Source organism: Natrix helvetica (assembly GCF_964273705.1).
Source record: "Natrix helvetica genome assembly, chromosome: 2".
In the NCBI taxonomy this organism is placed as follows: domain Eukaryota; kingdom Metazoa; phylum Chordata; class Lepidosauria; order Squamata; family Natricidae; genus Natrix; species Natrix helvetica.
The window spans coordinates 90751167-90895345 of record NC_138552.1 but is presented as its reverse complement, the minus strand read 5'-3'; positions in this window follow the sequence as shown (position 1 = coordinate 90895345).

The following is a 144179-nucleotide window of genomic DNA, read 5'->3' as shown; positions in this document are numbered from 1 at the left end:
TATGTGGCAGAAAATTCCGTTCCCGTAGAGGCCTTACCAGCTACCCATGGATACACCGTGGACAGCCCACAACCCATTAGATGTCAAGATCCTCTTCGAAAATGATGGATGAACATCAATATACATATTATATAATGGAATTGTTATGAGAGTGGTGCGATGGCCTAGAGGTGGAGCTCTTGCCTCACAATCAGTGAGTTCGATCCTAGGTAGAGGCAGATATTTCTCTCTCTGGGCACGTTGAGAAAAAATCTGCTGAATATAACTCCACATTGGCGACAGGAAGGACATCCTGCCAGTAAACACTCAGCTCCATTCAATTGCCCAGACTTCACCCTGCAAGGGATTATGCGGTCATTAAAAGAAGATGATAATGGAATTGTTATGGCTACACTGAAAATGGGCAAGGAAATCATTGGCTTTTAGGTTTCTGTTTTCCCTCTATAATTCAAACATTGAAAAATGTATCCTTGCAATAAGCAAGAATTGTACATATATTGTACAATTGTTGAACAAAAGCATGGATGTTGGGTTATTAAGAAACAATCCCCAAACATTCTTTAAAAGGATGTTTCTCTTCCCCAATTTAATATTGACCATGTGACATTTTAAGCTTTGGTACAGATTTTACATCCCCAGATCAAAACAAAAGTTGTTTATTAATATTTCAAAATGATGAAACTGCCACCTTTGAATTTTGGAATATCTGTTTTCATTATAATTTTTAACTGGCGTGCCCTCAGTAGGATCTTCAGTGCTTTATTTTTAATTGCTAAGCATGTTCTACACGAACAATTTATTTATATCCATTTCCCGCCCAGGATGAGGTCTATGTCCACATATAAACCATTTTTTTAATGCCCATGGAATTATTGAAGATTGCACCTATGAAATTTAGTAGCAAATCACCGAACGCAAATGTTCTTTTAATATAAATAAAATAAACATAAGGGCTTAATAGGTTATGGTATCTGTTTTATTTTAACCAGCTAACTCCCCCCCAAAAGTGGTATTACTGAACACTGTTATGTTGCCTACATAGATCTTAGGGCCAGAAAAATGGGGAATGGTAACAAGGAAAAGGCTATTCAGTTGTCCACCCCTATATCTAAGGGGCTGTCATAAAGAAAGGGGGGCGATTCCAACCTATTTTCCAAAGTACCTGAAGTCAGAACAAAAAGCAATGGATGGAACCTAATCAAGGAGAGAACCTACGTAGAACTAAGGAGAAGCTTCCTAACAGTGAACACAGTTAACCAGTGGAATGGCTTGCCTTCAGAAGTTGTGGGTGCTCCTTCAGGTGGTTAATTCCAGAAGGCTTGTTGATTTTCTGGGAGGGGGGTAGAGTGAGAATTAATACAGTAGTGGAGGCAGAAGCCTTCATGGAAAAACACAAGAACCTCCTAGACGAAACAAGAGACAGTGCACAAGACATGAAGGGGGGAGGAGCCATGGCTCAGCCAACAGACAAGGGAGAAGAGACAGCAATGAGACTTAGGTCACAGAAATGATTTAAAAACACAGTGCAATTGTTAATATAATGAAATGGTTAGAAGTGATATAAAGTATGGTTGAAGATGTTAAAGAATTTGAAGTAAACCTAAACTGCTAATATGTATGTAATAATGATATTTTGATATATATAAAATAAGGGAGAGATGTAACACCACAGGGAAGTACCACCTTCCGTATGATGTAGCTGTCAAAATTTTTCTCCACATTTATGTATCCTTTTCCGCAAAATATTTGAAAAAACCAATAAAACTTTTTTTTAAAAAAAAGAAGTTGTGGGTGCTCCATCAATGGAGGATTTTAAGAAGACACTGGACAGTCACTTGTCTGAAATGGTATTGGGCAGAGGTGGTATTCTGTTTTCTTCACTACCGATTTGGTAGTGGAAGCATGTGTGCCTGGCCATTCCGCGTGTGCAGAAGGTTCTTGATGATGTCAGGGTGGGTGGGTGGAGCCTCACACCACCGCCACTATCGGTTCGCTTGAACTGGTGCGAACCGGCACAAATCAGCAGCATACCACCTCTGGTATAGGGTCTCCTGCTCAAGCAGGTTCAACTAGAAGACCTCCAAGATCCCTTCCAACTCCGTTATATCAGGCCATCCTCATACAGTATATATCTCCACGTGGATTGGATAACACAAGCAAGCTCACTTTCCACAGCATGCCTTTTTGCTGGTTATAAGATGGCTATAAAGGATTACTCCTCAATAGGTTGTGTCAGGTTTTCAGAACACATCTCGGAGGCGTTGACTTCTTTTGACAACCTGTTGTAAACAGGGACTTTGGTGTAGGATGCCTCTAGCATCACTTGATGGATTGCAACTCATAAACAATCCTTTTCCAAAATGTGTCTTTCTATTTGGTTCGACTAAAGATAAGGTCCCAACACGTGGAAATATATTTTCTTTTAAGATATCATGCCATTTAATTAAATCCTTCTCCATTTTCTTTGACAAGTGAAATATGAGCTTGCCGATAAAGAGCTTTCCCTTTTGATTACTAGCTTTACATCTTAAGAGGAGGAGGATATTGATTTTTTCCCCCTAGTATACTATATAGCTCATTTCTTTGGGATCTTTTTTCTCTTCCCTTAGGACAAGTTTGTTACATTTCCCATGCTTGCTTAGCTTAGCTTGCTTGAATGGTAATGGGCAAAATATCTGTTACGCTGAGCTTGCATAAAACTATTGAAATCATTATCCTTTTCCATAAAGGTAATTTTGTCCAGTTTGGAAAAGTTTTCCAAGTTTTCCTGCAATTCTTTGAAAAAAATCCCAAAGTGCTTTTTCAAAAGGCAACTGGACTTTGTTTATCTTTTAAGATGTTTTGCTTCTTATCCAAGAAGCTTTTTCAATTCCGAGAACTGAAGAAGCTTCTTGGATGAGAAACGAAACATCTTCAAGGAGAAACAAAGTCCAGTTGCCTTTTGAAAAAGCACCTTTGGGAAACTATCACCTGGATGACTTAGAATCTCTGTAGAGATCCTTTGAAAAATATGAATAAAAATATTGAGGTTTTCTGCAAGGGATTTATTTGACTCATATTCAACAATAAAAATATACAATATATACAATATACAGCATATATAGAATATACAACAAACTGAATATAAGTAGTTCTTGGCATACAATTGAGCCTAAAATTTCCATTGCTAAACAAGACCATTAAGTGAATTTTACTCCATTTTACAACTTTTCTTGCCACAAAAAAGTGAATCATTGCAATTGTTAAATTAAGGTTAAGTGAATCTGGCTTTCCCATTAATTTTGTTTGTCAGAAGGTTGCAAAAAAGTGTTGACATGACGCTGGGACACTGCAGCTATCATAAATATATGCCCATTATCAAGCATCCAAAATTTGATCACATGACTATGGGAATGCTGCAACAGTCGTGTGAAAAACGTTCATGTCATTTTCTTCAGTGCCATTGTAACTTCAAAGGAGCACTAAATGAATGATTGTAAGTCAAGGACTACCTCTATTTGAAGAACATTTGTATAGACATTACAGATTTTGTTTTAGTTATTTGTAACACCTTTCTGCTAATGCACTACAACAAAAGGCACAGGACCATAAAGAATCACTTGTCTAAAGATGTGTATTCAAATGCAGGAAGGCTATTAGGGAGTATTCATATTAGAGGGAACTGTATAAAAATATGCATATTAGAAAAATATGCATGTGTGTCGTCTTGTAGAGTTTTAATATAAATCACAAACAAATATGGAAAAGGGCTAGAATTAAGATTGGAAAATTGGCACGCTGTAATAAATCAAATGTGACAAGGTCATCTGTTCATATTTATAGGAGATCTTCAATTTGAAATCTTGATTCCTTTGATTAGACAATTTATTTAAAACCTTCTTCTTTAGCACTAACACTTCACACAATGTGCAACTACAGAAGAGGACTGTATGGTGCATGCATGGTCCATACAGAGCAAAAGATCCAAAAAGAAATGCACAATTTTTTGCACCATAAAGAAACTTTTCCCTGCAAAGAAAATGTCCATGAATCAAGTTTCCTAATTATTCAGCTCCTAATCTCAACCTCACTCCCAGCCTATCCCTCCTTCAAACCAGAAACAAAGAGATATAAATAATACTAGCCTACCAAAGAGTGCAAAGTTAATGTGAATTCCCTTAAAAAGATGCTTTGAACAATTAACAGAAGCACGAAGTATTGACTTGTTCAGAAGAGTGCTAATGGTTTACTATATTGCTATTTTAAATCTGCTCACCCATATGTCATCACCTATCTGACCTTGCTGATTTAAAAAAGCTAATTAGCTAACGAAGCAGTATTGGACCTGACTAATGGAAGATGACTATGGAATACCAAGGCTATAATGTAGACAAAGAAGTAAAAGTAACACCCCAAAAACACCCCAAAAGGAGATAAATGCAATTTGTTCATCCACCCAAACCTACTTCACATCCTCCCAAACTTGCATACACGAGTTCAGCAAAAGTCAAGTGTGAGTTGAAGGTCTTTAATATTTTATTTTAATCCCACAGCAGTGGCCAGACTGGGAATGGAGATTTTGCAGTATCCTTCCCCTGCCATGCCCACCAAGCCACACCCACAGAACCAGTAGTAAACAAAATTGAATTTCACCACTGGGTGTGATGGCTGAAGGGTTAAACATGCTGAGCTTGTCAAGAAGACAGTTGAAGTCCCCAGGTCATAAAGGGACCATAGTTGTCTACCCCTTTTCTAGAACGTTGCAGCATCTGTTGCATTGTTAGTTTTCCTGACCTTTATAACAAAATTCAGAGTTGAGTAGTGTGATCAGCTCCCTGATATTGATGTATCTATCCAGTGAATTTTATAATCTCTGCAAATTTATCTATCAGAGAACTTGTACAAGGAGCATGATATTGCTGTCTCTCTACTCCAAGGTTTTCAAAGTTTTTCAGGTCATATGAGCCATTAAAAAAACAGTTTCCTAGACTTCCCTCTTCCTACCTCTTAGATGCTCAGAGTAAGAAGCTGCCATCACTATAAATACCATCTGGCTTCCAAATGTCAGCTGAGAAGTTTAGTCTTTCCCTAGAAAATTTGCTGAGGATGTAACTCTCTTAGGTAACTCTTGATTCTATCATCCACTAGCTGGATACCAGTGCTTCGTGACAAAACTATGTTATCGGTCAATGCAGGAGAAATCTGGTTCACCCTGGTTCAATCCGTTTGCTCAGTGGTGGTCGGTGACTGAAACACATAAGGGAATATCACTCCCACCACCTTGAGTCCAGAAGCAATTCTATAGGTGGAAAGCGTAGACATTTTGGTGAGGTACGGATGTTTATTACTGTAAGGAGCCCCAGACCGCTCCTGAGTGAAGGAGTGGAACGTCTGCCAGTTTGAACTGAGGTAACGGAATGTGAGGCAACTGGCAGTCGGAACAAAGTTATTTTCAGGTGGGGAGGGGGAGTAGAATGTCTAAATCCTTAACATCAGAACATGTTAATATAAGACAACTGACAGTTGGAACAGAATTCTTTTCAGGTGGGGAGGGGGAGTAGAATGCCTTAGCATCAGAGCGTGTTAATTACTGTATAAAAATAATAACAATCTGATTGTAATTTTGAAAAATCCTTTCTTAGTGAGCAACTAGAAGCCAAGAGGAACATATGTGCCAAATTTCAAGTTTGTAGGCTTTACGGTTCTGGAGATTTTATGATGAGTGAGTGGTACTTGGCTTTTATATAGAGAGATTCAAGCTCTCCATGGTCTGAGTATGTCTTATCGTCTGGTGCTAAAACTGTGGAGAAGCCAGATAGCCTTAGCAAAAAAGAGAGAAGGCAGTTTATGGTGGTCTAAGCTGCTTTGGGTTCCCTGCAGGGGAAGAGGGTGTTACAGCTGAATCAGGTTACAGGTGGGAAAGCAAAGACCCCAGTCTGCCCATCTCTGTTGCTGAATTGCCCCAAAAGACACCTCATGTTAATCTTGGGCTGGTAGAATTCAGTAGCCAGCAAGAGGGCTGGGGAATTCTGGGAGTTGAACACATCTTAAAGTTGCTATGATTGAGAAACGCTGTGCTAAACTATTCCCATCTTCTTTTGCAAGAGCTTTATTCCATGTCCTCTTTTTCACCTTTTCTTAATAACTGCAAATCATTATCATCCAGCTGCAGTCCGAATGTATAAATTTATAAAGCAATTCCCTTTTTGAAACTCTGATGAATTTAGTAGGCCACTATTCTGTCACTCCCACATATAATTCTTGTAAATATCACTGTTAGAACAATAAAAAAATAATAAAAAAGCTTTTCTGTCAGTTGGCATTATAAGGGACATCACTATGTCTCTCACTGGGGTTTTTTCCTGCTGATTTAATTACAGTAAATTGGAATAATTAGAACAAAATTATATGAACCCAACAATTCCCTGTGGTCTTTGTGCTGCTGCCTTTTAGTATGATAATGAATGTTAATATAAATAATTGATATATTCTGACTACCTCTGAATCTTTATTGCTACCTTTTTTCCCTCTTCTTAATTTTGCCCCAGATAGAAGGTGATGCATTCTAAATTAACTATAATATGTAATATTTAAGCACAGCAGAAGAGGTTAATTAAACTTTGGGGGAAACTTATTGCATATAAACCATAACGACAGACAATTTTGCAGCAACAGATTGAGATGCTGACATGAAATTCTGGCAATTTCGGTAAAACCACTGTTGCTTACTTAAATACTTAGGTTACTTTTGTAAATGGTGGCATTAAAAACAAGGTCGAGTCATTCATATTAAAATAGTAGAATCAAGGATTAAAGCAGTAGCAACTTTCAGTCCTGTTTCCAACCAAGTGAACACATAGTTGACATAATGTAATCATTGCACATAAAAAAGAATGCATCCTGAAAGCATTTTCAAAAGCTAAATTAAAAGGATGCATTCCTTCTTCCTCAATTTATTCTTTCCTTGGAATATTTTCCGAGCATGTTTTATTGTAAAAGTAGAGCTGTAAATGTTTTGGGCAAGCGTGTCAAACTCACATCATCAGAGCATCATCAGATGATGTATCATGACTTTTTCCCCCTTCACTAAACCAGGCATGGGCATGGGCAGCATGTGACACATCCAGCCTGCAGGTCGCTAATTTGACAGCCCTGTTGTAGGGAAAATAGGAGGAAGCAGCAGGGGTGGGCTTCAAACATTTTTGCAAGGGGTTCTCCTAAGGTGACCAACCGTCCTCCTTTAGGGAGGACAGTCCTTCTTTTGTAAGTTCTGTCCTCCCTCGAAAAGTGTCCTCCTACATGTCCTCCTTTTTGATATTTGAAGGCTAATCTGTTGCGCGTTATGTGACGTATTTTATTAAACAGTTTTTAATGGTGTTTTTTTTTACTTCATCGCAAGTATATTGAACAGATATTGAATCTTGTGTTGAATTTTTATCTAAAGAAATGCTAGACATTAAAATAGACGACAATTGTCTCTTTGAAGAAATTAGAAGACTGAATGTATATTTAAATTCTGAAAAATTAATACAATGGGAAAATCAACATGTTGAAATTGATAAAAGATGGGTGGATATTTTCAGCCATTTCAAAAATGAACATATTCCATGTGAACATTTATTTATAATTGTTCAATTTACGTTGTGCTGCCCTGGAACTAATGCAGCAGTTGAAAGAGTTTTTTTCAATTGCCAATGATTTTTCGACAAGTGAGAAATCGAGATTGAATGTTGATACTCTAGCTGCAGCACTTGTCGTAAAATTCAATATGAAGGATATTTCTTGTTCAGATATTTCCAATATATTGTTAGAAGATGATACATTGACAAAAAATATTAATTCAATGGAAAAGTACTCATTCAAATAATAATTAACAGGCATGTAAGCATAATTACAATACAAAATGTTGCAAATGTTTTTATTATGCATATATCATATTTTAGTGTATTATTGTTGCAATGAATAAAATATTTCTTTTATTTACGATATATTTTTTCCAATTTATTTGTCCTCCTTTTCATTGTAAAAAAGTTGGTCACCTTAGTTCTCCTAGTCGGCCTCCTACACCATGGTGTGTGTGGGGGAGCGTTTTTGCCCTCCCTGGGGCATTGGAGGCTTTCCTAGAGCCTCTGGGAGGGTGAAAATGGCTTCCCCAGGCTCTGGAGGCTCATTTCTGGCCTTCCTGAACTTCTGGTAGGCCCGTTTTTCACCCTCCCCGAGCCTCTGTGTGAACCCTGCACTTGCCTGCAACCAAAACCTGCCGCGTGGGCACTCCTGGGAGGGGCAGGGTGGGTGGGGCCAGGCAGGAGTGGGATTTGGGGTTCTTCCAACTGCAGAGAATTTTAGCCGGAATTTCTCCTGAACCCCTGCAAAACCCCAGCAGCTCACCCCGGGGAAGCAGTACATTCACTGTTTCAATCTCCCCAAAATCCATATGACAAAACTAATAAGGTGATAAAGGAAGCTTAAAAAGGGATTGGTTGGCTTCCATATTTGGTCTGTATGTCCAAATGACTGCTAGACAGCTTTTAGACACAATAGAAACTGTACACCCTCCCCAAAAAACGCTTCTTTGCTGCTATTGGATGTTAGGCCCCATATTTAGTAACCATAGAAGTAGGATGAGTGTGAAGATTCATTCTCCGAGGTTGTGGGTTGATTTCCAAACCTTTCATTACCAGGCTAGGTAACAACTTCAGGAGAGTTTAGGGGGTGTCAGTGTTCTTCTGTTTATAAAGGCTTCGTGTGATCAGATCTTTTGTGGGTGTGTCAAGTGATGGTCTTGTAATGAGTCTTATGTTGGGTTAGATGTGAGTCACGAGTGAGAGTCTTGTGATGGTAGGGCATTTCAAATTTTTCAACTTTCAATTTCCAAACATTAGAGGTGCTCAAAAGTTGTGACATGCCTTGTGGATTGTAAAGATATTTTGTTTACTTTAATTTCTTCCAACAACCGGTTCTCCGAACTGCTTAGAAAGTTAACAACTGGTTCTCACGAATCGGTGTGAACTGGCCGAATCCCGTCATTGAAATTTGTCATTATTGCAAACCGTAGAAGTAGCTAGCTCTTTTGGGACTGTGAGTGACATTAAGCATGTAAGCATGGTGAAGAGTTCCTTGGCACTGTGAACAGTGGTTCCCCTCCTAAAAAAACCAGAACAAAAACCTACCTTAAGTCTTCGTTGTGATGGTGATCAGTCTTCAAATCTGAAGGAATTTTCATACAACCAGAAAGCATCTGAATGGTATTTTCCACCTGCAAAACTTGGTCCACAAAAAAATCCCACTGTCCATATTTCACCTTTTTCAAATAACCTAGCCCATGCCATATAGTACTTTATAGGTCATCACCAACACCTTGAATTGGACCGAGTATCAAACTGGTAACCGGTGAAGCTCACAGAGAGCAGAGGTGTAATGGGCACAGAACTAGATGCACACATAAGTGCCCATGCCTCCCCAGTTTGCACCAACTGAAGCTTTCAAATATCCTTAGGACAACCCCATGCACAGTGCGTTATAGGAATCCATATGCAAGGTGTACCAGGCATGAGGGACTGAGCATAGAGCCTCCTCTTCCAGGAATGAGCATAAATGACACACACCTTGAATCTGTGCAAAGGCTCTCCTAGCTACAACTTCTATTTGTTCTTCAAGCAGAAGTTGTGATGCAAAAGGACTTCCGGATTGTGCACTGATTCTGGATGGGCACAAATGGCACAGCTGATTGTCGTACAGCTGATTATCAGGACTTTTTTACTACTGGTTCAGGTGAACCAGCCCAAACCAGTAGCCGTTCATCCCGATTCAGAACCATATATAGTAAATTCTTAGATCCAGGTAGCCCCAGAACTTAGAGGCACTCAGTCTTGCTAGAGTTGACCCAAAGATTCCTCATCCAAACCCCTCAGCTTCAAGGTAAAAGACAGGGACATTGACACTATTCCTTACTTTACTAGGGATGGAGGTGTATAGTTGGGGTGGCCTCCATTAGCAGCTTCATATAGATGTGAAATAGGAGATAGAGTGCACATAACCTTGCGGCATAAGGGACGTGGTGACTCAGTGACTAAGGCTGAGCTTGTCTCTCAGAAAGGTTGGAGGTTTGGTGGTTCGAATCCCTTGCGCCGTGTAATGGAGGGAGCTCCCGTTACTTGTCCCAGCTTCTGTCAACCTAGCAGTTTGAAAGCATGTAAAAATGCAAGTAGAAAAATAGGAACCACCTTTGGTGAGAAGATAACAGCATTTTGTGCACCTTTGGCATTTAGTCATGCTGGCCATATGACCACGGAGATATCTTTGGACAGCGCTGACTCTTTGGCTTTGAAACGGAGATGAGCACCACCCCCTAGAGTTGGGAACGACTAGCACGTATGAGCAAGGGGAACTTTTACCTTTAACCCTGTGGCACCTCATAATTCATCAACTGAGGGAAGAACTTCTTACTGAAGTTGGGGGAGGGAAGTGTTCACATAATTATAGAATAGCAGGATTACCGTATCTAGACTTCTGAAATATAGATTTATTATTGAGTTATTACTAACAGAGATTTCTGTATCTGTTAAATGCCAACTAGTGGTTGTATGGATTTATGCAGCCCATATATTCCTAAGAATAAGCCTGTACAAATCATTAACTCAGCTACTCTGCTCCGTGTGTTTCTCAAAATGAAAAGCAGCTGCAATTGCTGAAAAACAAGACATGCTTCTAAGGTCTCCAGAGACCTTCTGGAATTGTGTATGCACATATAGAAATGTTTCTACCAGTAAATGGGAGAAGCACACCAGAGGGTTGAAATCCCGTGAGAAATGATTTGCACTCCCCTGTTGTACATTGTCATTTTAAACAAATACCTGGCAAAACATTGTTGAATTTCTCTTTCTTTTTCCAAATTTGTCTTTGAAGGAGGCACCTGGGCATTCTGATATATTTAGAACTGGTGAATCCCGTGACTGAAAAACAAATGGGAAAATGCCTTTGCACAGATGTGAAAAAAGATACTAAGGGGCTGTTTCAGACCAAGGAGAGGTTAAATGAAAGCCAGTCAGATAACTTCTGCCCGGCGCCAGATGGCAATTACAACTGGTGACACTGCTGCCCCTTTGATGGCATCCAAACAATGAATTTTTTCGTTATTTCCTGGCTCATTTGAAGCCACATCTGTTCCCATAAAACTTGGGATCCTTAAACTTACAGCTGCATGTATTTTTAACATTATAACTTGTGCCTTTTGCAGTCAAATATTGTAACTTTTAAAATAAAGAACCCCAAACACATAAAAATATAGCTCATACAAGTGACTACTCATCTGCCAATACATGAACTCTGCAGTAGCTCTTTTCTCCCTCTTTATCTTCTCGATATATGTTGGTGGCAATAACAAATGCACCCTGTACAATAAAAAGACAATTTCAGGTTGCCCTTTTAAATCATCGGCAATCCACCCCACCCCCTCTTTCAGTGGATCCAATCAGCTCTCTCATAATAGAAATATGAGGCAGGAAAGGTTAGTGTTAGTGTTATATTAATTCGGTTTGTTTCTTGGATTGTTTCTAATTTTCTTTTAAGTTTTGTAATATGTGTTTTTTAATGCTGTACGCCGCCCTGAGTCCTTTGGGAGAAGGGCGGCATATAAATCCAATAAAACAAAACAAACAATAAAACAAAACAAAGGTGAAAGCGGAGATATGCAATAAGTTGGCAGTAAAATTAAGTGAGATGACGTTTCCAATTCAATATGGAATAATGAGGCACGGTTTGAAGGTGGTTGTTAGAAAAAGGACAAAATGGTTGATAGAGGAGACATTATGCCAGCTGAGGCAGAGCAGCAATTGACAAGCTTAGACATTGTGTTTTGCCCGCCTCTAGTCCTATTCAGCAAGGCTCCCTACCAGAGGTGGATTCCTACCGGTTCGGACCGGTTCAGCCGAACCGGTAGTGGTTTTCCAGCGTGGGTTGCTGGAACTGACAGCGACCCAGCCTGCCACGCCCCTGAACTGGTTCCCTGGTCTCTTCTCCAATTGCTGGCATGTTTCTGTGCATGTGCAGAGCAGTTTTCAGTAAACTGCATTTGCGCGCACAAAACGCCCTCTCTCAGCGAACCAGTGGTAAACCAGTTAAGAACCCACCACTACGATAGCTGACTTTGGCTTGCATGAAGGATAGGACTTTTAGTAATATGATTGCTTCTTATAGTTTTGTGTTGTGGGCCAACAGGTTCCGGTTGAGCTGCTGATGGACTCAGATAACGAGGAACCATATGAGTCTGCCCTGGATGATGTGGAGGACCCTATGCAGGGTTCAGTCTCAGAGCAGGGACCAGAGAGGCTGGTTGGCCACCAGGAGGCGCCTGAGGCATGGAGCAGTGGGGCGGATCAAAGGCAGTTTGTCCCTGATGCTAGATTGAGAAGGGCTGAGAAACGGAAGCAGCAACTCCGTAGGCAGACTCACAGAAGATGATTAAGCACAGGTGGTTGTGGATTGGCCCCTCCCAAGAGAGATTATAGGTGTGGCATTGGGAGGGGACACTTGCAGGAAACAACCATTCAAATTAGTAGTTAAGAAAATCTATCTGTGTATTCTAGCTGTGGCTGTTTGTTTGGATTATCTGCGTTGTTTCATTTGAATTATCTAGGTTGCTCTATTGAACGTGAGTTGTCTGGGCCTTCAGCCAAAGGATTCGTTATCTCAGTAATTAAACAGTGGCAAACAGCCAAGCCTGTGTTCTGGTTTATTCACAGGCGTGGAGAGGGGGGGGGGTCAGAACAGTTTTGTATTTGGGGACGGTATTTAGGGTACCAAAATAACAAAAAACTTATATTCTTTAATTTCAGTAGCTTAGTTTCTCCTTCTGCTTCTCCCCTTTTCTTTTACATATACCAAATAGACCATGACTTATGATCATTTGTTTAATGGCTGAAGTAACAAGTGCAGTGAAAAGGTTAGTTAAAACGGGTCCCCAGATTTACAACTGTTGTAGCATTCCCACAGCCATGTGATCACCAAAGGGGCTTCCAACAAAGTCAACCTGGCAAGCCAGATTTGCTTAATGTGATAAAAAGTGGAATCGGAAACTCACCCAGGCCAACTTGACACCGGACTGTGGGAAAATTTAACATTTCAATTTAATTATTTAAAATAAATAGAACATTATTTTAAATTTGGTCATTCACATTTCATTCTGTCCCTCCTTTTGCATCCTTGATATTAGTGTAACTCTTGTCTCATGGCAAGTTGTCCCCATAACAAATTGCCATAGACCAGGACAGAACAAGAAGCAATGGGTGGAAACTAATCAAGGAGAGAAGCAACTTAGAACTGAGGAGAAACTTCCTGACAGTTAGAACAATTAATCAGTGGAACAGCTTGCCTCCAGAAGTTGTGAATGCACCAACACTGGAAGTCTTTAAGAAGATGTTGGATAGCCATTTGTCTGGAATAGGGTTTCCTGCCTAGGCAGGGGGTTGGACTAGAAGACCTCCGAGGTCCCTTCCAACTCTACTATTGTATTATTGTATTATTGTATTATTGTAAGGTTAAAAAAAAGGTCATAAATTGACTGTGATTCATCTAATTGTCCTAATTGTAAGTTGGCGTGTACCTGTAGTGCACCTCTATCTTTTTTCATTTCCAGCCATCTTCATTCTGTTTGGTTCTGAACCTGAAGTCGAAGTCTTTTTGGGATGACTGAAAAAGTGTAATAGGTAAAGTCTAAATCTGAGCAGAGGCTATGAAGTTAGGAGACAGCTGTGCAAAAGCAATTACCAGAGAACTACTTACATAGACTTGTTGAATCCTTAATTTAGCTTACACGGAACTACCTAGCTGCAGCCATCTTTGATTCACTTAGTTATTTCCAGTCATTCTTCAAAACCGGTAGCCCAGAGAAATCCTCTTTTAAATTATTCATCCTTTGCATATAATATAATGCAGATCTCGATATAATAATCTAAGAGGTGGGATTAGGAGGCAACAGGGACAGTGCCTGAAATGAGAATGATCTACCAAATAGATCTAGTTCAGAGGTGGTCTTCAGCAGGTTCTGACCAGTACTGGAGAATTGGTAGCTGAACTTTTGAGTAGTTTGGAGAACCGGTAAATACCATCTCTGACTGGCCCCGGCCCATCTATTCTCTGCCTCCCGAGTCCCAGCTGATCAGGAGGGAATGGGGATTTTGCAGTAACCTTCCCCTGGAGTGGGGTGGGAATGGAGATTTTACAATATCCTTCCTCTGCCATGTCCACCAAGCCACGCCACGCCCACCAAATCATGCCCACAGAACTGGTAGTAATTTTTTTTGAATCCCACCACTGATCTAGTTGCTTATCACTAGGAATGCACAATAAAAGCATTTGCCATTGGTCTTGGGCCTGAAAGTTTTTGCTTTCTTTTTACAGAAAGAAATCATCAGCGAATAGGGCTCTGAGGGATTATGATATTTTGCAACAGTTTCTGGATTGATCATACGATGTGTCTCTAACAAATCAGCAAATGTATGTCTGCTGTTCGATGTATATTTAATGTTTGGTGGACCATAAATCTGCGATGCAAAATGGATTAACATCAATCTACGCTTCTTGGGCTACACCTATAAAAGTGGAGCACAGTCCTCCACTTCTGGGAATACAACCTCATTAAAAGCATTGGGAATAGATAGTCATCGCATTTTACAGCTGCTCTGTTTAATTAAATAACTAAAAATATTGATCAGTTAAAGAGGTGGCTCCGAATAATTGAGCAGATATATTAAAATAGCCATATATGTATAACATTATCACAAGTAGGTCACAACTACTGAGCTCAAATAATGCAAAATTTGATTTAGTGCAATTTATAAGTAGATATCAGGTTACATTTTAATGTGACCAAAAACTCAGGTTGTGCAAGTGTAAGATACATGTGGTTGAGGGCAGTGCAGGCACAGTTGCGGTTTGGGTTTTAGATGCAATTGTCATGCATACAACCCTCACCCCCCAAAAAAATTGTTTGAAGAAAGCTTAAAAAAAGAAGAGGCTCATTTTGAAGAACTACAGTGGAATACAGCAGGTATGTGTTAGAATTGTGCTTATACTTTTTTACTATTATACAGGTAGTCCTTGGCTTACAACAGTTCATTTAATGGCCATTCAAAATTACAACAGCACTGTCATATGACCATTGTCCACAGTCCATTTTTTGCAGCCTCCTCCTGATCATGTGATTAAAATTCAGATGCTTGGCAATTGGTTCACATTTATGACCGTTGCTGTGTCCTAAAATCATGTGATCATGTTTTGCTTTTGACCAGATTCAGGTAACAACGGCAGTGCTTATCAACTGCAGTGCTTCACTTAACAACTGAGGCAAGAAAGGTTGTAAAATGGGGCAAAACTCACTTAACAAATGTCTCACTTAACAACAGAAATTTTGGGCTCAATTGTCAGTCGTAAATCAAGGACTGCCTGTACAGTGTTTCATTAATCAACATACACAAAATTATCTTTTCAAGTTTTAATTCCCTATTTCCATTGGGTTGCATCAGTTGTCCTATTTTCCATAGAAGGATAGCTTGGAATAATATAAATTCAAATAATGTGACAATTTTATGGGATTCATTAACCATACTAATGAAGACCTGCACAGGTAGTTCTAGATTTACAACCATTCATTTAGTGACTGTTTGAAGTTACAACAGCACTGAAAAATGTGATTTGTGATGGGGTCTTGCACTTACGACTATTGTAGCCTCTCCAAGGACACATGATCAAAATTCCGGCACTTGGCAACTGGCATGTACTTACGACCATTGCAGTGTCCTGGGATCATGTGATCACCATTTGCCATCTTTCCACCAAGTTCCTACCAGCAAACTTAATTGGGGGAATCTGGATTCTCGTAATGGCTTTCTTGATTCACTTAACAACTCAATGATTCAGTTATCCATGGCATAAAGGTCATAAAACTGGATGTGATTCAACCACCTTGCTTAGCAATGAAAATTCTAGCCTTAATTGTGGTTGTAAGCTGAGGACTGATGTATTGACAAAAAACTCTATGTTTTTTGGACCACTTGCTCAATGAACTTGAATAAAAGTAACGTTGTTATTCAAAATTAAAAAAAAATTGTATAATAAATTTTTCTATAGGCCCATTACTGACATTTCTTATCAGATAATAGATGCCATTTCTGAAAAGGTGCTCCACTTATTTCTCTTTTAGGCAGAGACAGAATACTTATTTATGGGTGCTATTAGAATGAGAATATCATTTAAAATTGGAATCGGAAATTTGTCCCCTATCCTCTAACATTTCTTGAAAAGGATAGTTGTCATTAATTAAAATTAAAGTGATTAATTAATAATTCATTGGATGGTTTGTGGGTCACTTGTTGCAGTTAGCAGTAGGGCTGAGACTATTTGTCATTTGCAATGATCCAAGAGCTTGAACAATCTTCATCTACTACTTGATGGGCTTGTTGTAATCAAGGCAGGAGTTACATGCTTCAATGTTTGTGGAGATTCTCAGTCATCCAGGTCATGGTTGTCCCAAAAGTGCTTTTTCCAAAGGGCAACTAGAGTTTGATTTTTCCTTGAAGACGTTTAGCTTCTCATCCAAGAAGCTTCTTCAGCTGTAGCCAAATGGTGGAGGATGGAAGGATTTAACATTCCTTCCTAATGAGAAGATGACTGCAAAGAATATAAATCCTTCTGATCTATTTGAATATAAATCCTCCATTTGTCTTTTCAAAAAGCACTTTTGGGACAAGTACATGGTTCAAAATCCTACTGGCCCAATTGCCAGTAGGGAAGTTCCCAATTGTTTGAGAACTTTCTTTTATGGAGGTGAAATTTAGAAAGGATTTGGGGAAGAGGCCTACCTCTCTGCCACTGTAGCTAAGACTAGAAGTTGATTTGCAGATCCGTCACTTCTTCAGTTCTTTTAAACCGACATGCAGATTAGATGTTAGCTATTCACCAACACTTACACTTCCTAAATTTCCAACGCAGATCCTTGGCAGTGTAAATGTGATTTCATTGCATATTTTGAGAGAAAATTGACATCTAAAGAGCATATTTAACTATTTATTTTTATGCTGCCCTTTTAAAACTGTAATTTGATTCAGGAAAGGGCTCTCCTTGTACATGTCTTGGTATATGTTTTTGTAATATGTATGTCTTGTCTATATATTTATTTCATATGTTTTATTGTACGCCGCCCCGAGTCCTTCGGGAGAGGGTGCGGCTAAGAAATAAATATTTATTATTATTATTATTATTATTATTATTATTATTATTATTATTATTATTATTATTATTATTATTATTCTCTGATAAAAACATGCAGATGTTATATGGACCTGTAATAGAAAAGAACCCCATCCCCCCCCCAATTGTATTGAAATGTATAAAGTGTTTGCTGAGTAGTTTCCTGCCCCAGACATTTCTATCCGTAACACTTTTATGTTCTCCAACTTAAACCCAAGAGCTAACTGTACACTGTAAAGTGTTTGAGCCACAAAATAAAACAATCTGAAACTTTCAGCCTGGCAGTTAAATCCCCCCTTCCCAAAAGCATCCAGCATCAAAAATATAGGCAAACCTACAAGATCAAAATGTAGGCAAATGAAAACGAATTACTTCCACTGCAATTTTGCAGCTAATCATCCAGAGATGTATTATCTCCTAAAACACACCCACAGCCCAAATTTCACTCTAGACTCCATGGTAGCCTGGATGTAAGTAGTGGGTCAGGTTTCACCTCACAAAAATGGACTAAAATTGGATGCATAATCTCAAAGGAACCAACTTTCAGGGAAAATGAGAAAGGGAAGGAATAATTCTTGGAAGGCTAAATAGGAAGATTGTAAATACGTGTCTGTCATGTATAGACTTTTTCTTTTTTTAAAAAGAAAGACAATGGCTTCTTGGCATTTATTCTTATTCCTGGGTAATTTGTACGAATCCTTTGGTTTGGAATGCTTATCATGTTTCTGGTTCTAATTGATTGGCTTTCTTTCTAAAAGCATTTGTTTGTTAAATCAAGATATTTTGGGGAAAGAAATGTTTCAAATAAACTGAGAGTGAGTTAAAGTAGCTTGTTCAAATAATTGTTTGTGTTTGAATATTCAATACCACACTTGGTGATTATGCAAAAAAAAAAGTTCCAAAGTATTGGGAAAAAACCTACATCCCCAAAAATTTAAAAATAACATTTGTCCTAATAAAGGAGACTATTTGAAATCACAGACATTTCTACTAGAAATGCTCCTAGAAAACCTAATGAAAAATATTTACTAAGAGACATGCTGACCATAGCAAGAAACAACACTGAGGTGTAGTGCCTATGATATCAGACTGGGATACTAAAAGGATATGGGGATATGATGTACGTATCACCTGTTGTATCGGTTAACCTGGATGTTTGAGAATCTCCACAGAGATTTCTAATAAAAGTATCTGTGTTGAGTATACTAAATATTAGAAAGCATATCGAGAGAGAAAAGTTTCATTTTGCTTAAAAGGTCTTTATCTCTGCTTCAAAGTGGACTTCAGAACTTTCTTCAGCATCTGGAATGAAAGAGAAGTTCCAGCAGTGGGAAACCATTCATCATTGTAGCTCCAGAGCAAAAGTTGTTTTTGCAGCATTTCCTCTGGCATCTTGATGAAATACCTGGTTAATTGTCTGGGCTACACAATTCCCTCCCAATTATAATAGGGGCATGGGGAGACTCTTCTCACTTTAGTGAATGCCTCGGATGTGAAAGAGACCTTAGAGAGAGACTTGTCCATAGCATCTGTCTTCATTCTTGTCACAATTAACATTTCTCTTCTTCTTGCAAATTCGAGCAATTCTCAATGTTGGATCTTATCTCTATCTTTACAAGGCTGCCAAATTAAAAGATGGTGTACAAAGTTAAAGCTCCATACAAATTAAGTGTAAAGAAAGAAACACCAGTGCAACACATAGGGACCAATAAATGTTGGGCCAAACTAGCACTCAGTCCAAATGAATTGAGAAATACAGAGAAGCAAAATGATGGTGTGAGAGCAAACAAACATTGGATTACAAATGCTCCTTTTTACTTTGAAAACAGATTATCCTTCCCTTCAACAAAAAAGATAAATATTGCCAGGTAAATGTGTTTGGCATCAGAGATATAGGAGAAAAGTCAGTTTTATTCTTGTACACTCATTAGGGCCAAGATGAAAATGGGTTTATAATGTGAATTCATACATCTTCGGATGTTGATGATGTGATGATTTAACAAACTTTTTTTTTGGTTGATGCTTTTACTCTAACAAATCAGAATCTAAAAGCAGCTATAAAGTGTGGAATAGCAAGATAGGAGCAAAGAGAAATATTGTTTGCTTCATAGTGAAGTAATACACATTTAAATGGGCTCTCAGAAACCTATTAGGCCTACTTAATTTTAGCCCATTAAGTATCTAAACTTTTGCAAAGAAGAGTAGGCATTAATTGACAAATGAAACAAAAAATATTTTCCAAGTGCCTTATTGATGTTCTAATTATTCAGTGCAATGAAGCAACAGAAGACATGCATGTTATAAACTGTTTTTGAAAATAGAAAGTTGAAGTCACTGGAAGAAGAAAAACACAGCATGACTGAAATGCATAGGGCAATAAGATAATAAAATTGTAACATTAATTATTTGCATTCTTGTTATTATTCACTCATCTAAAACAATGAGCATTTAAGACAAAAGCTGGTAGAGATTCTTCTTGTGGCCATTTTTTTTAAAATACCAATTTGAGTGTATTTAATTTTATCCAACTTTAATTTCTGACAGCTGAACAATGAAGTACACCATATCCTATTATATCTGCCTATAAATCATTGTAAAATTAAAATGCATTATAAAGCAGAGGGGATAAAGATGTCAGAGGGGATGTAGATGCCTACAAAGTGATGTAGCACTGTACAATCTTTGTGTTGTATGTTTCTTATAAACAAAGAGCACATCGCTCTGTGCAACTATGTGTGTGTGTGTGTGTGTGTGTGCGCACGCGTCTGCGCATTCAAGGAAAGGGAAAGAGACAGTGAAGCAAAAAGTCAAGTCGGTTGTTAATCAAATAATAGGATCTGTTACTTGTGGTAGCAGATAAGTAATTTTTGTTGTGACAGAATTCCAGAAGTTCCATTGCTGCTTCAGTTCATAGATGGCAAATACAGACATGTTAAAGAAACAGGGGCACAATAAGTTGTAGGAGATACCTTCTTCTTCTTCAATAGTTGATTTTGCAGAAAGCATACAACTTCTTATTTGATTAGGCTGGGGTACTCCTCCTTGCATTCAAAATGTTCCTTTAAAGCATTTTCTTCTATAGTCTTTGTCAACCTGGTTTCCTCTAGATCAGCATTGCTCAAACATGGCAACTTTAAGACTTGTGGACTTTAAAAATTCCCCAGCTAATGGGTGATAGAGGAATTCTGAGAGTTGGAGTCCACATGTCTTAAAGTGGCTATGCTTGAGAACCAGTGCTCTAAATCCTCATTCTCTGTGTGAATACAGTTATAATACAACATAGTTAAAAAGCATTTGCTAGTGAAATTCCTGGTCACTTTAGATCTTTTGGAAGCCTTCAATACCATAGCCATGGTACTCCTTTGGATTGCCTTCAGGGTTTGGAGATTGGAATGCACAATTTCACAGCAGTTCCCATGCCTCTTCAATTGGTGATATCTTTCAATGGTGGCAACAGAAGGACAGATCAGCCAATTGGTTTGTCTCTTATGAAATGCCACCCAGCCAGAAGAGCAGGTTGTGATGGCGTGTAATCTGGATTCCCAAGAGGATACATTTCAGAGGAGTAAGAGACAAGAGTAAGTTCAAATCTGTGTGATAGTGGGTGATAGTGGGCGAAGCTCCTCCCCAATAATTCTAGGATTGTATACTTGTTGAAAGTAGTAGCAAATCTCTGTAGCTTGTGTGTAGGAAGAGGATGAAGGTTTGTTCTCTGAGCTTGTGGGTTGTATTCCAAACACTTCACTATCAGGCTAGGTATCATCTTCAGCAGAGTTTAGGGAGGGGTGTGATACTACTGGTTTAACAACTGGTTCGCTGAGTGTGTCTGTGTGTGTGTGTGTGTGTGTGTGTGTGCACAGTTTACAGAGAAATCACCTTCCGCATTACTGCTGGGGAGGAAAACAGCTGAGGTGTGGCAATCCACTCTGCTGCGGCTGTCAGCTGAGCTTCAGAAAAGGGAATATAGGTGAGTATAGCACAGGGGTGAGGAGGCAGGCCCAGCTGAAAGTTGGAGCAAACCAGTTCACTCCCAACTAATAGTCGGAGCTACCAGATCATCCGAACTGGTAGAATCCCACCCCTGAGTTTATGGGATGTCAGTGTTCTTCTGTTTATAAGGGCTTCAGGTGTGGGTGTGTCAGGTGAGGGCCTTGTGAAAGGGACCTGACTTGCTGTAACTTCCTATCACAAGACCCCATCACAAGACTCTCACTGATGACTCACACCTGACTCATCATAAGACCCTCACTTTATACACCCACACCTGAAGCCCTTATAAATAGAAGAACATTGACACTGACATCTCCAAAACTCCACTGAAGATGTTACCTAGCCTGGTAATGAAACATTTGGAAACCAACGCACAAGCTTGAAGAATGAATCTTCACCCTCAAAGTAAGTAGTTAGTCAGAAAGGAGTGATAAGAGAAAAGACGGAAAGAAGATAGGGAGACAGATTACTTTGAGGAGGACATGCCGAATGATGCAGCAGAGGGCAATGAAAAAGTCAGGGAAGGAAGAATATACACCCAGTAGAAAGAAAAAGCAGGAGCTTAGAGTTTGGGATCAAAGGCTCACTAGGAAGAAGTGGAAAGAATAAGAGGAAAAAAGTCGAGATTGACAAGAAAGAGGAAGAAGGGAAGCATATATATATATATATATATATATATATATATATATATATATATATATATATATATATATATATATATATATATATATATATATATATATATATATATATATATATATATATATATATATATATATATATATATATATATATATATATATATATATATATATATATGCTGGTGTTGTTGTATTCGGGTCTTTTCCCATGTAAGATTGACACTGTCTTGGCAACGTTTCGGCGAGGTCCCACTCGCCATCTTCAGGCTGGTATTTTTGGCTTCGTGCTTGTGCGGGTAAGGCGTGGTCAGAGCTGTCATCTTTCTATAAATCTTGGTGGGGGTGTGTGAAGTGCTGGCTTTGTATCTGTAAGTAGGTTGATTGGCTGTGTAGTTGCATCCTGATTGGTAGATGGAGTTGATGTTTGTAGATTGGTTGGCGGTTTCGTATCATCCTGTGTGGCCGAGGTGCTGGCTGTGTGTCCGTTGTTCTTTTGTGTTGTAATGATGAAAACAAATATCTTACCTCTATGGGGAGGAAGCCTTCCTGCTTAGCAGGACCTACAAGAAAATTACCAACCTAATCCAAAGGGAGACTCCTCCCAAGAACTGAGACACAGAACAGGACAACGGCATCGCCCTCCTCCCTTACATCAAAGGCACCACAGATAAAGCCAGCAAAATTCTCCACAAGCACAATATCAAGACAGCCTTCATCACTGACCAAAAAATAGCAAACATCTTAAGAAACCCCAAGATCCAGCTAGAAAACCAAGGAGTCTACAAAATACCATGCAAAATCTGTTCTGCAACATACATAGGACAAACTAATAAGAGAATAGATGCATGCATCGCAGAACACAAGAACACAGTCAGAAAAAAAGAAAAAAACTTCCTCCCTTTTCTAGCGCCTTAAAGCAACAGGACATGAAATTGATTTTGAAGGAACCAAATTAATCTCCAAAACAGAACACTTCAACAAGAGAATAATTATGGAAGCCATCAAAATAGAAAAACACCCACACAACATGAATGAACGTGATGATACCTCCCGCCTACCAGACATCTGGAAACCAGCCCTAGTCAACAAATGAACCCCACTCACCACGCAAGTCATTACAACACAAAAGAACAACGGACACACAGCCAGCACCTCAGCCACACAGGATGATACAAAACAGCTGACCAATCTACAAACATCAACTCCATCTACCATTCAGGATGCAACTACACAGCCAATCAACCCACTTACAGCAACAAAGCCAGTACTCCACACACACACACCAAGATTTATAGAAAGATGACCACGCCTTACTCGCACAAGCACGAAGCCGAAAACACCAGCCTGAAGATGGCGAGTGGGACCTCACTGAAACATTGCCAAGACAATCTCCATCTTTCACAGGAGAATATAAATAAGAAGTATGTGATTCGTTCTTTCACATGATACTTAAACTGAGTTGCTAATTCATTGAATAACAAGGATGATAAGGAAAAGATGATTAAATATAAGTTAAAATATTTGGAATATGGATATATATATATATATATATATATATATATATATATATATATATATATATGTGTGTGTGTGTGTGTGTGTGTGTGTGTGTGTGTGTGTGTGTGTGTGTGTGTGTGTGTGTACAAATACAACACAAATATAAAAAGGCAACATTAAAAATAAAAATATGGTTTTCTGCCTGTATGGTCTTCTGTGATGAGCCGAAGGACAGAAAGAGGGAGTAGTGACCTTCCTCCCATATTTAGGCATACCAGGGGTTGTAACACAAATACATATATACATATACATATACATATACATATACATATACATATACATATACATATACATATACATATACATATACATATACATATACATATACATATACATATACATATACATATACATATACATATACATATACATATACATATACATATATATATATATATATATATATATATATATATATATATATATAACTTTTAAGAAGATGAATATAAGTGAGGTGCATATTGCCTGCCATGTTATATAGCAAATTAATGGAATTGTAATAAACATTGAATAGCAACGATTATAACTAAAGATAATTAAATGTAAGCTAAGTAAAGATGAAAAAAAATGGAGGGGAAACTTGAAATATATTTGTAATAAAAAAATTACTGAGATTATAAAGAGAGAACTAAAAACTTGGGGCGTGTAATGATGTATAACTATACAATATTATGATGAGAATCGCTGGAAATTGTAACCAGGCCCACACTTTGGCCCAAAAAACAACAACCTTTTTTTGGGGGGGGGGATAAATATATAATTGCTATATATGTATACTTTTTTTTTAAAAAAAGGAGTATATATGTTAAAATTATTAATATGAAAGTTGTTTAATTACTAATTATGAAATTACTAACATCATCAACATTAAATGGAGTCTGTTCAGATGCTGAAATACACCATACAAATTAGATGAGGAGAGTGGAAGAGAGAAGGGAGACAAGAGGAGGAAAAGAGGGGTTAGGAGAGAGGGTAGAGGGGAAAGAAGAGGAGGAGAGAAAGAAGGAATGGAAAGAGGAGAAAGGAGAAGGAGAGAGGAAGGGGAATTAGAGAAGGATGAAAGCTGGAAGAAAGGAGGTAGGGAGGAGGAGTGAGGGAGAACAGGCAAGAAAGCGATGGATAAGGTATAAATATGGTGTATGGAGAGCAGAAGAGCCAATGATAGTCTTTGGGGATGGATGGTAAGACGAATTGATATAATATTGAATAATACAAAATGGTGTTGGTTATGTAATAGTACACTGGTACATGTGGTTACTTGTATGAAAATAAAAAATAAAATAAAAAAAACTATGTAAAAAAAGTAAGTAGTTAGCAAGATTCTGCCTATTGGTGTTGTCAGGTACAAAAGAACATGTCCACACCTGAAGGTGCACTTAAAGTGATTTATTGCTATACAACCTATACACAGGAATCTTAGCAATTATCACCTGCTTAGAATTAGATAACAGTCAATGGAATTCAATGGAGAATGTAAGTCCACTTGTGGCTATGTAGGAATTCTAGGCTGATCCCTCTTTTAACTCTGTGCCCAGGTGTTGCCACTCTTCCTCTATGTATGGAACAATAATGAAACCTGCTTGGAAGAATTACTACATGTCTTTCTTGGTTTTTGGAGCCTGACAGAGCGTGTGTCTAAAGAGCCCCTACCTTGATCACGAGGCTTTAATCATGGAAAGTTGTACCTTCATTAATTTTCATTGGCCTGTTCCTTTGAAACCTTTATTCCAAAGGTGCTTCTTCAGGAGGCAACGGGACTTTCTTGCTTTTTTTTCTTTTGAAGATGTTTTGCTTCTGTCATCCAAGAAGCTTCTTCAGCTCTGACAGGATTCCATTCCCCACTATTCTCTCAGAGCTGAAGAAGCTCCTTGGAGTCCAGTTGCCTCCTGAAAAAGCACCTTTGGGACCGCCTGGATGACTGAGAATCTCTACAGACTTTGAAATTTTTAAATCCAGGATATAACAGCTTAATTGTTGGCAGGTGTGTGCTGATGTGGACAATGTCAGTGCTGTAGACCCTGCTACACTTGCCTTTTAACATCCAAATACAATTCAAATGGCTGTTTTTGACGTTCGCAACCCTACATAGCTCACTCCAAACTTCCTCCAGCACTGTCTTCTCCAACCGGTTTCAGTCTGTCTAATCAATATACACAGAGGAAACTCTGATAGTATTTGTCCACTGTGCAAGGAGAGGGATGATAGACCCTCACAGGTGCAGCTTTTCTGTTGGCCCACCTCAGAGGTGGGTTGTTGCTGGCGTTACTGCCGATTCACAACCTGTGTGTAATTGTGCATGTGTGCCAGACGTGTGCTGTGTCCGTGTGAGCTGTTCATTGTAAATTGTTCTGCGCGCATGCGCAGAACAATTTACAGTGAACTGCCCAGGCACAGTCACTAAAATTCAAAATGGCACCATCCAAGTGGCAGCGAGGGAACCAGTTCAAGGGTGTGTTAGGCCTGGGACACTGCCGGTTCTGCGACCCAAGACTGAATTCCACTACCAGTTCAGCCGAACCGGGCTGAACCGGCAGCAACCCACCTGTGCTTTAAAATAGTCTTCCCTCACCAAAAAAATAAAAAATAAAACATTCAGGTTTCACTCTGTTGGCTTAGTGCAACTTATGAAAGCTATTTTAGAGAGCCATTTGGCTGGGCAAATTTGACATTGGTTTATTGGCTTGTTTTGCTTGTGGGGATTTTTGAGTTGGGGTGGAGTTGCTTTTGTTGTGATGTATGAGCATGTTTGATACTATTTTATTTCCATCCTTTGCTATTGCCACGGATGTTTTAAGGCATTGCATTTATTTTTTATTACTGTATTGTGGAAGTTTCAACATATTTTATAGGTGCACTGTAAACCACAGAAAATTCCTCAATTGCAGTGGGTAGAAATCCAATAAATAAATAAATAAATATGGAAGAAACTGCTGCTGTACATATTAAGTTACTATTATATTCAAGAAGTTTAAGTGTGTGGTTGTTGCAATTTCTTTAGGAAAGTACTTGGAGACAGATTGAACAGGAAAAGAAAAATAGGGAGAAATGGGAGAAGATTTAATTGAAATACTAGATGTGGATTTCCTTTGCATTTCTACAAATATTTTCTTTATATGTTCTGTTCCAGGCACATTTGGCCTGTTTCATGACATTCTCTATCTGCACCTTTCTTGTTTTACTCATCAAAGATATGCAAACAAATTGATTCAAATATCCATGTATTTGTTTTAGGTCTTAAGGACTCCATGCATAACCTGTTCTAATGTTCTAATTACCATCATTATTTTCTATGTTCTAATTACCATCATTATTTTCTATGGTTTTTTTTTAATCTCCAGAAAATAAGAATGGGAATATGGGTAAAGATTGGGGCAGCTGCTCTTGTTTTCATTCTTAATCCACCCTAACTCTCAACCCTGGGATCTAAATTTGGGTCTAGATCACATGATGAAATCAAGCCATTTTGATAGTGAATTTTTGGCAGCATGCATGGGAGGTGGGAATTAATGAAGGAAATAATAACACAGCTGGAAGGGGCTTTGGAGGTCATCTAGTCCAACCACCTGCTCAAAAAGGAGACCCTATACCACTTAAGACAAATGGCTGTCCAATCTCTTCTTAAAAAGTCCAAGATGGGAATGATTTGCCCTTCAGACCCTCTTGTTTATATTTTCATCCCTAATCATTTCCTACTCGGTTTCAACAAACATTGTTTAATGGCAGAGGTGGGAAACTATGGCAGTCTTAATCAAAGAGAAAATTATAACCCTACATCAGTGTTTCTTGACCTTAGCAACTTTAAAGATGTCTGGACTTCAACTCCCAGAATTATCCTAGTTGGCTGGGAAATCGTGGGAGTTGAAATCTAGACATCTTAAAGTTGCCATAGCTGAGAAACACTGCCTGACTGTACAAATAACTTCTTACCCCTTCTCACCCTCCAAATGATATCTCTTGAGGAAAGATCCATAAGTATGCAGCCTAGAGCCCAAGAGGAAAGGTAGGATATGAATGTAATAAGTACATTTATTTTTTAAAAGCCCTCCCAGAAGGGGAAAAAAATGAGATACAGTGTGGTTTATCAAAGTAATGTAGAAAAATTTTAATCAAACCCATGCACTGAATTAATGATTTTCAGATTCAATGTCTTATTTGGTCTTTTAGGAGGACTGTCTATGGGGGAAGGACAAAAATAGCAATATCAGTAACACTTAGACTTATATACAACTTCACAGTGCTTTTACAGCCTCTCTAAGCAGTTTACAGAGTCAGTGTATTGCCTCCAACACTCTTGAGTCCTTGTTTTACCAACCACAGAAGGAGGGAAGGCTCAGTCAACCTTGAGCCAATCAGGATCAAGCTGCTGGCAGTGAGCAGAGTTAGCCCTCCCTGTTTTTTATCCCATCTTCTATACAGTGTTCCACTGGCCACCGGTTTTAATATGCCAAAGATGTAAGCCTATAGATTGAAAAAAAGAAATCATATATATATATTATTCATTAAATCGCTTCAGCAGTGAATACAGCCCAGCTAATTGTCCTTCTTTCATCTTCACACCTTGCTGCAAAGATTGATGCTAGCATATGAAAGCGAATACATATTAAGTAGGATAGAATTGACTAGTCTTGTTTAGAATAGAAGGAATATATGAAAATTTAATCTCAATACATTTTGTACTAGCTTATGTAATGAATATTCTCCAGGCTTCATTCAGCACACTGGAAAGTACTGAGGAAGGGGTGTGCAGAAGTAGAATTTCTTTGATAGCTGAACAAAAGCAGCATTACCAATTCATGACATTTACTTTTATTCTGGATCTCGTCTAACAAGCAGAGGCTATACATCATGTGAAGAACCAATCTGATATTCATGAGAAATTTAATGTTATCATAGACTATTGTTCCACTCCCAAATTATTCTCTTAGGTAGTGTTACTTCTTCGCTTCCCTCCCACCCCCCACCCCCCATCACTGCAGTTCAGGGTAACGTAGCATCTAGATTCAAACAATGGCTCTTTAATTGAAAGATGGTGTGAACTGGTAGCACAGTTTTGTGTTCAAGATACTAAACCAGGAACAGGAAGAACTGGTTGCAATTTACCTTCAGCCAGGGAAGCAGGTTGAAGTTGTGAAGAAAAAGAGGGTTGCTATGTGGAAAAGTAGGGGAAGGGGATACTATGTATGCCACTTTCAGCTCTTGATGAAGGATGGGATAGAAATCATATTAATGTATTCATTACAGCAGGAATGGGTGAAGTCCATTAGCAGCCACTCAAAACCAAACATTATACACATATCATTGTATTCTTGGGAAGGATAACATCCCCCATCTCTTTAAAAGAGCTTAAACATGCTTACAGAGTAATGTATCCTAGGGAACGTATATTTGTTTGTTTTTCATGCCACCCATCTCCCATACAAAGTGACTCTGGGTAGCTAAGTATGATGTAATTAGCAGCCAATGTGTGGCATTTAAGATGTGTGGCAAGAGTAGGACCGATAGGTCCAAGTTCAAGTTCAGCTTAAGCCTGTTGTGGTCTGCTGATGGCCTGCGGAGCAGGCACCAGAGTCAGACAGCGAGGAGGTTGGAGAGGAACATGGACCAGTCCTAGAATCTGGGGAAGGCTCTGATGAGGGCTCTGCATTGCAGGCAGAGAGGGGGCCAGGGCCATCTAGGAGTTATGTGCTGCCTCCAGAGCTTCCAGAGTCGGACAGCAGCGAAGCACAGGAACAGGCTCCCCCTGTTCCCAGTGCGCGCATGTGCAGAGCTGCCAGAAGGCAAGAACAGTTAAGACAGAAGAAATGTCTTGGGAGTAAGCTTGGAGGTGATTGGCCTCTCCCATAGGACATAAAGGAGGAGCAAAGGCACCTGAGCCTTTGCAGAAAGCAACTTGGTTCATGCTGCTCAGTTTACCTTCCGAAGTTCCATTCTGACTCTGTGCTCTGTGTGGCCTTGCCAAGCTAATTGCCAGTTAAGTCTTTGGCAGTGTTTCCAGGCAGATAAAGGTGTGTGCTTATCAGTCTTATCCCGAAGGACTTTGGCAGCCTACTGTAGGACTCGTTACAACTATTTGGGACTCATTATGTGCTGTGAATAAGCATAGTCCATAGCCTTTGAAATAAAAAGAGGGTTGTTGGGACTAAGCTTATGCGTTTTACTGTATCAGGAAGCCTAGGTCAGGACACAGCCATGGAAGCTCATGGGGTAGCTTTGTACCAGGAGTTCCTTCTCAGCTCTACCTACATCACAAATTTGTTCTTTGAGGGGGGGACTAGAGGGGAGAGAACCTTGGAAGCTGCCTTGAGTTTCTGCATACAGTATAAAACCGTGAGACAAATTTGCATACAGCTCGTGCAGATCTTATAGAAGTTGTGATGAAGCAGCATTTATAAATGAATTCATAATGATATGAATAAGACCGAACAAGATTTAGACTGATGAGTTCAGAGATAAAATAAGTGTATGATTGTAATTTGGGCAGAATTCACAAGATGAATGATATCAAAGACACCTATTTTATTGCAATTATTATATTAACTAGGGATGTAAGTTAAGAAATGATCCTCGCGATGGCAATTTATTTCCAGGTAACGAATCTGTGAATGGGCTACTATTAAAGTTAATGATTGTATTTATATATAAGACCACGGCACTAGTGCTCAGCAGACTGGGTAAATGACCTGGAACTGCGGAGGATGAAAGGAAAATGGTGCTGACATTTGGACCTACTGTGCTAAAGCAAGGGAATAAAAAGATAATGAGAGACCAAGGATCAGGTGGGTTTCCCACTCTGCCTCAGACAGAAATAACACTTTGATGTGAGTCAGTGCAGGAAATGTTTCAATCCTAGTTCTTTTCAGTACAGAGTTCAGAGAAGCCTTCTTAAAAATGGATCAAATGAAATATTCTGACAGGCCGATACTGTAAGTCCCACCAATAAGAGGAAACTCTATGCTTTGAATTTGGCACATTTCACTTGGAGGACAGTGCAAGAGATAATAGCTCTTATTTTATTTCCCCACCTTTCTTTCCTTGCTATTTCCTAAGACAAAGGAGTATCATTCTCCCCCTCCCCACAACTTCTAAGAAAGAGAGAGAGAGAAAAATATTTACCAAAATCTCTAAAGGCATTCAATGTTTATTTCTGGTACAATGGCAATCAGATTCTTTTGCTATCTCTTACCTAATACCTATGGAGAAGCAAATATTTAGGCACAATTACCATGTTTCCTGCTTGGCCTTATTTTCAGGGCGGTCTTATTATTTTTGAAGTGCAGGAGGCCCCTTAACCTTGGCCCACGGCCCAAAGATCACCTGATCCAGAGAGGGCTGGAAGTTCTGTCTGTTTCTGGCACACTCTTGCCAGCCCTAGCATCGCTGGGTCTTCCGCTCTTTTTATGGCCGCCACTAAGAGAAGGGGCGCAGTAGCTAGGGTTTGTGGTAGTAGCCTCCATGAGGCCATTCTGCATGAATGGCAGGTTCATGTGGGGTACATGGAGCATGTTCCCCCCCTTTCCACTTCCAGGAAATGGCAGGGACCAGCTGCGCATACGTTTAAATATTTTAGGGGAGGGCTTATTTTAGCGCATGCACTTAAAAGTCCGATTGGGCTTATTATCCGGGGAGGGCTTATTTTCAGGGAAACAGGGTATTTGAACTTCGTTTTGTTGTAGGTTTCCAATTTAGAACCTGGAGATTTTCTCTATATTTTAAATTTTCACTTTTAATTGCCGATGTGGAAAACTGCTTGATTTAGAATAATTAGTGGGAGATTACAAGGACAGACAGAGTGTGGGTAGCTGGCTCACTTGTTTATCACCTAATATCATGGTGATGTGATGCAGGAAAGGAGCCATTACTGCATGTCTCTTCCTTTGTGAATCTATCGGATTTCCACTTGGTAACTCACTTGTCTTTTATTGAACAAAGGAGTGTAGTTGTAACATTAACTATTAATCTCACCAAAACAGGATCGTCCAATGCATTTGGCTCCTCTGTGAAAGGACAAGTTGTACTTTGCCATTGCCGGCCTGCGGCGAACAAATTACTTTTTAAATTAGATATGCATTTGAAAGCTTGGTTTTAGTTTCCTCACAGAAAGCTTTTCCTTACATCCCCATGTTCCTTTTGAATTGCCAGGCAGCCTTTTTCCTTGGACTTCTTTTCATGGAGGGTTGGAAATTATTTGTGAAGAAAGCAATGGTCCAGAAGTCCTGCTGCTTTCAAACCCTCAAGAGAGGAATTGATTACAAAAATGTTCTGACCGAGGCTTCCCAACAGCATGAAGCAAACTCCTTGTCCCAACAAAAACCCCTTTTATTAATTTACTGCGAATTCTGCTCATTCACATCCAGCAAAGTCTTTCAAGGGAGGATTTACAGTCACAGACCTTATCTGGCTTGGAGAGCTCACAGGCCGATATCTGCAAAACTTGGCAAGGAGTCTTGCCAAGTCATGAACCAATTAAGCGAACAAATTGTCTCTTGCAAACTCCACTCCCCTTTCACTCCTCTTTTATTTCCTCTGGGAGGGGCCATTCACCGTCCACCTGTAGCCTTACTCCCAAGTCGATCCTTGTTTCTTAGCTGTTCCCTTTGTCTGGCAACTCTGTGCATCTGCACACTGGAAACAGGCTCCAGCTGTTCATCTGCCTTACTGATGTTTGACTCTGAAGGCAGCTGATAGCATATGACTCTGACCCCCTCTCTGCCTCTGACACGGAGACCTCATCAGAGTCTTCCCCAGACTCCAGGACTGGCCCATGTTCCTCCCCAGCCTCCTCACTGTTCGAATCTGTGGCCAACTCTGCAGGCCGCTGGTGGACCACAACAAAAAATCAATCAGGGTTTCTGAGACCAGCAGTGCACAGAAGGGTCAAAAAGGTTGGTAACAGCCAGAACACAATCAAAGTCTTGCCTCTTTCGCCTCTATTTTGTCTTGCCTCTATTTTGCACGCATTTAGAATTAGGTGGAGCTTCCATCATGCTTCTGCGATCATCCTTTTGCCTTTTTTTGACATCCCCACTCCTAATATCAAGAATACAGGTGTGGCTTACAACCACAACTGAGCCAACATTTTTGTTGCCAAGTGAGAAATTTGTGAAGTGAGTTTTGTCCCAGTTTACGACTTTTCTTGCCACATTTCTTAAGTAAATCCCTGCAGTTGTTAAGTAAGTAATATGGTTGTTAAGTGAATCTTGCTTCTCCATAGATCTGGTTTGTCAGGAGGTCACAAAAGGGGAGCACATGACTCCGGGGACACTGCAACTGTCATAAATACATGCCAGTTGCCAAACATTCAAATTTTGGTCACGTGACCATGGGGCTGCTGCAGCAGATGTAGGAGTGAAAATCGGTCATAAGTCACTTTTTTCGTTGCCATTGTGACCTTCAATGGTCACTAAATGAATGGTCATAAGTCACGGACTACATGTAGTTGGATCTGGGGCGAATCTATGTCAGAATCTCTTAATGAATTTAAGCATTAAAGCATAAAATAAAGTAAAACAACAATAGATTGATCAGGAATAGGAGATAAAATGTTTTTGCTACAAATTCTGGTGGCAGCACTTCTCAGGATTTCAAGGATGCCAGATAATAACTCTCCAGTTCTATTTGGCATATTCATTATTGTTTTCATTTCAGTACTGTGTTTGCTGGATAAAATAGTTAGTTCTTCCTTATTTTGAAGAGGTGTGTTTATGGCAAAAGTCTAACCTAGTGTTCCATTAGTCAAGGTAACATTAACTTGAGGGCGGTGCCTGAATCTTAATAAGAAAAAGGAAGACATGAGCCTTGGTGGCACAGTGGTTAGAGTGTAGTACTGCAGGTTATTTCTAATGACTGCTGGCTGCCTGCAATTTGGCAGTTCAAATCCCACCAGACTCAAGGTTGACTCAGCCTTCCATCCTTCCGAGGTGGGTAAAATGAGGAGCCAGATTGTTGGGGGCAAAATGCTGACTCTGTAAACCACTTAGAGAGGATTGGAAAGCACTGTGAAGCGGTATGTAAGTCTAAGCGCTGTTGCTATGCTATTGGTTTTCTTCAAAATACTGTGTGTTGACTGTCTCTCTGTATGCCATCATATTATAATAATATATCAAGGATCAGTTTCTGCTAAAGGCTCTAAATCTGGTGCTGCCTAGTGATTACATTCTGTAATCCACCCCCATCTGTTCTGTGCCTCCTGAGTCCCAACTGATCGGGAGGGAATGGAGATTTTACAGTATCCTTCCCCTGCCATGCCCATGAAGCCCCACCCATCAAGCCATGCCACGCCCACCAAGCCATGCCCACAGAACCAGTAGTAAAAAAAATTGAATCCCACCACTGCTCCACTTCCGCATGCAGCGGGGGGGAGGGGGAGGGAGAGTGTGCATAGCTCCATTTGTGTGAGCGGCAGGCACACGTGTGTACTCATGCAAATGAAGCTGCATGTGTGCTCAGTTGCCGGTTGCATGGAACAATCCCCTCCCCCCCCCATGATCCACAAAGCTGGAAAGCTTGGAGAACTCTGCTGTAATGCCACTATCTACAGAACAAAAAGTAGGACCTCTGATTGCTAGGCAGTTTGCATATTCCATATGCAAATCTGATTACAGAATGATTTGAAGCATTGCATAAATAAATTGCTCTCCTCCATATGTTGTGGATTTCACTTTCTATTGAGCCAAGTCACTTAGACCAATAAGTTAGATATTGTGAGAGTTCCATTCCAAAACATAAGGAAGGCACTAACTTGCTTGCCTCCAGCTGAAGGCCTCTTTCAGATCTTATATTGACCATATGGAGGGAAGGATTAGACTCTGAGATAAGTTGGCCGAGATTTCAATGTCACATCATTATGCATCAAACCCAACACAATGCTCAAGATGCAGACATATGGGATACTGCAGAACAGATGAAGTGATGGGTGAGATGCAGTGGTGGGCTGCTGGGGGTTTACAGGGGGTTTGGAAGAGCATCTAGCTAAGATTCTGTGCAGTTCGGAGAACCTCCAAATCCCATTCCTGGCTGGCTTCACCTACCCTGCCCGTCCCCACACAGCCCCTTTTGAATGCAATTAAGGGCAGGGCGCGCACGGAGGCTCGGGGAGGGTGAAAAATGGGCCTACTGGAAGTTCAGGAATGGGCCTATTTTCGGCCACCAGAGGACCTCTGGGGAGGCCTTTTTCACTCTCCCGGAGGCTCGAGGAAAGCCTCTGAAGCCCAGGGAGGGCAAAAACACCCCCCCCCCCCCATCATGGTGCAGGAGGTTGACTAGGCCACATCCACCAAGGCCGGGCAGATAACTCCTTGCTAAAATTTTTGAAGCCGATCCCTGGTGAGATGCTAAATGGTGGACTCCATGATAGGGCGGGAATAACACAAGGAACAAGACGAAGACTCTTGCTTCTGCTTTTAATGGTCAATTTCAGAAAATTACTCTGAACATTATATTTGAAAGCTTCCCTCCATCACATATATATATATGTATGTATGTATGTATGTATGTATGTATGTATGTATGTATGTATGTGTATGTGTATATATATATATATATATATATATATATATATATATATATATATATATATATATATATATATATATATATATATATATATATATATATATATATATCTTTCTGTTCAATATCTCTCCATATCTATATCCATACTTACTTCTTTTATTCTAGCAGGCATTAATTGTACATTTCTCCGAATCTGTCTATCCTTAATTATTCGGGCAAAAGATTTTAATTTAGTTTTGTATCAGAGACTTATGCTTCTTCCACCAGATGGCAACCTCCACTTATTAAGATGTAAGGATGACCGAAGGGAAACTGATTCTCCATTCCATGCTACTTAGCTTTTGATGAGTGCATAGACCCCACATTTCAAATAAACATTAAAAACTTTAATGCAAGCATCCGTTTGTTATCAGATGAAAAAGAAAAAAATCCAATAAACAACAGCTGTTTTTATAGATTTTGATTTAAAAAAAAAAAAGCCCGAGGCTATTGTCAGGTTTTCTGATTTCAGACAGTCACCATCTCTGCTGAGTGGAAACTCAATTAGAAGACAATAAGATACAGAATCTGAGTTATATGTGACACTTGATTCACGACATATATATATATCATTTTCCTCAATTTACTCCTAGAAAGATGGTTTAGATAAGGTTGGCTGTTTTCAAGGACATTTTAAGTTTCCTATTCAAAAAACATGGACTTGACTTCTAAGGTCACCAATATCTCAGAATCAGATCACTCAAATGTAGCACTTCTCAATATTTGGGGCAAATTTCTTAGAGATGGATTGACAGATTTCTGAAAATGTTGCCAGCCTCTAACAAGCTACTGAATGGATCAGACAAAGTTTCCCCCTATGTCAACCATATCAGAAAATGTAAGGTCTGTGTTAAGTACTTAAGTACTTTGAATATGTTAAGTACCTTGAATGTATGTAGTTTCCACCAAGCAGGAACTTGGTTCCTTCTACCAGCAGGAACTCATTTAAATCTGATTGGCTGAAGGCCCTGCCAGAGCCCTATAAAAGGGCTGCTGCCGGACAGGACCTTCGCTGGATTGTAGAGAGCAGTCACTGAATAAAGAGCTGTTGTTACTGAGCCTGAGTCTGCCTCCTCTGTTCACCTGATTTAACACTGGCGACGAAGGTGGGATTGGAAGGCAACTAGGCACCAAAGAGCAGAAACAATCCAGCAAATAATCCAGCCCAGAGCGAAGTGGGGGTGGTGAGCAGCCATCTCAAGTGGCAAATTTGAATCGACTTCAAGCAAGACAAGATGACTATGCACGCCCCACCAGCTCCATACAACCCAGCCACCGAATACTGGGAGTCCTACATGATGAGGTTTGACTGCTTCCTCGAAGCTAACGACCTCCTGGGCCTGTCCAAAGGCCGGAAGAAGGTGGTGTTTCTAGGCTACTGCAGACCAGAGGTGTTCAAAATGGTGAAGGACTTATCCAAGCCAACACCACTCCATTTGGTCATTTGGTTGGTGCTACAACAGACGCTGTGAATGCACTATGCTCCCAGACCATCTAAATACATGGGGAGGAATGAATTCAACCTCCGAAACCAGAAGGAAGGCAAAACAATCAACCAATATGTTGCCGCCCTTCGAAAGGCTACCACATACTGCGAGTTCAGAGACCTGGATGAGCTCCTCCTAGATCGCATTATATGTGGTGTTCGGGACACTGCCTTACAAAGGAGGCTGCTGGCAAAAACCAACCTTACTCTCCAGATTGCCCTAGATGAAGCCAGGGCTACCGAGTCCTCGACCAAGTTGATGGAAACATTGCAGAGACAAAGCAGCCCGTAGTGACCAGACAGCCAAGAAACCAACCAGCATATCCGAAACCACCACATGGCAATCGCAACAAAGACAGCCGGAGGGAGCCACCAGAGCAATGTTCCAGACAACCATCGACCAAGCCTGCATAATGTGAGCTGAAAAGCTGAGAGTCACAGTCCTACTTGAGGGATCCCCATGTTCCATGGAGATAGACACGGGGTCATCACTGACCATCATGTCCTCGACTACGCTTAAGAAGATCATCCCCAACTTGAAGAGGCACAAGCTGAGGATTCCAAACATACGCCTAAGCGACTACCAGGGGAACTGAGTCCCGGTTCTCTGAAAAGGCACTTTCTGAGTGCAATACAAGTCTTTCAATGGACTGCTTTCTGTGATGGTAGTAAGTGGCGCCCTGCAAAGCCTCGTAGGATGGACTGGTTCAAAACCCTGGGTCTTGAGGTGACCGGAATCAACGCCATCCGTGACAACAGCATGAAGAACTCATTAAGGAGTTCGGGGACGTCTTTGGCACCGGTCTTGGGGACCCATGTATCTTTTAACTTGGACCCCAATGTAGGCCTGATTAGGCTGAAACCCAGGAGAGTGCCTTTCACTCTCTGACCAAAAATTGATCTGGAATTGGACAAGCTAATTGGACAGGGAATCCTAGAGCCAGTAGATCATGCACGCTGGGAGACCCCCATAGTCAAACTGGATGGGTCAGTCCGCATCTTCACGGACTATAAGTGTACAATAAATAAAGCCTTACAACAAAGCGCTTACCCTGTACACATTGTATAGCACTTATTGCATTCACTAGGCCCCGGAAAAGTTTTTGCTAAATTGGACATAGTGCAGGCATACCAGCAGTTGCATGTAGATGGCGCTACGGCGAAGGCCCATTGTGCTTTTGTGCACATTGTACCTAGGGGTCCTTTTAAATGCACCTGGCTACAATTCGGCATTAGTATTGCCCCTGGGCTGTTCCAAAGCATCATGGAATGACTTTTGCAGGGGATACCAGGAGTTACCTGCCTTTAAAAAGAGAAATGCCAAATCAATTTGCCAAGGGTTGAATTCCTAGGGTGTTGTCTCCTCCAGTGAAGTCACCCACCACTCAGCTAAAGACCGGACTCTGAAACAGGTTTTGAACTGGGTGTGGAGGAGGTAGCTGAAGGGCCAGAGTTTAAAATGTTTTTTATTAAAAGGAATGAACTGTCTGTTGTTAATGGTTACTGTGGGGGACCGGGTCATTATTCCAGCCAAGCTGCAAGTTGCAGTATTAGAGGCATTGCATGTTGGGCATCCGGGAATTGTCCGGATGAAATCTTTGGCCAGGAATTATGTATGGTGGCCTAACATGGACAAGGAGATTGAGGAATGAGTGGTTACCTTCACACCATGCCAGGAGTCCAGACCAGCCCCCTCAGAAGCACCCGCTAAGGAGTGGGAGCGACCTCAAGCACCATGGTCTAAGGTGCACATTGACTTTGCCGGCCCAGTGCACAACCAAACTTTCATGGTAGTTGTGGACGCATACTCGAAATGGCTAGAGGTAGTCCTTATGATCTCCACCATGGCAGAAGCGGTCATCAAGGCACTACGGAGATTTTTCTCCACTCACGGCCTACCCGATGTCTTGGTCTCTGACAATGGGCCCCAATTTACGGCCATGTTTTTTGAGACCTTCCTAGCAGCACAGGGAATCAGGCATGCCCTGGTTGCTCCATTCCATCTGGCCAGTAATGGACAGGCAGAGAGAATGGTGTGATCTGCTAAAGAAGCCCTATCCAGGATGAGCCTGGGGGATTGGCAAACATGGGTTGATCAATTTCTATTAATTCAACACATCACACCATGTGCTACCACCAGGAGAAGCCCTTCCGAGCTTCTAATGGGTTGTCAACTAAGGTTGCACTTAGACACCCAAAGTACTCTGCTGTAACACTACCTGATTCAAACAGCAAGGTTAGACATTTTAGCACAGGGGATCGAGTTTACACTCACAACTATGCTGGGGGATTGCTCTGGGTTCCTGCCACGGTCACAGGTATTACTGGACCTCACGCGTACCAAGTGGAACTTGGAGGAGGCACATTGACCAACTCCATAGCCACCTTTCCGAATCCAGGCTCAGGAAGCCAGAGGTAACTCCTGCATGAGTTAGCCAAAGCCCTACCGAAATAGAGCATGACTTCACTCCATCCACAGACATCTCAAACCCAAAGGTACCAGGGGACTTATCTGTTGAGGGTACAGGGTCGCAGCGTGTTCCGAGGGAGCCAGCTCTAGAACCTCCAGCCACACCTTGTGAAAAGTTCCAGGAGTTTCCATCAGGCGAAGCAACAGAAGCAACAAGTCCATCTGACCTGACTGAAGATCTGGCACTGACTGAACTGCGCAGGTCTGGGAAAGCCACCAAAAAACCTGCCCACCTGTGTGACTACATCACAAGTTGGATGAACCCAACTAAGAGGGGAGGGGTGTTAAGTACTTAAGTACTTTGAATACTGTATGTTAAGTACCTTGAATGCATGTAGTTTCCACCAAGGTCCTCTGCTACCAGAAGGAACTCATTTAAATCTGATTGGCTGAAGGCACTGCTGGAACCCTATAAAAGGGCTGCTGCTGGAGAGGACCTTTGCTGGATTGTAGAGAGCAGTCATTGAATAAAGAGCTGTTGTTACTGAGCCTGAGTCTGCCTCCTCCGTTCACCCAAACTAACAGTCTAAATCTAGGTTCTTCTACCTAACAAGTTAAGCACCCATCTTCTACCAGAGTTCTAGTCATATGAAAGGAGCTTCATCTTATGTTATAGCAGATACAATTACAACATTTAGATGCAGTAGCTCGCAGTTTGTACTGTTGGAAGAAATGTCCATCTGGGTTCAGTTTCAAGTGGGAAGAAAGACACTGGAAACATGGAAGCTGATTGGAAAGGTGGTTTAATGGTTGGCAGGACCACATAGTTTGAGGTCCTGGGTAATCAAGCACATGGGAGAGAGAGGGGAGGGAGGGAGGGAGATTGATTTATACCCTCTCTTGTGCTTTGAACTTGTTTCCTGTTCCTGTGAAAGAAATGTATTCTGATTGGTTGTCAGACTCCCATGGGGCCATGCAGGAATAACTTTGTAGATTGTCTTGAGTCCCAGGCTTGGTTGAATCTTGCTGGGTGATGTAATGAAGGGGCTTTGGGCAATTCCTATTATGGCTTAATGGCTTTGTCCCGGTTTGGATCTTGAGTGAGGGCTAATCCTATTACCCTGGAGCTGAAGGTCTTTTGTCTTGTAGATAAACTGCACCAAAATATCTGCTGGGGCTGAGTTTCTGTGTCCCTTAAGATTTCTATTTCTCATTTAGGGCAAATATTCTGCCTTTTTAATATTTCCTAGAATGTTTCATTCTTCTCGGAGAGGGGTGGGTGTTAACTTTCTACAGTACTGTTCATGTGTTCTCAGTTATGGATCCTTTCAAAATATAGAGTTAGAAGTCTCAAATCATTTGGCCCGCTCCTATTCCTTTAATGACAATAAGCAAGCAGAAATTAATAAATACAGCTGATTACAGAACTGTACATTTTACTTAATCCAAATGATACAGTGGCTGGACTCTATCAAAGCTGACACCAGCCAGAACGTAGAACGACTCAAAAAAGTAGTGCAAGATGAGAAAATTTGGAGAGACCCATAGAATTGCCAAGAATCGGACACAACTGAATGGATATCATCATCATCATCATCATCATCATCATCATCATCATCATCATCATCATCATCAATATCATCATCCCATTTACTGTTAACAATATCAAAAAAGGATCTGACATAATAAGTTGGCAATCCTACTGCTGAGGCCAAGGAGATATTACACAATTTTCTTACAAAAACAATCTGAAACATATGTATGTCCAAATCGGGTATTGCCTCATTGCAAGATTAAGTACTGTATGTGTCTATGTGGGAAAGTGTCCTTTCTATTGTTACTTTTAGGCTTCAGAACTCTTTCCCTTAGCATGTTTTCTTAGCCCAAATTCAATCCTGAAACACAGGAATCTGCTTTGTATTGAAATGGCAATAGCTATTGCACTTAGACTTATAGACCGATTTACAATACAATACAATACAATAGTAGAGTTGGATGGGACCTTGGAGGTTTTCTAGTCCAACCCCCTGCCTAGGCAGGAAACCCTATACCGTTCCAGACAAATGGCTATCCAACATCTTCTTAAAGACTTCCAGATTTATAGTGCTTCACCACATTCTGTGAGAGTTAACAGTGTTGACATATTGCCCCAAATTATTTGGGTTTTACTGACCCTGGAAAGATGGAAAACTGAGTCAACTTTGAGCTGGTCAGGATCGAATTCTTGATTGTGGACAGAGTTAGTCTGCAATACTGCATTCTAACCACTGTGCTGTCAGAACTCCTTTTTCATCAACTTCTTCCTTTTGCTTAGTGTTATCTACACCAGGGGTTCTATAGCTTGGGAAGCTATTGGGTACTTTTGAATATTTTATTGGTATAAAGTTGAACATTTTCACAAAATAGATGCTATGTAGATGGGGATTAGTGCCTGGTCATGAAATGAGCTTCATGGCTAGGCACAAACATTGACTTATCCAAAGATAAGGCATTGATGCAGACCTGAATTAAGCTTTAAACAAAATATGTATATGTTTATGGCACCAAGTGAAGGCATCACAAAGTTTTTTTCCCTAGCTATTATGTCTTTAACTCTTTCACTGTCATAGTTGACTTTAACTGAACTTTTTCTAATTCTCCTTATCTACCCTATTCAATTTTAATCTGCATTGTTAAAATATTTGGCAAGGTGAGTTTTTTTAAAAAAATCCTTTGGTTTGAAGGATTTTCAAAATGAAGACGCATGGCCTCCAGATCAGGTAATTTCGGTAAATCTTATTTTGCCATATAATTGGCATGCTGATTAAAATAGTTTTAAATTAACTTTTTGCATTTGCATTTTTTCCTTATGATTTTATTAAATTACATACCTTTTGATTTTCCCAAAAGTTCTAGGGGCAAATTGAATATGGATTGTTTCTAACTTTACACACTTCTGATGATATTTAAAGGGTGTGAAAATCTTTAGATTACTGCTATATTTTTGTATTTTATAAAATCCATTTTATGGTAGTGATTGATCTGACTTACATTTTATCTTTATCTTTTAATCTTTAATCTTTATTCATTTATCTTTTTAATTATTCTATTATTCTCGTAATGAATTTAGGGAATATAACTATGAAGCTGAATCTTTTTTTTAAAAAACAAGCAAACTCCCCTTAATATGCAATAACATATATAGCAAACCTGCTACAGAATTGTGGATTTTTTGTTCTACTTTTTCCATCCCAGTGCATTTTTTTCCTTCTGGAAGATAGCTTTGGTTTCTTACATTTCCACTGCATTCCATTATGATTTTGTTTACCTGATGCAGGTGCTGTGATGATTGTCTTACGCTGTGATTATTTCACTTGTTTCCTTTTGCTTGGGATGATCAGTGGGAAGCATACCTCAATGAACTAAGGTGAATATTGTGTGAAAAAAAATATGTTACAAAATTTTTAAAAATAAATAAAAAGGAAGAGCTCCGTAGCAGATTTAGAGATATTCTAAGCAAAGATGCAACTTTTGAAGGTTAGGTCTCCCAAGGGTTATGGAGTTCAACATGCATTCCTAAACAACAATATTATAAAGTTGATCCTATTGAATAGAATGACATGTAGTTTTCAATAACTCCATTAAAATTGAGGGGGAAGTTTCTTTCTTTCCGTCCTTCCTTCTTTCCTTCCTTCCTTCTTTCCTTCCTTCTTTCCTTCCTTCCTCCTTCCTTTTTTGCTTCCTTCTTTCTTTCTTTCTTCTTTCTTTCTTTCTTTCTTTCTTTCTTTCTTTCTTTCTTTCTTTCGCACTGTGATGCATTCATATCTTCAAGTTAAGTTCTGCTGGTATGCCTGCAAAATTCAGGTGGTAGCTAGTTCTCTTACCAGAAGTTCAGTCTATTTGCTTTCTTCAATCCTTTGCATGCCTGTTTGGTTCCTGATTACAAGGACGACTTTCTTGGGAGCTGAACTACATGTTTTTATGCCCTTCTGAACACACAAGTGAGTGACTAAAAGCATATTTCACAAACATATATTTGCTTTCCCCATTAACAAATTGAAAATCCCCAGTTCTGCAGGGTAGCATTGCCTTCCGAAAACTGTATGCCATGCAATATCCAAAAAGCACTGACCATGCAAAATTGCACGCGCAGCAGTATCCTGGCAGTTTCAAATTAAAAGAGCCTAACAGATAATTAAGCTGGAATAACTATTGTGCTGAATGAACACTAAATAAGGAGTGGGTTGAGGACAGAGGAGTTGTCTTTCTAAAATGTATTTATTTACCCTGGTTCTTATTTTAAGAACATACAGATCACAGCTGTTAATTAGAAGAGTTCAGAGATCTGAATGCTTTCTTGGAGTTCACCTGGCCATCTGTTGTATTTGTAGTGTTCCATAGATGGCATTTTAGGTTAACAGCAGTGCCCTCTATGAGTGGCACTTAAGAGAAATTTCCCTAAATGGTATAAGAGAATTGCTTTTCAAGTGTGCTCAGAACAATAATCAGTTTAGAAGATATACACAAATCCAGAGGATCAAATCGCAAAGGAGCTGTAGAATAAATGCACCTTCAAGGCCTGGGAACATCTTGAGATGTTATCTATTTACGACTCCTTTGCTCCAATCATTCCTGATGAGGGAGAAGTAGTAGAAAATGTACTTCTAGGACTAGCACCATCCTTGGGGCAGGGGGGATGACACAAATAGAAATAGCAATAGCACTTAGGCTTATATACCATTTTACAGTGCTTTTACAACCCTCTCTAAGCAGTTTACAGAGTCAACATATTGCCATCAACAATCTGGCTCCTCCTTTTACCCACCTCAGAAGGATGGAAGGCTGAGTCAACCTTGAGCCGGTGAGATAAGCTGGTAACCAGCTGCAGTGCTCTGAAGTACTGCACTCTAACCACTGTGCCCACTTGTGGGACTTTTGAATACAGACGGATCATCATTTGGAACACAACACACCAGATATCATGGTTGTCGAGGGGCGAAGCATACCGTTTATTGATAATGTTGTACCAGGAGACGCCAGAGTCGAAGAAAAAGAACTGGAAAAAAATCATGAAATATCACGACCTGGCCATTGAAACTACACGGTTATACATGAAACATGTAACAGTGATACTCATTGTCATCAGGGCACTTAGTACCATGCCCAAGAATTTTACAAAACACATCAAGAAATTGCAGCTTCCTGCAATAACACCAGCGGAACTGGAAAAACTGCACTACTTGGAACTTATATTTTAAGAAGATACTTGGTTGATACCTAGGATGCTGGCAGCAACCTGTATCAACCATTAGCACCAGTCAATGGTATTGGTGACACATTTTTAAATGTTCACTTGACTGAGTTTCATGTTTAATGAATAAAAGATAACAACAACAACAACAATAACAATAACAACAACATTAGTACTATCCTAATTCAAAGCTTTGTTTTTGTACTGCTATAGTTCACAACTAGGAAGTCTTTATAACTAAACAATCTTGCTCAGGATTGCAATTGAAAGTAAAAAAGCTCTGATAAAATGAATCCTGTTTTGGAGCTAGACCTGTCAAACAGAAAACAATTCAGTTTATTTTCTTCCCTCTCCTGCCAATTCCTCACTGTTGGTTTATGAAAACCGTGGAAAATAGATGTCAGTATCTCTCTCTCTCTCTCTTCCAAATCCCCAAGAGAAATCTAAGATTTGGAGAACAGCAATTCTTGACAATGTGATTTGGAAAAGCCCAGCTTCACTCTGGACATAGACTGATTGATTTTGAAGCAGTTTTCATGGCCTCTGGATTTAAACTTCATCCAGTCAATGAATATCCTTCATATCTATATGTACAAATATCCTTAGGTCAAGCTTGGCTTCTGAGATGGTATACTTGCATTTTTCTTGGCAATATTTCGTCAGTGATTTTTCATGGCTCTCTTCTGGAATATTTCTTTCATTTCTCCTTCCACCCAAGAGACATGAAATTATCCTGCAGTTCTCCACCCAACTACTAATCCAAGACCAGATCTTGGTTAATTTTCAAAATTAGACAGGGTCAGCAAGCTCTTGCCACCAGCAAAGACATCCTTGGTTAGCTATCCTATAATTACTATTAATTCTGCTATTATTACTGTTCCTGCTGGTAACACATGTTCTATAGCAGGGGTGTCCAAACTTTTTGCAAGGAGGGCCAGATTTGGTGATGTGAAAATGTGTGGGGCCGATCATTCAGCCTGACATTCTTTGAACCCTTAACATTAAATGTGAATTAACTACCGTATTTATCGGAGTATAAGACACACCAAGATTTTGAAGAGGCAAATTAAAAAAAAGTTTTTGCACTCTCCCCAAAACGGCCCATTTTTCATGAAAACGGGCCTTTTTTTTAAAGGGCATGAATAGCCCTTAAGAGGCTTCTAGAGTGCTCCTGGGGGCTGGGGGGGGGGGGGCAAAGTTGAGCAAAAAAAGGCCCGTTTTTTGCTCATTTATGCCCTCCACAGTCCTCAGGAGCACTCTGAAAACCTCCTAAAGGCTATGCACAGCCATTTTGGTGAAGGGGGCAGAGTTTTGGGAGGCAAAACATGCTGTATTCAGTGTATAAGGTGCACCCAGATTTTTAGCCTCTTTTTTGAGGGGAAAAAGATACATCTTTATACTCCGAAAAATGTGGTATTTTATGAAAGACTAAACAAATAACTTCAGTGGGGAGAAGAGGCTGCGGGCCGCTTGCAATTTGAAAAAGGCCAGCATTTGGCCCCCGGGCCGCACTTTGGACATGCCTGTTCTATAGACACAATATGATTAATACCATTTCTTCCATTCCCTGTATAATGGAAGATATTAATGTATGTATTTATGTATGTATGTATGTATGTATGTATGTATGTATGTATGTATGTATGTATGAATATATATTCATACATACATACATACTTTAATATCTTAGAAGATTCAGTGGATGATATTAATGTATTCATTTACTGTATGTATGAATGAATAGAAGATGAAAAGATACCCAATTTAGTCCAGGTCTCCAGGATCTGCATATATAAAATGTAAACAGTATTACAGTCAAGAGATTCAATTAAATCTGCAGGGATGTCATTTATGTATTACATGCGTTAACAATCACCATAACAAGGTAACACTCCTGCAATTGAACAAATGAGGACTAAATGTTCAAGTCAGAATGGCAAATTGTGAGCTTTGTTGAATGCATGCTCGTCAAACAAGAAAACCCATACATAGAACTTTCTTTTGTTTATATTTCTTAGAGAGATGGGGATTTATTGAGGATGACATAAATTCTGTCCAAAGAGCTTTCAGTCTAAAAGTCAATCATGAGAGACACATCAGAAGGAACACAGCAGGTTGAGTCTCCATTTCTTATGTGCAAAATGGAAAAATTAAATTCACTTTAATCCATGTTCTCCCAGACATACAGATTGTATTTGCTGTTAATCATATGAGGATGGAAAATTGCTGTAAGAAAGTAGGAAAGTTTTTCTTCACACAAAGATATAGTTTTCTTCTTGGGGTGAGTGTGAAGTTCCCAGAAGATGACCTAATTAATTTACAAGCCTCGAGACAAAGTTCAAAAGAAATCCATTCATTTATTAGGATCAACATTTTGGCGTGTACTCCTGTGGAGCCGAAACTGACTTCTGGTTAATTGTGTTTGAACTTTACCCCTGAGTCCCCTCCCCTCTCTTTCAGTCATAAATCACATTCACCAACAAGATTGTAGAAATATGAGATCCAACTTTGGCTGAAGGTATGTATGGAATCCTCCCTCCAATGCCAACCTGATAATAGTCATGGCAATGCTTTACAAGTTGATAGTGAGAGAACAATGGGTTGGGCTAAGAAATTGGCAGCAGGAGGGTGGATAGTGTCATGGACCTGTCTCTGGACCTTTCTTGGGATGTGAGTTTGGAGGAGGAGGAGGAGGAGGAACCAGGCCCTGGCACCTCTGGGAAGACAGCATGAAGTCACATGGAGGCTTGGATTGGGGAGCGGAGGGCTCCAGCCTGACAAAGCAACCACAGTTGGATTGATCAGAGGGTGGCAGGCTGAGCTTAAACCAAGGGAGGCGCAGCTGCAGAAAGTTAGCCTGGAGGCTCCAGGCGAGGAATGTGAGCAGCTGCTGGTGGTCATTGAAGAGGAGGAGGTGACGTCCACACCTCCTCTCAATTCAGGGATGCGCAGGGCAGAGAGGAGACAGGTGTGACACCTATTCGACCAGACTACATTCGAGGAGGCAACCTCGCCTATCATGAAGGACTGAATCTCAAATGACAGCTTTCTATTTTTTTTTGAAACCCTTGACTGATGCTGCAGGGAATTTAAAAACTACTGGGTAACAATAGCTTCACCTAGAAAGGTTCCATCAGTGTTGGGCAAGAGAAGCCTTACAATTTCAGGCACAGAGTTAGTTAAACTCTGAATAGTAGAGCTATTAGTCCATAAATCAATTTCCCACATTTCACTCTCTACTGAAATAAGAGGGAAAAAAGAGGTTGGTGGTTTGTAGTTTTAGCTGAGTGCTACTTGCATAGTTATCCTAACATGGCTATAAGAGAAACTAAGCCTTTCCCACCCTCTTTGAATTTTTACAAATAAAGAAAAATGTTGAAGGAGTCTAGAGGTAAATTCTTGTGTGCTGCATTCTAATTGTTGAGTCCTAAATATTTTTTCTGAAGTTCTAGTCATACACCAGAGATGGAAGGGATCTTGATGTCTTCTAGTCCAACCCCCTGCTCGAGCAGGAGACCCTATATCATTTCAGACAAATGATTGTCCAGGCTCTTTTTGAAAACCTCCATTGATGGATTACCCGTAACTCCAGAAGGCAATCTATTCCATTGGTTGACTGCTCTCACCATTTGAAAATGTCTCCTTAGTTCTAGGTTACTTATCTCCTTGGTTAGTATCCAACCATTGCTTCTTGTCTTATCTTTTGGTGCTTTGGAAAATAGTTTGATACTCACCTCCGCCCTTGTCAAATGTCTTCTTAATAGCTTGAAGAAATGGTCCATCTACCAGTAGAACAGCATCCTCTAACTATGAAGGAAGGGAAGCCACGGTGTACATGCAGAAAACCAATTGTGAATGAATGAGTCAGCCTTCCTAGAGATTGGCCACTCTGATTAATTGGCTAAATCACTGAATCCAGCTTAAGTTTCCTTTCTTACCTCCATTTGGCCAGGTATTATGAACTTTTCTTTCAGTGCCAAACAATGCCTTTCAAGATCTGTTCTTTCCACTTTGGGTAATAAAATTAAGTCTGCTGCAACCCTTTCTAAGCAGAGGACAGATCCACCATCAACCAAACCCAATTGTAGTCAATGGTTACAAATACATTTCCCTCTGGCACAAAATATAATTTCTTGCTATAAATTATGACACGGCATTAATTTGAATTTTCATTTACTCCATTTCTTTGGTCTATAATATCATGTGGGATCTGATTAATAACAATAGAAAAATTATTTCCCTTGGGGTTGGCAGGCTTGCCATGATTATAGTATGCACAAACCACAGCATTTATTATATCTAATTGTGTGTGTGTGCATGTGTGTATCACAGCGTAAACCTCAAATATGCAATGATTAGGTGAATTATTTATGCCATTTCAAAAAGCTGCTCAATGGAACGGTGCAGGATAAAAGAATAAAAAGAGTTGTGCTTCTAACACAGCGATGGGGATACTAATAACCCAAAAGCTTTCCCTAACTTTGGCTTTACATAGCACTCTGGTACTTTGGGGTTTCACTAGATTGGGGCTTGGAGAATTTCCCAAATGTATAGAAAGCGGGAACAAGTAGCAAACACATAATTGCTGCCCAACTGGTATTTGAAAACTGCATCAGTTATTTGCAGAAGGGACTATTATGTAAAGAAAGGGATTTTTATAATGTGTTTGGATGCCTAGTCCACTCTGCTGTCTCGATAGCAACAAAGAGATATCAAACACACTATCTGGTGCGTTTTAGTGGTCATCTGGAGTTTTGCAGCCCAAGTCTGCACTGGCACTGAAAAAGATTTACAACTGATCCTCATCTTGCAGTCCTTGCAGTATCCCTATGGTCACCTGATTGCATGCTTGCCAACCAGTAATGGTCAAAGCCAGGGGTGGGATTCAGCTGGTTTGCACTGGTTCGGGTGAACCGGATGTAAATTTTGCATCAGTTCGCCGAACTGGTTGTTGCAAGTGTTATATTCAGTAATAACAGAAGAGGCGTGAGGCAGCTGAGGTAAGAGAACAGCTCCGTTTATTAAGAAGAACAATAACTAGGCAAATTCAGCACCTCGCCTGCTTGACAGCTATTTATATTGGAGCTGTCAAGCAGGGCAACCAATAGAATTGTTTAGACAGCCCGCGCTCAGCCAGCCGTACTTTAGCCAATCAGATTGTTGCTGGCTGTCAGTCGTAAGATGAGGACTTGCAGCCGGTCGTAAGTCAAGGACTTAGCAGCAAGGACCAGCTGGACCCATCCACCCTGCCCTGCCCACCCAGGAGTCTCCAAATGGCCCATTAGTCATGCCAGGTAAGCCCACACGGAGGCTCGGGGGGGGCGATAAATGGGCCTCCCAGAAGTCTGGAAATGGGCCTGTTTCCAGCCTCTGGAGCCCAGGGGAGGCCATTTCCACCCTCCTGGAGGCTCGAGAAAAGCCTCCAGAGCCTGGGGAGGGCGAAAACACCCACCCACCCGCTGTGGTGCAGAAGGCTGAGTAGGCCATGACCACCATGACCACGCCCACCCAGCAACCAGACAGAGAACCGGTTGCTAACATTTTTGAATTCCACCCCTGGTCACAGCATCCTGCAGTCATGTGATTGCCATTTTCAATCTGCAATAATGGCGAACCTCTGTAGCTTGGGTGTAGGATGAAGATAGAGGTTCGTTCTCCGAGCTTATGGATTGGTTTCTCAACATTTTGTTACCACACAAAGCACTTACAAGCAGAAAACACTGATACTGATATCCCCTAAATTCCGCTCAGGGTGTTATCTAGCCTGGTAACGAAATGTTTAGAATTTTTTTTAGAACTTCTTCTGTAGGTGTGGCTTGCTTTGTGGGAGTGGCTTGCTGGCCATGAGACTGGGTGGGAGTGGCTTGCTAGCCATGCGACTGGGTGGGCATGACTAACTTGTAAAATATGGTGAAACTCACTTAACAACGCTCTTGCTTAGCAACCAAAATGTTGGCTCAGGAACTCTGGCATTGCAGTATGCACATCTTAAAGCTGTCAAGGTACAAGACCCTGGCACCCCTAACCCTTTAGAAAAAAACCCCAGGGGTGTTCAAACTTGACAGCTTTAAGACTTGTGGACTTCAACTCCCAGAATTCCTCCTCTCGCTCTTCATCTTGATGATGTGTGGACGGGTGGGGGGAGGGAGCTGGAACCGGTTCTAAACAGCACTGTAGATTTGTGGAATCTCTTCTATAGAAGAGGTTAGAACTGGCAGGAACCCACAACTGAAACCAACTCACAAACACGGTGAATTGACTTCTGCCCTCATTTTTAATCTTTACAGTCAGCTTCCAACAAGCAAAGTTAATAGGGAAGTGGCAGAGAGTTGTAAAATGTGGTCATGTGGATATTGCACTTCCTGACTGTGGTGGCTTGCTTCATGGCCACAACAGGAACTGACAATGTAAGTGTCAGACCTGGAAGCCATCTTTTGCATTAGGAGGGGGGGTATTTTGGAGGGGGGCAGATATAGTCAAAATAACATTCCTTTCTCTGAGAGTCAAGGACATTCTACTCTGCACCTGGAGTGGTGTGACTGGGAGGCATCTCCAATTGGGACAGGGCTTGATTGGGCAATATGATGGACATGTGGGTGCTGGACAGGGACTTGAACTTTGGTTTGGGGGGGGGAACCTGAAAACTTTCAGATTTGGGTTTTCCCAGATTGCCAATATGACATCTCTAATAAAATGGAACTTTGAGGAAACTCAAGCCTCAGGGCTTTCTTTCATTGGGGGTGTTACTTGGAACCCTGACAGTAAGTTGGCTGCAGTCACGTTTCATTTTATGACTGTATCACTTAGTGACAGAGTGGCCAATGCCAATTGTAGTTGATAAAAGACGACTATCTGTCCTAAATAGATCTTGTAGAAAGGAAGGTACCTGATCAGCTAACCCAAAGTATTGCTCAGCCTGAATTTCCTACTTCCTGAATGCACCCTCTTTGTCTTCCAGAGGCTGGCAGATAATAAAGGCCAGTTCCTTCTTTGGAGTCTCAAGGAATCATCTTTTTAATTTAATCAATATGAAGGCTCTTGATAGGTTTAGGTAGCTAAGTCTGATAACTTTTAGTTAATAAAGGTTGTACTTCATATTCTTTTTCATCATATCTGGTGAAATTTTTTTAATTTGTGCTGGATTCCATAATAAATATATTGAAACTGCAGATGGAGTTGATCCAGGCTTTTATGTAGCTTGGGGAATGGTTTTATCTGAGTGCCAAACTACTAGATGTTTTCCCATTTTTAAGTGGTGAAAAGAAAAAAATTTCTGGAAAAAGGAGTTTTTCTCGAAAAGGTCAGTTATTAGGCTGGGATTCGCATCTGTCCAAATTCAAATTTGGTAATTGCGGTAAACAACACAATCAGGAAAACATGTTAGATGCTTCTCATAACAAGCTGCTATTGCTTGTGTGACATATGGCGATATTTTTGTTTGTTTGTTAACTAACTCTGCTCTACATTCAAAGGTTGAAATATTCCCCCATATCCTGGAGAATCACAGTTGGACATTGCATACCTGACATTATATTGTATCTTTGTACTGGACAAGGTTTCACTTATCCTTAATTCATTTTCTCATCAAACAACTCTATCGAAGGACTCCCTACATTTAACTCCTGCTGACACTACCACCTTCTCTTCTTAAATATGGCCTGGATCAGTGGTGGGATTCAAATTTTTTATTAACGGTTCTGTGGGCGAGGCTTTGTGGGCGTGGCATGGCTTTGTGGGCATGGCGGGTGTGGCTTGGTGGGCATGGCAGGGGAAGGATACTGTAAAATCTCCATTCTCTCTCCACTCCAGGGGAAGGTTATTGCAAAATCCCCATTCCCTCCCGATCAGCTGGGACTCAGGAGGCAGAGAATAGATTGGGGTGGGGCCAATCAGAGGTGGTATTTCCCAGTTCTCCAAACTACTCAAAATTTCCGCTACCAGTTCTCCAGAACTCGTCAGAACCTGCTGAATATCACCTCTGGCTGGATCCTTCAGGTAGTTCAGAACGATGCCAGTTGCATTCAAAAACCCTGCACTGCATTCCTATTATCAGCAACTTGTTCTGTTTGCCTATTCACTTCTGAGCCCAGTTCAAAGTTTGATATCTATTTATCAGATGCTGAGTAGCTTGAGTTCCAATATGTTCTTGACTATTTGCCTGCATGTCTCCTGGCTCAACTATGGATGCTTGTGTTGTAAGCTGATTTGATAAATTGCACTTCATATAATGGAAGCTTAGTGCCCTTTTACTGATAAGTACAAACATCTCCATTTGTCTTCTAAGGTGAAGCTTCACAACCAATTTGTAAAGGCAGTGCAATATCCAACTAGTTAATCCCTCAAATATCTCCATTCCTCCCTAGTCAACCTACAAAACGTGGAAACTAATTCCGTTATGGAAGACAGCATTAGTTGGCATTATATTCAGCAATCAAATCTCATTGAACAGGTGCAAATTAGGTATTTGCCTCTAGCAGCCTACAGCTGTGGTTCCTGCTGCTTCCATATTATTTTGTGCTGATCTATTTATTAAAAAAAGAGGAGAAGCAGACACAGAGCCCCAGGTTTTTGCAAGTTGTGTCAGCTGATTATATTTTCACCTGCCCTGCTGAAACCCAAGATAAAAATCTAATTAGATTATATCTGTAGGGAAGCTCTCCTGGAGTAGTGGATAATCTGAGATATAGAATGGGTGGGAATTCAGCATCCATTGTCAACTATGAAGTTAAGTAGGTAGCATTGGCCAATAAACAGTATTCACTTTTAGCCTAACTTATCTAACATGGCTATAATACAGAGAAATAGAGATAATCCTCTGCACATCAATGTAAGCTCCCTAGAGAACAGCCTCAAAGAAAATATGCACATATAGTAAATGTGTAACTTTCCCAATCTTTCATAGTTGTTCAGATGTGAGATAGATTAGTACAGTGATGGGTAACCTTTTTCGTCACCACGTGTCGACCTGCATGTTGGAAATGCCACGCAAAATCATCCCATGAGGAATGCGCGGCCTCATTGGCCTTTGCATACAAGGGAGCGCTGAAACCTGGAAAAGCAGCATTCTGTCATGCATGCATGAGTTGGCACCCAAACTTCTGGTTTCTGGCATGGGCACACGCGCAACAAACAGCTGGCCATCATGCATGCGCTCAATTGAAACCTGGATGTTTGGGTACCGGTGCGCGCATGTGTGGTGGAACGCTGCTCTTCCGGGTTTTGATGCTCCTGAGCACACGACGACCAGCTGGGTGGTGCGCATTTGTGCACAGGAATGTGTAAGAGGAGCCAGCCAGGCCACATATTCCACGCGGGATGGCTCTGCGTGCTGTTTCTGGCACACATGCCATAGGTTTGCCACCATGGGATTAGTAGATCAGATGTGTCAGTTCATTTATCCAGCTCCCTGTTTCTTGTTGCTTTGCTTTTCAAAAAGTTTGAATCTAAGGGTGGATAGGTGTTGTAATTACTTATTAAATAGTATATAATGTGGCCTTGGTCGCATAGCCATTAGTGTAGGAACCAGAAAAGGGAGCCTCTTAAAAGTGCATCTTAAACATTTGCTGCTAGCATAACACATGGAGTCCGTAATGGAATTCTTTTCATAGCTAGCTTTGGCTTGCTTAAGCAATTCCATCTTTGGGAATTCCACTCCAAATTGACTTGACAAACAGGCTCACATACTTGGTTAATGTATAAATTGGAATGTAACTTTTGCACCCAGCTCTTCAGTTTGGAGATCAGCCAGCATTATGCATGGCTCAAAGGGCATAGAACTGTAGTTTTGGATGTTTGTTTTGAAATGTGAATTTCCATGGGTGTTAAAAAAATAAATTGGATTAAAACACTGGAACACATCTGGCTGTGCTGTAGGGAAAGAGACTTTCTTACTTCAGTGGCTAATGAGTCCAATCATGTATGTGTATGTGTGTACACATAGAGTCATATTATACATGCATTTGGCTCTCATTGATCCAGTCTAGAAAGACCAGGAAATAAGTTCACTTATACACCAAGGACCCCTGAAGAGTGGAGTTTGTATTTATAGCCATATATCTCAATGGCGTCTTAAACTTTTTGCTTTTCTTGGGAATGAATTATTTCAGTTGTAACTAGGCCTAAGTACAGAGGTGAAATAATAAAAAAAATATTTCATTTCCTGCTCTTTTCTTTTTCTCCCTGTTGTTCAAGTTTAAATTAGAAATCACTTCTTATACTCTGTAAAGCAAGAACACATCAAGGAAGGCTGGATTCCTTTTGGACATATTCTGGAAAAGTGCTTTGACCCTTTTATGAGTATAGCACCACTCCTTAATGTAGCCCCTTTTTGTTTCTAAATTCCAGGGATGCCTTTAAAAAAAATACTGCTGCTCTAAGAAGAGGGGGAAAAGTAAAGAAATCCCAGTGGATTTTACTCATTGCTGAGCCAGTTCTGTCCGAAGACATTTCTGCGGTCATATGGCCAGCATGACATCACAAAGTGCTATTATCTTCCCACTAAGGTGGTACCTATTTATCTACTCACATTTGCTTTCAAACTGCTAAGTTAGTGGGAGCTATGGTGGGAGGATGGGAGATTAGCCCATCACTTGAGGCTCGGGTCTCAAACCTAGACTGTCAGCTAGACAGAGTCTTAACCACTGAGCCGTAGTACCAAAAGTCAATGCATCTCTTTAAGCAATCATATTTTTTTCTGTCAGGATATGTTTTAAAGCCTGAGAGAAGTCAGGCTTGCTCTAATGACTGGTAGAATGCTGTTCTACTCATGCACAATCTAAAGTATGTTATTAAAATCATGCACAACTTTTTGTGATGTGCATTTCATCTCTGGTGACCCTCTAAGACAGGGGTGTCAAACGGGAAGCCCACAGGTTGGATGTGTCATGTGGAGGCCACACCCACCCAACTCCGTCAAGGCAAAAAATGTCACAATACATCATGTGACATCAATGTGACATGGCGGGTGTCAGTGTTCCAAATATCATGCAGAATTAAATCAGGGTCCAAGGCAGAGCTATCCTTAAAGTTCCAATTTAATAAGACAGACATGTTGGCATAACTGTGGAATCCTAAATCTAAAAGCTTCCTGGGATTCCACCCAGTTGAAAGTTCATGATTTTATCCCCACACCCATAAAGCCAACACATGGTCCAATCTTCTTCGGCCATGCTGGCATCTCCACCCACCTAGTTCCGGTCAGGTGCAGACGTGCGGAGACAAAAGATGACCTTGGGCTTCTAGAAAGGAATGACAGGAACATATTCCACAATTCTACTCATTTCTATTCACCCTCCCAATTACTACACTAATGAAACAGCATAATGAAATAATAGAGAGTGTGCCAGGCCTAAAAAGGAATATGACTGCAGGCCTGACAGCGAATTTGACACCCGTGCTCTAAGATGGTCTATTGTTCTTCTTTGCCCTATAAAAGTGATGGCCTATAGAATTCTTTGCCCTATAGAAGGGTGGGCATGCAAGTGCCCACACCCATAATTCAATCCCCCCTGTGCCACGCCCCCTGTGCATACACACATGACTCCCACACACAGTCACCATTCATGTGCATACAACCCCCCTGTGCCCCATTTTTGGCCTAGTAGGCCAAAGGGCCTTGCTATAGGGCCTCATTGAAGCCTCCGGAAGCCAGAAACAGCCCGTTTTCCAACTTCTGGTAGGCCCATTTTTCACCCTCCCCAGGCTCTAGAGCAATGTTTCTCAACCTTGACAACTTTAAGTCCTGTGGACTTCAACTCCCAGAATTCCCCAGCCAGCTATGATGGCTGGGGGATTCTGGGAGTTGAAGTCCATAGGACTTAAAGTCACCAAGGTTGAGAAACACTGCTCTAGAGGCTTTCTAGGAGCCTGGGGAGGGCGAAAACAGCCCCTCGGAGGCCGTCCGGAGGCCAAAAATGCCCTCCCAGAGCCTCTGCACGAGCCCTGTACTTACCTGGCATCACATGAAGACTCCTGGGAAGGGAAGGACAGGGTAGGCAGGCCAGGCAAATATCAACTGCCCAGCGCACGCATGCTGGAGTAAGCTAGAGCAACGGCTCGCATGCCCGCAGATATGTCTATGTGTGCCACCTGTGGCACAAGTGCCATAGGTTCACAATCATGGCCCTATAGCAATCCAGAAAAGAAGATACATATAGAGGGACACCTACTTATCGAGGGAGGTAAATAGGATGGATACAGACATAGCACCTAACATAATGCTATGATGCAAGAATTAATTATCTCAGAATAATGCTTTTGCATAGAAGCAAGACCAATTTAATTGTATATCCTTAGTATGACCTACCTACAGGGATTCTTCTAGAGGAAGAATATATTGAAGAAAAATGGTCTGGCTGTCTTTTCAGATTCGTACATTATAGATAAGATATTTTGCTGCCTTCTCATCACAACAGTCATTTTATGAAGATCCATTTTAATGGGCATCATTATCCCACAGATTGGCAATAAAGTTCGCAAAACATGGCTTTACTCTTTGGATGGACTGACCTTTTTCTCAGGAATGTGCTCTTCAAATTATCTGCCAGAATTGCATTTATTTTCACCATGGAATGAAAGAAAAAGGAAGGCAACTAATCAATTAACAGAGTTGGAAAGGACCTTCTACTGTAGGCAGTGACGTGCGGTGAGGTTTATGGCTGGTGAGGCTGGTGACGTCATCAGGAAGGCGGGGAATGGGACCACATGTGCAGGAGGCTGAGGCAGCCTCAGCCTCCTGCACACGTGGTCCCATTCCCCGCCTTCCTGAGTCAACATGAAGGGGACCGCGGAGCGCAAACCGTGGGACCACGGAGCGTGCGCCTCCTGCACATGTAATCCCATTCCTCGCCTTCCTGAGTCAACATGAAGGGGACTGTGGAGCGCGAACCATGGGACCACGGAGTGTGCTCCTCCTGCACATGTAATCCCATTCCCTGCCTTCCTGAGTCAACATGAAGGGGACCGCGGAGCGTGAACCGGCGGAGCGTGCTCCGCAGTTCCCTTCATGTTGACTCAGGAAGGCAGGGAATCGGACCACATGTGCCTTTTCCCTTTTCCCTTTTTTTTCTTTTCTTGATGAGAGCAGTGAGGCTCTGCCTCCCCTGCCTCCCCTGACCGCACGTCCCTGACTGTAGGTCATCTAGTCCAACCCCCCCGCCCAACTAGGATCAGTATTCCTAGGAAGCAAAGTGCTTGATGAATAAAAGATTTCTCGCTCTACTTTATATAAGCATGATCTGTTGCATATACCTAAAACAATAGGTAGCAAGAATTGATCTTTTCTGATAATCACTTAGTCTTATTTATTGGATAATTTTGCAAATCCCAGGGAATGAACTCCTTTATGGCCCATTACTGTGGACCATAAAAAAGTGCAAAAAATCATTAGAAACCTTCTTGGAAGAAACCTTCTATGGACCACCTGAAACTCATAAGATTTCACTGGAGTTCCGTGCAGAGATCTCTCACAAACTGATTAAAGAGAGTTCTCTTCCATTTCCATCCTCAGTCTTAAATCTAGGCAATATACCTATTATTTGCCTACTAGGCACCCAGCAGAAGAGAGAATCCAAATCTCCTAAAGATGAGCCTAGAAGTAGAAAAAGGACTGAGGATAATAGCTGTTAGGTGGGAGAAGAAGGGTGAATAATATATAACTTTCCAACCATTTTTTTTGCAGGCTCTAGTTTTGGGATATTGCATCCAATTTTGGTTGTCACAATATTAAAAAGGATGTCAAAACTCTAGAAAATGCAGAGAATAGCAACAAAGATGATTAGAGGTCTGGAGGCTAAAACATATCAACAATGGTTGCAGGAATTGGGTAGCGAGTCTAGTGAGAAGACTAACTAATGGACATGATAGCAGTGTTCCAATATTTGAGGGGTTGCCACTAAGAAGAGAGGGGTCAAACTACTTTCCAAAGTACCACAAGGCAGCACAAAAAACAATGGATGGAAACTAATCAAGGAGAGAAGCAGCCTGGAATTAAGGAGAAACTTCCTAACAGTGAGGATAGCTAAATAGTGGAACAGATTGTCTTCAGAAGTTGTGGGTACTCCATCACTGAAGGTTTTAAAGAAGAGATCGAACAGCCATTTGTTCAGAATGATATTGGGTCTCCTGCTTTGCAGAGGGTTGGATTAGAAGCCCTGCAAGGACCCATCTAACTGTTATTCTGTTCTAAGATTGTACCACCAAAATTTGTCAGCAGCTTGGATAACATTTATATTATCTATCTATCTATCTATCTATCTATCTATCTATCTATCTATCTATCTATCTATCTATCTATCTATCATCTATCATCTATCAATCTATCTACCATCTACCATCTACCATCTATCTATCATCTATCTATCATCTATCTATCTATCTATCTATCTATCTATCTATCTATCTATCTATCATCTATCTATCTATGATAGCTATGATAAAAGAAACACTGAAGTCAGTGTTTCTTCTTATAATTTTAAAATAAAATATTTTTGAGGCTGGTTCTTGAGTAACTAAAGATAACTAAAATAAGCTTTATATAGGAAATAACATGGTGAAAGGAATCTTTTACATTATATACAGAAGGCAAATCACCAAGGTATTTGAACTACAGGGGTCACAAATGCAAAAGAAAGAGAGCTGAACGAATTGAGTAAGGCAGCCATGAAACCTGAAAATATCTATCTAACCAATAGGAAGCAAAATTACATAGAAACATACAATGTAAACATTTTAAAATAAGGATGGATTTAAAAGTGTAGAGCCTCACCGCCTCCTTGCATATATTGCCCCTAAGGTCAATGGGTTTTAAAGGTGCAGAAAGCCAATATATGCAAACATGACTTCCCACTAAATAATTGCAGCACAATTTTTCATGTGCAGGAAATTTTTTTTAAAAAATTAAGATAATATGCAATGTGTGCAATAAACTTCTTTCATTTAATTCTTAGGTCTCTCAAAATGATTTTTTTTAAAAAAACCAAATGTTTTGCCTCTACCTCCTCTGGAATATTACTGTACCAGCATGTTACCTACAGCCTGTGGCTACTACAAATGTGTAAAAAAAAAACAACCATTGCTATCTTCAATTGTTAAAAAATGCTCTCCATATCTGTTCTGAACTTACAGATAGAATGATGGTAGGAGTAGGTCAGTGGTGCGTTGCTCCCGGTTTGTGCCAGTTCAGCCAAACCCGTAATAGCGGCAGCTATGTGTGTTTGTGTATGTATGTGCGTGCGTGCGTGTGTATATGTGTGTGTGTGTGCACTCTTAAAATTTGTTGAATTTAGCATAGGAATAATGTTCTCTAAGGTTTAATCTGCCTTCTTTGCTGAGACCAAGATGGCTTGGCTAAATATTCAGACCGAGCAATTTGCAATTAACCTGTCACTACTTGCAACTTGCCTTTAATATATGATTATATTTTCATCTGCCAGGTTGCAATCCACTTATGTTAATATGGACAATCTCAGAGGAATTAGCGATAGAATTTTTTAACGTTTCCTTCTGACTACTTATTCTCTTTTTCTCTGGAAAAGATACTTGGAACATATAAATTACCTATTGATGTTCCTGAAATTTCCCTATTAGGGGATTATAGTGTGACCTTACATTTGCATTTCCATAGCATTCAGTGGGACTGATTCACTGCTAAAGGAGTTTAAGGACTGCAACGTCATCTGATCTTTCCTTGAGATCCATTTCCTCCTAAATACAAACAGAGTTGAAATAAAGCTTTCTACGAAAACAGATTGTGTTTACTGGATTTGGACACAAGTCTTGGAATAGAAACAAAGAAAAACAGCTTTCAGTAAACATACTGGTTGAAAGCATTTTGTTCCTCTTTCAGCTACCACTCCAGGAGCACAATTTAATATAATTTTTGTTAGCCTATAAATGCATATTTAAAGGCGCTGCTGTTTTGCTTTAATCATATGAGTAACTGATCATTATGCTTGAGATCCAATTGTGATCTTTGCAACTATACAATCTCTGAATTGGCTGTGTCTCCAATAGGATTCCTTTAAGCCATATTTTTCAAACATGTTGCTTTTTGTTTCTATCAATTCCTCATTCCTTTGATATGTTAGATTCCATTAACATTCATTTTTTAAAACTATAAAACCATCTAAGCAAGAGATTAAAATACATCAACAACTCTCCATGATAGAGAATTGTTAATGCAGATGTGCTTAGCTAAAAATGTAAAATTGCATTTAAATTAATATTTTAACCTTTTTTATGCTGAAGGATAATTTCATAGTTCATTTGACTATTGAGAAATGGTTGCTATTTACATTTCCCAAGACAAAATTAGAGAATATTCAGGTTTTACATTTTTACATTGTTTTCTCCCTCAACAGACTCCCCAAGATAACTTCATCTTTTCTTTCAGATTATATAAATAGTATCCTGAGCATTCAGGCAGTGGAGCAAAACTCACAATGTGAGAATTCCCTACTGGCATAATCTACCCCCAAAAGAATAAAGTCTAGTAAACCAATCTGGATCTCTTAGATCAAATGTGGTAAATTTTGGGTGGAAATAATGAGTTTCCTTAAGGTTGGCTCCGGAAAAAACACTTGTTGGTCAATTTTCACACCTCAATCCGTGTATGCGAAGAAAATATTTGAATATTCAAATATCAGATTATCTCCTACTTGTTGAAACCTTGTTCAGCCCTGTTCCTAGTACCAGGTATATTTGCCAAGGTAATGGTGATCATTATGGCCCACCTCAGATTCTGGAAGATAAACATGGAGCTGGATTAGAAGTGTGTTAACTGAAGTAGAATTTATTGATCAAGTGAACAAGAAAAAGAGTCAATTTTGCATGGGGGCTAATAAAGAAGAGGAAGAAGTGTCAAAGAGTTGGTGGGAATGTTGATTGATTATTGCTACCGGCTATTTCCTGACCTCTGCTGACATAGACAATGACTGGAGTGAGTTAGAGGAGGACTGGCAAATTAGGACATTGGAAACTAAGACCTATGAGGAACAGTTAAAGGAACTAAGTATACTTAATCTGCAGAAGACTAAATGGAGATATAGTTCCTCCTTTCCATTTCTACAGACAAGGGAGTGGACATGTCCTTTGCTGCTCTGGAGGGCAAGTAACAAAGAGTTGAAACAACAGGGAAATAGATTCAGATTGGTTACTTGAAAAAATTCCTAATGGTAAGAGTTGTCAACCAATGGAATAGGTTGTCTCATGTGGAAAAAGCATTGGAAGACTGAGCAAAGAAACTCGACCAAGGGACTGGTGAGATAAGAGACAGCATACCTTGCAACTGGATAGTGAATGGGGCAAGAGATTCAGAATAGACCCTCCCTAATTTCTCAAGCTATGAATGAAACTGGGGGGGGGGTATGTGAGGAGAATTGTACTTGCAAGATGCTATCAATGTAGATTTCCAATACAGTGGAATCAGCTCATGTGGTTGTGATTTCTATCTCATTTATTTTACAAGGCCAACCGGCTGGGGAATTCTGGGAGTTGAAGTTCAGACATCTTAAAGTTGCTAAGGTTGAGAAAATCCTGGACCAGGTGCTCATGAAACAGTACTGTTTTTAACCGACTTGAGTTTACCTTACGTTGTCAGCCACTGTGAGAAAACTGCGTGAATTCCCCATTATGGACTGGTGGAAACTTGGTGAATTTCCCATTACAGACATTTCCAGGAATACAATTTTAGCCACAGTCTTTTTTATTGCATTGCAAACAATTGTTTTTGTTAAATCTAGTTTATTATCGATTGGGCACTGCTTCGGAGCCTTATCATCATAAAGATAATATAAAAACCAGAAGGATAAATAACAACCAAATCACAAAACAAGCATTTTGGAGTGTATTTTCCCATTATGTACATAGGTTTTGTACACTTCATTTCTTGCATTACTACCTGCTTTGCTAAAATTTGCAAGTCTTGCTGATGTAATGGTGTAATAATGTTGTTCCACTTTATGTTAGCTGAATTTACATTGAACTGTATAATAAGTGAAATTGCATGGATTATTTGCTTGTGTCAATTCAACTAGTGAAGGAAACATGTACAATTAGACGCTGACTTTTCTGCATCTATCGGCACTCTGTTCTATTCTGATTTCTGGCCTTATTAAATTTTGATAGATGTCAGAATAAAGCCAATAATAACCCAGAATGCAAACTGCATGAAAGCTACACATCTGACTTTTTAAAGAACACATAACAAGCACAGGGCATGACAGCTTTGAATTGGGATTTTCAAAAGAAGCTTCACTTGTAAAATGAGCTCGAGGGTATCCGTATCACAGTGTGTGTGTGTGTGGGTGTGTCACAATCTGCAGTGGGCCGAACATCATGATCAAAACTTGTGCCTTTGGTAAGCATGTTCAAACTGAGCAGGACTTCTGTTGTGAGTCCAGAGTCACCATCTTGTCAATTGAGACAAACCCCCCCCCCCCCAATGTACTGACTGAACTAGTGCTCGATAAATTTCTACCACTCAGGAATACCAACATGACGTCAGTTGCCGCAAATCCTAAGGCTTTTATTTTCTGATGAATTATATTCAGTTGTGATTATTGATATAACATCTCAAAAGGAGAACTATGTGTTTCAGGCAGTCTGGACTATACTACTTCAAATAGCAAAGAGAAGAAATTGAACATTTTAGCACTCTGAAGGGAACATGGCACTGACTTTGTAATTTGTTAGCTAACACAGTTACTTTCAATTTTACTTTGTATCTTAACATAGTTATTTTGCATTTTAATTTGACTGTTGTTGTTTTTCTTCTTTTAAAATGATGTTCAGGCTCATTACAGACTGGAATGTAGGAACAGCTTTTAACATTTCTAAACTGAAACAATAAACAGGCCGCAGACTATCTCCAGATAAGAGAAAGTTTGTTAGTACAAATTGGAGTCCGGTTTATGTCTTCCGTGAACTCCAATCAGCCTTTTTCCTTACAATTTATGCCCCTTCTGACATCAGATTTTAATGAACATGTGTGATATTATGGGATGCAAATCAGTGATGGGATTCAATTTTTTTTACTACTGATTCTGTGGGTGTGGCTTGGCGGGCGTGTTGGTGGGCGTGGCATGGCTTGGTGGGCATGGCTTGGTGGGCAGCTTGGCTTGATGGGCGTGGCAGGGGAAGAATACTGTAAAATCTCCATTCTCTCCCCATCAGCTGGGACTCGGAAGGCAGAGAATAGATGGGGCGGGGCCAGCCAGAGGTGGTATTTATCGGTTCTCCAAACTACTCAAAATTTCCACTACCTGTTCTCCAGAACTGGTCAGAACCTGCTGAATACCACCTCTGATGCAATTATGTAGCTTGCTTGACCACATGTAACTGATTTCCTATGCAAAGGGGAGGTTACTCTTTTCCTGTCCAATCAACTTTCCTCTTGCATGTTCTTTGTGGTGTTAACTATAAAAAGGAATATAATATGGGTTCTCCTTTTTTATAGGGAAATCCCATTTTATCCCTAATGACCTGCTTTTAAATGGTCTTCTGTCTCAGTTGCTTATTGTGAAAGTAAACCGAGGCAGAACCAAGGGCCTGATTTGGCTATCACTGTCAAATATAAAATGCATGTACAGGAAAAAAAAACCTGCACACTGAGGAAAACATGGTTGGAAACTTTATCTCTTATTCCAACAAGACCTGGGCTACCTCAGCTTGCTCATTCATCTGCAAATTTTGAGATAGTTAGATCTTGGAAGAACAACTGGCGATTCTTAAGGGATAACGCTTCCTTTAAAATGGCGTGTATGCATGTGTCTGCCTCTTTAACCGTGTCAGCCATTTTGCTTTTCCAAGTGCTATATTTAATGGAAGGTTATTATCAAATTCAAATAAGCACAAATACATTCAGTGCATCTGCATTTTCTTCTTGAACAGATGGAGCAGCCGTCTGCCCACATGTCATTAGCACAAAAGACATAACAGATAATAGCAGAAATATAAAGACCGTTTTGTGAAAAGAAGACTATTATTATACAGTAACTGTAATAAGGTGACACTGCTAGCAAGTATCACTTCTCCATATGGGAGCCCTGGATGCTCTATTATGTAAATTTAAAATGGAACTTAATCAAGCCTTAATAAAGTAGCACTTTTTTTAAACATGGGGGGGGGGGGAAACCCTGCATTCAATATATATTGTACTATAGTTCCTGAGGAAAGAAAGGAAGTTGCTTATATTGAATGGTTGGAGGGACAGGAAAGACAATAAAATATATAATAGAAGCAGAAGGGCCTGAGGAAGCTATGAAGAAAATGGAAATTATTAACTGGAAAATTGCATAGGATCAGCCAGTTTTCTTTTTCCCCAAAGGGGAAAACAAAACAATTCCATGTCAATTTTCAGGGGTGGCTGTGAGGAAGGTCAAAAAAGGCAAAATAACTACGACTGTGTGATTGAAACCCTGGTCCCTTTTTTACCTTTGCTACAATGGAACAGATGTAAAAAGGCTTTGATTGTGCAATCAGCCAATAGCTTCACTTTGTTAGCAACCTGCCATAGATGCCCCTCCCTTTTCCATAGGCTGATGGTGACCAGAATTATGGAAACTTCACAACCAAAGCAAAACCATATGCTGGGTATATTCAAGCGATAACATTTGTACTTAAAAGAGAATCTGTGTGACTTACTCTCTAAGATCTGTTTGGTTGAAAACATAACAAAAACACTGATGTTTTGGTATTTCACTGAAGTTATATGCAGGTACTATATATACACAGTAAATTGAGTGCTAAGTCTGAGCGCTAAGATCTGTTTAAATCAGGGGTGGGGAACTATGGCTCTTTTGTGACTTGTAGATTTCAACTACCAGAATTCTTGAGCCAGCCTCCTCCTCCTCCTCCTCCTCCTCCTCCTGTTGTTGTTGTTGTTGTTGTTGTTGTTGTTATTGTTATATAATTATCATTATTGTTAATACTTTAGTCATTAAACATGAAACTCAGTCAAATGAACATTCTAAAACGCATCACAAATACCATTGACTGATGCTAATGGTTGATACAGTACCAGCATCCTAGGTATCAACCAAGTACTTTCTTAAGATGTATGATGCTCTGAGTAGCACAGTTTTTACAGTTCTGATGGTGTTATTGCAGGAAGCTGCAATTTCTTGATGTATTTTATAAAATTCTTGGATATGGTACCAAGTGCCCCAATGTTGTTGTTGCTGTTGTTGTTAGTAGTAGTAATAATAATATTTAATCTTGTAATAAGCCACCCAGACTCATTTGCTTGTGAGATGGGCAGCTATATAAAATAGATATTTTTGTACATATAGATAGAGAGATCAATGGATGGATGGATGGATGGATGGATGGATGGATGGATAGATAGATAGATAGATAGATAGATAGATAGATAGATAGATAGATAGATAGATAGATAGAGATAGATGATGGATGGATAGATAGATAGAGACAGAGAGACAGATGGATAGACAGACAGACAGATGGAGATAGATAGATAGATAGATAGATAGATAGATAGATAGATAGATAGATAGATAGATAGAGATAAATAGAGAGGGGGGGAGGTAGAGAGGGACTGAGTGCTAAGATATCTTTAAATGAACAGCTTTGTTTAGTCTACACCATTTCTTGTATGAGTTTTAACAAAAACTTTAAGTACATTAACATATTTTAATAAATGCACTCATAATATAAATTAATAAGTGGATTATAACAAAGCCTCTATCTATAAATTTAGAATAAGTGTTCCAGCAGTTCATTAATGGTGTCTGTTTTTCTACACTCAGATCTGGGCAAGATATTTCTTCTTTTAATAATATTTATTAAATGTATTAGGTTCAACAGTCTCCAATACTTTAATCCACCATTATTTTGCATCGGGTACAATGGCAAATTTCCAATACCTTGCTAATTCTTTTCTTAGTCCTAATAATAAATTTAATATAAATAACCCTAATAAGAAGTTGAACCCTCTTATTATCATTACTTTAGCAATGCTATTATGTAACGGTATCTGTTGCCTTGCCAATCTTATCCCAAACCATTATAAAAATGAGTGTTTTTGTTATTCTGGCCTAGAAACAAAGAAGAAAGAGCTAAGCCAATGTTTTTCAACATTGCCTCCTTTAAGACAGATGGACTTCAACACCCAGAATTCCCCAGCCAGCAGCCAAGGTTGAGAAACAATAAACTAAGCCCCTATTAGCTCTTCTTGCATGCCATATAAGACATTATTACGAAGATTCATGCTGTTTCTCTAATATAAAATATAAAAAACTGAATGCTCCAATGGAGGGGGGGAGGAAGCTACAAACCAGTTATAGCTGTTTAGCAAAACCTAAGGAAATGCAGAAAAATAGTCAATATGAAAACATTGTATACGTTTCATCCAATGTCAGGACTTGTTTCTAGAACCTGCACTGTAAGGATTTAGCTATTAAAAAACTCATGTTTTTATAGTTTGTAACCTTCATATTAATTGTTAAAAACCAACCACTTTCAAACAGGCACTTTGGATTTTTGAAAAGCTGTTCAGGATTCTCTGTTGCTGATGTGATAGTTCAAATCAATGTTATTGGACAGTGGTGGTTTCCTGGATTTGAGTCTTCTGGCTGATAAATAAGGAAGGTTGGCATGCACCGGTAGGAGTGAATTGTTCATAGGTTTTCTGTATTCTTTTGCTAGTACATCTTGCCTTCGTAAAACTGGTGGTGCTATATGGCTCAGAATAGGAAGCCATTATCTGCTTATAATCCTCATTGTCATTGAGTCTGGTGTCTAACTAGTGGTTGGATTCAGCATTTTTTACTCACAGTTCTGTGGGCATGGGTGGGTGTGGCAGGGGAAGGATACTGTAAAATCTCCATTCCCACCTCACTCCAGGGGAAGGATACTGTAAAATCTCCATTCCCACCTCACTCCAAGGGAAGGATACTGTAAAATCTCCATTTCCACCTCACTCCAAGGGAAGGATACTGTAAAATCTCCATTCCCACCTCACTCCAAGGGAAGGATACTGTAAAATCTCCATTCCCACCTCACTCCAGGGGAAGGATACTGTAAAATCTCAATTCCCTCCCCACTCCAGGGGAAGGATACTGTAAAATCTCAATTCCCTCCCCACTCCAGGGGAAGGATACTGTAAAATCTCCATTCCCACCCCACTCCAGGGGAAGGATATTGTAAAATCTCCATTCCCACCTCACTCCAGGGGAAGGATACTGTAAAATCTCAATTCCCTCCCCACTCCAGGGGAAGGATACTGTAAAATCTCAATTCCCTCCCCACTCCAGGGGAAGGATACTGTAAAATCTCAATTCCCTCCCCACTCCAGGGGAAGGATACTGTAAAATCTCCATTCCCACCCCACTCCAGGGGAAGGATATTGTAAAATCTCCATTCCCACCTCACTCCAGGGGAAGGATACTGTAAAATCTCAATTCCCTCCCCACTCCAGGGGAAGGATACTGTAAAATCTCAATTCCCTCCCCACTCCAGGGGAAGGATACTGTAAAATCTCCATTCCCACCCCACTCCAGGGGAAGGATATTGTAAAATCTCCATTTCCACCTCACTCCAGGGGAAGGATACTACAAAATCCCAATTTCTTCCCAATCAGCTGGGACTCAGGAGCAGAGAGTAGATGGGGGCAGTCCCAGTTAGAGGTGGTATTTACCAGTTCTCTAAACTACTCAAAATTTCCACTACTGGTTCTCCAGAACTGGTCAGAACCTGCTGAATACCACCTCTGTGTCTAACATAGTAGTATGACAGCTGTGAAGCTATACAGGGGCATGGTATTCTGCTGCAGAGTAGACCAATTCTTGGGCTGATGACTCATATTAAGGCTAGTATGACATAACATGGATTATAAAATCATAGAGTAATAGATCCTATTAGTGGAACAAGGGGCTTCATGGGTGCTTCTATGGTAGCTTCAGAGGAACAGGCACTGCAAGAGAGAAGATTGTGTTGCATTGTGCATCAGAAATGAACCACCTGCCTTTTCAGAGGTCCACTGGTCTGACAGTAACACAGGTGCTGAAATCATGTGGGTAAAAAAAAGGAGTGATTTGATAGAAAAGATGTTTTGCTAGGAGTCTGCAACAGACCATGAAATCAGTCAGAGAAAAATGAAGATTTATTAAGGTAGATAGCTGAAACTTAAAAAAAAAACCTTAATAGTTGTGATGTGCAATTTCAACTACCCAGGTGTTTCTTGGAAAACTCATTCTGCCAAAAAGAAGAGGTCAGATTTTTTTTTAATTTGAGTTAGAAATTATTTTCTCTTTCCAAAAACTGAATTAGGCACCAGCAGATCTGCTGCCTGGACTTGTCCTTTATCAATAGGGAGGAATCTACGATGCTATTAAAGTAGTGAGAGTTTTGATTACCAATGTCCACTCATTGTTAGAATTCTTGATATTGACAAGTAATTAAGTAAAGAGAAAAGGATTTTAGGAAAACCATTTTAAATAAACAGAGAAATGGGGGGAGGGGGAAACTCCCATAGGAAGCAAACCTTAAGGACAAATGTAGTATCAGAGTTCTTCAAAAGATAATTAAGGATGACACTGTCTCAAACTGTACCAGTGAAAGGTGTTAGATCTGGGCAACGAGAGAACAGACTGCGGACACGAAGTGACTTAACAGCTCTTTATTATTAGTAGTAGTGATCCAGCTTGCTCTGTAGTCAGAGGGTTCCCCTTTTATAGGGATCGGGTACGCCTCTCGACCAATCAGAGCGATACCTGTTTCCCGCTGTAGCAGCGGACCAGAGAGGAGACTTGCCACGATATATGTTAATATCTAACACCCCTCCCCTCTTAGACGGAACATTGCGGTTCGTTATGTAGTCCTTAAGGTATGTTGGCGTTTGCCTTACTCGGGTGGAGCTTCGCAGTTCGGGTTGGTCAGAAGTAGTTGCAGGATCAGTTGCTTTCTTTGTTTCGAGTTCTGGGGTTTGCAGGCTTTTGTTGCTTTGGCGTTCGGGGGTCTGCTCGCTTACGTTGCTTGGGGGTTGTTCCGTTTCACGCTCGACCTCTTGTTCTGTCCTGGGCTCGCAGGTGTCGTAGTTCTCTGTGTTGGGGCTCTCGAGTGGCTGACTTTGCAGCGGTAGGTAGCTTTCGTTCTCGGTTCGTAGGTCTGAGTGCGCCAGGCGACCCCGAAGTTGATCGATGTGCCTTTTCCAGTTCCGCCCATTTTCCAGTTCTAACAGATACGATCGTGGACCCGTGATGCCAATGACCCTTGCCGGCATCCACAATGTCCCCCCTGCATAGTTGTGGGCGTATACTGAATCCCCTATGCTAAAACTCCGAATTTTGCTTGTGGAGTCTGGGGGTGCTGTGGCAGAGTAATTTGGGTGAAGACGGTCCAGGTGAGACCGTAGACGGCGGCCCATGAGTAGCTCAGCGGGGCTCCTACCCGTCGTTGCGCTGGGGGTAATGTGTTGGATTAGTAGGTAATGGTCAATGCGTGTTTGCCAATCACCTGGATCCATCCTAGCGAGGGCCTCTTTTGCGGATCGCACCATTCTCTCCGCCTGTCCGTTTGATGCCGGATGGAATGGCGCGACAAGGGCATGCCGAATTCCCTGACCTGCTAAGTATGTTTCGAATTGCATGGCCGTGAACTGGGGCCCATTATCGGAGACCAGGAGGTCGGGCAGGCCATGAGTGGCGAAAAGTCGCCGTAGAACCTTAATGACTGCCTCTGCCGTGGTTGAAGTCATTAGGACTACTTCTAGCCATTTGGAGTATGCATCCACAACTATAAGGAACGTCTGACCTTGAACTGGCCCTGCGAAGTCGATGTGTATCCTCGACCAGGGTGCTTTAGGCTTTTCCCATTCTGTGGTGGGCGCTTCCGGGGGTGCTGGTCTCGATTCTTGGCATGGATCGCAAGTGGCCACCCATTCCTCTATCTCTTTGTCCATGTTTGGCCACCAAACATAACTTCTTGCTAATGCCTTCATCCTAACGATCCCTGGATGCCCAACATGTAATGCATCTAACACATTCCTACGTAAAGCATAAGGAATAACAACTCGATCCCCCCACAATAAACAACCTTGTAACACTGAGAGTTCGTCCCGTTTTGACCAAAACATTTTGAATTCCGGGCCCACGTTTCCCTTCGGCCACCCCCTCCAAACCCAAGTTTGAACTTGCTTTATTATATTGTCTTTAGAGGAGAACCTTCCAACGTCGCAGGAAGAAACCGGTCCTGAGTCCAAACAGTCAATGAGCAGCACCGGTACTTCGGGAGTGGGGTCTGGCAAAAGTTCCGGTAGTGGGCAACGGCTGAGTGCGTCTGCGTGTCCTAGAGTGGAGCCCGGTCGATGGATTAACTTGTATGAGTACGCAGCCAGGAAAACAGTCTACCTGGTCATGCGTGGAGAGAGAGAGACTGGAGTGGGGCGGTTTCCCGCCAAAAGTCCCAGCAGCGGTTTGTGATCTGTAATTAGTTCAAAATCGCGGCCGTAGAGGTATTCATGGAAACGTTTTACTCCAGCTACAGCAGCTAACGCTTCCCTGTCCATTTGGCTGTAGTTCCTCTCGGCCAATGAAAGAGTCCTAGAGTAGAAGGCGATGGGTGCTTCATTTCCGTTTGGCATCCTGTGGCTGAGGACTGCGCCAACTCCAAAAGGTGATGCGTCGCAGGTCAATACCAGCGGTAGTGTCTGGCTGTATTGGACTAACAGCGAGTCAGTGGTGAGCAGGCGCTTTACTGCGGCAAAAGCTGCTGCTTCGGATCGTCCCCATCTCCATGGTGCGTTCCTCTGGAGTAGTCGATGTAATGGCTCAGCAACGGTCGCCTTCTGCCTCAGAAAAACGCTGTAGAAGTTAAGTAGTCCGAGGAAGGCCTGCAACTCGGTCTGATTCCGTGGTGTGGGGGCGTCCTGGATCGCCTTAATTTTCTTTGAAGTGGGGTGTATTCCCTGACCATCGATTCTATAACCCAGGAATTCTACGCTAGGCACGTTAATTTGGCATTTTTCCTTTTTAAGGCGGAGACCCTTCTCTCTGATTCTGGCCAAAACAGTTCTGACTCTTTTATTTAGTTGCTCCTCGTTTGCAGCGGACACCAAGATGTCGTCGAAATAGGGGACGACTCCCGGTATCCCTTGCAAAAGTCGTTCCATGATGTTCTGGAACAACCCTGGGGCAATGCTCACGCCGAATAGTAGCCGGTTGCATTTGAATGCTCCTCTATGCGTCACTATAGTTTGGGCCTCCGCTGTGGCGCTATCCACGGGCAATTGCTGGTAAGCTTGTGCCATGTCTAATTTTGCAAATATCTTTCCTGGCCCCAACGAGTGCAATAAGTGCTGTACTACTGGCACAGGATATGCGCTTTGTTGTAGCGCGACATTAATTGTGCATTTATAGTCCGCGCAGATGCGGACTGACCCATTTGGCTTAACTGGGGTCACAATGGGAGTTTCCCAGCGCGCGTGATCCACCGGCTCAAGGATTCCTTGCTCCACTAGCTTATCTATTTCCTTATCTATTTTTGGGCGGAGTGCAAAAGGCACTCTTCTCGGTTTAAGTCAGATTGGCGCCACTTTGGGGTCTAAGTTGAATGAGATTGGTTTACCCACATACTTACCAAGATCGGGGCTGAACACATCCTCGAACTCCTTAAATATCTGCTCAGCGCTGCTGTTCTCCACGGCGTTGATCCCGGTGACTTCTAACCCCAAGGCTTCAAACCAATCTAGTCCTAGAAGGTTCTGTAACGGTGCGCTGGCGATGGTCACGGGCAGCTGGGCTACGATGTCCTTGAAACGGATCTGGAATGTGCCTTGGCCCACGATGGGGACTCGGTTCCCCTGGTAGTCTCGAAGCAGGATGTCTGGAACGCGTAGTTGGCTCTTTTTGAGGCTAGGGATAGCCTGTTTCATGGATGCCCATGAAATGATCGTCAGGGACGATCCTGTGTCAACTTCCAGCTCGCAAGGTGAGCCCTCCAAGAGGACTGTGACTCTCAGCTTTTTAGGCCGCTTGGTGCGGACCTGACTTATTGTGGTGAGATACGTTCGCAATTCCTCTCTCTGGGTCAACTCTATCTCAGCATCTGTATCCTGAAAATACTCTCGTTGAGCGTCCTGATAGAACGCTCCCTCAGCTCTTTGTGTGTAATCTCTCTGGGAATACGCTCGCTCAGCTCTTTGGGGATTTTCTCTCTGGGTAAACATTTGTGGATTTCTCTCTGGGCGCCCTTTTTGATTTCGCCAAGCCCCTGGGTTGGGCTTCTGTTGGTGGTACATAGGTGGCTGCTGTGAGGCAGGGACCCCGCTCCGGCACACTCGTGCGATGTGCCCAAGTTTGTTGCAGTGCGAACAAACAACGTTCCTGAACCTACAGGTAGACCGGGGGTGATTCCCTCCGCAGCTTGCGCAGGGCGGCAAACGGAATCCGGGTCTCCCCCCAGGCCTCATGTGACTGCTCCGCATCAGGTGACTGTCCTCGAACTCGGGATCCTCGTAGTCGGGGTTGGTGTCCTCGTAGTGAACTCTGGTGTGCCTGGGTGCTGGCTGGCTTGCGCTGAACCCGCGTTGTATGGTCACCGATGATTTCTCCGATGACTCTGATGCCCTTGCTTCGTTGAGTGCTATCTTTAGGGTTAAATTTGGGTTTGCCAACAGCTTCTTTTGTAGCGAAATGTCTCTTAACCCACAGACAAATTGTGCCAGGATATGCTCGTCCAGATCCCTGAACTCGCAGTGAGTTGCTGCTTTACGCAGGGCTGCAACATATTGGTTGATTGATTCTCCCGCCTTCTGGTTCCACGTGTTGAATTCCTGGCGGCAAACGTGGCGGGAAGGTTTTGGCGCGTAATGAGTCTGTTGCAACGCCGTCCATGATACCACTTGTATCGGAGTAGGCGCGGTGAGGTCTCTGGCCGTGTTGAAGACCTCTTTTCCACAGAAGCCGAGGAAGATGTTTTTCTTTCGGGCGTCGGTTATCCCTGTGTATTCGTTCGCTTCGAGAAAGCAATCGAAACGAATCATGAATGCCTCCCATTCGTCGTTCGCTGGGTCGAATGGAGCGGGGGGAGTGTGCATCGCCATCTTCTCTTGTTTGAATTTGCCGCGCTGCGGTGTCCTGAGATGGCTGCCGGAATTTCCGCCGAATTCCTAGGCTGGATCAAGTCCGGAGATTCTGAAGTAGCGTTCTTCGTCCTATCTGTCTCTCGATCCCACCCTCGTCGCCAACAGTGACGTGCAGTCAGGTGAGGCAAGTGAGGCACAGCCTCACCACTCTCATCATGAAAAAAAAAGTAAAAGGAAAAAGCTGAGCTAGTTGCTGCCTCACCGTGGATGACTCTGCTTAACCTCACTGGTGCTCTCCCTCCCCAAGTGTAGTGACTTCCTCCCCAGGCCCCCATTCATTTCTCTCTCTCACACACACAGCTGGATAAAACTATATAAAAATCTAGCCCAGCTTCACTGATTACAAGTTTGAAAAGGCAACGTGGCTCCACCTGCAATCAAACTACACTTGGGGAGGGAGAGCACAAGCGAGCACTGAGGAGACCACAGGAGGAGGCAGGAAGCCAGGCAAAGAGCCATGCTGTAGTACACACACTTCCCCCCAGCCTCTTTCTTTTGGAAGGCTCGGCTCGGCTCCCCTCTGGCTTCTCTGCCTCTCCTCTCACCCCAGCCTGCCAGCAGGAGGTGGTGGGTGGGCTTTATTGTGTTCCAGGCATTTCCCACCCAGACAGCAGGCTGCATTTGCAATGGTGGAGGTGTTTGGGAAAGGCAGCAGGGGAATGGGGGGGGGGATGGCAGAGGAGCTGCTTTCAAGCCACTGGAAAAGATATCCAATCCAACTTTTGTGTGTGTGTGTGTGTGTGTGTGTGTGTGTGTGTGTGTTTGAGAGAGGGGGAGGAAGGGAGAGAGGGAGGAAGGAGGGGAAGGAGAAGAAAAAGAAAAAGAAAGAAGGAGCAAAGGAGAAAAACAAATGCTGTCGCTTTAAATTGGAACTGAGCATGCCTGGCTGTGGAATTCTGGGAGTTGAAGTCCACAAGTCTAAAAATATTTGAAACCCAGCACTGTGTCAGTGCCTCACCAGTCATAAACCTCACCGCACGTCACTGGTCGCCAATGTTAGATCTGGGCAACGAGAGAACAGACTGCGGACACGAAGTGACTTAACAGCTCTTTATTAGTAGTAGTAGTGATCCAGCTTGCTCTGTGGTCGGAGGGTTCCCCTTTTATAGGGATCGGGTACGCCTCTCGACCAATCAGAGCGATACCTGTTTCCCGCTGTAGCAGCGGACCAGAGAGGAGACTTGCCACGATATATGTTAATATCTAACAAAAGGGGAAACGGAAACATTTTAAAAAGGCCATTGAGGTTGAAGAGGCAGCATACAAACAACTAATAGTAAAGAATTATGCTTATTGTGGAAGGAAGGATTCATGACCAAAATGTCTACAAAGCTTTAGTCCAGAAATGTAGGAATGAGGTCAGGAAGGCAAAAGAAAACATAAGACTCTAACCAGTAAGAAGGAATTCTCAAAATATGTCAACAGGAAGATGATCAAAATGGAGGCAATAACTTCTTGGCTTATTTCAGATGAAGAAATATTAACAGACAGCCCAGAAAAACTATTTTGCCTCATATTTACACCCAAAGGACATTTTCAGCAGCACAGACTACAGTAGGTACAAACACAAAGGATATATGAACTTGCTGAGACCTCATCTGGAGAACTATGTGTACCGCTAGTCCTCAACATATGACCGCATTTGGAAATAGAACTTCCTTTCCTAAGCAATTATTAAAGTGAGTTGCACCCAATTTGATTGCTATGTTCATTAGGCAAATCACTGTAATTGTTAAATGAATCACATGGTCATTAACCAAATCTGGCCTTCCTCATTGACTTTGCTTGTCAGAAGTCCCTGAGGAAGGTCAGAAATAGCAATCACATGACCCCAGGATGCTGCAATCGTCATATATACGTACTTTAACTTTAACTTTTAACTTTTATTTGATTTCTAGACCGCCCCTCTCCCAGAAGGGACTCGGGGTGGTGTACTGTCATATTAAAACAGTAAATATACATAATATAAATATAAATAAATATAGGTGTGGCTGGAGGAGGTAGCAGTAGTTTACTGTACAATAGTTAAAGTTAGATTAAAATTTAGGAATTTAAAAATACATTAAAACACCCCTAAAAACTTTCCCGGAATAAAATATTTGGCTGCCAACCATCTGAATTCTGATCATATGACTGTGGAACCACTGCAACAATTATAAATGCAGTGCTGTCATAGCTTTGACTGGTCCTTAAGCAAATGTTAGCAAGTCAAGGACTGTATGATCCTGAGCACATTTCTAGAAGGATGTTGATAGGTCCAAAAGACCTACCAATATCAAAGGGAAGGAGCAACAAAGAAAATTACAAAGAGTTGAGGACATACCTTATGAAGATAGGCTAAAGGAACTATGGCTGTAAAAACTAGGCTATAATTGTTACGAGTTACAGCTATCTACACTTCATTTAAATATAAGCAACAACTTCTGTGAGAATTCTGCTACACTGGCATATCCTATAACCAAAGATTTGGAATGGTTAAATTCTAGAGATTTTCAGGAAGAGTTTAGACACCATCTCTCATGGATGGATTAATTGGTTTTCAAGCAGAGGGTTAGACTAGGTGACCTTCATGGTCTGTTCCAATTTACAGGTCTATAATTCTAGCCAGATCATTTTACCCTTTCTAAGCTAGGTAACCTTATTTTTTTTTTAAAAAAACCAACCTAGTATAAAAAGGGAAATATTCTTGTTCTAAATGGAACTATGTTATTCAGGTCAATAAAGCTTCCAAACCCTTCAAAGATTTCCTCCTAGTTTTAACAGAATAAATACTACTATCCTAGGGAAAGGTCATGAGTAAATAAAGCTGTTAACTGAAAATGCAGTTGAAAACTGTCACATTTATTTTCAGTCCCAATAAAATTGCTACCAGGCACATTATCATTTCAGATGAGTTTAGGATTACCACCATGCAATTTTCTTAATTATTAGTACCACTTTTACAAAATAAAGACCTTAAAGTCAGGGAACATTGTGTCAGGCGTGCCTCCTTCAAAATCTAAGAAAGGAAACACCCAACTCCATTGTTTTAGAGAAAAGGTGCTTTTATTGGATATGAAGTTAAAACAGTGAAAGTGAAGCAAGATCTGAGGCAAAAAGGCATGAACTTATACATATCAAACATTTACCCAAATCCCTCCCTGCAGTTACCCTGGCCTAAATGTCCAATTTACAACCCCCAAGGGTGTCATGTGGGGTGCATCTTCAAGTGGCCTCATCTATCTGGTATGCAGAGACGGTTGACCTTGACGAAACCCAAACATGAGTCTTCAGCATGTGCAGAAGATGGTGAGAACAAAACTCCCTCTTTCAAGATGTCTCCACCAGCACGATTCCCCTCCCAAATACCATGAAACCCCTCCCTCCCCGTTACTATGGCAGCTGATAGCAAGCAAACAATATAGAGGCTGACACATTGGGCAACAGTAATGGGAAAAACCAAAGATAGTTGGGTATATGATAGCCTTTATAGTTCCAGATATATATAATGCACTCGTATTTTTTTTATCCCTAGAACTATCACATTTTTTTTTAAAAAAAACCAGATATATATTATTTGCTCCATCAGAATAAATGATTCCTTGCCTGGCAACCACACTGTGGGAAAATAATCTCCTGCTCAATTATATGATCACTTGTTGTACTCCTGGTCAGTTTTAATTACAATAATGGAGCTTTTCAAATACAAGTCTCTCCTCCTCATCAAGTAGATTTCAGAACAAAAGAATTGTGTAAATGGGAAAATAGGAAAATAGGAACATAATTGATGCTCTCTCAGCTGATCCTACATTAGCAGAGTCGTTGAACTGGATCAGGCTTCATATCTGCAATTATGATTTGTTTGGGTTGCATAACCAGAAGCATGACCATGATATTTACTGCTCATAAGTTTAGGAACCACATGCTGGCTTCCTGTAGATTTTTCTGGCATGACTTGGCATTTACCCAGAAGATGAGAAGTAGCTGAAGGATTTCCTTAACCAGGAAGATATGCTGACCAGGCTCCAAGGTTGCCCGTACGGATAGTAACTAGGAATCAAAGATGAGCTTTATTGAGCCCATGTTTTGCAGTATGGGAAATAGGAATGTTAGCTGGAAAACCTGATGATTTATTGGATCTCATGAATCTTTCCCCAAATAGAGTCCAAACTGGAAAGGTAAAAAAAAAAATTATGTACAAAAATAAAGAGGGCCTTCTTACTGACCTCTCCTCCAAGAAGACCCCTTTCCTCTCTCAACCACTAACATGTATATGCTTTTACTTGAGCAAACAACAAGAGTTTATTGTTTCTACCTTCTGGCTTCCATGTAATGCTCATCTAAATATTCAGCATTCTAAGGAACTTTTGACTAGCATAGATCATACAAGACATTCTGGACCCATGATGGCAAACCCCCACAGGTAGCATGTGGAGCCATATCTGAGGGCATGTGAGGCGTTGCCCTATGTTAGTTCCAGCATGCATGCATGTGCTGGCCAGCTGATTTTTGGCCTTCCGGAGGGTGAGGGAGGCCGTTTTCACCCTCCCCAGGCTTCAGTAAAGCCTCCGGAGCCTGTGGATGGTGAAAAACGCCTCAATGCACCTACCGAAAGTTCAGAAACAAACTTCTGGTTTGCCCATTGGGCCATTTTTCGCCTTCCCCAGACTTCAAAAAAACCTCCTGAAGCCTGGAGAGGGTGAAAAACAGTAGGCTCGTTGGGCCCATTGTTCGCCATCCACAGGCTCCAGAGGCTTTCCTGAAGCCTGGGGAGGGCAAAAAAAGGCCCAACGGGCCTACCGGAAGTCCAGAGGCTTTAGTGAGGCCTGCACACATGCTTTGGGGTGAGTGCAGTGGGGGGCTGTGCATGCATATGTGGTGGGGAGGGCATTGCATTACGGGTGTGGGCAGGCGTGTGTGCCCTTTTGGCTCATTCGCCATCACTGTTCTAGACTGCTTTTTATTGGCTTAACTGCTTACTTATTCCTCCTGTCTAAGGAATTTAGGAACTGGAGAGAGAAAGTCTCTGAACTGGTGCTATCAGGAAACTTAATACAGTAATACAAAAATTTCCCACCATTCCCTATTTTGAACTTCATTTTTGGTATCTCTAGACAGATTTACTGTGCTTAGCGCTTCTCTCCCCCTTGTCATATGGATGCTTGGCCTTTTCTGTGTTTCCCCTCTCCCACATACCACGCAACAGAGTTGATCACTGATGCATTGTCCCATTGAACCTAAGTCCTCTTCCTGCCACCCACTTTGTGCACCTGGCTTTCCCACCTCTTGCTATCTCCTGCCTATCACACTCCATCTTGTGAATTTCCTGTTCCAATCCCTCACTGACTCAGAACCTCCGTATGTTGGGGAAAGTAATAAAAACAGATTTTTAACGAATTCTTTAATCCATCAAAACACAGCAGACAGAAATAGTACTGTGCTGATAACGGGAAGTTAAAGAGAATGGATATTAACTGATTTACATGGTCTTGCTCTGATCTAAAATGTATCCTTGTTTCAGTGTAGCGATTATGTTTAAAGTTGCTAGCTGCATTAAAGATTACATTCTTGCTGACCCTGCACAAAGCCTGCTCAAGGTTCTGCTCTGCAACATTTCTCTGCAACATCTTTCTGTAACAAGTGAACAAGCTTGCCCAGTAACAAGTATTTTAACCAATCATGCAATAACACGCTGTAAAACAGAAAACCTTTTGTATGCCTCAATAAATACCGTCTCAATCGGCCTGTCGAGGTCTTTTCATCTCGCTGAGCTGGTTGGTACGTTTCATCACACCATGGTGTCCGTTCTTCCTTGGCAGTACCAGACCCGCCTAACCTAGGCGCACCCCTGTGGGGATTCCATAGCCGAGCTCAGCTCAATGCCTAGCTCCGGCTCACCCTTACGAGGGTCCTAAAAGCAGACGAGGTCGTTGTCGCCGCGTGGCAGCCAGCCGCGCAATCACAACTGGTGACCCCGACGGTTCGAATTGCCTTTCGGACGTCCCTCGCTGAGTCCCGTGTCTACGTGTTCGGCGCCTTGATTCCCATCTTACGCACCTGGCGGGCAAGCGCTTCGTAAGTATGGGCACCTCACTTTCAAAGTCTCATACCGTCCATCGTGATGAACTTTCACTTTTAATCAAGAAGGCCAATAGTCTGCAAAAAATTAACGGCACCACTGTCTATCCTCTTTCTAAATCTGATATTGATCAACTTCTTTTTTATGTCTATCAACACTGCCCGGGTTATCCCGACACTGGAACTCTCAAACGTTCCACATGGGAACGCCTCGGCTCTTACCTTCACTCTCCTCCTCGTGCTCCCTTTGGTGTTATGTCTTCTTGGCGCGCCGTTATGGCAGCCCTCAATACTGTCTATCCCAAGGATTCATTTCCTTCTCCCACACCCCCCCTTCTGTTTCTTCTTCTGATAAACACTCTTTGTATGCTCCTGTAACTGTTGATCCTCCCCCTCCCTATCCTCCACCTACGGCTCCTGATTATCCTCCTCTTCCCCCTTCTCCTTCTTCTGCCTCTTGCCTCCCCTCTCCCTCCCAGGGCGGTCACGTTTCCTCCCTTCTCCGTTCCCATTCCTTTTCCCTTGACTCCTCCGATCTCCCTGCCGCCTATCCTCTTACCTTTGTGCCGGGCGCCCCCGGCCCCCCTGTCCATTCCAACATTGAACTGCGTGTTTTAAAAGAATCTACGAGTGTGTGCACTTCGTCCTGCCTGACACACGGTTGGATAATCGTGAGTATAGGAGGAAAACTCTCTCAGTATCTGGTCTCGCACCTAAAGGAAATGAGAGAGTTAACCGCCTCCTGCCTTAAAATCTCTTCTAATGGCGGAAAAACACTTCCCCATTTGAAAAACAAGGAATTAATTGGCCTTCTGTCTTAATCATGGCAAACTCTTACCAATAAACAAAAACAATTGGCTGATTTTAAAATAATGGGAAAGTCCTGCCCATGATATCAAAAAAGAATTTGATTTACCTTTTAAAATATATTTGGTAGATATGATTAAAGTGTGTCAGGACATAAGAATATCTTCTTATAAAACTAATTTGTTAGTAGCTGCTTTATTACAAGGCAGCAAACCTCAAGGAAAGTCTTATTTTAAAAGGGAGTGTAAAAATCCAAGGAGGGGCATGTCTGTAACATCTCGCCCTCTCTTTCATCAGGGATCAAAACCCTAGTACAAAATGATTTATGTGTCTATGGATTGTAAATTGCCTTGGAATAAAGATACAACTCTCGCTTCCCCTTTCCTGACTTTTGCTTTTGCAATCCTCCCCCACTGTGCATTTAATTTCCTTTGACTTACCGTTCTTTGCATCTATAATGATAGTGTGTAAAATTAATGTGATTTAATTAATTAATTGCTGGCCAGCAAAATGAATGTGCTTTTGCCTTGAGGCAGGCCAACACAGACAGTCGTTAAAGGGCCCTATCACTTTTGTGATTAAAACTGCTGCCTGAGTTTTCACTGCTTTGGGGGTAAGCTAGTTCATTGAAATAAATTTAATGACTGATTTATTGCAAAAGAAATGTAACTACAGGGGTGAATGGGTGTGTATGTAGTCAGTATTGGATGCTTGAAATGTAAGGCTTGTTGGCTGAAAAAGCAGAGCGTGTTGTGTTAAAAGAGGTGTTTTTGTCATTTTAACAAAACATTTTTTCTTTTTCTCTCACCCCCCTCTTTGCCCCTGGTGAGAAGGCAGGAGGAGGGGGGCTGTGTTCTTTTCACCATTTTTTTTTCTCCTCTCCCTGCCAGCCTCAGAAAGGCGGGGTTAAGGGTGATATTTGATGCCTGCATTTACAGTTTCAATGCAACGTTGCCTTTTATTTCAGAGTATACTCAAACTATCTTAATTGTTTGTTTTATTTTTGAAGCTGTGTTTTTTCTCTTTTATGTTTTTATGTTTGCGCGCACTTTGTATGCTTAACAGAAGTCACGTCTGTTTGTTCAATTGTTTGTTGGTCTGTTGGTTGTTTGTTTGTCTGTTTGTTTGTCGGTAGCACTGGTTGCTGTCCCTTTTAGAACTTTAACAGAGATGACCTAAAAAATACAAAATGCAGTCAGAAAGAATGAGTAACATTTTTGCTAGAATCCAGATCAGTTTCACACGGACATTTAGAGGGACGATCAGATATTGGAGCCAGAAAAAAGTTACTTTGTATATAGATGGGAAGAGAATGTGGTAAAAGGCATCTGACCTAAATTGGAAGTCAGGATGGACGTGGGAAAAAGAACAATATGTGCTTTGTTGATTGGAAGGTACTGGAGATGTTGCAGAAACAAAAGAGAGGAAAAGGCAAGTTGTTAAGGACAGTTGAAGATTGAGATATTAACCTTAGCAGTTGGTGAGGTCATTTTGGGACCAAATCAATGTGCATTTTGTACAGCAACTGGTCATTGCAAGAAAGGATTTCAGAAAGTGAAAGAAAGTTAGAGAAATGTTTTTTCAGACAGTCAGAGATATGTTTTTGAAGACGGAACATGAAGATGAATATGTGAGGACTTGTGTATGTGAGGACTTGTGAACTCTGGCATACGGATGATTCAATACCTTTTCTTTGCCCCATGGAAATATTTGCACATTTCCATGGATATTTATTCAGGATTTATTATAGCACCTCGCAAAGGGTTGTGATCAACCACTGCATTTGTACCTTTGCAATGTTGGGATGCCCAATTGAACTGAAAACAGACAATGGCCCTGTTTACATCTGTACTGCCTTTGCAGACCTTTGTGACAAGTGGTCCAACACACACACAATTGGCTTGCCCTGCGGTTCTCATGGCCAGGGAATTGCGGAGCGAGCTAATTAGACTCACAAATATGCCCTGAATAAATCAAAAAGAGGAAAAATGCCTCGGCCTCCCCGCCATGCAAAAACAAACCCAATCTTTGTTTATTTACTTTCAATCAATTGAATTTTTTCACTTTCTAATTTGACCACTTATCAGAGGCATTTTCAACAAAAAAACAAGTTTGCCTCTTCATCTGGTATATTTACACCAATTACCAGACAAAACTTGGTTAGGACCGATTACTTTAATTACTTGGGGGTGGGGCTAGGCTGCTGTGTTTCCTCATCCTTCTGATACCATACATTTGAATCAGCAGCAACTTGATTCTTTGGAAAAGGTTAACTATACATTACAGACTACATGGGTGGATAGAGCACTCCCACACACTCCCCTTTCATTAGCTCTTCTTGCAACTTCTCAACTTTTGACAGGGATCATCATACAAGTAGTGATGATCCCAAAACCTAAACTTTACATTTTAGAATGGTTACATCTAGCACATACACCTCGTAATTCACTCACACCCAGAGCAGCCCAAATGGCTTTGCTCATTGAAAAGGCATGAAAAAGAACCCGTGCCTTAATGGGAATGGATTTTGTTACGCTTTATCTTCCTTTCAAGTTATCTCAATGGGAACCTCTTTTTCAAAATTCTACCCTTCTCCAAGATGCACTCACGGAATGGCCTGGTCAAATTTCATGCCATCTGCCAGCTGACCCAAGGCTACAAGTTATTAAGACCGTTCCGATACAATTTTCTACACCAATAACATCACAACCCATTAAAGATGCGTTAACCGTATTCACAGATGGGTCCAAAAATCATGGTGCATGTACTTGGAATACACAACAGATATGGCATAAGAAATTGACTGATACACAAACATCTGCACAACAGGCTGAATTGGCAGCCTTCATTCTGGCTTTGGAATTATTTTCTTCCGAACCTTTAAATATCATTACAGACAGTTTGTATGTTGCTCAATTAACTTTGCACATTTTTGATGCCTATATCTCACCCTCTTTAACACCTTCCCTTTTGATGTTGTTTACACAATTGCAAAAAGTATTACACGCAAGGACTAAACCTTTGTTTGTAGCACACATTCGTAGTCATCAGCATCTGCCTGGGTTCCTATCTGAAGGAAATCACATGGCAGATGAGGCCTGCAAAATGATGCCTTTAACTATTGTTTCGCCTCAGCCTGCCCCATTGACAGCAGGTGAAAGTCACACCTTTTTTCATCAAAATAAAAAAGCCTTGATGAAGCAATTTGGCATATCAATGGCAGAAGCAACTGCCATTATTCAACAATGCCCCACGTGTAGTCTCCAAGCCAATAGTATCCCGCAAGGAGTAAATCCAAGGGGTACTGAGGCTTGTGAAACTTGGCAAATGGATGTCACTCAGTATTCTCCCTTTGCCCCATGGAAATACCTTCACGTTTCTGTGGACACTTTTTCGGGTTTTATTATGGTAACCCCGCAAAGGGGTGAAAATACCAAACAAACAATTAATCACTGTATTCGATCTTTCTCAACATTGGGGTGTCCAAAAATTTAAAAAACTGATAATGGTCCTGCCTATACCTCCTCTGCCTTTGCTGAGTTTTGCTATAGGTGGTCCATTACTCACAAGTTTGGAATTCCTTTTAATTCAAAAGGACAAGCAATAGTAGAACGAGCAAATAAAACCTTGAAATTAGCTCTTGATCGGCACATGGGGTCAAAAGGGTTACACCCCCCCAATCTCCCGATGTTGCAAAACATTCTAAATACTTGCCTTTATACTATCAACTTTCTTAACCTTACTGGCACACCTGCCTCCTCTGCAGCCTCTCGTCACTTTTCTAAACCTCCTCTCCCTGCCTCCCGACCTCTTGTCTACTACAGGCAATTGCCGGATCCACAGTGGAAAGGTCCGGCACAATTGATCACTTGGGGAAAAGGCTACGCAGCGGTACAAATTGACGACAAGACTCTCTGGGTTCCTGCTCGTTGTGTTCGTCCATATCTTCGCATTCCCAAAGAAGATCAAGATGATCCTGCCTTTTCTTCTCCCCCTGACATATCACTCCTTTTTCTTTAAACTCTTTCTCTCATTGTTATCTTATGCCTCTGCTCGATTTGTTGCTCACCCTCAGGTGATTTTTGCACCTCTTGACACTCATGTGACTTTTGTGTTCAAAGACACTCTTCTCACTGCTTGCCCCTATGCCTTGCAGCATCAGGGCCAATTTCTTTTCCCTTCTTTAAAACCTTTGATATTAATTCAATACTTATATCATGACTCTTGTCAAGTTCGTCTTTCTTTACACGTGACTCCTCAAACTATTGGCTCCTACTCGTGCATCGGGTTTTTGTCCAATAACACCTATTTTAACCAAACTGTTTATCTCTACTCAACACCTTCTATGGCTTATCCTCCATTATCCTCAATTTTTCTTTCTTGGATGACTCTTGTCCACACCTCTTCACACCCCTCTTCAGGAACTTTGCTTCGCCATTTTTCATGTTGTTTTCCAGAGCCATGCGATGTGAATACTTGTTTGTGGAAAGCCAAAGAAATTCCAGACTATGTACCAGGAGTAAGTGAGCCTCTCCCAGGAGCAAGGATTCGCCGAAATGCACCTGACTTTCCAAAATACAACTCCCTCATACGAACACACCAGGTACGCTACACCTTCATACAAGGAGTGCCATATGCTCCCACCATGTCCTGTCGACAACGATCTCCTATCAAGAAAAAAGGTACTTTTTGGCAATGTTTTTTTAACAACACATGGCTTCCTGAAGATTCAGAACATTATTTACAAACATTTCATTTCCGTACTACTCAATTGACTGTCAAAAACCCTAAGGCAGTAGATTTGGGACTATATCAGTGTGAAATTACCAAGATGGTTATAGGACTTGCCACTTCTGCCAGATTGACCTTATTGTTGTTTCAGAAACAATCCTCTCATTCCCCACGACTTCGGCGTGCTGCATCACCTACGTCTAACAATCAAAGTTGTAGTGATTGCATCACCACCACAATACACAATGGCAAGGTCTCTAAGACATTGATATATCATACCATCAAACCTGAACATTGTCAAATTACTAGTCCATCAACTTGTAGAGTCAATAATACTGTATATCACATGTGTACCCTTAACAACAAGATTCAATGTTACAACCCAAAAGAAGCGAAAACCATTACTACATATGTAATGTCCATTTACACCATTGAATGCGGTAGACAAGAATTACTCAACAAAACTGAGTTTAAATCCCTCAACACGCAAGTCCGCCTCAGTTTTGACGCTTGTTTAGCAATCAATCGCAACTGTTGGAAATCAACTTGTGGGACATTACAATGGGAAAGGAGTCTCATGCTCGAACGAAAATACATGTGCTACAATAACAAAGGGACTTGCTCCGACCGGGACACTTACAGCTTTTGTCCATATTGGTCCTGTGTCAGCATGTGGTCAGGGGATCCACCTGGTGGAAACCATAAATGCAAGTTGGAAACGGGCATAGCCAACAGCAAGTGTCCAAGAAATTCGTGCAACCCAATTACCATAACCTGCACACCTACCAAAACATGGGAAGTAGAATATGGCTTGGCCATAGAAGCAAATGGTAGAGACCCACACATTGCGTTACGCTGGACAGTAACCAAGCAAACTAAGCAACTGCGAAGAACTAAAGGACTTTTTTGGTCATTTTATCAGGAGATTGAGAAATTGAATATCCCCGAAATACCACAACATGTCACTAACACTTTTGTCCAACTGGCAGAGGACATTGCTAACACATTGAATGTTACTAATTGTTTTGTATGTGGGGGAACCAACATGGGGGAAAAATGGCCCTGGGAAGCCCAAGAACTGAATTATTCTAAAATAATGGAAATGGACAAGCTGGGTAATTTGTCATACACAAAAGGGAAAGATGGGGACTGGACTCTTACAACAAATCTTGTGGGAAATGTTTGCTTCTCCAGACCTGTTGGTTCCAAATGTATAAAAGTAGGGAACTTAATTTGTACTGGGAAATGGGAAAATGGGATATGGTGGTCAGGAAAAAATAGCTCAGCTGGACAAGACGAAACTGCTTTGTTTACAGTTACAAACATGAAAAAGTTCTTGACAAACCCAAACAATCAATCACTCACATGGTTAGCACCCGATGGGCTGTATTGGATATGTGGAAAAATGGCCTATGGACACCTCCCAGCTAATTGGTGCGGAACATGTGTCTTGGGCATTATTAGACCTGGGTTTTTTCTCCTCCCACTAAACACATGACAAGTCTTAGGGGTCCCTGTTTACGACGAGATAGGAAACCACCGCAGAAAGCACGAGGACGTTGTTTCCTCAATAAGTAAAGTTGTCGTGGGAGGGAACCAAGGCACATGGGGAAATGATGAATGGCCAGCTGAATGTATCATACAAGTATACGGCCCTGCCACATAGGCCGAAGATGGTATGTATGGATACCGCACACCCATCTACTTATTAAACCGACTTATTCGTTTACAAGCTGTAGTAGAAATAATAACAAATGAGACTGTCAAAGGCTTGACACAATTAGCCAAAGAAAGTGTAAAATCTAGAACATACATAATGCAAAATAGACTTGCACTAGACTACCTGCTTGCTAAAGAAGGAGGAGTATGTGGAAAATTCAATTTAACGAATTGTTGTATTGAAATTGATGAAAGTGGTAAAGTAATTAAGGAAATTACTGACAAAATGATGAAAATTGCCCATGTTCCTGTACAAACATGGAATGGATTTGATTTTGGAGGTATGTTTGATGGTATTTTACCCGAATTCCCAGGTTTAAAAGCTGTTTTTATATTTGTTGCAATGATTGCTATGGGATGTATACTATTACCCTGCTTATTGCCTATTTTTGTATTCATGATAAAGCGTAGTTTGAATGCTATTGCTGAAGCAAAAGCTACTGCACAAATTAATATGATGCTTGAGAATAATGCATATATATTGGTGCCAACAGATGAAAGCAAGCAACCCATGCTACATTTCTCCTCAGATAATGATTCGGAAGATGACGCTAAAAGAATGGTAGGTGCGGACACAGGAAGCCTGGGGTCGGAGGGCAACTGGCGACCTGAAATAGCACTCACCTCCATGGACGTAAAAGCTCCATGGTTTCAGCTTTAATAAAGTAAAAACAGAGGAGATGTAGCGATTATGTTTAAAGTTGCTAGCTGCATTAAAGATTACATTCTTGCTGAGCCTGCACAAAGCCTGCTCAAGGTTCTGCTCTGCAACATTTCTCTGCAACATCTTTCTGTAACAAGTGAACAAGCTTGCCCAGTAACAAGTATTTTAACCAATCATGCAATAACACGCTGTAAAACAGAAAACCTTTTGTATGCCTCAATAAATACCGTCTCAATCGGCCGGTCGAGGTCTTTTCATCTCGCTGAGCTGGTTGGTACGTTTCATCACACCATGGTGTCTGTTCTTCCTTGGCAGTACCAGACCCGCCTAACCTAGGCGCACCCCTGTGGGGATTCCATAGCTGAGCTCAGCTCAATGCCTAGCTCCGGCTCACCCTTACGAGGGTCCTAAAAGCAGACGAGGTCGTCGTCGCCGCGTGGCAGCCAGCCGCGCAATCACATTTCAGTTCATTAAATTCTCCACTGCCTTCCTGCTTTGTATCTGGGGTCTTCTTCTTCTTCTTCTTCTTCTTCTTCTTCTTCTTCTTCTTCTTCTTCTTCTTCTTCTTCCTCTTCCTCTTCCTCTTCCTCTTCCTCCTCCTCCTCTTCCTCTTCCTCTTCTTCTTCCTCTTCCTCTTCCTCTTCCTCTTATTATTCTTCTTCTTCTCCTCCTCCTCCTCCTCCTCCTCCTCCTCCTCCTCCTCCTCCTCCTCCTCCTCCTCCTCCCCTTCCTTTTTCCTCTCTCTTTCCTCCTCTTGCCAAGTTTAGCAGGCACAGGAAAAACACTTGCATGGAATTGGCTGGGACTTGTTGAATAAGTGGTTATCTCTCCCACTCCACGCCCAGCTCTCTCATATGCAGTAGAAAACAATTTGACATTATACACAGTTCATTAAAGAAAGGCTTGTCAGATGCAAATTCTGAAAGACAACACTTTATTTGACAGAAGAAATGTTTTAAAAACTTAGACCAAGGAAAGGGCACTTACAAAAAGGGTATGTGTGTTGTATTAATGAACAAGCGGTGATTTCCCCCCACTGCCCCCGCTAGCTTGTCTTAACTTTTGTGTAAAAGCAAAAGCAAAAGAATACTGTGCATCTGAATCCTGTTTCATATATTTCATTATGTCAGCAATCTAATTTCAGATGTGGGTTGAATATACCAATTAAATACTATGAATAATTGTATACAGATATCATAGAGAGGAAATATATGTAAAAGCTAATATCGGGAGTATATGTGTGTATGTTTATTTTTTAATTTCACTTTTCTTAATGTGATTTAAAGAATTGATGAGGATAATTGGATTTTCTTGTTGGGAAGCCAGCAAAGTTCAACAGAAAAAAAAATGCTTAGCTCACTGAATTAAACAACTTTGAGCTGGTGTACTTAAACCAATGCTTGTATTAAAATAATCAGAAAAGGCAGACCACTGAAAAAATGGAGTAGAAGCAGAAAAGGAATGAAGGTAGAAAGGAGATAAAAAGAAAAAGAGAGAGAGAGAGAGAGAGAGAGAGAGAGAGAGAGAAAGAGAAAGAAAGAAAGAAAGAAAGAAAGAAAGAAAGAAAGAAAGAAAGAAAGAACCTAAAAACTTTTCTTCTTGCTTTGATGGAAATGGCACTTTGACTTACATTATTGATTCAAAACTGGTTGGAAAGAAAATGAAAGCATCAAAGCAGAAGTTAGGTTAACCAAAGATTTCTGATTATGAATGCTACAATCTTTTTGCTCCTCGAGTGGAATTTGCTACTGCAGGGAACTATCTTTAAAAAGCTGAGACTTTGGAGAGTTTTGTTGTGAAAATGGGAAAAAGAAAGCCTAAAATCAGATGTTCCCAAAGTTACGTAACATTCAGCTTTGTATGGTTCCACTTTCTGCTTAATGGGATTTCTTCTAAATGGGTTTGCATATGGTGTAGCAAAAATAATTACAAACTATGTGTTCAAAAGACAGCAACAGGTACACATTGTTGGATCCTGAATGGCAATAGTTGAGTATCTTAGCTTCTTCTTGGATAGGCTTTCTCCAAGAGTAATGTGAACTGTTCCAAAATCTGCAACGAAAGAAAGTTATATTTTTCCAAGTAAAATAAACTCAAATCTTTCACTCTGTCCTCATAGCACTTAGCTTACAGTCCTCTCATTATCTTCATTACCATTCTTTGCACTTGTTCCATGATTAGTTGAGCATAGATAAGTGCATCATGTGAACACAACTTTGTAATTCAGCAACAATGGGAGGACTATTTATTTCTCAGTTCTACAATTATTAATCTTCTGAAGCCCAGTGCTACCTTATATGATTCTACCCACTGAATATGATAGGACTTAAATACTATATTTCCCTTATTTTGGTGAGCTTACGGTAGCATTCCTTGTTGTAATGATACAGCAAGCTTTTCTTGCTCCTGATTTTTATAACACCAAATATTGCTTTGGATATTGTTTAGTCAACGTAATAAAGTTGTGATTGAATGTATACAGAGCCATGATGCAGTGGTTAGAATGCAGTATTACAGGCTAACTCTGCCGATTGCCAGCAGTTCAATCCTGACCGGCTCAAGGTTGACTTCCATCCTTCTGAGGTTGGTAGAATGATGACCCAGACTGTAGGGGGCAATATACTGACCCTGTAAACTACTTAGAAAGAGCTGTAAAGCACTGTGAAGTGATACATAAGTCTAAATGCTATTGCTATATTTCAAACCAGTGGCATTCAATTTGGTTTGGTATCTGCTGTATTTTGTCCTTGCCCATCTCCAGCCATCCCACTCTCTTATATTCTATAGCAACCACAACAAAAATTTTAACTGATTTCACTGAGCATGCATATATAATGATATAATATTTTTGAGGCATTGCTATTGTATTACTGGCTGGTAGAATTTTGTGTAAATTGCACTAAATATGAACTTCCTACTGCGAGATGGTGACTTAGGAAATGTAATGAAACTCATAATTCCATTCACATATAGGTACCCTTCAATGTTACTGACATAAACTGTTCTTTGGTAATAATAATTTAAAAAAAGAATCCATCAGTGTCAACAGTATCAGCAATAATTTTAATGAATTGCCATCTTGTATTTTTCACCAATCTTTGGAAATTCATCTGTGCTCCTATAGACACCTCCAATTAAGACTCAGTGTTTAAATTAATCCTTATAAAGGATCAAGGGACCCTAATCTAAAAAAAAAACCCTGCACTTTTCTTGGTTTTTTTTTCCTTGAAAACATTTCGCTTCTCATCCAAGAAGCTTTTTCAGTGCTGAGTGAACTGAAGTAACAATTACTTAATAAAAAAGATAGTCAACGGCAAAATTCTGTTTTCTTTTTTCCTATCTTTTAAGTCTTTTCACTTTTTATACTTTTATTGTATCGTATACATCCACATCCACACAAACACATACCGGTATGCACACACACGCACACACGCACACACGCACACACGCACACACGCACACATGCACATCAGTGGTGGGTTTCAAATTTTTTTAGAACCTCTTCTGTAGGTGTGGCCTGCTTTGTGGGAGTGGCTTGCCAGCCATGTGACTGAGTGGGAGTGGCTTGGCAGTCATGTGAGTGGGTGGGCATGGCCAACTTGTAAAATGTGGTGAAACACACTTAACAACACTCTTGCTTAGCAACCAAAATGTTGGCTCAGGAACTCTGGCATTTGAAGCATGCAAGTCTTAAAGCTGTCAAGTTACAAGACCCTTGCACTCCTAACCCTTTAGAAAAAAAAAACCCAGGGGTGTTCACAGCTTTAAGACTTGTGGACTTCAGCTCCCAGAATTCCTCCTCCAGTCATGTTGGCTCAGGAACTCTGGCATTGAAGTGTGCAAGTCTTAAAGCTGTCAAGTTACAAGGCCCCTTGCACCCCTAACCCTTTAGAAAAAAAAACCCAGGGGTGTTCAAACTTGACAGCTTTAAGACTTGTGGACTTCAACTCCCAGAATTCCTCCTCTCGCTCTTTATCTTGATGATGTGCGGATGGGCGGGGGGAGGGAGCTGGAACCGGTTCTAAACAGCGCTGTAGATTTGTGGAACCTCTTCTATAGAAGAGATTAGAATGGGCAGGAACCCACCCCTTACACACATGCACACACACACACATCTCATTCGTAAGAATGGATGTGTCAGCCCCATACCAAGCTGAGAAAATCAAGTCCATTGGAAGAACTACATTTTATTGAGATTGGCAGAAATACTAGAATCATACAAGCCTGATTGTGCTGTATTTCCCGTCCTTTTTATACGCCAGTAAATTAAAGAGGCCTGAGATTCTTCCAATTATTATTTTGTTACCAGGACTTAAATAATGTTTGAGTCCTGCTTGTCTAGCTAATGATTCATGCATGTTTCATCCAAGGCAATTTCCTTTACTCTCCATGCTTTCCGATTCAGATTTACTAATCTGAATCCTGACTGAAAGTGGTCCAGATAATCTGCTTCCTGGAAATCACTGTTCAAGGACAATGGGCTCAATAATCTTCCTGAAAAAGATGATCTTAGAGACTTAGTGATAATTATCAAATATAGATGGATCTAGGGAGAGCCTCCTAAGGAGGGGGCAAACTATTATCTATTATATCAATTTATATAGTCACCCACCTTGCAGTTGCAACTTTGGATGCAAACCAGATTAAAAACAAATGCAACCAAAGCAAAATGTTTTAATCTGCCCCGAAGTAAAGCTTTGACACCATCTACCCTCAAACTATCTATCCAGTTGTCTTATTTCTCCCAGATTCCTGGAACCAGGAGGTAGAAGGATATATTTTAAGTGTTACTTTGATTATAATGTATTATATGTTGACATCTGCATCTCTCCCTCCCTCTCCCTCCCTCTCTCTCATCCTATCTATCTATCTATCTATCTATCTATCTATCTATCTATCTATCTATCATCTATCTATCTATCTATCTATCTATCTATCTATCTATCTATCTATCATCTATTATCTATATTTATATCTATCACTATCTTCTGTTACCAATATTACTGTTTTGGCATTAAAAATCTATTTTATTCAGTGGCGATGGCAACTCTCCTACTCCAAATTTTGGGTTAATGCTACATTTATTGTGAAATGAGAATTTAATGCACTGAGAGTAATAAACTACTGTAACAAATAATAGTTTAATACATATTAACAACTTCCACCTGACTAAAGAGCCTCAATGACCCGATAGAGAAGAGATCAACTTAAGCCAATGGAGAACAGAAGCCAATAAAATGTCTTGTTCATCTGATCTTTGCAGTGAGTGTGTAAACGCAGCCCTATATTTCAGAGGTGTAAAATCCATTGATGTCAAATTGCCTCTTCATCCTTGCCTATCCTCCATCTGTACCTATTTAATTAATGTGCAGGCCAGATGTTCCTTTAACTGATGCAGGAGCAGCAAATTACGGCCCAGAAAGCAGTCAAAATTTCATTGCTGCTCCATTAATTCTGTGGCCTGACTTTCTACTGTCTACTGTCTTTTTTGTAAGGAATAGCTACTTTCCATTACCCACCCAATAAACAAATTAATTGCAATGGTATATTGCAGAAATAGTACATCTGTTCTTACAGCATCATGGGGGGAAAAAGTATCAGCTCCTTTAAGTAGGAGGAAATTGGATTTTGCATGCGCCAGGCCAGCTAAAACCTCATCACTTTTTTTTAAACTGGCTAATATTCCAGGTATATTTTGTTTCCTCAGGGTATTTTGTAGCCAACATCCCTGCTTGTGCACATTTATGGTTTTGGAAGAACTTCCAAAAAGTTCTTTAAGTTTAAGCGCTTGATGGAATGGGGAAGGGCAGTCTTCTAAAAGTGTAGAGATTCTCAGTCATCCAGATCTTGGTTGTCCCAAAGGTGCTTTGTCAGGAGGCAACTGGACTTCTTTGTTTTTTCTTCTGAAGATGTTTCACTTCTCATCCAAGGAGCTTCTTGAGCTCTGACAGGATTGTGGGGAATTGAAGGATTTATTTTCCTTGCAGAGACCTGGTCATTTGCATCCTTTTAATGCAGCGTGTCAAACTTGTGTCGTCACGGTGTCGTATCACAACTTTTTTCCCCTTCACTAAACCAGGCGTGGCTGTGGCCAGCGGGTGATGCAAGTTTGACAGCTCTGTTTTAAAGGGTCCTCGAAGCACTTGGAGGTTTATCTGTGTCCTCAGGGTCACCTGAGTAGTGCAAATGGTTCCTGCAGTCTGCAGTTTTTTTTCCCCTCTGGAAATCTATTCCTATTTCCACACCATTCAAAGTGTGTTTGTCCCGAATTGTATAGCTTAAAGTCAGTAGAGCTTTTCAGTCATCCAGGTCATGGTTGTCCCAAAGGTGCTTTTTTCAGGCGACAACTGGACTTCCTTGGTTTTTCTTTTAAAGATGTTTTGCTTCTCATCCAAGAAGCTTCTTCAGTTCTGACAGGATAGTGGGGAATGGAATGCAAATGACCAGCTCTCCGCAAGGAATATAAATCCTTCCCTTCAGATCCTCAGGTCTATAATATTGTGAAATACAACTTCTGAACGACAGCATTATTTTTTCTCCCTGGGGTTTTTTTCTGGGGGGGGGGGGAGGGAAAAAAAGAGCAATTGACATTTTACTTACTTTTGTTTCCTTTCCAAATTCTGTGCATGGACCAAAATTTCATTAATTAAACATCACCACAAATCCCCTTTTAAGAAGTCAAGCACCAAACGATTTTGCCTACAACTCCCCCACCCCGCCCCCATGCCAGCACTTTGGTAAAAGCAAGAATTCTGAAGCTGCTTGATAAGACAATGTGGAATTATTATCTCTTGGCCAGTTTTTCCACATTAATCTCAGCAGGCTTCCTTTGCAAATCCATTTTTCATTTCACGGTGATTGTTCCTGTCACTCTTTTGACAAAGTTTCTTTAACTAATGGACAAGAAAGTAAAGATTCCTGTTCGTGTTTATGTCTGCCTTGTCAGGTTCTCTGAAAATCGTGCTTACCTTTAACCTTTTCTTTGGCTTTCTCAGATGCAGATGATACACTTAGAAATTTCAGTGTGTTGCCCTTTTGCATTTGAATGTTTTAAGCATTCTAATCCCGACCTTTGAAGTAGATGTTAAGTAGGAAATTAGCAGTAACATCTTTTGAAAACGTCAGTAGATTCGCTGCAAAATAGTCAACTGATCTCAGAGGATCTATTTGTGTCATCTTCCTTCCTTCCTTCCTTCCTTCCTTCCTTCCTTCCTTCCTTCCTTCCTTCCTTCCCTTCCCTTCCCTTCCCTTCCCTTCCCTCCTCATTCATTCATTCATTCTCTCTTAATTGTTTCTAAACATTTTGGCTAGCTGAGGGTTACATAATAACTGGAAAAATATGTCTTTTTTAAAATAAAGTTTTTTCCCCCTGCTTGGAACAGTACTGCAAAAAATAAAGCATTGAAATTAATTTTATTGCTGACTGCCAGAGATGTCCAGGAGTTGGGATGCGTTGTTGCATAAACTTCATGCCTTGTATTTTGCTTATGACTGTCTACACCAGGTGTGTCCAAACTTGGGTACTTTAAGTCTTGTGGACTTCAAGTCCCAGAATTCCCTAGCCAGCATGGTTGGCTGGGGAATTCTGGGAGTTTAAGTCCACATGTCTTAAAGTTCCCAAGTTTGGACATCCCTGGTCTACACAGACCGAAGAGGCTGAACTTACACCGTAATGCTGCTTTCAACCAGTCATAAAAGACTTGAATCCTGCAAATGCTTTTGATAACTACATTTTCATTTTCCTCTTCATGCTATCCTATGTAGTTTTGTGAGCAGAAATCAAAATGGCCTCCATGAGTCAACTAGTTTGCACATGGATTTTTGTGCAATTAATTTGATTTGAGGTTTGAGTTCTATTAATTTTCCTCCTTCCATCCCAATAATTATCTTTAACTTAACAAGGATGCATTCCAGTTTTCTTTTCTTTGAAATACTGTACTATTATAAATGCTTTATTTCTTTTAAAAAAGGCAGTTTTTCCTATATGATTTCAAAATAATTCATAAATATGTAACTGTAGCAATCTTATTAGTGAACAACAGAGAGTACACCTTATATTAAATAGAATTAAATTATAGTATATCTTAAAATTTAAATAACAAGTCATTATTTGTTACAGCCATTTCATTAAAATGAAGGTATCTGGTTGGAGATTATATACAAACTAGAATCTATGTGTTAGATATTAGCAACTGTTACAATGGTTTCCACCATGGGCCTTTCTAAAGGCCACAAGAAGAACATGTTCCTGGGTTACTGTGGATGGGAAGTGTTCGAGACAGCCAAAGATCTATCCGAGCCAACGCCACTACAATTGGTTGCTTGGTCAGTGCTCCAACAGACGCTGAGGACACACTACGCTCCCAAACCATCTAAGCACGTCTGCCGGCATGAATTTAATATTCGCAATCAAAAGGAAGGTGAATCTATCAACGAGAACATTATGGCGCTAAGAAAAGCCACAGCGTACTGCGAATTCAGAGACCTAGATGAACTCATACTCGACCACATCATATGCAGACATTAATTTACAGAGGAGATTACTTGCCAAGTCTAATCTCACTCTACAAATTGCCTTGGATGAAGCCAGGACATCCAAATCTGCCGTTAAGTCTACAGAAACTCTGCAGCGCCAAAGCACTTCACAAGGCATGTGGAAGAGCGCAGGCATAAATCGTGAGGCTATAGACGCCGAGGGTTCAGAAAGCGAAGATGACAGCTGCCGCATGCGCAGTGACTGCACCAAGCCGGCGCACAAATTTGAACCACGTTTCCCACCTTGTGCAAGCTGCGGAGGAGACCATGCCAGATTGCATTGCCGTTTTCACGATGCCATCTGCCAGAGCTGTGAGCGAAAGGGGCACATCGCCAAGGTTTGCAGAAGTGAGCACCCCACGATGACCTGGAAGCCCAGAAGCTGACCTAACCGCCAGCAGAGGCCCAACCAAGGGGCATGGCAGCCACCACCACGGCACTCAGAGGGTGACACCAGAGTCACCTACCACACCTCAATCTGCCAAGTCTGCACAAGGTGGCCAAAAAAGCTGAAAGTCAAAGTCCTCATCGAGGACTCTCCATGCGAGATGGAGATCGACACGGGGTCATCATTGACCATCATGGCATGGTCTACACTCAAGCAGGCTATCCCTAGCCTGAAGAAGCAGCATCTATGCATTCCTGACATCTGCCTTCGCGACTACCAGGGGAACCGAGTCCCCATCGTGGGCCAAGGCACCTTCCGGGTGCAATTCAAAACTTCAGCGGCCACCTCCCAGTGATGGTGGTCAGTGGTGACCTGCAGAGCCTCCTGGGGCTTGACTGGTTCGAAGCCCTGGGTCTAGAAGTGACCGGTATCAATGCCGTAAAAGACGAGAGCACTGAAGAATTCTTTAAGGAGTTTGAGGATGTCTTCAGCACGTGGGGACCCCAATCTCTTTTAATTTGGACCCCAACGTAGCCCCCATCAGGCTAAACCCCAGGAGAGTACCTTTCGCTCTCCACAAAAAAATTGATCAGGAAATTGACAAGCTCATAGGCCAGGGAATCCTAGAGCCGGTGGATCACGCACGCTGGAGACCCCTATAGTGACACCTATCAAATCTGATGGGGTCTGTCCACATCTGCGTGGACTACAAGTGCACGGTCAATAAAGCTTTACAACAAGCGCTTATCCTGTACCCATTGTACAGCATTTACTACATTCTTTAAGCCCTGGCAAAGTATTCATTAAATTAGACCTGGTGCAGGCATACCAACAATTGCCTGTAGATGGTGCTATGGCAGAGGCCCAAACCATTGTGATGCAAAGGGGTGCATTAAAATGTAACCGCCTGCAATTTGGAGTTAGTATCGCCCCTGGACTGTTTCAAAGCATCATGGAATGGCTTTTACAGGGGATTCCAGGAGTCATCCCCTATTTTGATGACATCTTGGTATCGGCTGCAAATGAAGTGCAACTTTTCAAACGTTTAAGAACTGTTTTGACCAGAATTAGAGACAGAGGCCTCCATCTCAAAAAAGAAAAATGCCAAATTAATGTGCCAAGGGTTGAATTCCTAGGGTACCTCATGGATGGCTCTGGAATTCACCCGACCTCTAAAAAATAAAAGCAAACCAGGATGCCCCTACACCTCGCAATCAGATCGAGCTGCAGCCATTCCTCGGGGTCCTTAGCTTCTGCAGCATCTTTCTTAAACAGAAAGCCACCGTTGGTGAGCTCTTACATCATCTCCTAGTGAAAAACATGAAGTGGTCCTGGGGTAAAGCCAAGGCAGCCACATTTGCCACGGTGAAAAGACTGCTGTCAGCAGACAGCTTCCTAGTCCAGTACAGCCAGACCCTGCCACTTGTTTTAACCTGCGATGCTTCCCCATTTGGCGTCAGAGCCATCCTCAGCCACAGACTGCCCAATGGGACCGAGGCACCCATAGCCTATTATTCAAGGAACTTGTCCTCTACCAAGTGAAACTACAGCCAGCTGGACCGTGAGGCTCTGGCTGCAGTGGCCAGTGTAAAAAGGTTCCATGAGTACCTCTACGGCCATGACTTTGAACTCATCATGGACCACAAATCGCTACTGGGCTTGCTGGCTGGGGACCAGCCTACTCCTGTCTCCTTGTCGCCGCGAATGACCAGGTGGTGTATTTTCCTCGTGGCCTATACCTACCACCTCATCCGTTGACCAGGCTCAACCTTGGGGCATGCCGACGCATTGAGGTGCTGCCCACTGCCTGAACTGATTGCAGACCCTACCCCCGAGATGCTAGTCCTTCTCATTGACTGCTTAGAGATTAGTCCTGTCTCGTCTAGTGATGTTGCCTGCCACTCTGCAAGAGACTCCACGATCAAACAAGTTTTGAACTGGGTGTGGAGGGGGTGGCCCAAGGGGCCTGTTGGGTCTGAATTCAAAATGTATTATTGTAAAAGAGATGAAATGTCTGTTATTAATGGCTGTTTGCTGTGGGGGGACCAGGTCGTTGTTACACCCAAACTGCGCATTGCAGTATTAGAGGTTTTACACGTAGGGCATCCTGGAATTGTCAGGATGAAGTCTTTGGCTAGGAGTTATGTGTGGTGGCATAACATGGACAGGGAGATAGAAGAATAGGTGGCTACTGCACACCATGCCAGGAGTCCAGACCAGCTCTCCCAGAGGCACCCGCTAAGGAGTGGGAGGGACCTCAAGTACCATGGTCTAGTGTGCACATAGACTTCACTGGCCCAGTTCATGGCCAGACATCATGGTAGTTATGGACGCCTACTCGAAATGGCTAGAGGTAGTTTTCAGGACCTCTACCATGGCAGAAGTGGTCATCAAGGCGCTATGGAGACTTTTCTCCACTCACTGCCTGCCCAATGTCTTGGTCTCTGACAACGAACCCCAATTCATGGCTGTGCAATTTGAGACCTACTTAGCAGCACAGATAATCAGACATGCCCTGGTCACTCCATTCCATCCGGCCTCCAATGGTCAGGTTGAGAGAATGGTGATATCTGCAAAAGAGGCCCTATCCAGGATGGGCCCGGGACATTGGCAAACACTGTTTGACCATTTCCTCCTAATTCAGCACATCATGCCAAATGCTACCACGGGGAGAAGCCCTTCTGAGCTTCTTATGGGTCACCGGCTAAGGTCTCACTTAGACCGGCTGCACCCAAACTATTCTGCTGCATCACCCCCAGACTCAACAAGCAAAATTCAGAATTTTAGCATAGGGGATTCAGTTTACGCCTACAACTACGCTGGGGGGACTCTGTGGATTCCTGCCACAGTGATAGGCATCACTGGGCCTCGCTCTTACCTCGTAGATCTCGGAACTGGAGAAGGCACATTGACCAACTCCGTGGCAGCCTCTCCAACTCCTCTCTTAGACAACCAGAGGTAACTCCTGCAAATGTTTGCCAAAGCCCTACCCAAAAGGAGCAAAAAGTCACTCCTTCCAGATAGCTCAAGCCCAAAGGTACCAGAGCACTTACCTGGTTGTGTTGCAGGCACGCAGCGAGCTCCGAATGAACTGGCTCTAGAAGCTCCAGCCGCTGCCTGTGAAAGGTTCCAGGAACTTCCACCAGGCAAAGCTGCAGAGCCAACAGGTCCATCTGACATGTCTGAAGAATACCCTCCAACTGAACTACGCAGGTTTGGCAGAGCCACCAAAAAGCCCGCCTACCTGCGTGACTACGTCACAAGTCAGTTAATTCCATCTAAGAGTGGAGGGGTGTTAGATATTAGCAACTGTTACAATGGTTTCCACCAAGGTCCTCTGTTCCAGTGGGAACAGAGATTCAATCTCATTGGTTGAAGGGTCTGATAGCTCCCTATAAAAGGGCTGCTGTCAGACTGAACCTTCGCTGGATTGTACATAGTTGTTCTGTTACAACAAAGAGCTGTTGCTGCCTAAGCCTGAGTGTTTGCCTTTCCTTTACCCAATCTAACACTATGGACTTTCAACTTGAAAAAATATCAGATGTAATTTCCTGACCAAACTATTACTATTTGATATTGGAGATTTAAACTTCATTTTACTTCTAATATTTAATAAGGTATTTAATAGTAAAGCATTTAAAATATTTAATAAAAATAAAAATAATAAATTTAACATTTAATCATATTCAACAAACTTGAGGAACTTAGAGGCATCACTTTTGTGCAAACGTCCTCTATGGTAAGGTGAAATTAAGACTCAATGGGACCAAAATACATACTCCTGCCAGAAATCTCTTTCCTTGATTTTCAAAAAAACCTGGCTTCTGAATTTTTATTTTTTGTAAAAATGTGGTGCTGTTCAATGTGATTAAAGTAGAATTTCACATGTCAGCTTAAGTGCTGTTTTATAGCACTCTCATTACACACCATTGGCTATTATTGAATTGAATTATGCTTTTCAATAACATTTACATATTATATTTTATCTTTCAGTGTCATCCCTTTTTTTGAAAAATATCTTGAGTGCAGACATAGAAGTCATGCAATTTCTATCAAGACAGTGTCAATATATTAGAACAGTGGAAGAACATTTGAGATGGTATATTCTCAACATATTTGCAGGTAATTCACACATGCTAACAATAGCTGCCACTCGGTCCAAATTATTGCATTATACTCCCTGCTAAATTTTTAAAAAGGCCTTAAGCAAGCAGTATGCATTCCCACCTCCTTCTGCAATAAGAAAATAACCACCCTTGCTTACAGAAAATAATTGCTATTATTACACTTATAATACAATATTGTATTGTATTTAAATGCATATTAAAATATTTGAAATAGCTAAGATACTATATGTATTAAACATAGCTATCAAATATATTTTACATTACAAAGAGTACTAAAAAAGAAGAAACATGATTTTGTTCAGTCTTCACTTATAAAATATTAGTGCAGAACATTAGGAACATGAATAATATTTAAAGTTTTGACATCAAAACAAAACATCAGGTAAAGAAATTGGCTGCATGTTTGCTATTCCTTGAAATTGGAAAGTGCATAGATTCCAATTTTACAGAATCTCCAACAAGGACCCTTCATTTTAAGGACTGACTGTGACAAATAAATCAGTCGTCATTTGGATTCACAAAGGGGATCAACCTATTCTTCAAAGCAACTGAAGTCAGAACACAAAGTAATGGATGGAAACTAATGAAGGAGAGAACCAACCTAGAAATAAGGAGACATTCCCTGACAGTTAGAACAATTTATCAGTGGAACTACTTGCCTCCAGAAGGTGTGAGTGTTTCATCACTGGAGGTTTTTAAAAAGAGATTCAACAACCATTTCTCTGAAATAGTATAGGACCGTGATGGCAAACCTATGGCACGCGTGCCACAAGTGGCACGTGGAGCCATTTGTCAGGGCACGCGAGTCACTTCCGGTTTGCTCGGAGGGTGGTTTTAAGCGTTCCGAAGGCTTCAGGGAAGCCTCTGGATGTTCCCTGAAGCCTCCGGAGGGCCTCCAGGGGGGCGGAGGAGGCTCCTTTCGCCCTCCCCAGGCTCCTATAAAGCCTCTGGAGCCTGGGGAGGGCAAAAAAAGCATGTAAAAATGGGGGGTGCGTTTTGCACGCATGCGCACTGGGGGATTGCGCGTTGCATTATGGGTGCGGCACGCCTGCACATGACCCCCCTGCGCTCCCCCCACTTGTGGCATGCGAGCCCAAAAAGGTTCGCCATCGCTGGTATAGGATCTCCTGCTTGAGCTAGGAGCTTGATGACCTCCAAGGTCCCTTCCAAATTTGTTATTCCGTTACTCTGATTTTAAGACATACTGTAATTTAATTCTTAATTTAAAAACTGTAATTGCAATTTGAATTACATAAATTATGTGCATTAGCAGATTTAATTATTAACTTTGATAAATGATGTGTTATGTTAATTGTTAATAAAGAATCACAAACATCTTCAAGAAGTGTTGGAGTCTTATCAGTCAAGGTGGATTTAGATATGTAAGAGTAATTAACATTAAGGATTGGGAATAATTAAAGAAATGTAATTGTGTTCTGCGCAAGATTACAATGGAGTTTAACTTGTCGCAATAGTGTTTATCATTATTTGGTTGAACAGCTATATTTCAAGGAACCATTCTATTTTTGTTGCAAATGCCCCCAATTCAATTGCATGCTATTTGGTTTCATACCAGACAAATATTTTTCTCTGTTAGACAGACCTGTATTTTTTTAAAAAAAACCTAAGATTAGAAAAGATTAGAAACCCTAAGAAAAATACACCATGGTAGACATTTTGGCACATCAAATCTGAAACTTCATTTGAATATATTTCAACTACTCCCATTTAGTTATATACTGTAACTAGGAGGTCAAAAATGCTTCAAGGGGAGAAACTGAGATAGTATTGGTCTTCCTATTTTGTTAAGATCAGCACCCTTCCTTCCTGCCTTTAAGAAATTATTACTAGTACCTCAGTCAGGTCCATATTAAAACTCACTTTAGAGATCTGAAAAATATGCAAACAATCTTCAGCTCCTCTTCTTTCTTCTCCATCATTATTTAGTCATCTTTTTAAGCACAAAGTTACATTTGTTCAGCACAAGGAATGACATGGCAAAAGATTGCTATAGCAAAAAAAAATTTTTTTCAAAAGGAGTGGTCAAAAATTTCAGCTTGGTTTAACCTGAGTTGTTCAAATCACACCTTGCCTAATCTGTTTTCTATACTTTTTCAAGGTCTTCTTTTAAAGTTCTGAAGATCTATACTTTTCTATTCTTCCCCAAAAGACCTCCGAGTAGTTTACAATGAGTCATTGCAATCTTAATTAAAATTAACGATCAACAATAAATAAAACAGTATGATCTAAGTTATTTTTTAAAAAGAAAAGCAATCTTAAAAACCTATGTTAAAAAAAAGGTTTATATTAGTTATTATCCTTTAAATTGCTGTTGAATGCAGGTATTTTCTTCAGTTGCCATTTTAAAGCAATTGAAGTAGACAATAGATTTCTACTTCTCCTTGAGAGAAGTCTGTAATCAGGGCTTTGTTGACAAAAACTTTGTCATACTTGCTCTACTATGAACTGAAATAAACCACAAGGCCTCCCCAGATGACTTGAATGTATGGTTGCATAGCCTTGGAGGAGTTGATAACGTATATATTGTCCATGCAGTGCTTTATACATCAATAAGGTAAATTTTTCATAGTGCAAAAAAGTGGTTCAGCTGGTTTTCTGGACCATAACTATACATTCTCATTTCCATTTCAGAAGGTAGAACCTATATTCTGCACCAATTATGGCAACAGTATTGCCTTCAATTATAATCCTATATAGAATACATTGCAATAATCCAAGCAGGAGGTTATAAAAACAAGAAGATTAACCACAGTTAAAGAGCAGTGCATCCCCCTACCTCATTTAAGGGTGATGGCATTCTATCTAATATTCTCCAATATTTAGATGAAGCGTTTCTGATACTCTGATAGATTAGTTGGATTGTTTTTAAATTATTTCAGGAAGTCGTTGAAACTGATCATAGAAATAATGCACATTACATTTTGCTAAAATTATACTATATCAATTATGATTTTTCCTAATTGTGATAATGGGGTTCTAAGCAAATTGGTACATTTTAGTGTCCTTGGTGGCAATGCCTAATTGGTCCCTTTTGATTAATTTAAAAACCACTGGAGAAATTACCAAATAATTCTTCATAATGAATCTTGTAGTTGGCTTATACTTCATATTTCCTAAGGCAGAGAAATTAATTCAACTAAAAATGATAAATTTGATTCCTATTGTTAGTCTCTAGTCATATTATTGCAAAATGCAGGGAAACTAAATGTACTTCTTTCCCTGGACCAATGGTATTTAAAAGTGAGTGATGATGTTGAAAAACTAAAATAACAACTGATTTGAAAAATCATCCCAGTGAAGTTTATATTTACTCTAATCTCCTTAACATTGGTTTAGCTATATTGGCTATGTTTAGCTTAATAATTTACCTTCATCTGTGTTTTTTGTTTAGAAACAAGTTATATTTCTATTTCCTTCTCCAATAACCCAATTTCAGATAGAGAAGGACTCTATCTGGCAGCAAGAATATAAAGGGTCTTCTGAATCAGGCTTAAGGCCATTTTAATCCAAAATTCAGTACTAGGCAATAGTTTATCCAGATCAGACTTACTCAGGGACTTCACAATTCAGACCTGAGAGCAATAGTATCTTCATGTTGTGTAGCTGTTACTGTGAAAGTCCGAAATCTGGTGAATGTCGACATTCACTGGTGAATGTCGACATTCACATAGTCGCTTGGTGTATGTGCGAAATATTTGCTAAATACCCTTATCCTCTCGACACCCTTACCCTAATACCCTTACCCTAATACCTCGGCTCCTCGCTTCCTTTTAAGCATCTTCTATTCGCGGACTTTTTTTAAAAAAAAACTGCGATCCTGCGCGGTTAGAACGAGTAGTTTCCAGGACCGTGAATTGAAAAGCAAAAGTAAAGCGTTACGCTGACTCGTTCGTGAAAGACCGAAATTGGTATGTGTCGACATTCACCGGTGAATGTCGACTTTCACCAACATTCACCGGTGAATGTCGACATTCACCAATTTCGGTCTTTCACGGTGACATAGCTACTTCTGGAGATAACCTGAATCCAGACTATTTTTTGTTATTTTATTGTTTGTACTTTCCCTTTATCCTTCTCCCTTTACTGGCCATTCTGTTGGGTAATATGTCACAGAACCTAGTTTTCTAAACCTAGTAATTTTAAATCATGTAGTAAAGGTAGAAGAATGTTCTTGTGAGTTATTGAAGGCAGCAACAAGGATAATTTCCAAGATTTTCCAGAACTGGAATTGTACTGAGAGAGTAAATAAATAGGAATTTAATAATGGAGGCCATTCCAGCAAAAAAAGAGAGGAGAATCAGAAGTTTGGCACTAAGCCAAGATATGATGGCATTAATTTGGGAGGAGCAAGAAACTGCAGTGAGATTAAAAAAGAAAAAATGAAATGGAGAAATAAAGATAATCAAAATGAAGAAATGTTGAATGTTTATATTGTTTCCTTGTGTGTCCCTTTGCTTCGTCCCTCACCTCCTGTAAAGCTGGCATGGAAAATAAATGATGTACAATGTTGTGTGGCCAGTTAGATTGTAATGTTGTCTCTAAAGAGGCATGAAATTGCCATGCTTCAATCTATTGCAAGTAGTTATCCTTATCCTATTTTATCCTATTAATTTATTTTCATTGTTCTTCAAAAAGAAATTAAATCTAGGAACCTAGGAAATGTCACCTAGTTGCCTCATCATTCAAAAATTAGTTTCTGTTGCTTCTACCACGTTCTGTTGAATGAAGTGAATGAAGCCTTCTGACTAAACTCTTAAAATATATGTGTCTTCTGACTCCACAAATGTGTAATGGGAAAAAATGGACTTTTTAACATAGGCATTTACGTTAAAATATGCATTTATGAGATGGACCAATTCATGGGAGTTGAGTTATTCTGTGGCTTGGTCCTAAGACATTTGGAAGAGTGTTTTTTGAAGCTGGGGAACAGCATTAGGAAGAAATTGCTGCCCTTCATATCTCACCTCTGGGCTTTCCTGAATATGGGATTGATTTAATCTAGCAGGGATTTCTCATGTTTGAGACTTTTATTGAGACTAAGTTGGGAAAATGGGAAAATCAGGGTGTTCTTTGAGGAGTTCTTCTGCATTTCAGTTCTTGTCGTTATTCAACCAGCTTGTGGTATATAAATAATGACAGCTGCTCTACTGAGTGTTGAAAAAGTTAATTAAAATGTGGGCTCTACTGGCCTTCAACAAAAGCAATAAAAAGCTTTAGTTGGCAGCCTTGCTTCCTATTCTGGATGGATCTCTGGGATCTCATTTTTCACACCAATTGCTAAACAATAGTCTTTCTCTCTAATTGATCTTTTATAATGCTTTAATGCTTGAACTTATCACCTGGATTTTTCGTTATGTCCTCAAACTGTCAGAACTGCCTTTGGAATAAGCAGTCTTTGAATGTCATCTTGTCCTGGCAAAGTTCACAGATGGAGTGTAATAATTCTGTTTTTAATTTTCATACTTCCAGATAGATAGATGATAGATAGATAGATAGATAGATAGATAGATAGATAGATAGATAGATAGATAGAGTTAGAGATAGATATGTAGAGATAGATGATATAGATAGGTAGGTAGGTAGGTAGGTAGGTAGGTAGGTAGGTAGATAGATAGATAGATAGATAGATAAATAGATAGATAGATAGATAGATAGATAGATAGATAGATAGATAGATAGATAGATAGATAAGAGACAAAGAAGTATGTATGTATGTATGTATGTATGTATGTATGTATAGACAGACAGACAGACAGACAGACAGACAGACAGACGATGATAGATAGATAGATAGATAGATAGATAGATAGATAGAGACATAGACAGACAGATATACATATATACAGTGATATGTCAGTACTCGTTGTTAATTGGTTCTAGGAGGTGTGATGAGTGCCAAAAACAAAGAGTTCTACACAAATTTTTCGAATAAGGAATAATGGAGTGAGTAAAAGACAGCTGACATTGACAAGTTCTTACTTGTACAAGTTCTTACTTGTACAAGTCTAAAGTACCAATGTGTGTGTGTGTGTGTGTGTGTGTGTGTTGTATATTTCTGTAAATACACACACATACAAAAACACACACATTTATATATATGGAGTATACAGTATGTGATTAAGACTCCTTTTTTGTTATCTCAAGCAACCTTTGATAATGTTTTTGTTGAATAGATCACCTTTAAATAAACATTTTGTAAACATTAAGTATGACAATAACAACAGAAACATAATGTGATTGCTTTATTGCCAAGTTATTTTGCTGTGTCATGGATAAATAACTAGTGAAAGGCTTATATTTATTGATAATGTATTGATACACTCTAAAGAAAGTATAGAATTGTCATATCATGGTTGACCTCATCTGACCCTTGCACAGATGTTGTTTACAGATGTTAACGTGTTTCCTCTCTGCTAATGTTGTAGCTACATACCAATAGTAGTGTATTTTAGTCCTGCCTTAGCCACAAAATCCTCTGGGTGACCTTAAACCAATAACTCTGAGTTTAACTCACATCACAAGGTTGTTGTTGTTGTGGGGGAAAGGAAAGAGGAAGGTGTATTAGATATTTTCACTGCTTTGAGTTATTTGTAAAAATAAAGGCAGGATACAAATAAATGAATAAAAATTGAGTAGGTGAGATAGTGATTCATTCATGGGAGAACAAACATGTCAAAAAGATGGTCACTAACATGGAATTGAAACTTCCTTCTCTTAAATACATGGTACATTTTATACCATGTACTTTTATATAAATCTCTATTATGTTATCCTTCTACTCTTTTTCTAAAAAAAAAAAAAAACACAATGTGGAACATGGAGACTATTTCACTCCCTTAATGATTTGAGTTTTCCAACATTTCCAGGAGCTGCTATATAAATAAGAATTACTTTTCAAGCTATCTTTCTTCTCTCCTCATTGTAACCAATAATATACTGCATATAACCATGATGGCAAATCTATGGCACGCATGCCGGAAGTGGCACACAGAGCCATCTCTTCAGACTCGCCAACCGTCACCCGCTGTTCTTCTGGGTTCCAGTGTGCACCAGCCATCTGTCTTCATGCATGCAGGACCACCGGAAACCGAAAGAGCAGCTCCCTGTCATGCATGCACATGGCGGGAAGCTGAGGTTGCGATTTCTGCTGCGTGTTCAGGCTTCCGGCGTTCCTGTGTTCTTCAGGCTTCGGGCATTCCTGTGTGTGCGCACTGGGAGCTGCACTTCTGGTTTCTGATGGTCCTGCACCTGCACTCCAGGGAGTGCTCTTCCCGTTTCTGGTGCTCCCCCTGCATGCTCCCTCCCGTTTTGACACTCAATGTTGAAAAGGTTCGCCAACACTGGTATATACTATATGAGTTTCAAATGGTCTAAAAATGGTCTTTCCATAGTGATGAAGAACTTGGGTTCCTGCAAATGTTGATGAATTCCCAATAGCCCCAGCTATTTTTCCCAGGGGAAAGATGTTGGAATCTATAATTCATCAATATCACCAAATTTATGATGTATCCAATGGGTGGATATATGTATGACTTTGCTTTTCTTCATCTTCATTTGTGAATATAAATGACATTTTCTTTGCTAGAGCACAGCAAAGAAAAAAACCTTAATATACTGTTGAGTTAGTTATGTCTCATTAGTTTAGTCTCTTGAGGTGCAGCTTTGTGAAAAAATAAAAATAAAAGCTGACTATTTATGGTATATTTTGTAATTATTCTCTGAAAGTCACCTTGCAAATAAACAATCAAAACCACTGTATTCACTGGGGATCTAAAGATGCTTTTTATATCTGTGTGAAGCACATTTACATCCCCCATTAGAATCCTTTAGTTATTTTAAGCTGACAATATATACTTTCAAGAAACTCTTTTTAGTCATAACGTGCCTCATTTAAAGGAAAGAAATCAGTAGTCTCAGCTTGCTATGTGTTTTCCTTCTCTAAATGTCTCAATTTAAATGCAGATTTTGACTACCATGCCATCAACAGAGACTTGGGGGTATGGCATTCCCTGTAGAGGGACTTAGTAGGCAGCAAGAGCAACCTTTGGAAAGTGCAGTAGGAATGGGACAAATATGCCTTCTCTCTCTCTCTCTCCCTCTCTCTCTCTCTCTCTCTCTCTCTCTCTCCCTCCCTCCCTCCCTCCCTCCCTCCCTCCCTCCTCCCTCCCTCCTCAAGCAAGTTCTGATCAGTTCAAAAGGAATGGAATTTCAGCAGCCTACAGAGATTATTTTTACAGAATTAAAGCAAAGTTCTCTGCCTCTGATTATGATTTTGAGAGAAGAAATAAAAATGGATTAAGGCTGTTGATGCGATGAAAGGGATTACCGTGTAGTAGTAAGTGGGAGGCCTTTTGTATGTATATGGTTTGTTTGCTTTCTCTATTCTTGAATGCTTGTTCTTACTTTCTTTAAAAAGGAAAACCTTTACAGCATGAATGTATATTTGTGTACACATTGGAAAAGGCAACAAAACAAAACAAAACAAAACACACAAACCCCAAAAAACCTCTTCTGTGTCTTTTCGATCAGCTTTATTCAATCTGATGGTCTCCAAATAAGCAAGTTGCAGCTACCAAAAAAGGCAATGCGGTCTTAGCTGTATCAATAGAGTATCAAGATCACATGAAATGCTAGTACCACCTTATTCTGCACTGGTAAGAACACAGGTAGAATAATGTATCCAGTTTTGATACAAAGTACAAAAAAGATGTGGAGACTCTAGAAAGAGGGCAGAGAAGAGTAACAAAGATGACAAGGGGACTCGAGGCTAAAGCATACAATGAATAGTTGCAGAAATAGGGTATGTCTAGTGGTCTGATGAAGAGAAGGAATAGGAGTGACATGATAGCAGTTTTTCAATAGTTGAGAAGTTGTCACAGAGAAGGGGGGGGGATTTCGACCTATTCTCCAAAGCACCTTAAGATAGGACAAAAAGTAACAGACAGAAGCTTATCAAAGAGAAATCTAATCTATAATTAAGGAGAAATTGTCAATGAGAACAAGTAATCAATTAAACAGCTTGCCTCTGGAAAATGTGGGTGTTGGGAGTATACTCCTAGTGATGGGTAGGCAACATATATCTATATACAATAACAAATGGTCGTTGTTGCTTTAAATGGGTGAATGTACTTATCAGCTGTAATTAACTCCACAATAAGAGGGAGTCAGGAGATCTCTCTCTCTCTCTCTCTCTGCTTGTCCTATGCTTGATAACTACTTGCTCGTTTGATGGCTGGAACGTGAACTGCGACTGTAAGCAATTGTTTGTTCTTTGAATTGTGTTTGGACATATATCTACTATCACTGCTTATGAAGCAATTATTAGTAGTAAAGCGACTTGTTTTTTACTAGCAGTGTCTGAAACTCTATTCGTGTGTTTTTTCTACTAGCAACATTCTTTCTCTCTAGCTGTACATTCTGCTGCGCTACTTTCTGTCTCCCAACGGAGGTACCCCTAACAGTGGGTGCTCCAACACTGGAGGATTTTAAGAAGAGATTGGACAGCTATTTATCTGGAATAGTATAGGGTCTTCTGCTTGAGTAGGGGATTGGACTGGAAGATATCCAAAGTCCTTCCAACCCTCTTTCTCTCTTTCTATAAATATGGTGGGACGGTTCTTGTACTCCAGTTAATCAAGATGATGGGAAATCTCTTTGCCGTCTCCCTTTAGCCTCTAGGAAACAAAACAAACAAAGAAGTGAAATGAAATGTTTGTGCTGTGAGAGAGAAGAATTGGCTGGGAATTCTGGGATTTGCGGTACCAAAGCAACTGACATGAATTTGTCAAGTTTCGCTTTTGCAGATCTCTCTCAATATGTGGAGAGTGTGCAGAAAAAGAAAACCAAAGGCAGAAGACGCATCAGATAACATCACTGCTACAGAGGAAAAATGTCTGCAAAGAGATGGAGTCACTATCATGGTACACTGGCTGTAATTTAAGCTTTTGCTCTAGGTTATCTTTTTGTTAGGGCTACAGTTGGTTGTTGTTGTTTTTTTAGATCTCATCTTACTTTGACATTCAATTTTCCTATTATCCTAGCTTTCGAGAGACGAAAGGTGGACTTTTAATAAACTGAAAGAAAGTGGAAGATGTGCATTATGCTGTGATAAAATAGATGTGTGTACATCTATATGTGAGAACACCAAGGCATGCGTATGTCTTTTTCATACGCTATACTGTATGCAGCTCTATAAGCCAAAGAAAAGATAATGTAAATAAAAATGTATCAGATTTTACAAAGTCATTAAGTTAATATTCAATTAATAGGCTTACACAATTAGTGGTTGGTAGTCTGTCTGAAAGAATCTTTAATAGCTGTAAAAAATTATGACAGTAATAATTCTGGGGGGTGGGAATAGTCTAGGAAATGCTGTAATATATTAAAAGTAAAAGCATGAAATATGAAGTTTTACTTTAGGGAATGGAGGGTATTATGATCAGGAATGCCTGCAGGAAAAAAAATCAAGATAGTGGCCACAACCATATTTGTTTATTTATTTATTTATTTATATCCCGGCTTTATTATTTTGACAAATAACTCAAGGTGGTGAACACACATCCTTCCTCTTATTTTCCCCATAACAACACTCACTCTCTGACATGAGTTCGGCTGAGAGAAAATGACTGCCCCAAAGTCACCCAGCTGACTTTCATAGCTAAGGTTTCATGGTTTTCTGCTTTCTAGATTGGTGCCTTCACCACTAAACCAAACTGGCTCTTTCATAGATTCAAGATTGTAATCAGGATTTCAAATGACTTTACCACCAGTGCAAGTCCCCAAGGTGTTTTTCAAGAGGCAACTGAACTTTGTTTCTTTTTATACAATAATACAATACAATACAATAGTAGAGTTGGAAGGGACCTTGGAGGTCTTCTAGTCCAACCCCCTGCCTAGGCAGGAAACCCTATACCGTTTCAGACAAATAGCTATCCAACATCTTCTTAAAGACTTCCAGTGTTGGGGCATTCACAACTTCTGGAGGCAAGCTGTTCCACTGATTAATTGTTCTCACTGTCAGGAAATTCCTCCTCAGTTCTAAATTGCTTCTCTCCTTGATTAGTTTCCACCCATTGCTTCTTGTTCTACCCTCAGGTGCTTTGGAGAATAGTTTGACTCCCTCTTCTTTGTGGCAACCTCTGAGATATTGGAATAATGCTATCATGTCTCCCCTAGTCCTTCTTTCTCTTAAGCTAAACATACCCAGTTCCTGCAACCGTTCTTCATATGTTTTAGTCTCCAGTCCCCTAATCATCTTTGTTGCTCTTCTCTGCACTCTTTCTAGAGTCTCCACATCTTTTTTACATCGTGGCGACCAGAACTGAATGCAGTATTCCAAGTGTGGCCTTACCAAGGCATTATAAAGTGGTATTAACACTTCACGTGATCTTGATTCTATCCCTCTGTTGATGCAGCCTAGAACTGTGTTGGCTTTTTTGGCAGCTGCTGCACACTGCTGGCTCATATTTAAATGGTTGTCCACTAGGACTCCAAGATCCCTTTCACAGTTACTACTACTGAGTATGGTATCACCTATACTGTACCTGTGCATTCCGTTTTTGTTGCCTAAATGTAGAACCTTACTCTTTTCACCATTGAATTTCATTTTATTAGATAGTGCCCAATGTTCAAGTTTGTCAAGATCCTTCTGTATCTTAAGCCTATCTTCTGGAGTGTTGGCTATTCCTGCCAGCTTGGTATCATCTGCAAATTTGATGAGTTCCCCATTTATTCCCTCATCCAAATCATTGATGAAGACGTTGAAGAGTACTGGGCCTAAAACAGAGCCTTGGGGTACTCCACTGCATCCTTCCCTCCATGTAGATGCAGTTCCATTGAGAACTACACGTTGAGTGCGGTTGGTCAGCCAGTTACCAATCCATCTGGTGGTGATGCTGTCTAACCCACATTCTTCTACTTTATCTAGTAGTAGGTTATGGTCTACCTTATCAAAAGCCTTACTGAAGTCCAAGTTTTTCTTTGAAGATGTTTAGCTTCTCATCCAAGAAGCTTCTTCAGTTCTGACATTCAACTCCCATACAGATGACTCCAGGTGGCTTACAACATTGAAAGTCCACAACATAAAAAAAAACCTGTACAACTCCATCCCACCCCAATGGCAGCAGCAACACAGTCACTCATAGCTTTTGGAAGCTACTTCTTATGAATGTGTGCTTAGTTTTAATTTCAGGCAGGATTTGGTCATGTGACCCACTTAACAGCTGCAAGGATTTAGGACTATATCTTTGGGCTTAATAACGTAATTCGAGGATTACCTGTATGGTAGGAGCATCCTTTTTCAGAAATGTCTTAATGAATACGAGAGAGGCCATGTGTTTGCACTTTTATGATATCTGAAAACTTACATGAATCTCAAATTCCAGCTGCCTGTATGCACTTTTATGTACCAGCTTCAGCGAATGAGAGGATATCATGAGAGAGCTGCCAGCACATTACACCTGCACACCTGCACAAATTAAATGAATTGTGCCAAAAATATCGTATAGGTCTGTATTCAAACTCACCATGCAAAGTAAACATGTGCATTTTGGAACAAATGTTGCCTTTTCCACAGCCTAAAACAAAAGGAAACTAAGCAGAAATTCTGATACAGTAGTTCATCATATAACACGTATGGAAAACTTTCTGGAGTGTAATAACTGGGAAATGAAATAAAACATTAAGAACCTTAGGAACATCCACCATCTTCCCTCATGCAAATACTTTTTGGTGTTTTTCTGCTTCAGTGAACCAGCTGGGATGTAGCAGCAAAAATACTTTACAACTGTAGGCCTCAGGAGAAGTATCACAAAAGAACAGGAGGATATTCCCAAGGGATACACTGAAGGTTATTAAAATTTAAGCTAATTAACATATTTAATTGAATCTAGAATGAGCCTAATCTCAAGGTAATATTGTTGAAAAGGAATTCAATGATATTCTCCATAAAGAAATAATCAATCAGTACAAAATGGATTCTTTGAAATAAACATATGAAGCTGGCAGGGATGAAGCTGGCAGAAAGTCATGATGGTGGACCCAAACTTCAAATTAAAACCTTGTCCTTTATTTTACATTTGTCGGAAGTTAATTACGATCCATTTAAAAATCCTTGCTGTACTAAAATAATGGAGCACAATTGCAACATAGTCCCTTAACAGCAGCTGCAGCTGAATAGGGCAAAACTTTTCTTGTTTGTACAGAAGGACGTCGATTAGAGAACAGTAACACAATAAAGGAACTGCTGTTACAGGATGATAAAAGCAGAACCAGTCAAGCAAACAAGCATGTCTTCTATTAGGATCCTTTTTTTCAATAAAGAGTGTGTGTTGAAATATCAATATATTGTGTGTGCCTATGGTATACAGTTGGCTTTAACTACAAGAAACAGAAAAATAGATCAAATGAACATCGCACTCAGCTATTATCTGTTACAAGAATTGTTTAAAGAAATAATCCACTTTCTTTTTTTGATTGATACAAAACATGAAAAATGATGTGGAAAAATGCTCCCCTTTTAATCATATAAAAAGGCTGATGTTAGACCTGTAAAAGTAGTTTTCTGATCTACTCTGCAAGCCAGAGAAGATCATCTGAGTTTGGTCATCTTGGCAATATCTTTTGTACTGGCACAATTCATCTAATTTGCACTGCTTTTATGATGTTTAACTATACTTAAGTACAAGGATGAGATTCAGCCGGTTTGGGCCGGTTCAGGCAAACCGGTAGTTCCAGTGAGCAGTTGGCCCTTCCTACCTGCTCCTGCTCTTTTCTGTCCTATATTTTCCTGTATTTTAGCTCAACTGATTTGTGTGGCACAGCGGATTGCTGCGCATCAGCTGTTTTACTCACTGGCACTGACCTAGAAGTTAAGTTTTTAAGTTTTAAATGGGTGGTCTTTTAATGCTGTGCACACACACAAAACATGCATTAGGTGCATGCATGTGCAAAGCACGCATGCTCACGCTCCAAACTCACGCACCAAACTGCTTGTTAAACCAGTTGCAACCCACCACTGCTTAAGTATATAAGAAAGAAGAAAAAAGGAATATGGACAGTCTTGTATTACCCTTTCAATGCTGATCTTTCTAAGATGAAGCTAAGACATTGTCACTCTAAAGCAGTGTTTCTCAACCTTGGCCCGCCTGAAGATGCGTGGACTTCAACCTGAAGATGCGTGGACTTCAACCTGAAGATGCGTGGACTTCAACAGCTGGCTGGGGGATTCTGGGAGTTGAAGTTCACGCATCTTGAGGTGGGCCAAGGTTGAGAAGCACTGCTCTAAAGGGAACAGTGTTTTATTGGAGGGTGAATTATTGGTAGATTCCTGTTTTAGCAACACTGGAGTTGCTAATCTGGCTTCCTCCATTGACTTTGCTTGTCAGAAGCCGACTAGGAAGATCGCAAATAGTGATCACGTGATCATCGGAGTACTCCAATGGTCAGAAGTGTGAGAACCAGTCATGAGTCACTTTTTTCAGTGCTGCTGTAACTTTGAATGGTCACTAAATGAATGATTGTAAGTCAAGGACTACCTTGACTTACAGGAGGCTGAAACTCAAATATCAATATGCACTGGATCATACATATGTGCTTTATAAGGAATGTAGCTACCCTCAAAGTGTGACATCCTTCAAGTTTGTTGGACTACAATTCTCTGAATTTACAGATTTCAAATGCTGGCAGTTTTAATTCAGTGCCTTTTCTGACCACAAATATACGGATGATTTTTATTATCTTGATCAATAAGTGCCAAATCAATCAGTTTCCATTCTACCACTGCCTCTTGTGCATCATAACTTAGCTAAAACTTATATAGAAAGATTGTGTAAGCTAGTAACTCTACATGGAGTGCTTAAATCATCCCAAAATTGTTGCAAGGATTTATAATTTCCACCTGATGAAATATATGCTTGTACTAATCTTCTTTCTGGTGTCATCTCATCGGAAATTACTGGGTGATGCCATCACATAAGTACAGCAGGTAATTAATGGAAGTTTTCCAATGCCTTTTCCACAAACATATTTGCATAATGCCATATATTAAGAGACTACAGCAATCTGCCAAAAGGGAGTCAGCAAAGCCATATGTGAGTAGGCCTATATCTATATCTACACTTACATTTCTGTGAACAGTTCATCCATTCTTCAATTTGCATAGGCAGATAAATTAAGAGCAGCATCCGGTATTACATCAGTGGCGGCTTGTGGAAATGATTGTAAGATTTTAGTATTAAGGAAAATAAAATGGAGGGGGGAAAACTTAGGAAATTGTACAAGTTTAGAGCATTACCTGGCCTGTTCAACAGCCAACACAACACACTTGTGTTCCTTGATTTAAATTTCTCTCTGCTTACATATTTTCTACTGGAGTTTATTTGATGCAAAGATGCTATTTCCTCCTTGTTACAGCTTAGTCTTCCTTTTTTCCCCAGTGGGATGGGGAGGGACGTAAGAATGTTGACTACAGCAGGGGTGTCAAACTCGATTTCATTGAGGGCTGCATCAGGGTTGTTTTTCACCTGGGGGGGCTAGGCGTGGCATGGCCAGCATAGGCATGATCAGCTTGTCTGCAAGCGAAAACGGGCTCTTGAGCTCTTTTTTTTGGCACCGCAGTCCAGTCCTTCACTGTTTCCAGGTCTGCCCCGTGGGCCAGATCTAAGCACCCCGTGGACTGGATTCGGCCCACCGGCCTTGAGTTTGACACCCCTGGACTACAGCATGGCAATCATTCACTTTTGAACTTTAGAAATAGATCACATTCAAAAATACAAAGTATAACATATCATTTAATTGTAAGTAGTTAAAATTCTACATATAATCATATTTATATGTACATGAATAATGCAATTATTATTCCTGTACATATACTGTATATTTTTAACACATTTATATAACCATCATGTTCTCTCTGTTCTTTTCCTTTGACAATGCATGCATTTTTATTTTTGTGGAGTTTTTTTTCTGTTTCTCTGTCATTATTTTAAAAACAACAAAAATTTAAAAAGTTTAAATTGCAATCAGTCTTTTCTTACAGTCACAGATCAAAGTTAAAATGTAAAATATTAAAATAAAATAAAACATAACAAAACATAATATTGGTGAGATTGATAGTTGGCTAATTTTACAGACAGTGCTTATATAGAAGAGAATATATGCAGCTCCGAATTGAATTGTGGCATCCGTGGCACTCTCTTAGCTTGGTTCTTTTCTTGCAGACATTTCATTATCAATAAAACTGATGATGTTACCTAGTTTGGTAATGAAATGTCTACAAAGAAACAACTAAACTCAGAGAGTACCAAGGACTTTACAGACAGTATAGCAGAATTTAAGCTACAAAGACCAAGGACTTTACAGACAGTATAGCAGAATTTAAGCTACAAAGACACTATATTTTTATATAATTTTATGTCAAAGACACTATATCAAACTGATTGATAATAACAGCTGTACATAAAGGAGATAAGAATTTCCCAAATTCTGATCTCACAGAAATAAGTCTGTGAATCCTTATTGAGATAAAACATGAGCTGTTATTTCAATGATCCCATGTCCACAGGGGCAAAGTCTCAGCTCATATTGGACTTTTTTTATATTGGCTCTCTGGAACTGCTAAAGGAAAGGCAATACAGCATGACAGAGTTGGTGCCCTTTGAAATTTAGAAACAATTACCCAGTTTCCCCCAAAATAGGACCTTCATGGATAGTAAGCCTAATTGGGCTTTTGAGCGCATGCGTTAAAATAATCCATCCCAAAAAAATAAGCCCTCCCCAAAAATATTGCAACACAGCAGCAGCCATGAGGTGACCACGCTCGCAGCCTCCTGCACCTCAAAAATAAAAAATACCTACCCCAAAATAAGGCAAAGCACTTATTTTTTTTTGGGGGGGGGGGCAAAAGAAAATAAGATCCTGTCTTATTTTCAGGGAAACATGGTATATAATCTAGCTATCTCATTTATGAAGGGGGCCTGATATTTAAGAAAACATTGTTAGGTAGAGCAGACAGGTCCTGTTGGACTTCCTGAACTTTAATACATTGCTTAAATGTATTGAGTGCATGGTCCTAGCCCTTCAATAAGAACATCTCCTTGGAGAGGCCAAGATGTTGGAGTTTTTGTGAATAGTCCTAATCCACATTGATTTATAATCCTCCATAAGGAAAGAGCTCAACCTTATGGGAAAGAAGTGCAGCAGTGGAAACGCAGGGGGCTACCTGGGGTGCAACCATTAGAAATTCAGATCCTAATTATCAGCCAACATCGGAACCCCCCAGCTAAATTTTAGAAATCCTCAGGATATGTAATTTTAAAACAATAATGTCAGAAGGAGGAGCCAACATTGCAATGATGCAACGTGCGGTCTCGACACTCCGAGACCGCCATTGACACTTTTGCCGCTGGATTGTCCATCTGGACCTAAACCATCCCGTAGTGATGGTGATCAGGAAGACAAAGCCTTGCTAGTCTCAGGGACACCGCAAAGTCCCTGATTGACCCAAGGGAAGCTCTTCAAGCCGGTGGTAAACAGGCAGCCCCAGGCTGATGAAGTCGGGACAGCTTCGGAATGAAGGAAGTGAAAAGAGAAAGTGAGTCCATCTGGTGACATATTTTTTTCTATTTTGGGAAAGACTGTCCAAAGAAACTTTTTTAAAAAGCCAAATTAGATCTTTAAGCAAAAGAATTAAGCTGCGAAATTAACTTACACTGGATTGCTTTGGAAAGCTTTTTTTTATTTGTAACTATACTTTGTGGATTGAAGTGTTTGCAACGTTTTCCGTTTCTCCTCTTAAAGTGAATGGATTAATTTTTTTCTTCTGCTTTTCGTTACTTTATTTTTTGACTTCTGGACTAAAACCTTCCTTTTTATTTTAACAATTCTTCCTATTACTTGTTATTAAATTTCATTAAAGAACTTTGTTTCCTATAAGCCAGAGATAAATATTAGAAAGTGAAAAGTAGCAACACTGCCACTCGGTCAGAGGCTGGAGTTTTTGAAACAATGTATCTCTTCTTTTTTCCTCTTTGATCTTACTGACTTTGTATCTGAAGGGTTTGCAATTTGTTTACAGAAACTGATAAAGAGCCAAGGGCATGAATTGTTTTTGCAGGTGCCTGTGAGAACTATTTTGGCAGGGGAGAGAAAGGGGGAAGAAAACAAAACCCTTCTCTTTTGAAGAGCACAAAAGAACTTGTGCTTAAGTCAACCTAAAATTAAAAAATAAAAGAGGCCTGGAGGGCTAGAGTGGCAGTGGCTATTAGTTTTTCTTTTCTTTTCCTCCTTCTTTTTTGGAAACATTGACCAATATTCAGATGAAGAAACCTTAAAATTCCAAAATATCTTGGCTGGAATTCAAAATCTATTGGAAGGATATGGGAGAATTGAGAAGAAGTTGGAAAAACTAGTGTTCCTCACAGCAAAAAATGAAAGGGTTGGAGCCCAAAAAAATTAAAGTGGAGAATGAAGGCATAGAAGATAAAGACAAGACAACAGATGGATTTATTAATGGAGCAAATGTGGGTGAAAGTGGAATGAAGGGAATATGGAAGAGGGAATTCGACGAACTGGAGCTCTATCCCAGATTCCAAGATGCAGAAGAAGAAAAAAGGGTAATGATGATGGATTTAAGAAGAGAAATTTTCTCAGAAGCATGATTGGCAACCAAAGACAAGCTAATTTTAATAACAACTGGAGGGCAACGAGTTTACCTGAGAGATCCTTCAAGCAACAAAGTATGGAGAGAAGTCTATAAAAACCTTATAAAGGAGATAAAAAGAAGACTGACACAACAATTGGCAAGAGAGATAAGACTGTTTTATTACTGGAAAGATACAGGTTGACAATGAAAGTTGATAGTAAAAAATTAGTTAATTTTGGTTGAGCAATAAGTAGGAATTTAGTAATTCTTAGATTGTTTTAGATTGTTATTAAATGTTTATTCGTATTAACTATAATAACAATAACGAAATGATAATGATACAGCATATATATATATATATATATATATATATATATATATATATATATATATATATATATATATATATATATGCATGCATACATACATACATACATACATACATACATACATACATACATACATACATATATATATATATATATATATATATATATATATATATGTTGTAATTGTACTGATAAATAAATAAAGGGAGACTAGGATAGATCTATTTCGAGCTAATTAGCTCTCATCAGCTAGCCATACCCTTACTGGGATTAGAACCCGGGCTGTATATATCTTAGGCAGGAGTCTTAACCACTAAGCCACGGGTTCACTCATATATATATGCTGGTTTTGTTGTATTCGGGTCTTATATATATATATATATAAGACCCGAATACGACCTTATATATATATTTGTTTTCGTAGATTTTCACGGGTGTAGGTATGCTGGTTTTGTTGTATTCGGGTCTTTTCCCGTGTAAGGTTACCTTATATATATATATATATATTGCAAATTGCGATCTGGGAAAAAGACCTATAAATTTTATTAACAAACCTTTATTTAGGTCTTGTCATAAAGGTGTAATGTTTTTTGGGTTTGACAAGAGGAGGTGGGATATAAATAGTAAATGATTTTTGCCAATTATAACAACAACAAGGAAATGTCAATGGATATTGTTTAATAATATATACATGCTCTGCTATTGGTAAAAGCAACTTGGATACAAACTCTAAACAGTTAGTGGTGGGAGGGAAGAGGAAAAAAGGTTTAGGAATTTTATTAATTGACTTTTACTTAGAATATGTCATTAAAGTGTAATGTTATTGGAGGATTTTTGAATTAGCTAATGAATGCCATTATGTGGTTGTGTCTTTAAGCATGAATAATTTGAGGTAAAAGCACGTTCAAATAATTGTAGTCAAATGAGAATTGTGGTACATTGATAGTAAGATATACAAAGATTTTTGATTTAAAGTGTATAATCTAATATGAACTATAAGTAATGACTGTGGAAGAAATGCACGAAAGTTATCTGTAACCAATCGACACACTTTCTACAAGATGTAATGAAGGATGATTCTTTTTTTGTGTGTTTTTGTTTAATCAAAATAAAAGAAAACAATTCAACCCCCCCATCCCCCCAAAAAACAATAATGTCACTTTAAGCAGCCTGACTCATGATTATTGAACATTTGCTTCAATCCTCAGGGAGTCAATTAGTATGAACTACAATTTGAAACCCAAACATTTAATGTACCATTTAATTTTCATGACAACACAGAGATCAACACACTAATTACCTCTGATCTACTTTAAATAAGTGAATTATTAATCACTAAACCATTCTCTTTCATAATTCTGTGTTATAACAAAAGCATTTAGTCTTGTTGGGCTTGGGATTTTTTTTTTAACCTTCTTGCACTTCTGCCAAATCCACACAGTTTCTCCTCCAAAAATCCCTCATCGATCAAAGCAATTAATAGTTGGAATTTGCTTCTTGAAACTGTATAGGGATTTGATTGATAATTAGGTGGAGACTTTCCTTCTGTAAAACAGAGAACATCATCAAACCAAGGCAACCACCCCAATGCTGACCTTGAACTAAAGACCAAGGAAAATAATGAGATCATGATTTTTGAATGAAGAGCCTGCTAGAACTCATGGAACTCATTGAATGCAGTAGCATGAACTTAGGTGGTGATTGCTCAGTTTTAATAAAAGAGAGGTTTAAGAGTCAATGCACTCTGCAAAGAAGCTTGCTCAAGCTTTCCAAGGTTACAGAACTTTTCCCAAGGTCACTCCAGAACTTTTTTTTTAGCTTAGATGTTATGTGAACTTTTCCTCAAATTTGAAAATCCATTTCTTCCTTTAAGGTCCTCCTCCTCTTCCGCTGCTCCACCAACAATGCTTCTTTAAGTTCTGGAGGAAGCTCAAATCCATGCTAAATATTAAATTGGCAGAATCTTCTGGACTAATCTCTGCTCAGGTTAGCCTACAATGACTACCTCCTCTGTTGACATTTTGAGAAAATTCATACACAGAATAGACTTTTTAAAAAAAGAACTAGAGTTTTTTTTTCACACTAAGTCACTGAAAACTGTTACCTGGAATTGTCTTTAAAGATAGCTTAAGAGCTATTAAAGGTAAAGGTTCCCCTGCACATGCGTGCTAGTCGTTCCTGACTCTAGGGAGCGGTGCTCATCTCCATTTCTAAGCTGAAGAGCCAGCACTGTCTAATAATGTCTCTGTGGTCATGTGGCCAGCATGGCTCAATGCCAAAGGCACACGGAGCGTTGTTACCTTCCTATTTTTCCACTTGCATTTTTTACATAATTTTGTACTGCTAGGTTGGCAGACAAGTGATGTGCTAGGGATTCAAACCACTGAACTTCCAACCTTCTGATAGACAAGCTCAGCATCTTAGCCACTGAGCCACCACATCCCCTCTTCTAATATATTATCTTTCTATCCTTGATGATTGTAACACCAATACCTGGCCAACTTCTATGTTACATTGATCTGTTTCTCAACTGCCTACCAATCCCAAATATTTCCTCCCACTCTCCAGTTTCCATGTTTAATATTTGAAAATTAAAATCACATCATTATGTCACATAATTAATCATTTATTTATTGCTAATTTGCTGGACGTACTTTCAAGCAATTTCTTTATTTTTTTAAAAATCTTGAATCAATTTATTAACTCTGTCAAATCTACTTAGAATAAACAAGATAAAACAGAATAATGGAGTGCTAACAATAAAAGAATCCTATCATCATAATAGAGAGATAATCCAAAGGATATTGAGGAGTGTGGGGTTAATTGGTTAATCAGTAGTTGGCAAACCACACTGATTAAATTAGTCAAAATCCACATTCCTTCCTCTTAATCCTTTTGCTTACAAGAAAGACGATGGAATTTTCACGTAGACACATTCCATGCAGCAGTCAATCATTACATATGGGTCATGTATCTTCATCATGAAGTGTCCATGAGGTGTCCATGAGGAAAAGCATGCATCTGTAAACCAATCAATAGTTGCCAAGTGGATTTTCTGTCCAATGAGCTTTTTCTATTCTGAGAAGTTTGACAATAAAAGGGAACCCCAAACGACACTCAGGGTGGCCTTCCCAGCACAACCTTACTTCTGTCTGCATCTGCTTTTTCTATGTCACCAACAGAGGGGGGAGGGAGGGAGAGCACGCTTAAGGGAACAACTGAAATTTCAATGTAGTAGCTGAATGGAAGAAGTGTAATTACATCAAAAAAGTCAAAATACTGCAATGAAGTAATGCATATAAGAAGGAAGGTCAGTGGTTCTCAACCATTTCTTCACCATGGACTCCCTTTATATACCTTTTGTGGCCACAGGCCATGGCCACAAATCACCAAGACTTAACCCAAGCTTAACCCAAATCATAACATTTCTTCAAGCCTTCGAGGAATCCCTGTGATGACATCATGGCCCCCTCAGGGTTCCACAGACCCACAGGTTGAGAACCTCTGGCATAGGCCATCTCTAACAAGAGATGTGGCACCCAAATCAATCAATTAATTAACCAACCAATCAATCAAATAGATAAATAAATAACATGAATCTAGATTTTAGGATCATGGTCCTAAAATAAAAATAGTCCTCAGAACACATAGTGGAATAGATAGTTCTTAGGAAAATCCTGGGGGGAAAAATCAAACCTTTTCATTTGGTGTGTTCTCAGACCATACTTAGGGTCTGTTAAAAATATACGTGAAAGCATAGACAAAAAGACTTTTGCAGTTGGGATTGCACCAAGATTCAGTGGATCAGGTGTCCCATATAGAAGACTGTCTTCTGTCTTTGTGATTGACTTTAAATCAGATCTTTTTCACTTCAAGGCCAGGAAGTTCCCTGAGGACTGAGAATCTCCACAGACATCTTTCAAGGCCAAGCTTTTTAGGAAGATGCTAAAGACAGATAATGATACCTACGTTTGTGTTCTCATTAGATTAGAATTTTTCTAACTTTGTACCAATTGACAGATTTCTGCTTGTGTATAGAAAATATTTTAGAAACTAGAGTTCTTAAGGGCAGGAAGTCAGCATGGACAATGAAGGACAGCATGAAGGACAGTTGCTGTTAAGTCATGGAAAAGGCTATAAGCAAGAAGTAGCAGAAATCAAACATTGAAGATTGTAAGGTGAAGCAACTGTCAAAACCATGCAAAGCAATCAGTTCTTGATAATGGCTTCAATTTTGGTAGTACAATAAAGATGTGCAGCAGCTTTATGGAAACTCTGTTTCCAATAATAATCATATGATATGCATTCAATTCTATGCTATTACTGTACATATAGACATCTTTCCAAATTGTTTTAAAAGTAATGCTATAATCCAACACATACCTGTTTCACATAAGGTCCCACTGCAAACAATAGGATTTTTTCACAGTGAGCGTGTAGTGGATTGCAGTCCACTACATTAAGATTAAACTCAGGTTTTGCATTTCTTTTTCTCCATTTTGGGTAAGGAGAATCTTGTATTCAGTGCTACATTAAAAGAAAACTGTGTAGTAAATTATCAGCAATGCATAAACTGACACAATATATTAAACATCGTTTTTACGCAACTTAGCAAGACAAACATAACTGGTAATAGTATCCTATGTTCTAAAATTTCTTTTATATACCACAAACAGAATCAATCTACTGTTTCTTCAACAATATTTTTCTTTTTAGATGATTTTTTTTACCCTACCAAGGTATAAATAAGGGTCAGGAGCCATGGCCCTTGCTCTTTAAAAGAAAATGACTTGTTCTGTCAGTATATTTCTGCATATCTTTTTGAAAACAAACCAATGAGCTATTTTTCATCCCTCGCTGAAAATGGTTAGATTGGGAAGAATTGGAGTTTAACCTAATTAATGGCTATTCCCATGCCTATTAAAATACAAATTGAAATAAAGCAGAAAGTACTTAAAGTTCTGTCATAAAGGAAGGAATGTATTCCCAGTGATTATTTCAAGATTATCAGAGAATCTGGAGCTCTCCAGCTGCCTCTGTTAATGGTGCTGTGGAAACATGGTGCCTTAATATCTTTTTTTTAAAAAAACTAAGAGTTTATTTCTGAAGATTCCGAAGTAAACGTGACCATCTTGTAAAATGCCAAATTTCAATTCCATGCAAACTGGGTGTTATTTAATTCTAATCTCTTGAGACAGAAAGTAGATCGAGGAAATGCTGAGGGAGACGTTGTTCAAATAAGCAAAGCTACATCTGCAATGACACCACGTCACAAAAAGCAGGGAAGTCACTAACCCTACACAGTGTAACCAAATAAAGAAGTGCCTTCACATCTGTCTCCAGTCACAATATACCAGACTGTCACCCTTCAACAGAGAATTTGTCAGTGCAATGATTTTTAATAACCTTTAGTCAGGACTACAAGGACTGATGTGGGCAGAGAATGAAATAAATGAGGTGTATATAACAGGATCACAGAAATGCTGACTGTGACAATGGGGTTATAATAACACAGCATGGGTCTCAGAACTATAAAATACATGTCTGCACGCCTTTCTCCTCTTTTTGAAATCTGGCTGACAAACAGATTTTATAGAAAGCTTAAGAGCTAAAATTGAAAACTGTGCTGAGGAACTGTCTCACCTCAATGGGATTGGCCTGTCCCACTCACTACAGAAGAAGGGACATGCTATGGACCCGGTTAAGTCCATTTTGACTGGCAGAGTCTAGGACAGTGATGGCTAACCTTTTCCAAGCCGAGTGCCCAAAGTGTGCATGTACCCGAACCCCCAAAATGCAACCCCACCCCCGTGCATGCACACATGACCCCCTGCATGCCCCCCCACACAAGCGGCCCCTGCATGCACCCTGCCCCCCCACGTGCATGTGCGCCCCCCACACATGCCCTGCCCCCTGCACATTCATGGCAGAGACCCGGCAACCAGTTGGCCGGCGGGAGGCACATGTAAATGTTTTTCTTGCTCACACCAGCATGATTGCAACCACTGGATGGGCTCCTCCTCCACCACCATTTCGCAGTGCAGTGACTCAACTCTAAAAGGCATTTTCCTCTCTTAGATCTTCCAAACACAACCTTTTTAAAATCAAAGTTGTGAAGGAACCAAAGCATACAAGTAATCTTCAATGGAAGAAAGAAAGAAAGAAAGAAAGAAAGAAAGAAAGAAAGAAAGAAAGAAAGAAAGAAAGAAAGAAAGAAAGAAAGAGAAAGAAAAAAAGGACAGGTAAAACCTTGCTATTGTGCAAGCATCAAAGCTGTGAAGGAATCAAATCGTACAAGTAATCTTCAACGGAAGAAAAAGAAAGAAAGAAAGAAAGAAAGAAAGAAAGAAAGAAGGAAGGAAAGAAAGAGAAAGAAAACAGCTTTCATGCCTGCACTGGTCTCCAGGCGCCCAATCTATCCATTCTGAACCTATTTTCCCTTTTACAAACTGTCTTTGCCAAGGCCCACCTGCCTGGCTGCCTCTCTGTGCCAAATGTGCCATGAGCACTTGGCCTGCCTGTTAACCAGAGTGGCCAAAGAAAGCCTGCATAATATCACTTTTAGCTAATCCTGGGCACATTAGCCTATCTCCTTCCATTTGATACAATTACTACAATTGTCATACGCCACTATAACTTTCCATGCCAGTGTATCTCTGCAAATTCCAACACCAGATCTTGATTCTTCCATTTAGCCCAGTTGTTCAACCCTGAGACATTTTGCAGAAACATCTGCTTGCCAGCCAGATTATCAGCAGCTTTGGGCCCATCTGCAATACCGTTCGGGAGGCAAAAGATGGATGCTTGCCAGTATTAAAGAAAGCATGCCAAGTGTGGAAGAACACAAGTGGTCTATGGGTAGAAGAATGGATTCATATTTCTTAAAGTTCTTGATTTGGGTTCTTATACAGTCCATGGAACTGCCAATTGGTATTCTTCCATGTCCTCCTTAAATAGGCTCAACCTGCCAAGTCTATGAGCATATATAGAAAACAATGAATGAAGGTTAATTCTTTGGAGAGGTTAAACTTGTGGATTAGCCTTGCCTGCCTTCCTGGCACACCAAAATCCAATGATCCAATAGTGCGGAGGTAAAATGGCCAAAGCTAGTCCACAGATACCCTTCAGCATTTTCCCCAGAACGGACTCAGCTTGCAAAATTGCAGTGCAATACAATGCAATGCAATGCAATGCAATGCAATGCAATGCAATGCAATGCAATGCAATGCAATGCAATGCAATGCAATGCAATGCAATGCAATGCAATGCAATGCAATGCAATGCAATGCAATGCAATGCAATGCAATGCAATGCAAGTCCCTTTTTGGGAGAGGGGTGGTCTAAAAATCTAAGAAATAAATAAATACAATACAATATAATACAATAGTAGAGTTGGAAGGGACCTTGGAGGTCTTCTAGACCAACCCCCTGCCTAGGCAGGAAACCCTATACCATTTCAGACAAATGGCTATCCAATATCTTCTTAAGGACTTCCAGTGTTGGGGCATTCACAACTTCTGGAGGCAAGCTGTTCCACTGATTAATTGCTCTAACTGTCAGGAAATTTCTCTTTGGTTCTAGGTTGCTTCTCTCCTTGATTAGTTTCCACCCATTGCTTCTTGTTCTACCCTCAGGTGCCTTGGAAAATAGTATGACTCCCTCTTCTTTGTGGCAACCCCTGAGATATTGGAACACTGCTATCATGTCTCCCCTAGTCCTTCTTTCTCTTAAACTAAACATACCCAGTTCTTGCAACCGTACTTCATATGTTTTAGTCTCCAGTCCCCTAATCATCTTTGTGGCTCTTCTCTGCACTCTTTCTAGAGTCTCCACATCTTTTCTACATCGTGGTGACCAAAACTGAATGCAATATTGCAAGTGTGGCCTTACCAAGGCATTATAAAGTGGTATTAACACTTTAATGCAAACCACCCTAGCCTACAGAAGCTAATAGAAAAGTAATGCTTTATTTTTTAAAACACATTTGGAATTTATATTTAAGTAAGAATTGTATTTTTTTAAAGTTAAACGAGGGCATTTTCTGCACTGGGTCAACATAACTCTTCTATAGACCATTTGCTGGGCAATTTGGAGGCTCCCGTTGTGCTGCCTTCTTCACCCTGTCTTTAAAGAAGTGCAGGAAGACTACTTCAACAAATTATTTCTGTTAAACTCTTGAGGTCATCCTGCAGAAAATGTGCAGAGGTCATCTCCTCCTGCCTGCTATTTTCATTCTATTCTGCTAAAAAAAAAATGAAGCAGCTGCAGGCATTATAATACTCCCACGTTATTGTCCAGGGTTGAATCTTTTTTTTTTTTCCAATTGAGTTTCAGTCTTGAATTGAGTGAATTGCAGTGTGACTCAATTTCAAGGTCTCAGAATCTGGCTCATCGTGCCACATTGGATTCCAACATCTGTCATTCCCATGGAACCTTCATATAGTTCCATCTTTAAAGAGTTGAGTCAATTAATACCCCGAAATCAAAAGGCCTTCGGCTGAACTGTGCGAAATAGATTATGGCTTTAGGATGAGTCTGGAGGATGATTTTTTTAGTGGCTACCTTCTCTATCTTTTTGTACAAATGCTCACACTAAATCATTGATAGAAATTTGTCTGTATTATGTCAGGGGGTCTCCAAACCTGGCATTTTTAAGACTTGTGGACATGCTGGCTGCAGAATTCTGGGAGCTGACGTCCACAGGTCTTAAAGCTGCCAAACTTACAGACTCCTGGTATGCGTGATAAATAAAACGGAAACACAATCTCTCTCATTCATGTGGAAAAGGAGGTTCTTAAAAGTATTCATAATTGAAATATAACGTTGTGGCATGGGTGGGTTGCTGCCGGCATTACTGCTGGTTTGGTGCTCCACGCGTGTGCACATTTTACCATAAATGCAATAAAAATTGCTCTGCGCATGCGCAGAAGCAAAAAACAAGATGGTGGTGCCTACAGCGCCGCCGGGAAAACCAGTTTGGGGGCGTGGCAGGCTTGGGTCTTTGCCAGTTCCAGCGACCCAGGACGCCAAACTACTACCGGTTCAGCCATCACTGTTTGCGGGGCAGAATTGACATATGCCTGGAGAGAGAACATTTAATTTTTTTCTGCCTCTACCCAGCATCAAATCTTTAATTCCCAAGCCTTATGGCCTCTTTTAAAATTATGTGCCAAAGTTATACAGCTTAAGACTGAAATCCTGATCTGATGTAGATTTACAGCACAGCAAATTCTTGTGAAAATTGACCAAACAATAGGTTCATCTGTGGTTCGGTACTTTATCTGTGGGGTTAAGTAAAAGAAACTGCTTGTAAAACACAAAGCAAATTAAAATGATCTACAAATGCTTCATAATTATAATCCTATTTATGTCAATGGTTCCACTTTCTGTTAGGTTTTATTACAATGTTATGGCTTATACTTTTCCTGTAATGGGAAGGAGCTCTACTGTACACTGAATGGGTATAAATTAAAGCAATACCATTGAAAGTACTGAATTAGCAGCCAGGTCAATTTCTTTATGTGAAATAAGGAAGGACACAGTTTGTCCTTCACTTCAGTAACAAAGAACCTTGACTGATGGTAAAAATGGCCTTATAGAGAAACAGCTTCTGGCTAACAGGAGCCGACCCAACTCTATTCATTCTTAAGCAATGTCATAAGTGTGAAAACCAGCCATAAATCATCTTTTTCAGTGCCATTGTAGCTCTGAGCAGTCACTAAGTGAACTGTCGTAAGTTGAGGATTACCTGTATGGTGGCAGCCAAAAAATACAGACAACTAAGTCTCTTTGGTTTTCTGGATCTCCCCCCCTCCCCCAGGTAGAAATGCATAGAGTGAATTAGAAGATTGAATAAACTCATACATAGGAAATTCATCTAGCATGGCTTAAATTGGGCAGATCCATCCTTCCCTAGAATAATACCATCATCCCCTCCCTCACATCATTGGAAATTGAGGGCTGTGGATGTTGACAGAATGTTGACAGAAGGTAAAAGTGAGTTCTCATATAATCAGAGCTGCAAGCTAAACTGAAATCACCTAACCTTTTTTTCCCCTGATCCAGTGGTGGGATTCAATTTTTTTTTACCACCGGTTCTGCGGATGTGGCTTGGTGGGCGTGGCATGGTTTGGTGGGCATGGCAGGGGAAAGATACTGTAAAATCTCCATTCCCACCCCATTCCAGGGGAAGGATATTGCAAAATCTCCATTCCCACCCCATTCCAGGGGAAGGATATTGTAAAATCTTCATTCCCACCCCATTCCAGGGAAAGGTTACTGCAAAATCCCCATTTCCTCCGATCAGCTGGGAGGCAGAGAATATATGGGGGCAGGGCCAGCCAGAGGTGTATTTACCAGTTCTCCGGACTACTCAAAATTTCCACTATCAGCTCTCTAGAACTGGTCAGAACCTGCTGAATGCCACTTCTGCCCCTTTCCATTGGGTGCTTATGAGGAGAACAGAGTGGGATTAAGCCACCGCATATCTAATTTCCACACCAAACCTTCCAAAATGGCTTCTTCAGCTTTCACGTCATTCAGTTATTGTTGGAGTATAACTTTGTGAGTTCCCAGACAGCTTTTGATGACTATCGAGTAAATTGGTTTTTGGAGGGATTACTTTCAAAGATTTTTACATGGCTTCTCATTTCTACCATAAATGAATAAAATAGTGCATAACATTCTAAACAAATAAAAGATAATTGGATGGCAGTATAGAAAGCAGTACTGGGCCTTTTTCTTTAAAAAAAAAAAGAAGAATCAAGGTTAAGTTTGTGCTGACATATTTTCATAGCTGTTCCAGAATATAAATGGGTTCTTCACTATCCGTGACTCATTATCCTGAGATGGAGAAATATATAGGCTCTAGAGATTTGCCATGTATTTGTCAGATAAATATAAGATATTGCTGTCATCCACCTGGGTTGGCAATACAAATCCCAGAACCCCTTGCCCATAGAGCTAATAACAGGGCAGACTGAAATGCATGGTACTATAATTGGAGATGCATTTCTGGAAGGCAACAGACCAGTGAAAGCTGCTGAAGACCCATTTGAGTTAAATTGTTTTCCACTTGCTGTGATGTTAAGTCCTCTAACAAAGGCACAGATGCTTTCAGACAACTACATTGTCTATTCATTTATAATGGCCAGGATACAAAGGAGCAGTGAGCTTAAGCAGAATCAGCTTTGGAAAAGAATGTTTAAAGCTTATTTTTTTTAAATTCTAGATCGATCTTTGCATATTTGCAAACAAGGCTGATTTAAAATCGTTCTGTCAGCTTCAGGGTAACAGTGAAAAGAATAGAATTTCTAGACAGGTTGGAACTGAGATTTTTGTTCATTACCTTGGACATATCACAGCTAGATAAGGAATTATCCATCAGTTGGTAATAGCTTTCTTGTTGATTTAAATAGGAAATGAGAAAATGCTTTAGGTAGAGAAATCTCCATTTTTTTGTGTTTCAGCCCCACACACGCTAATATTCTACTTAATATATGGGCCAAACAAAAACTCATATCAAGGTAAAGCAACTACAGATAGTCCTTGATTTACGACCCACAGCTGAGCCCCAAATTTTGGTTGCTAAGCATTTAAGCACTAACATTTGTTAAGTGAATTTTGTCCCACTTTATGACATTTCTTGTCACAGATTTTAAGTGAATTGCTGCAGTTGTGAAGTTGGGTATACTGTTTGTTAAATGAATCTGGCCTCCCCCATCGACTTTGCTTGTCAGAAGGTCGCAAAAGGGGATCGCATGACCCTTGGGACACTGCAGCCGTCATAAATACGAGTCAGTTGCCAAGCATCCAAATTTTGATCACGCGATCATCAGCATTTCTGCAATGGTCTGTGAAAAACAGTCATAAGTCACTTTTTCCGTTGCGGTTGTAACTTTGAACAGTCACTAAACAAACTGTTGTAAATAGAGGGCTCCCTGGAGCTTCAACCTGTGAAATGATTTTCCTTGCCTCACCGCAGGAAGTTCCCAAGTTTGGACACCCCTGGACTATGATATAGCTGAATGGACAACTATCCCAGGCATTTGCCTTTTATGGGTTTTTTTTTTTAAAAAAATATTACAAATTGATCCTGGTATACCATTTGCTAGAAAGCAGAATGAATAGGAGGGAAGTACAGGAATCATTTGATGTGCTGTAGTATTATAAAAGAATTGGGTTTCTCATTGCTGACTTCCTAGGATTTGGAGAAAGAGCGACTGGCCCAAGGTCAGAATAACAAGAGTTGGAAGGGACCTTGGAAGTCTTCTAGTCCAACACCCTGCTCAAGCAAGAAACCCTAATGGTGGGATTCAAAAAAAATTTTTACTACCCATTCTGTGGGCATGGCTTCGTGGGCATGACATGGCTTGGTGGGCGTGACAGGGGAAGGATACTGTAAAATCTCCATTCCCTCCCCATTCCAGGGGAAAGTTACTGCAAAATCCCCATTCCCTCCTGATCAGTGGGACTTGGGAGGCAGAGAATAGATGGGGTGGGGCCAGTCAGAGATGGTATTTACCAGTTCTCTGAACTACTCAAAATTTTCACTACTGGTTCTCCAGAACCGGTCAGAACCTACTGAAGACCACCTTTGCCCTATACTATTTGAGACAAACGGTTGTTGTATCTCTTAGGTGGAATTCTCACCTCACAATCAGGAGGCTGTGAGTTTGATCCTAGGTAAAGGCAGATATTTCTCTCTCTGGGTATGTTGAGAATATATCTGCTGAATATAACTCCGCATTGGAGACAGGAAGGGCATCCGGCCAGTAAACATTCAGCTACAATCAGTTGCCCAAACTCCACACTGCAAGGGATTATGGGGTGGTCTCTTCTTAAAAACTTCCAGTGTTGGGGCATCCACAACTTCTGGAGGCAAATCATTCCATTGATTAATTGTTCTAACTGTCAGGAAATTTCTCTTTGGTTCTAGGTTGCTTCTCTTCTTGATTAGCTTCCATCCATTGCTTCTTGTCTTGCCTTCAGGTCCGCCAGCTTGCTTTGTGCCGAAGGTGGGACTTGAATTCCCTGTCTCCTAGTTTAATCCAACTGGGTGGGTGCACAGCACAATCAGTACTCCTAAATAGTACCCACAACATTTCCAGTTTTAATAATTTAACCATTTGTATATTCAAATGGCTCAAAGTTCATGTGATTGATAAATCCTTAAAGGAAGGGGACATCATATGCAGTTTTCTGCCGTTCAGTCCAACAGAATCCAGCTTGACAGCTTGCATCTTTTTCATCGGTATGGCCAGTTCTTTCTTGCTATTTTTTGAAGGGTCTCTGTTGCCCATTAGTCATGGTTATTTTTCCATCCCAGGAATCCTGTGCCAGTTTCCACTCAAGAGTTTTCCCATGGTGAGTGATTTCATGTACTCTCAGCACTGTTTCTGGAAAGGATAAAATTAATGTGGAAGTTTTTATTCAATGAAATTTCACAGCCAGGGATTTTTTGGTGCCAGCTTGTGTTAATTGCTTCATTGTATAACTGTCCAAATTAGATAACTAGGGGACTTATTTTTCTGCTTCCCGTATGAGCACATTCTGCATAACCATTTTTCATAAGTTCTGGAATCAGCATACTGCCCGTTAATTGCTTGAATTACTCGCAAAATATATATCTTTTAAAATTACGTTATTTTTTTAACTCAATTCAGTCAATAATTCTGATACACAAACACAGACACACACACATGCAAACACACGCACACACAGAGAGAGATAGTATTATGCAAAAGGTTTGGGCCACTATTAGATTTGTTGTTGTAGCAATGGTCCAATGACTATATATAATTATGACTCTGGTATTAGAATACAGTCTGAAAATACAGGAAATTTCTATGTAGTATTCAAAAACAGAAAAAAGCAGAAAAAACAGCTTCCATAGGCTAAGGCAGGGGTGTCCAAACTTGAGAACTTTAAGACTTGTGGACTTCAACTCCCAGAATTCCTCAGCCAGCCTGGCTGGGGAATTCTGGGAGTTGAAGTACATAAGTCTTAAAGTTCCCAAGTTTGGACACCCCTGGGCTAAGGTGTCAACAGAGGTGGGTTCCGGCCACTATGGGCATACTGGTGCCAGAAATTTGCCGTACTTTTGCATACTTGTTCCATGGTGGTGTGGCCATGCCCCCATATCAGTACACTCCCCTGCCCTGCCCCCATTTGCAAGGTGCTTCTCAAAGAGAAGGAAGCAAGGGCGGGGCTTCTTCAGAGGACGTGAGGCAAGAGCAGAGTTAAAGTCCTCTCTGAAGCAGCTGGAAAAGTTACGTGTGGGTCAGAGAGGGAGGAGGAATTCAAACTTCATCCTCCTGGTGCTGTGTGGGGCTTTGGGCAAAGGCTGGAGGGAAGGACCCTGGCTCGCTCGTGCTCTCCCTCCTCAAGTGTAGTTTGATTGCAGGCGGAGCCACGTTGCCTTTTCAAACCTGTAATCAGTGAAGCTGGGCTGGATTTTTGCATAGCTATATCCAGATGTCAGGGGAGGGGAAATGACTTCCTCCCCAGGCCCCCATCCATTTCTTTCTCTCTCACACACACAGCTGAATAAAGCTATGTAAAAATCCAGCCCAGCTTCACTGATTACAGGTTTGAAAAGGTAATGTGGCTCCGCCTGAAATCAAACTACACTTGGGGAGGGAGAGCATGAGCAAGCACTGAGGAGACCACAGGAGGAGGCAGGAAGCCAGGCAAAGAGCCATGCTGTAGCACACACACTTTCCCCCAGCCCTGTTCTTTCAGAAGGCTCAGATCGGCTCCCCTCCAGCTTCTCTGCCTCTCCTCTCACCCTAGCCTGCCAGCAGGAGGTGAGTGGGTGGGCTTTATTGTGTTCCAGGCATTTCCCACCTGGACAGCAGGCTGCATTTGCAATGAGGGAGGTATTTGAGGAAGGCGGCAGGGGAATGGGGGGTGGTGGCAGAGTGCTGCTTTCAAGCCATTGGGAGAGATGTCCAATCCAACTTCTCTGTGTGTGTGTTTGAGAGAGGGGGAGGGAGGGAGAGAGGGAGGGAGGAGGGGAAGGTAGAAGAAAAAGAAAGAAGGAAACTTCTTTCGCAAAGGAGAAAAACAAATGCTGTCGCTTAAAATCGGAACAGAGCATGCCTGGCTGTGTAATTCTGGGAGTTGAAGTCCACAAGTCTTAATGCTTATAACTTTAAATTGAAAAGGTGCAGGGAACAACAAATTGGTTATATGGTTATATGTTATATGGTTTTATGTTTTTGAAGTTTTGGGGTTTGTGCAATATGGGCTTTGTGTTTCTTTTTATTCCAAAAGAATTTTATTGGTTTTTAAAGTTTTTTGGGGAAAAGGATAGGTGGATATACAGAAAAAAAAATTTTTGGGCAGCTCCATCGTGCCAGAGGTAGGAAATCTCTCCAATTCTCACAACTTTTTACAGAAAAAACAAAAACAAAAGATAAAAGATAAGCAGAAACAGCATCTTATTATACATTGTGTCAACCATGTGTTCAATCATCTCTTTTGCCACTTTCTAATATATCAACAATTAAAATGATATTCCAGATATATTTATTTTTGTGACCTGAGTCTGTCTGTTATTGTTCCCTTCCCCTTGTACCCAGGAGGAGCTGCAGCCCCTCCCTCCTTCATGTCTTGTGTTTTGTCGCCTTTTTCACTACTTCTTATATTTCAGTCCTCTAGGAGGGCACTATGTTTTTAATGAAGGCCTCTGCCTCCACTACTGTGTTAATTCTAATTCTGTTTCCCTCCCAGAAGATCAGCATTCCTTCTGGCAATAACCATCTAAACCAAATTCCCTTATTATATAATTTCTTTGATAAGGAGGAATACTTCCTCCTCTTATCTCTTTTTTTTCGGAATTTGCTTAAGAATGGGAATTTCTTTATCTTTATATTTTACTGGTTCCCCCCTCTGAGCCCCTAGAATCTCATCCATCGTGGTCTTCCTAAGAAATTTAACTTGTACTTCCCTTGGAACATTATGTGTTCTGGCATATGCTGAATTAATCCTATAAACCAGATCCATATCCCATCACAACTGTTCTTTATCTCTTTTAATACTGTATATTCTGCTAAAATTGTACTCATAAGATCCTTAAGATCTTCATCTTCTGTCTCCGGTAGGTTCTGGAATCTGAGAAAGAAGGACATTCTTTCAAGTTCTATCTTTGACATAAAATTTTCCAATTCTATATTCCCCTTCTGGACTGCCTTAACCTCCTCCCCCAGCCCAGCCGTGCCCTCCTCTAGCACCCCAATTCTCTGTTTATTTTCTGTTATTAGTTGCTGCACATTTTTAAGCTCATCTCTAAAATCTGCTACCTCCTTTTTCAACTCATTTTGACCCTGCATAATAGCTTGAAACATTTGAGTAACAGATAAATCCTTTGAACTTTCTCCAGTCTTTTCTTGTAAAAATGATGAATTTTTTGTCTGTTGAATCGTTGGACTGGATACAGTAGAAGTTGGTGCCGAGGCTGTTTTGCCTGTAGGTGGTTTTTTGGGCCCCATTGTCTAAGTTCAGAAAGAGTAAAGATCTTTTGCAAAAGAAATGGCGTCTGTGAAGCGTGCAGCTGAATGAGTCCAAGAAGGCAGGCAAATCCAAAAGTGAAAATTAACCCTCTGTCACAGTTCCAGGCCAGGAAGTCACTCAGAAAAAAAAAGAAAATCAAATAGTCCAAATCCAGAAAGACCACGTAATAGGAGAGGCTCCAAGAGTCCTTCAGGGGAGATAATATAAAGCCAGACTTTCTTCAAAGGTAGTTTCAAAAGGCAGACTTCATTTATAAGTGCGAAGAAGAAGAAGGAAGAAGGCCATCTTGGCTCCTCCCTGGGACCAGGAGCAGAACAATAAAAACTTCCATAAAATTTTCAAAATGACTCAGCAATCAGCTCTTGCAATTATGATATAAATCTTTTCACATCGTTAGTTTAAGTGGCTAATTCAATTTTTGCTCTCTATCTCCATTCATAGATTGAGAGACAGTCCAAATGCTACATTTGCCTGAAAGGGGTAGAAGAAGAAAAAACAACCCCCCTCCAATCTTCCTACTTCAAACAAATTGAATCCACAACTTGTAAAAAAAAAGCCGCTACTCGTCAGTTGAAAGCAATTAAGGAGATTGGAGCGAATTTCTCACCTTTAGCACTTCAGCCGCTCCATGTAGTTAACTCCTTCCTTCCGGAATCCATTCAGCAAAGGTGCTGTTGTGCACCCCCTATGCTCCCCGACTCCTAAGGCAAAACTGGAGACCCCCCATGGCTACCGCCTATCTGGGGGGTTCCAGCAAGCCGCCCTATGGCAGGTGGTCCCTCCAAGACCCCCTGTGCTCCTAAAAGGAGCCCACCAGAGAAGCAAACAGCGGACCAACGTCCGTCGCCTTCGGAAACCTGAAGTCCTCTCCGGCTTTGTGTTTCTGAAAGGTCATCTAGTCCAACTCCCTGCTGCAGAAGGATACCTTACTTTACCTGGATCATTTTAGTGCCTGTAACAGAGAGGAAAATTGCCAGAAAGGAGAAAGAGTTTACTAGGACAAGGCTGCCATGCAGAGGAAAGCAGAGATAGTCCTTGACGTATGACTACAATTGAGCCCCAAATTTTGGTTGCTAAGCAAGGGCGTTGTTAAGTGAGCTTCACCACATTTTACCCAATCCATGACATCTCCTGGTGAGTGACATCAAGTTGGCCACTCACACCCGATCACATTACTGCCAAACCACTCCCACCCGGTCACATGATTTCCAAGCCACTCCCACAAAATAGGCCACACCTACAGAATAGGTTCTAAAAAAAATTGAAACCCACCACTGGGTGTCAAGTATTTAGTGTGACTTACCCTTATAGTGGAGCAACAGCAGATACCTGGCTCCCATAAAGCTAAATGGAAAGGAAACCTAAGTACTATCATTGCTAACCTCTGTATGGGTCTTACTATGTCACGCCAAAATGACTGCTGTGCAAAAAGATCTATTACATCAGTTTTGGGCAAGGCATGCTTGAGCATTGCATACAATACATACAAACCTGTTGTATGTGTGTAAGTCATTGGAAGCTTGCTAAGAAGATCAACTTTCAATCACACCATTCCAGTCAAAATGCCAAAGATCACAGAATGTGACAGATGTAAAATCATACATGGCCACTTTCAAAGGGAAATCAACAAGCAAACAGGGTATTCAGGATGTGATATTCAACACCAAAAATAATTATGGATGGCCTATACCCTTGATGGCGAACCTATGGCATGCGTGCCAGAGGTGGCACACAGAGCCCTCTCTGCTGGCATGTGCGCCATCACCCAGGTCAGATCTCCATGACGTTTCTTTTGTGAGCTTGTTTCCCTGCAAACGATGAAACAGAATCTCATGAAAGAAAAAGATCTTACCGCTTGCTGCACTGCCAGTGTTGGGATGCTATCCTTTTGTTTAGGTTAGGAAAATGATGGTGAAGCTTTTAGACACCGAGTGCACAAACTGCGCTCGTGTGGATGCCCAAACTGAAAGGCGTGCACAAACACACGCATGCCGTGACATGCACATGCATGCACAAATATGCATGTACGTGGACAGCGAGCATGTGCAGCAGAGACCAGAAGACCAGCTGACTGGTGGGAGACGGGGCATCCCAACACCAGCAGCACGGCAAGAAGTAAGATATTTTTTTGGGTGAGATTCTGTTTTGTAGCTTGCAGGGAAAAAAGCTCATGAAAGAAATGCCACAGAGATCTGACCTGGGGTGATGATGCACGTGCCAGCATGCATGCCATAGGCTCGCCATCATGGGGACAGGACTTTGACACTTGACACACCCTATCTAACACCTTTCCAGCTGGTATACAGTCCCTGAGAAATGAACTTGGGGTGGAAACATCTATATTGCCAGGAGCTTCTGAGTCTCCACATTGGCAGCTCCATGTCCTGTTTTGGCCAGCTCACCATACTGGCCAATTACTAATGACTGGCAAGGCATATGTGTTGATGGCATGGATTTTGTTCTTCCCATGAGCTGGCACTTCAGGACCTAACTTATTCTTTAGTGGTACTTGGATATTGCTGTCATCCTTGCCTCCTCCTCCTTATGGTTCCCATCTTACTGTGGAATACTGAGGTAGTTGTGCCTGGTCTGCATTTCTACATGTGGAAACCTTTCTTCTACAGTCATGCAAGATGAAATTAATGTGTCCTGATGAACAAATTTATTACATAATTCTTCTTCAATTGGTCACTTAAATTCATTACATAATTCTTCTTCAGTTCATTCCAGTCCACATCTCTAGAACAAAATTGAAGGGCTGCTGTTATCCTGCTACATTATGTGCTTGACGATTAATTGATTGTGTGCCATCATAACTTGTTGCTCAGTGTAGTTCTAAAATATTGTTCTTCTCCCTTTATCTGGATTGTATAATGCAGTGATTGTCCATTAATTTATAAAGCCACTATCTAATAGACATATATAGGGACATAGGTTTGAATTTAGTGCAGGCATTATAACGTTAGTGTTTTATCTCAACGTTAGGAGCACAGCTTTTTACCCTGACTCCTCACAATATTTCCTGTTCTCAAAGGCTTTGGCGCTTTGGCATCCACTCAAACATAACCTGTTCAAATGTCTTGGTGGGGTGAACTGACCAACTGTCAATATGGCTGAGACGAAAGGGCGATGTGTCTTTTGTGATATTATACTTTGTTCTTAGATTGGTACTGGGTCAATTGCGCTCACTGAACTCACTGGAACTCAACATGTGAGCTTTTCTACATGAATGGCACACTGTACTTCTGTCACACACACTTCTGTGCATGAATAACTTCACCTGCACCAGAGAGCTTCAGAGTATATCTCCAGAGTGGCTTAGAACTTACAGTAGATGCCAGCCTGACATTATCCTAGTTTCATTTGGCTTGTGTGTGTGTGTGTGTGTGTGTGTGTGTGAGAGAGAGAGAGAGAGAGAGAGAGAGAGAGAGAGGGAGGGAGAGAGAGAGAGAGAGAGAGTATGTGAGAGTATGTGAGAGTAAGTTTGAGTCAGTCATCACAGTTTTCTTGGCACAGATTTTTGAACATTATTTGCCATTGCTGTCTTCATAGAGCTGAGAGAAAGTGACTGGCTCAAGGTCATCCAGCTAACTGGCTTCATGCCTAGGGCAGGACTAAAACCCAAAGTCTCCTGTTTCTAGACTGATGCCTCAACTTCTGCACCAAACAGGCTCACTTGGTTAAGTTTACTATTTTTTAAAAAAGTTAAAACAAGGAGAAAGAATAACAGAATAACAGAGTTGGAAGGGACCTTGGAGGTCTTCTAGTCCAACCCCCAGCAATAAATATATAATCTAAACTGAAACCTCATCCTGTTAAGGAATAATAATAATAACTCCAGCTACATTTTTAGATGAATCTGCTGGTCTACAACCTTCTGAAAAGTATGAGAAACCCATTTCTGTCCTTGAGTGTACAAATACATAAAGATAAATAACCTGATTCATATACGCTCATTCTTAGATCAAATTTAGTTGGTATATAGAATGACTCAATTGCATATACAATGATTCCAAAATTCCATGTGGGATTACATGCTTATGTGGATTTGAGCCACTTTTTTTTTTTGAAAACAAGATTAATTGGGTGGCAATGCTGAATTACAGTAGGCATGGCATCTGAAATAAACATCCTTGAGAGAATGAAAAATGTAATAGCAGGCATGCAGCAACTCTAGCATATATTGTTCCACTCTTAAAATATTAATAATTAAACACACACAGTAGCTTATGCACAGGGGGTTGGTGGGAAAGCATATTCACAAAAGCTGCTGAAGAAAGCATAGCTGAGCTTGGATGAGTTTCATGTCACAGTGTTTCTGATGATGAGGTGGCTTCCTTCCCATAGCAGATATTTTCTATTTTTGTGGCTCACAAACAGGAAAGCAGCTTGAATTAAAAGGAGTCTTTATTATGCACACAAGGCTCTAAAGCTCTGAGTTGGTTTGAATCTCCCAGTTTGCAGAGCTTCGTCTAAGTGGGTTATAAATTTGCACAGATCTCCCTTTGCATTCTTTGCATGCATTTCCCCCCTTTTTATTACAAACACTTAGACGCATGAATAAAAACATACACAACACAAATAACATCAGAACTGCATGTTCCTTCTTACAGCAGATATCTATCAGTACATCTTTACAAACACTATTTCCCCCTTAATACATTTCTAAGTAATTTTACACTTATAATCCTATTATTTCTTACTCTTTTTCTTATCAGTCTATGTTTGGTTATTTGTATCAGACAGTCTTTGTTGTTCTACTAATATATAACTTTTCCTACTTTTGTAAATCCTATTTTTCCTTCATTCTTATCACTAATTCCTACTTCTTCTATAATACAAGCTAAATAAGAATTTTCCAAGTTCTTAATTCCTATTTCTATCATCTAGCCACTTATACTATTTTTCCCAAATTAAATATTATTCTGTTTCCTCCTTTCCTTGAATTTCCTTGGTCAATTTATCCATCTCTGCATATTCTAAGATCTTTCATATTATCTCCTCTACACTCAGTATTGTGTTGTCCTTCCATTCCTGCGCATATGCTATTCTGGCTGCTATAATAATTTGCAGAATTAGGTATAGAGGTTTTTTTTTTTGTTGTTGTTGTGGTGGTGGTTAAGCCTAATAAAAATGCCTCCGGTTTCCAGTCTATGTGATCTCCTGTTATGGATTTTAATCAGTTTTTGATTTTAACCCAGATTTTTTTGACTGCCTCACATGTCTACTACGTGTGATAGTATGTCCCATATGATTTCTCACATTCCCAACACATTGGGAATAGGTTTGGAGATATATTTGCAAGTCTCACGAGTGGCAGGGGCCAGCTATAAAACATTTTGTACTGGTTTTCCTTGTAACTTTGCATACATTTTATAAGGATCCATTTATGGAAAAGAATAGCTCATTGTCCAGGTTTAGTGTCATTTTGACTCCTTCCATGCCACAGGTGAAGCAATCCTGACTTACATCCAAAGTAATGGGGATAGTGAGTTTACAAATATTTTATCTTTCCTCTTCCCACAGCCTTCACTTTTCTTTTCTTTTCTTTTTTTCTTTTCTTTTCTTCTTTTTGGCCATTTTGTGGAAGGAATCTAAAAAAGCACAAGTATATTTTCAGGGGGATTTCTGCATTTGTAAAACCTGCCGCTCTGTAGGTACATCAGCTTTAACTGTCCTTTAATGTGCATTAGCACGCAGTAATGTACTTGAAAAGAAATTCTGAATGTCATCAGCACATGCTATGCATTTAATAAAATAGTGTTTTAATTCTGCACTTATTTTTAAAGGCATCGTTCATGCACACCAGAGCACAGCATGGCTTTCTTTCCTTTTCGAGGAAGACAACGTGCAAAGCAATCCCAATCAAAAATGACTGACAGATACAAATTGAGTCTAAGATTCAAAAAAGCCAATCTGCTGACAAGATTGGCAACAAGAGTAACTTTGCCAGGGAAGAGACATATTCAGCTCAAAGGCTACAGTTGCAGTGCCCAAAGCCTGTTTAGGTTTAAATCTTCTAATGGAGTCCCTGCTGGCAAGAAGATTTGAAATGATTTTACGGTCACCAATTGGGAACATCTGCCTACATCTGCATAAAACTGGCAAAAACAAACAAACAAACCCACTAGCAGCTTTTGCATCTCTCTACTAATATAGCAAAGTAAACTTTCCTTTCAGTCAAGCATAACTCTTTATGATTTTACAAACATCTCCATTTAGGTTTCTTAGCTAGAAAATTCAAATACTTTGGCCACCCAATGAGAAGAAAGGACTCACTGGAGAAGAGCCTAATGCTGGGAACAATTGAGGGCAAAAGAAGAAGGGGACAACAGAGAATGAGGTGGCTGGATGGAGTCACTGAAGCAGTTGGCATGAGCTTAAATGGACTCCTGGGGATGGCAGAGGACAGGAAGGCCTGGAGGAACATTGTCCATGGGATCGCGATGGGTTGGACATGACTTCGCAACTAACAGCAACAAAAACTAGAAAATAGAAATGGTTTGTTATGGAGAAGACAGAAGTATTACAGATTTGCAGAGTTGGAAGAGCCCTTGGAGGTCTTCTAGTCCAACCCTCTGCTAAAGGCAGGAGATCCATTGCTATTCTGGACAAATGACTGTCCAATCTCTTCTTGAAAACCTCTAATCATGGAGCAACCACAAGTGGTGAAACACTGCTCAGAACATAGAATCATAAGGTTGTAAGGGATCTTGGAGGTCTTCTAGTCCATCCCTACTTAAGCAGGGGACTCTGCATCATTCTGATGAAATGACTGTCCAGTCTTTTCTTGATAACCACCAGTGATGGAGAATCCAGAATGTATGAAGGCAAGCCATTCCACTGATTAATTATTCTCACTGTAGTTTCTCAAGAATGTTTTTTCTAATTTTCCTGTCTTGGCTAAGCCCAGGAATTTTCTAATGATTTCACATTCAAATACTAACCTGTTCAGGCATTTTAAAACTAATCGAGCTCATGGTGGTTGGGGAATCCTGGGAATTGAAGACCACATTTAAACTTGCCAAGGTTAAGAAACATAATCTAGAAGGTAGATTATGGGGTGTCAAAATCAATTTCATTCATGGCTGCATCAGAGACGTGTTTGACCTCAGGGGACAAAGTGGGTGTGGCCAGATTGACACAACTCATATTGGGGGCACCTAGGGCAGCCTCAGCACTCTGACAGGGATAATGGGCTCCTGAGCTCCATTTTCAGCTGCAACGGCCACCTGCAACCCTCTGACTGCGAAAATAGAGCTTGGGAGGCCATCTATAGCTCTGTTTTAATTGGCAGAGGCACCACGGGCTGGTACTTCACTGTTCCTAGAATGGTCCAGTAGGCCAGATTTAAGCACCCCAAAGGCCGAATTCGGCCATCGGGCCTTGAGGTTGATGCCCCTGGAAAAAATGTAAAAATCCCATTAGAGGGTAAACCAACTTAGGGTTACGGTTAGGTCACCATGAACTCATAGAGAAAAATGGATATTCCGATGAATTCGCACTGAATCTGTATGTGTAGAAGGGTGCTGACTTTTTCAGTAATGCTTTTACACATTTACACGTAAAATACATGAAAAAATCCCATTTGAGGATAAACCCACTTAGGTTTAGGGTTAGGTCCCCATGAAGCCGTAGAGCAAAATGGATGTCAGCAATGAATTCACAGTCCATAGTTATGCTTAAAAGGACACTGACGTTTTAATCAGGCTTTTCTAACTTTCCAGATAAAATCCATGGAAAAATCCATTGGAGGTAACAATAGCAACAAATACCATTTTAAGCATGAAATTCCACCTCGAATCTCATCCCAGCATCCATTTTTGTACTCAGGTTAAAAAAAAAAATCGCCTCCCAGACACCAGGATTTTTCCTCTTCCGGTTGCAAAAATGCTCGATTTTTTAAAAGAGCAAGAAATACCCTTTTAAAACATGAAATTCCACCCCGAATCTTGTCCCAGCATCCGTTTTTGTATTGAGCTTCCAAAAAAAAATGGCCTCCAAGAGACCCATTTTTCTGACCGCAGCATCAGGATTTTTCATCTCCTGGTTGAAAAAAATGCTCAATTTTTTAAAACAGCAACAAATACCATTTTTAATCATGAAATTCACCCCGAATCTCATCCCAGCATCCATTTTTGCATTCAGGTTAAAAAAAAATGGCCTCCAAGTTATTCTTACCATGGAATCAGGATTTTTTCTCTTCTGGGTGCAAAAATACTCAATTTTTAATAACAGCAAGAAATACCCTTTTTAAGCATGAAATTCCACCCTGAATCATGTCCCACCATTTGTTTTTGTGTTCGGGTTACAGCTCAGGTTAGGGTTAGTGTTAGGGCTAGATGAAGCTATGAAGTCGAAGAGTAAAATGAACATCACCAATGAATTCGCTGCCTTAGTTATGCTTAGGATGGCACTGACTTTTTCAGTTAGGCTTTTCTAACTTTCCAGGTAAAATACA